The 144,179-nt window shown below is 44.2% G+C and overlaps 4 protein-coding genes and 1 pseudogene across 5 annotated transcripts; all 5 read left to right on the top strand.

Moving 5' to 3' along the window:
* Positions 1 to 1,414: 1,414 nt before the first annotated feature.
* LOC147904831 (ATP-dependent DNA helicase PIF1-like) lies at positions 1,415 to 3,691 on the top strand. Its single transcript, XM_087395701.1, has one exon. The coding sequence runs from the start codon at positions 1,429 to 1,431 to the stop codon at positions 3,208 to 3,210; it is 1,782 nt and encodes a 593-aa protein (XP_087251827.1). The 5' UTR covers positions 1,415 to 1,428; the 3' UTR covers positions 3,211 to 3,691.
* Positions 3,692 to 17,951: 14,260 nt separating this feature from the next.
* On the top strand, positions 17,952 to 20,199 carry LOC147904830 (uncharacterized). The gene is made up of 2 exons (XM_087396131.1): positions 17,952 to 17,975; positions 18,093 to 20,199. Exon 2 carries the CDS (start codon positions 18,335 to 18,337, stop codon positions 19,364 to 19,366), a length of 1,032 nt encoding a protein of 343 aa, XP_087252257.1. The 5' UTR covers positions 17,952 to 17,975; positions 18,093 to 18,334; the 3' UTR covers positions 19,367 to 20,199.
* A 20,358-nt stretch (positions 20,200 to 40,557) lies between these two features.
* Positions 40,558 to 53,894, top strand: CUL4 (cullin4). Its single transcript, XM_087388579.1, has 17 exons — positions 40,558 to 41,322; positions 48,837 to 48,952; positions 49,072 to 49,418; positions 49,522 to 49,702; positions 49,809 to 49,931; positions 50,022 to 50,309; positions 50,676 to 50,801; positions 51,009 to 51,110; positions 51,358 to 51,411; positions 51,614 to 51,720; positions 51,819 to 51,879; positions 51,965 to 52,096; positions 52,195 to 52,332; positions 52,462 to 52,542; positions 52,673 to 52,753; positions 52,839 to 52,919; positions 53,041 to 53,894. The coding sequence occupies exons 1-17, from the start codon at positions 40,980 to 40,982 to the stop codon at positions 53,152 to 53,154; spliced, it is 2,475 nt and encodes an 824-aa protein (XP_087244705.1). The 5' UTR covers positions 40,558 to 40,979; the 3' UTR covers positions 53,155 to 53,894.
* A 15,800-nt stretch (positions 53,895 to 69,694) lies between these two features.
* On the top strand, positions 69,695 to 139,002 carry LOC147904827 (putative choline kinase 2). Of its 2 annotated transcripts, none has more exons than XM_087395680.1 (7): positions 69,695 to 70,190; positions 70,506 to 70,627; positions 101,130 to 101,325; positions 133,064 to 133,181; positions 138,139 to 138,186; positions 138,528 to 138,628; positions 138,716 to 139,002. In XM_087395680.1, exons 1-7 carry the CDS (start codon positions 69,810 to 69,812, stop codon positions 138,803 to 138,805), a joined length of 1,056 nt encoding a protein of 351 aa, XP_087251806.1. In that variant the 5' UTR covers positions 69,695 to 69,809; the 3' UTR covers positions 138,806 to 139,002. The 2 variants fall into 2 exon arrangements, with proteins under 2 accessions (XP_087251806.1, XP_087251814.1); XM_087395688.1 differs by having other exon boundaries at positions 69,918 to 70,161.
* LOC147904828 (uncharacterized) lies at positions 109,300 to 111,133 on the top strand (annotated as a pseudogene).
* Positions 139,003 to 144,179: the final 5,177 nt, after the last annotated feature.

Here is a 144,179-nt window from a genome sequence, read left to right as displayed (position 1 = left end):
ATAGGTTCATACACCAGGTTGATGTCATTGTCAGTTCAATGCCTCTGCGCTTGGGTCCCTGCTGTTGCGCTTTGCTTTGCCTTATGCTCCAGCAGATCCTACCTAACAGCCAGGTACCCTTTTTCTCTTCTCTCTTTTCTGGGCATATGCTACCCTAGGTCTTTCTCCCCATGCTCTCCTCGTTTGGGGGCTTACAGATGGGGAGGTGACCTTTCCGACAAGAAATAACCAATAAACCGAATAATGTTACCATTGGTAAACGACTTATTACCAATGGTATTTTGAGTAATCTGGCTTTTATCGACAATTTTACAAACTTAAATTGTCTAGTTTCTTGTAAACAAAAGGCTTGCAAGAACTTCAATCATTGTTCATTCGAGAAGACTATAGTCTGCAGCTTCTATACCTAGCATGTTGGGATGAGGTGGACTACAATTGAGTCGTGAGAGGATGAGGGTAAGGGAGAGAGGTGGACTACAGTTGAGTCATGAGAGGATGAGGGTAAGGGAGAGAATGTTCATTGTGGTTGCAAAAGTGGTCAACTCCTCCAATATCTAGCATATTGGGATAAGGGTTTGCCCGAGTTGCAAGCCTATTAAATATGATTAAGTTTACAAACAAGAGTGAGGTAAATAAGGTTGCCACGGAAATTCTATTTTCCCTTTTTATATGTCTGAGGGGCTTATGTCATGGAGGGGAAAAAGGAGGGAAATAAGGATGGCTATTTTGGATGTTTTTCACATGGAAAATGAGACATGCTATAAAGGAAATGTCAGGGAAATAGCACCTTGAGGTTTAGAGCATGGAGTGCTATTTCCCATGGTCCGACCCTATTACCCACGTATTTCCCTCTATTTCCTTCTCATGGTGCATTTGCATAGCATAGCATAACAGAAATAGCTATTTCTTAGGTATTTCCCTTCCATGACATGAGGCCCTAAGTCCTAATGTAGCTTGCATGCAACATACTTTCTCTTGTATTCACTAAGGTACTTAGTATAGAGAGATTGGATGGATGTGTGTTTATGTTTCTATGCATTTGCTTTGAAAAGGGTACTAGTATGGAGACAACAAATTTTGTCGCTATGTGGTGTTCACACAGCACAGCACGGACAACGGTTTTTTGATCCAGCTTGGTTATTAGCTATTAAGAAATGCTATAGCTTGCCGAGGCGATGGGGTTTGCCAGGCACGCCTTTCTCATCTAGTCAAAGGAGGCACTGTGGTGGCATCGAAGCACTCTGAATGGAGAAACCATTACAGACTGTGACCGTCCATGTGTGCCCATGGTGCATTGCATGCACGTGGGCAGGGGCGAGTGTTCCCAACTTAGCCCAAGGTGACATAGGTCTGTAGAGAGAGCCTTGGCACCAGTGTACATAATCACGATTGTAACTAGTTAGCAGTTGTCATTGAGCAAAGGCCATCATGAGCGCTCTTACTCGCGAGCAGCGAGCTCGAATTGCCCAGCAACGCCAAAATGCTCTTCGACAGCGCCATGCCGCTTCCCATGGCTGGCCTATGGCCTCTTGTAGTAGCCAGCCCCTCCCCGAACACTCGCTCGCACCTTTGCAACCTCTTGGGAATTCATTCGCAGACTCTGGATCTCTAGGAGGACTCCGTGAGGTCCCTCACGAGGTCGCACTCAACGGAGGCATCGAGGACGGCAACCTTCAGGGTTGCGACGACAAACGATTCAAGTCAGAAAACGGATGTTCGGTGGCCTCTCAAAGTAGCCAGGGATTGTCGGAGGGGGACGCGTATACAGAGGGGGATGCATCTGTAGAGGCGAAAGAGTATATACCCCTTGATAGTGACAGTAGGGAATCGGATTCACGATCGAGAAGCTTACCCCAACATCACAATGGACCTCTTAAATTTACCATGCAGCAGATGGAAGTCTTGGAAGCAGTTGCTGCAGGGAAATCTGTTTTCATGACCGGTTCGGCAGGCACTGGAAAGAGTCATGTGCTTGGTTTCATAACAAGAATTTTGAGACAGTTGTTGGGTGAAGAGTCTGTCTATGTAACAGCATCTACTGGTCTAGCAGCTTGTGCATTAAGTGGCACCACTGTGCATTCCTTCGCTGGAATTAGCCTCGGAGAAGGATCCCCTGAGAATTTGGCAAGCAAGGTTCTAGGGAAGAAAGAACCGAAAAAACGTTGGAGGAATACCAAAGCCCTTATAATTGACGAAATAAGCATGATAGATGGGGATCTCTTCGACAAGCTGGATTATGTGGCTCGGACGGTGAGAGGCATTGATAGTCGTTTCGGAGGTATACAGCTCATTGTCACTGGAGATTTCTTCCAGCTTCCTCCCGTAAATCCACCAAACGACCGAAAGTATTTTGCCTTTAAAGCGGACTGCTGGGACAAATGCTTTGATTTGCAAATTGAGCTTAAGCATGTTTTCAGGCAGTCCGATGGAGGCTTTGTGGAAATGTTGAACGAGATAAGACAAGGACAGCCCTCTCCTAAAACGCTTGAGAATCTGCGAGCGTGTTGTAGGGTGTTAGCGGATGATGGTTTGGGGATTTCTCCAACAAGATTGTACCCCCTTAAGGTCGATGTGAACAAGCTGAACATGAATGAGATGAAGGCTCTAGCAAGAGAGACTATCTCCTTCATGGCCAAGGACTCGGTCTCAAAACCTCTCTATAGATTCATGCTAGATAACATGAGGGCTCAAAAGGAGCTGCACCTTTGTATTGGAGCACAGGTTATGTTGATAAAAAATCTTGATACCTCTAGGGGTTTGGTAAATGGAGCAAGGGGAGTTGTCATTGGCTTTGATTCATACCTTCCTGAGACAGACAATGATAAAGACAAGGAAATAAAACGTGTGGCTAATTTGATTAGCCCCACAGAGAAGTGGCCAGTAGTACGATTTGCTTGTGATGGGATTGCGAGAACAATAGGGCCTCAAGAAGAGACTGTGGAAGATGGAGGTTGGGTAGTTGCGAAGAGGATTCAGGTTCCTTTAATTCTTGCATGGGCATTAAGTGTGCACAAGTGTCAGGGCATGACACTTGACCGTATTGAAACTGACCTTTCTAAGGCTTTTGACTATGGAATGGTGTATGTTGCTCTCTCTCGTGTTAAAAACTTGGATGGACTGCAGCTTACTGGCTTCGACCCTGGTCGGATTAAGGCACACAAGGATGTTGTTCTCTTCTATGAGAAGTTGGCAAGCAGTGTTGTGCCGTAGTGTGTCCTAGGTCAGCTCTGCAGACTATTGACCAGGTCTCTCCATGCCGTCTGACGTAACATGCTTGAGGGGCACAATGCAGTGCAGACGTATTCTTTTGTGTGCCCTGATAACAATGGGAAAGGAAGGAATGAAGCGTTTCCCCAACGTTGCTTTTCTCAATGTTTTTTATCCTTTTCACAAAAAGGGGCGAGAACCTCGCTAAACAGTCAAGCATGTTCTAGAAAAATTTATGGTCTGGTTCAAGGTGGTGACAAATGAGTGAGGAGCTTTCAGCCAAGTTATAATGGTGTACACAATAAAATGATGAGTTGCTTTGAGTAAGTACTTCTTTGTGTTTGGTTGAAAGAAAATGTGAGTTTGGAGGCTAGGACTTAAGGCCCAAGGGTAGGGACCAAGTAACAGGGGAAAGTCGCATGTTCTAGGCTAAGAAAGCAGGCCCAGATTTTGGAAAGCACATGCTTTCTGGCTGCTTGGTCTAGTCTATACTCTTCATCTTTGTGTTAAACTTCGTGATGTTATCTGTAGACTCGATTCTTATTCGTCTTTGTGTTGGACTTTTGATGTTATCCCTAGTCTCGATTCTTGTGTTGAAGTCAAAGTCCATCTTGCTTGTGTGACAAACTGGTTCCTCCATTGTCCTGTTTTTCAAGATTTCAAATTTTTTCTTTCTTTCTTCATTCCAAACAAGACTTTCCTCTTTGTGTGACAAGTTTTTAGCATATCCCTTCATGCCTTGCTGTCCACTTTTCCCCACACTGGAAAGCATTGATTGCTTTTGCATGTATCCCACATAGCAGCTTTAATGAGCTTTCTTTGCATTGCATCTTGCTAGACTAAAGCACGCAACGGAATCAGCAAGTCTTTGCGCTTCCTTAGAATTCCACAGGTCGTGAGTCCATATAAGTACTGGGGACATACTAGCTCAACGTTCCTATTTGTTTTGGCCCATGGAGGCTTATTAACCTATATTTGTCCATGGTTTGATATATTTTATGCATAGGTTAATCTTTTAAGCTTATGTCCAAGAGGGGTGCATATTATATTTGAAATGCAAGAGGGGATTCGAACCCATAATGTTTTATTTCACACACTTGAGCTCTACCACTAAGCTATAGAGTAGTATAGCATCCCTAAAGATAAATATGATGTTGTAAATGGTCCTCCTCCTCACCTTACGTGGCTCCTTCTTTAATGCCCCCTACCTCCATTATTCTTTAATTGCAACTCCTTCCCTCCCCCCTTTATCCCTTAATATAATCATGGCCTGCCATCTTCTATTTCACCACTCTTATTTTCTCCACAACTAATTGATAGGAATTTCCACTTTTTCAACATCTTGGTGACATTCTGGGGAAGCTTACATTACTGTCTCACTAATTATGCCTGTGGTAACTACTGGGTGAAGAAGCGTGAATGCTAACGAGAGAGAGAGTCTATTATAGTCTGTGGGATGTTAGAATAGGTCAATGACCCACTTGTAAGCCTCATATGGTGAGGATGTGGGTGAGTCAACCTGGTTAGGGTGGAGGGCTCCCCGGAGCATGCGCCTGCTGTACAGCCTGCTTTATGGCATGCAGTGCGGGGCTGGAACAGTGTGCAGGACAGCATCAAACCTGCAGCAGATTTTGCAGTAGAGCCAGGAGCCTATTTATGGCGTTGAGTCAAGTTTTACAGACCTAGGTCGGCCTGGATCTGGTCGGCTGATTCTACAGACCAGGTTGGCCTGGTCAGGGGGTTGGCTGCACATAAAAGAAGCCTTAGATGGCCAGTAAAGGCACGCAGGAGCAGAACAGAGCCAGCTTACCTTGACCTCACACCTCAGATTTGCACAGCCTTTCTCTGGCTCTCTTTTGCCCAGCAGTTCGCTCGATCTTTGTAGCTCCTTCCTGCGCGATTTTCCACTCTGGTGGTGGTATAAATCTGAGTATTGTTTGAAGTATCTGGGCTGTTCTATCCCTCTCTTCTTTTACGGTTTGTGGGTTCAGAATGTGCATCTGCAAGTGTTTACAGAGAATCGTCTAAATCTATCCAATGCATTGGAGGTTGAAGTGTTAGCAGTGTTAGCCTACGTTCTAAGATGGTAACAGAGCTAGCAGTGTGACTCTTGTATTCATTTTGAAGGAAGGACTCCTCAAAGGCGAACCCGATCAAGTCAAGTGCATGCGCTTGTTTGGTTGCTATAGCGAGCTCTATTTTCTGTTTCTGTGATTTCAGAAGTGATGGCTTCTCACATGCCCATTCCAAACTCCGGACTCCGGAGATGCAGGAAAGATGGCATCTTAAAGTCAAGCTCTAGAGCCAGCTTGTGGCTAGAAGGTGACTGACAAGAACGGAACTCAAGCCCGAGGATGTCAAGGACACTTCATGGAAGGTGGCAGTGGCTGTAGATCCAGGCGAGGTCAAAGAGTGGGGGGACGAAGACGCAGAAACCCTGCCATGATTATAGGAACTACAGTGGCATTCTACACATCCAGAATGCGGATACAGCAGTCGGTTATAGGGTGGAGTCCAAGCCAGCTAGCAAAGCTGGTACTCGGGATGCTTCCGAGGAGTTTCAAAGGCTTTGTAAGGACTGTGACTACTGGGAGAGGATCAGGCCTCTTACATTTGAAGACCTTGGGCCCTTGTTGCTGCAGAAGGAAATCTGGGAGAAACTGCTACTATCCATCATTGAAACTCATTCCAGTGACAACATCACTTGCCACTTAACATTTAAGTTCCATTTTGTACCATATATACACCTATCTATACACCCATATTCAACCACACACTACCATGAACCCAAATAATCAGCAATATACAGGCATGGGACTCACCAGAACCCACGAAGGGAGGCCGGGACCATAGCATGTCACAAAAGCATGATTGAAGGTGAAACGTCTCAAACGGATGAAGATCATCGTGCAAGTCTCGTGGTTTGGTGAGAGATGAGGCCGAAGGCTGGCGAAGCAGAGTCTTTTACAAGTGACATGTGGAATCTAAAGAATAAAGAGGAAAGGAGCAAGGTCTAGTCACTGCCCACCTGTTGTAGGAGCAAGGACCACGAGAATTACACATGTTATAGTAGCTAGTTTTTGCTATGCGTGATGGAGGTTATGGTTTTCAATCTTATGAGTGACTATCGTGAGATTGAAACTGCACTATGTTGTGTTTTTAGAGGATGAGTTTGGGAATGTTCCTGGATTCATCTAGGTATATGCTTCTGCCGTATTAGCGGACATGCAAATTTCACCTTGTGAAGTTTTCATCCAAGTTGTGGTTTGTTGGTATTGCGATAATTCTTTCTATCTTAAATGGTGCGTTGCCTTGTCAGCTAGATTTAGATTTAGATGCTCGTTTGGGAGAGACTAAAATGAAATCGTTTAGACTTCACAAGTAGTTGTAGCTTGAATGAAGAGATTTGGACTACTTTTTGATTAGCCTTCTCCTGTAGTGCTAGCCTTCATCATGGCTGAGTTTGCCCTTCATCTCCGGAGTGCCGACAGAAACTCACTACGAAGACTTTGTATAAATGGATGCTCAAGTATGTGTGGGTGTGTGGATTTGTATGTATGAGAGCATACTTTTATACTACGGTCTACACCCACTGTTGGGCGCTGATGATGTTAGTGGGGATGTTATAGTAGCTAGTCCCTGCTATGCGTGATGGAGTTTATGGTTTTCAATCTTATGAGTGACTATCGTGAGATTGAAACTGCACTATGTTGTGTTTTTAGAGGATGAGTTTGGGAATGTTCCCGGATTCATCTAGGTATATGCTTCATGAATCATACCATAGCAGAATGATGCATGCAAATAGAGAATATGATTTCTTAAAATAGCTCCCCATTGATGTGAGACCTACAAGATGGAAGGACATTTGGTCATAAGACAAATATGCGAAGCTCAAGCGGCACCTATGGAGTAGAGGTATGAGGAGACAATTGCAATGCAAGGACATCCATCCACGAGTTTTGATGGCAATCACAGATTGCCAGAGTCAATGTAGGAAGAAAGCGTGATCCAATGGATGATCCATGTAGTTGCCATAATCGCCATAGAGAAATCTCCACGAGATAAGATTAATTGAAGGAGGGGATCCCCCATCCTTTGTGAACCCATCGATAGCACACCGGTACGAGAACCTATAATAGGTCAAGAACCAAGAAGGTCAAAACAACCACAAAGATGACATATTTGAAAAAAGGTAAAGAAATTCAGCTTAAATGTACAAACTATGCTTTGATAATAATAATCATACAAATAGAAGAACCAACTAACAAATTTTGAGGATGCAAGTTTAAAATCCAAAATGTTGTTCCCGCCTTTTCTGATGCTCCCCTTGTGTAGAGGGTCGAATGTAATGGATCAAAACTATGTAGCTTTTGATATGTTCCTCCCAAAAAAAGGTAGTCTTGAATCCAAAATGGCAAGTAGCAATGGATGAAGAAATGAATGCATTGTACAATACATGGGAATTGTGCAATTTACCAAAGGATAGAAAAAACTGGAAACAAATGGTCGACAAAGTCAAATGCAATCTTGGTGACAATATTAAAACATTAAAGACAACACTTGTTGCAAAAGGATTTGCACAATAGTATGGTGATGATTACGTAGAAAGTTATGTTCCATAGCAAATGGAACATGTATCAATTGGTCTTGTTTTCAATGGCCTTGTTCTTGGTCTTGTTGAGAATGTTAACAACAGTGTTCACGGCTTCACCCCAATAAGCTTTAGAGAGGTTCTTCCCTTTCAACATTGTCAAACCCATCTCTGTGACCGTTCGGTGCTTCCGTTCAACAACACCATTTTGTTGAGATGTGCAGGCTGTGGTAAGCTGGCACTTGATTCTGCGCTACTTGCAGAGAGTATTGAACTCAAAGGAGGTGAACTCCCCTCCCTTCCAATCAGTGTGGAAAGCTTTGACATCGTTCTCCGTCTCCTTTTCTACCTTAGCTTTGGATTTCTTGAAAGCTTGAGATTTCTTAGACAGGCAGTAACCAAAGTCATATGACTGAAAATCATGAATGTATGGTAAAGGATAACATGAACTTGCAAATGAGTTTGTTGACATTGGCCCCTTGCAAATGAGTTTGTTGACATTGGCCCTCATATATTAGAATGAACCAACTCCAATGGTCCCTTGGCCCTTCATGTGGCCTCCTGTGGGAATCTCTCCGTGTGTTTCTTGCCCTCCAAGCAAGCTCTGCAGACTCTGCTAGTGCCTATAATTGGTGGAAGTCCATCCACCACGTTTGACTTCTGCATTTTTGTAAGAGTGCTATAGTTGACGTGTCCGAATCTCTCATGCCACAACTTTGAGCGGCCATGGTCCCCATGTACTATTAAGGCATGTAACCGGTATAAACCATCCTCCTCGACTTGGGCTACCATGTGACTGTGACTGCGCCATTCTCGAAGAGTATCGACATCTTGTGCATGTCCATCTAATTGACTCAGAGCAAATTTTTGCTAAGAGTCAGCACAAAGTACACTAGAAATGACCTTTTCTTCTCCTGTGGTTGTGATGAATGGTATACTGCTTATACTCTTCACAGGGCATGTCCGACTGTCCCCCACTGTCACCTTTGAATCGGGATAAGCACCTTCCATTGATTTACCACTCTCTTTTGTTGGACATGTGTTTTGAAGCCCCACTGTCCACATACGAGTCCTCCTTGCCCTCAATAACTGCAGAAGCAGAGCAATGCTTAATGGTACAAAGAGCTCACTTGTAGTAATGCCATTGGCAAAATCTATCTTTGGCTCCTCCTTGTTCTTGGACTCTTGCTTCTGCTTTAAGTCTGCCTTCTTCTTTCGTTAGTCCTTCGCGTAATGACCAAGTTTCTCGCATTAGAACCACTTTACCTTCTTCTTCTTGTCTGCATCCTTTCCTTTGCCATCCTTGGAGTCCTTAGACTTACCCTTGGTGGGATTGTCTCTTGCCAGAAGTACTTTGTCTCCCTTCTTATTGAATAACTTTTCCCGAGTCTCCTCCTACAGCAAGGGGAGAGGCTTGTTCCTTTGTCCTGCTATGACAGTCATGATGAAACTCTTGAAGCTCCTTGGTAGCATGCTAAGTGTCATCACTGCTAGTTGACATGAGTCAAACTTCTGATCAAAGGAAGCTAGTTGATCTCTTACCACGTTGACCTTTGTCAAGTGGTAATGGAGAGGATCTCCCTCATCCATGCTCATGTTGTAGAGGTGATGCTAGAGATTGGGAATACGAGACGTGTTGTCGGTATCACATAAATCCTTCAAAATAGCCTCCGCCTCCAGTGACGCATCTGCCATCTGGATGTGTTCCTAGGATCATGGCAAGGGCTTGCAATGCATCTAGTTCATCTGCATCTGGGGGCACCAGGATCCTCCCCTTGGTGTCCAGTACATCCTCCGGCTTTGCATCCACTCCCGTTGTGATCTTCCAGAACTTCCGAGCCGCCAAGTGACTCGTTCCAAGTAACTTCCGAGCCGCAAAGTGACTCCTTCCAGATAGGATAGTTCGCCCCGTTTAGCTTCCCGGACTCTCCCAAGTTGAGTGGAGAAGGAATATGAGTGGAGGCAGCGGCAGTGGTGGAAGAGGCTCCTCAAATCGACATTGCTTGCTGCAAATACAACAGCAAATCTCCAAACACCGAAAGAATAGAAGTCAGTGCAAACCTTGCTCGAATCGGAGTCGCTTTCAAGTAGAAGAATTCCTTTCTTCGATGTGAGAGCCTAGAGCTGGAAACCGTGCTCCGAAAGAATAGAAGTCAGCGCAAACCTGGCTCGAATCGGAGTCGCTTTCAAGTATAAAAATTTGTTCCTTTGATGTGAGAGCCTAGAGCTGGAAACCGTGCTCTGCTACCATGTTGGAAATGGAAGTAAGAATCACTCAATCCTCAGGATAACCTTCAGCTCCGAGTACACCCACTCACTCGATCACAATGATGCTAACCTCTCTAATAATTTCTATTTACCATATAAGGCAACCGTTGCGGTACTACGCACAAGGTATGGGTATGCCCCTGCTGCCCACTTCCACTGCGACAACCCTTATCAAGTCTGAGCGATTGTTGACTACCAGATTCGCTGGTCCCTCCGGTCATCGTTGCGAAAGCAAGCTCTGACTCGATCCAAAATTCATCGTCAGCTTGGGCAGTAACGTGCCTCCGCGAAACGACTTGTCCTTAAACATCCGTAGCGGTAACAATGGTATTATTAAAACTTGCTTGAATGTGTGTAACTCCTTTCGGTTGTAATAACCTCAAACGGATATTTACCACCTTATCAAACAGGTTTGAGGTCTGTGAACAATTAGCGGCTCCAATTTTGAGGTGTCACGAGGTCCTTCCTTCCTCTGCCTGCAATCCTTCCCCTGCCTAGACTGCACTCACAAAGCTGTGGTGTGCACCAATGCTTAGTTGCTGCCAACCCGACAAAAAAGAAGAAATCAAATTTACACACACGATAAGAAAAGACATGGAAGAACATGTGGAAATATAAAACCTGCTGTTGCGTATGTCATTCGATTCTTGTGACATGGGAATAACCTCAAATGACTGAGCCCTCTCTATGAACTGCTACTCTCTTCCTTTGTTGCACTGCCTGTAGAAGTAGGCTTCAGCAAAACTAGATGGGAATAGTGAGGGCGAAGGGGTGTTTATATAGTGGCAGGCAGTCCTGGAATTTGGCCGACAACCTGGTCAGCTCCTAGGGCTGGAGGCCATCCCTCTTTGGCTGGTTGACCGACCTGCCAGTTGGCCCTTTGCTGGCCCCAACCAACCCCCTTGGGCAGCCTATATAAGGGGCTACCAGGGGGTTCATTTTCCCTGCTGCTCCTGCGCATTCTGGTCCTGCCAAGCAGCCTTTTTGCTGCCCTGCTGTGTCAACAGTTCCCCCAGCCCCCTATGATTTAATGCTCCTTGTCTCCTGAAATCCGGGGCTCACAAGTGGGGACATTGATCTCTAACAAGCTTTTGAAGCAATTCACTTCTAGAATTTCAATTCTCGGGAGATTTGACACCTATGTACTTCGATAATACAAGCTGCATCCATTTTATCAATTGTTCATGCTTGTGCCAAGCATATAGAAGTGCATAATTGCGTCATCAAAGAGAAGATACTATTTCGGGAAGTTGATTTTGGTTCACTGTCTTATGCAAGAGCATGTAGGTATCTTTACTAGGTCATGAGCTTTGATGAGTTCTTGTACTTCAGAGAAGTCTACCAAAACTTCTTGCAACTTCAGATGGGGAGTAATGGATAAGTTGCTTCAAGATCCACTTTTTTTGCGACTGTGCTTATAGTAGCATCAGATTAGGTTTTATAGTTTTGCTCCAATTTTTGCAGCCATGTTCATAGTAGAATCAAATTTTGCAGATTTTGCTCTGATAGTACTTCTTATTTTGCCATCCACTGTCATCTTGTGAAGTCGGATTTAAGAGAAGTGTTGAGAATGTCAATTACGCTATGTGCACAAGGGAAATTGTGTATGCAGAGTGGTAGAAATGGGCTATGAGTTATTCTCTCAGTTAATGTGACAGCTGACCATAGAATTATACACGGTGCTGATCTAGCAGCCTTCATTGAGAACCCAAAAGATCTTACTTTTTGAAGGGGAAACCGGTTTCTGTGAACAGCATGGCATTGATTCCAATAAATGGTCACATGATTTTCCATTCCTGGGGGTGGGATTCTTTGATGGTTAGAGTGCAGTGACTCTTTCATCTGGATGTAGGAAGTGTGGAAGAAGAAGAGCTGACACTGCGGCAGTTTTGTATTGACGCTCTCAGGATTAATGAAGAGACTGGGAGCCAAAGCTTCTTTGTGCAATCTTCAGTAAGTTTATTTGAGAGAGATTTGGTAGGTGCTTCCGCATGTCTTATCCCCACTTGCCGCCCGTCCTCTCTGAAGCTTTAAATACAGCTGTGCATTTGTTGAACAGAGCAAAGCTGTTTCAGTGAAGGATGCTTCTGCAGGAAGGAATCCAGCTACTAAGCCCCCCCCTCTCCCGCTGGTCTCCCTCCCCCCGGAAGTCTTTTATAATTCCTTCTGAACACTTTTATAATTCCTTGTGAACACTTTTTCGAGAACCTCTTGAACAAGACAGTTATGGTATTCAGCAAACAGGTTTTCAGGATTGAAGTGATAAAAGTTTGGACGTGAGACAGCAACCTGAAGCTTTGTTTTGATCTATTTATTTAGACCTTTTGAACAAACTTTTGTGTAGATCGCAATTGTGAAGTATGGCCTAAGTTTGTAATCTTCATTTTTTTGTTTTGTAGATAAAGGTAGTTTAATTTACTTCAGTAGCTTCTTAGGATACCTCTACAATTCTTGAATACATGGGCTTTAGGTAACTCTCACCTAGAGGCTGAGCTAATATAATGGTATGTCATTCAGCCTTAGATGTAAGAATGTAGTTCTCTAAGAACAGTTCCTGCATGATTTCTCATTTATGTGTGGTTTACGAAATTGTATTAAAGGTTGAAAAAGTTAACTTATATTTCGAAGGTTACATTGCCTCTCTTGGCATGCCAATTTCAAGACGCTGTTGTCATTTATGAGAGTGCTTGTTCAAACTGATTTGAACTTTAAAAAGTTTGAGTTCACATTACCTACCTACGGCATGATAATTTGAAGAAGCTGTGTTGATGTTTTAATATTGCTTTTGAACACTTTTTTGAGAAATTGTTGAAGGACACAGTTATCTTATTGAGCAAATAGGTTTAGTATGGTTGAAATCATAGAAACTTTAAATTTGTGCAGCAAACTGAAGCTGTATTTTGATGTGTTGCGGTGCCATATAGCATCCTCAGGCTGTGTTTAATGTGTGTTTTAATTTTCAAAATTTAAGTTGCATATTGACAGCCTCCCCATTGCATGATAATTGGATGCAGTTGTGTTCCATCTTTCATAATTGCTTATGAACAGTTCTGCCTACTTATTCAACCATACATATTTCTTATTAATCAAAGCAGCTATTTATCCTTGAAATAAACCACCATACAAGTCAGCAAAAAACAGAAAAGTGGTGCTGATCATGGGAAAAAGAAAAGCTGGTTGTAGCCATAAAGGGCCAACCTGTTTCCGGAGAACCCAGCATGTTCCCGAGGGAGTCTCAAGAACAGGGGCTAACAACCATGGTGGCGGACTATAGAACCAGCAAATACCTCTCGTAGTGAGGATGTAGAAAATGCTTGCAGGCCATGCCTTGCAGAAACACTCCCACCTTATGATGGTCGCTCTAGAACCCGAGGTCCCGCACTCACATGGCAACAAGAGTGGCCGCTGGAGTCCTCCCATCACCAAACCGTGGTGGGAAACCCAGATGTTCTAGGCTGTGATGCTGGCAACTGTCTCCCACACACTATTCTCCGTCGAAGATGTAGGCGAACGCGGCTGGAGGAAATGCCTCATGTTCCCCGATCCTAGCTACCATCTTGCCCCGAATGTGGAAGGTTGGAGCGGTGGGGTTTCTCGAGAACGCATGTCCCCCTCTATGAGCCATGTGACCATATCCCTCTCCATTCGCTGACACTATCCTCAAAGCTGCTGACTAGATCCTCTGCGCTGTCGGGCATCCCCAGAGACAGTGTTGAATTGTCTCCATCACTCTTTCCATGCAGCAGTCGCAATGGCCATCCACCCTCATTTGCTCCAACCAAGGGCCATGGGCAAGCCTCCATGAGCTACTATCCAGAAGAAGTAAGAAATCTTCCATGGTTGTAGACTAGTTCAGAGGCGCGACCAAAAACGGGAGACCACCTCTCTGGGGAGACCTCCTGCTCTATCTAGTGACGCTCTCTCGACAAGGACCATGCGGATACCTCCAACTGTAGACGTCGGCGAATACGAGTCATATAGGAGAAGAAGGGCACCTCCTCCACCCTGTTTGAATTTCTTACTCAGGCCAACCAGAACGACTCCCCTAGATCCATTGGATGTGTGACCCTCCCATAACCAAAGTCTTTGACAAGATTGAGTCTGGATCGATAGTCCCGGTCTTGCCGAAGCGGTCCACAATCTTGATCCACTACCAAGCAAGTCCATCTAAAGCCTCCTCATCCCATCGGTCTCTCTCAAGCTTTGCTGTGTCAAAAGGCCTCCCTCACCTACTTGGTAGGTAGTATTTGCGCCGATAGGAGCCCAGTGTCTGCCTAATGAATTATACTTGGAGAGGTACTCTGGTCCTGGAGAATTGCCCAGACAAAAAATACGAGGTTTAGGTAGTGCTTAATCCCTCCCACCATGAGTCCGATATCATTTCATCTATCTCTGCTGCTCTGGTGCCCACTCCTCTCATGTGAGAGTGCCTGCTCTCTCTCCTCCTCATCCAGAGGGAGCTGTCTCCATGTTCTTAAGGACCTCACCGGGCCGTAGTCCCATTGTGCCCAGCTAATATGTGTCCACTGGGTAAGCATACGCCCCTCTGAGTCTTGTACCTCTGGGTGCCACATAAGTAGTTTTCTATCAAACTCCTCATGCCAGGTGGAACTGGCCTGAATAAGACCAAGAGACAGTCACTTCCACACTTCGAAAAGGCTTCTCATAAAGGGAGAACCCTTTCCCATGAGCGGAGCTGTTGAGAAGACCCACCTGTAGGATGGTTGCCATTGACCACCTGTATGAGGAGTGTTTTTGAGAAGTCCTCACTGCAGCAAATGGACGGGTCAATCACATGCCTTCTCTTGGGTTGTCATGGACCTTAAGCGGCTTGGTCATTGAAAGCATGAAGGCTAAATGTGATATACTTTATGCACTAAATGGCTTCTGAAACTAAGATGTGATCTACTGTGGGCTGGTTTGGCACGATTTTTTATTTGCATGAATGGCCCTTGTGCTATAGTTGACCCATGGCAAGACTTACTGTTATCTGATATTTCCATCAAGATTCCTCAATCGAAGTTGCTGTTATGGAAGTTTAAGACTAGTAGTTGTCAAGGACAAGCCTAGGATCTTTATATAGCGATGGTACATTAGACCGATCTCTTTAGCTTAATAATTGGGCTTTTGTTGAGGATCTTGCTCTGGTTCGAAGTCATCCAAGACTAGTCAAGAAGCTTGTTAAGAAAGGTTTGAGCTATGAGCTTGATTGTCATTGGTGACCATGGTTAAAAAGTGTCAAGGTGCTACATAATTGGGAATCTGAGATCATGACAATAAAAACCGTAGATACAAGGGTAAAAACCCCACCAATCCTAGCAAGGTGTCGAGCAGCTATCAACCAAGGACTTGCTGGATGATCAGTTTCCACAAGATATCAAATCTTGAGTAATGGAGATGCAAATTTTGCCCCTAGGAGAAATAGTTGTTCTAAGTAACTGCCGAACTTAAGCAAAAGATCAAGGACAAGAAATTGGAAGAACAAAAACATCTCTACCATGGTCATTTCACTGAAGATGTAACCAGAGAACATTAGTAGCTAGCCAAGCCAAAGTTAACTATTGCTCGATAGGAAATGTCCCTTGAGACAAATAGAAGAGCAGATCATCATACTCAGTTTTAGAAAATCCACTGCAAAGAGATTAGCATCTGGTAACTTAGTGTGTATACCTATCTAATTTCCTTGGGATGGTAACCAAGACAAACAATTAACTCTTCCATGTGACTTTCTAGGTTTATGAATTATACAAAAATGGAATTCTTGAAGCAACAACATCCATCTTACAAATCTTTCTTAAATCATTGCTTGATGATCCACATAAAATGTGAATTTCCAAAAAATAATGTCTAAATTTCTACACACTCAATACCATACTAATGGCTCTTTGCGCAGTGGTACTATAATTGCACTCGGGTTGTGTCATTAGCCTGCTTTCCATAATAAACTGGGTAGTCCAGCTTTCCATCTGGTTGTACCAACATAATACCATCCACAAGAACATGAAAAATGACATCCCATTTTGGCTATCGTATAATGGGTGTTCATAGGCATGTTTCTATAATGTGTGAAATGCATGAGACGACTCGAGTGCCCATTGAAACTTCACATCCTTCTTGGTAGGTTCATAATAGCTATTTGAGCAAAATCTTCAATAAATCTTCTATAAAACTTAATAAATCCAACAAAAGGCCTCAATTGACTTCGATTTGAAGGCTCTAGGCATTTGTTCAATAGCCTTGATTAAACTCACAAGCCACAAATGGGTTGCACACAATCGTTGAAATTAAAGAGGGCATGCTTGTAGAATTATGCCCAGGAAACATAAACCAACAAGACGGACTTATTAATGGTGTCCTTTCAACAAGCATTGGTCTACAAATAAGAAATGAAAATATCCATGAATATATGAACAAAATATATAGCGCTTGGACCCCAATATATCGTACAACAAAAGACAATAAAAAAGGACCATCTAGAAACAACATTCATACAAGACAACACTTCCCCATATAATTAGTTGTAACCCGAACTATACATAGATCTCAGGGTTTGACAATGGAAACAATTGCTTTCTCTCCAAAGGTATACGTTCTCATGGATTGGCATACATTGTCTTTTCCAAAGTTAAAAAGATCGAAAACGTTTACCTTCTTGATCCTTTATGACATGAACACTTCCACGTGGACAAGGATGTCAATGATGAGATGCCAAAATTCAAAAGCTCATCACGATGGACAACAATCACACAAAAAATTAAACAACAAACACATAGACACAACCTCCTTATACAATCACTGAACACTAGATCACTACCAAAACATGCTTTAAACTTACTAATTTGCTTGCAAGAAACGAAAACAAAAGATCCAACACCTTACATTCTTGAAAGTTTCTTATCTAGAAACAATTTCTCTCGTACAAAGAAGTTTGCCATGTTTCAATGTAAACAAACACTAGATCACTACCAAAACATGCTTTAAACTTACTAATTTGCTTGCAAGAAACGAAAAAAAAAGATCCAACACCTTACATTCTTGAAAGTTTCATACCCAGACAAAATTTCTCCACTCCACAATACTTGTACAATGAAGTTTGCCATGTTTCAATGTAAACAAACATACACATGAAGGAATAGAAATCACTACAATGGTAACTAATTGAAACTAATAACAAGCAATGTTTACAAACCACCATCAACATATGGACAAATATTCATCCAATTATTTTTCAAAATACTTCATAAGATTGTGCTTTCTGAAAAGCCTACCATTATCGCTAGGGACTTTAACATCAACATGCTAAAGGAATCATCACCATCAAAATAGCTAAATAACATAAGGCACCAATTCCAATTACATTTGCACTTCAAAGTGGGACCAACATACATTGAGAAAATACGGCATGAGGCGCATCTTTCATGTAGTGGAGGGACCTTTCCATCACATACTTATGCAAATGGTGAGTGCTTCAATTACTCGAACTCTCCTCCATTTGTTCTTTCACAAAATTATAAAAAAATCCCCCTCTAAAATGGTGATTGCTTCAATTACTCGAACTCTCTTCCATTTGTTAGCACTCTCCTCCATTTGTTCTTTCACAAAATTATAAAACAATCCCCCTCTAACATGGTGATTGCTTCAATTACTCGAACTCTCTTCCATTTGTTAGCACTGCCTTCTAGGCAGCGCTATAGTTACACTTTTGTAAAAAAGTGTCCCACACACTTTCTTGCCAAGTGTCCCCCTTCCATTTTGGCTGTCTCTCTCTCTCTCTCTCTCACACACACACACACACACACACATTGCAAATCATTCAGCCTTTCCTATGGGCACAAGTGCGGCAAATTAATCATTCAATCATCTTTACACTTGTTTTCCTTTGACAGAACCAATTTGAAGGCAGTTCACGGTACTTGTACTCACTTGTTCTTTCACAAAATTATAAAACAATGCCCCTCTAAAAGCAGGGCCTCCGTTTCTTTAATCTCTTTACACTTGCCACTCCGAAACTTGTTGCAACACACAGACCATGGATCTCCCGATGGAAGAAGAAGCGGACGCGGCTCGCATCATTTACCACGTTTTTATCAGAAGTCGAGGGAGCTCCATGCCTCCTGCAGATATCACGCAGCTACAGCTTGTAACGGATCGTAGATTCGCCTTCCCTCGCTCCCCTTGACGGATTATCAGAGCTTGGAGCGGTTCGTGAAGGCGCTCATCCCTGCAGATGAAGATCTGTGCAGCATCTATGTCTTAAGGAGGCTGAAAATGGGCGATGGCAGTGTCCGGTTGCTATGGCATGACAAGGTAGAAATGACTCTTGCGGCTAGAAACGAGCAAGCCATGAAACAGAAAATCTTCTGCGTGTGGTCGTCCAAAAGGCTGGTAGGAGGTATCCGATCATCCTTGCTAGTCGATTTCTTTGCTCAGAAGCTTCATCTGAAGGAGGAGTTCGCAGTACATGTGGATGCTGATGAACCACCGTTACTCTTAGAAAAAGCCTCAGAACTGAAGGAAGACCGCTTCATGACTTTGCCTGGTTGGCCATTCTCTGTTGTCCGGTCAATGCTTATTCGAGATTCATATGTCAAGTTGTACAAGGAAATTCGGAAACTTGCTGCATTGAATATCGCGCCTGGACGGTATTTCCTCATTACTGGATATCAAGGAATCGGAAAATCAGTATCCTTATGGTATATGGCGTATAGGCTGTTTCAAGAGGAAGATGTGACTACAGTAGGCATCAGGACTTCCGGCTTGAGCTTTGTGTCAATCAAGGATGCAACAGGTGTTAAGATTTCGGACATGCAGTTCACCTTGGTGAACGAATCTGGCGTATGGGTGTTGTTAGATCAGGCATATGTTCGTGGTGAGCTAACAGGTACGCATACCATATTGTTTGCATCTCCTGAGGCGAAAAATTGGAAAGAGTTCCAGAAGTTAGATAGGTTATCCTTCTATCTGCGATACATGCCTGTTTGGACACGAGAAGAGATTTTCGAGCTATGGGCTGTTAACCATGCCGAATTTGATCCTGAAGTAGTGATGGATAGATTATCCATCCATGGTGGGGTACCCGGGGTGATTTTTGCACCTGAGGAACACGTGCAGGAATCAAAGCTAAAGCAGAGAATCAGGGCTTTAACTTGGAAGGATGTCTCTGTCCCAGAATCACTCACTCAGTCTTTCATTTGCAAGAGGTTAGCGATGACTTTAAGATTGCGAAGCTGGACTTCGGTTCTCACTTCATTCAGGAATACTTCTTTCATAGTACAGCACTTGATGCAATACAGGATATAGTGGGCAGGATCATAGATGAAGATGCACCCTTATTTGCAACTGTGAGAGGCAAATGCTTAGAGTACTATGCACATTTAGCACTTGCATCTGGCCACAAGTTAAAATTGAGATGCCTCAGCCACAGACTTGATGATTTAGAAGTACAGTTTCCTGCGGGAAGACTTATGTTTTCAAGGCATATGCCGATCTGGAAAGGCTCCAGAATCCTACAGAATACTATCTGAAGCCATGCAGCAAGACGTTTGAGTCTATTGATAGCATTCTACCACCAGATGTATTGTTTCAAGTAAGTGTGGGGTTAAAGAAAGGTATCAAATGTAAAGGGCTACAGGCAGGGTTACGTCTTCTGCTTCAATATGCTAGTGGATATAAGCATTTAGTTTTTGTCACAGTCTCAGACAAAGCAATGCAGTACAACAAGGTGTCGTACCAAGAGCTGGAAGTGAAGATAGATGCTGGAGGTATTGCAAGAAAGGTGAACGTGAAGGTACCAGGTTTCCCAGGGTTTGATGTTGTGCAATGGGTGTGTGTATTAGAGCCTTCTAGACTGGATTACATTGAAGTGGAACAGCAAGTGAAACATGCTGCTGAGAGGGATAGTCATGCATCTCCTAATTGGGAGTTTCCTGCTGCTTTGGGGGAGTGTGCAGAAGTAGCAGATGAAGGGGAGGCAATGGAGGCATGAGACTTCTCTCCTTGTCTTGAAGGGTGCTGTGGTTTGAGAAACATAAGGCAACAGCTCCAGTAGTAAAGTGTAGAGAGTAAAGAGGAAACAGCTTTGAGAAATATAAAGGACATTGTGAAATAGAGTTTTGACAGACATACAGCAATAAGTTCAGTATTTTTTTTAAAATTGAAAGAGGTCTATTTTTTTTAATTACTCAGAAGTTAGCAAACGACATCTCATACAAAATGCTCTCAAGTCGAGCTTTAGCAGCCTCATTGGGCCAGCTGACAACCAACCATCTAGTCTGGGAGGCAATGTCCAAAACAGCCTTCTTACACAGAACACCATAGTGCTATTGATCGAGGCCTCGTAGTGGGCTAGCCAAATCCTATAGAGCATTGTGTACCTAATTACATCTCATAGTATGGATTTGTCTGGACCAAGGTCTGCCCCAAAAATGGCGGCTCCCTTGGAGATGAACTCAAGCCCCAGGGTCCTGGCACACCAGGCACGGACTAGACCCCACAGATTTCGAACCCACGGGCACCCCCAGAACAAATGCGTGAGAGTTTCAGCAGCGGCTCTGCAGAATTTGCACCTGTCGTCAACATTCAACCATGGAACATGGCTTCCCACCGGGAAGTGGCCCCCTACTATCCTCCAGAGGAAAAAGTTGACTCTGCTATAGGGTGAGGCTTTCCATACATGCTTGAATCTGCCTTTCCAGCTAGGCTCCCCGTCCTCCCTCAGCCATCTTTCATTATATCTCTCATACCAATCCTCCTTGTAAGCAAGCAGCTTGTCCATCTGCTTTGCAGGGATGTTGTTAATGGTTAATCCTATCCCCCATTCCCATTCCTCTGGAACTGATGCCTGGGAGGGGTGTACATTGGTCGGCCAATCCACCGGGATTCTGCGCAGTATTTCTGACAGAAATACCAGCTCAGCAAGGGAGAGGCAATAGTCCACTTCGAGCTTTTCCAAGTGTTGCCAGTCTTCTGTCTGGGGGTGCCACAGATCCTCTGAGCTGTGCAAACCCTTTGAGTGAAGAGAACCTGCTAAGGCCTCATTTCCCACTGCGAAGCAGCCGCCTCCTGGCCAAGCCGCCTGCCACCACATCAAGAGTTTGAGGGAATAATCAGCAAAACCTGCGGGAAGGCTCTTCACCGTAACAAGGTGATACCTTCCTTCCACACTGCCACCAGTCTGTTAAGGAAGCTGGATTTCAGCCTGAGTGGGGCTATTGAGAAGGCTTTAGTCCACATGTCCATACCTGGGAAATGGCTGACTCGTGATCTCCGAATTGCATCCTCGAGGAACCCTGCCCATGGTTCCTCAGAGGCAAGAAACTGAACCCACAGTTTCATCAGAAAGGCTGTGGAAGGCCTTCTCAGATCTGGAATTCCGAATCCACCTTGCTTCTTAGGGGCACAGAGGATAGACGAAGAGAGCCATTTCTATTTGGTTCTCTTCCAAATGAAAGCTCTCAACTCCTTTTCAATCATTCCCAAGTGGGTTTTAAAGAAAGCACAGACCGACAAAATGTAGAAGGATGCCGGGGCCAGGATATGCTTCACAACTGTGCGTCTGCCTAGCATACTTAGAGGCATTTTCGTCCAGGCATCAATCTTAGCTTTGAACTTTGGCCACCACCACATAGACCTCTGGCGGACTGTGATCCCCACACCTATGGGGACCCTGAGGTGTCTTATGATCTGTGCCTTGGGTACCCACTGGAGTCCAGATGATCTCGCCCATTCAGGGAGTTCTCTCCTGGAGACAAACAGTGCCTTGGACTTGTCCCATTGAATCCTGGAGCCAGAAGCTTGACAGTGCAGCTCAAACAGCCCGAGAACCAACTGTAGCTGCTCTGGATCCGCTTTACAAATGGAGTTAGAATCATCAGCAAAAAGCTGAGCAAAGGGAGGAGCATCAGTTCCTGGAATTCGCATCGGATCCAGTGAACCCCTATCAATCAACCTCTGAAACAATGCCAGTAAAGGTTCAGTAATTATCGCGAACAGCAACGGCGCCAAGGGGCACCCCTGCCTGATAGATCTCCTTAGTTCAAAACATCCTACTTCTGACCCATTCACTGATACTGCAGCTGATGCATTGGATAGCAAGGCTCTGATTATAGCAAGAAACTTAGTGCCAAACCCCATAGTCTGCAACACCGCCACGATGTATCCCCACTCAACTCGGTCATAAGCCTTATCGAAATCGATGTTGATCAGTACAATTTCCTCTTTATTCACCCAGGCATGCTCCATTGCCGATATAACATTGAGGACATTATCTTGTATATGTCTCCCCTTGACGAATCCGTATTGCTGTCCAGAGACAACCTTGGGGACAAGGTTGGCGATCCTCATTGCCACCATCTTCGCCAGCAGCTTGTATGACACATTCAGTAAAGATAGCGGTCTCCAGTCCCCCATCCTCTCTGCGGGGTACCGCTTGGGAATCAGTCTTATCAGACCTCGATTAACCTTGGCGGACAAGGAACCCCTTTCCCACACCGCATTGGCCATTCTGACGAAGTCGCTTCTCATTGTGCCCCAGATTGCCGTGTATAGCTCAACTGTTAGGCCGTCAGGTCCTGGGGACTTATTCTTTTTCATATGAAGTAGAGTGTCATCCGCCTCTGCCACAGTAAAAGGACGCCCTAGTTCAAGCACCTCTTCTTCAGAGATGGTCTGTTCCACACAATCTGTCATCCTGCTTCAACATGTATCCACTTGCTTGGTACTATTTCTTTTTGTTTTTCAATAGTATGCTTATTAAGAAATGAAATGTTTTCCTACTGTTCAGTTACGGACAAAGGGGACTAGGTCTAGCCTTTGCGGGTGGACCCCCTTGGTTGGGGTTATGGGCATTAGTGACCCACAAGAGTGATGGCCTCTCTTTGAGAGGGACATCTGGAAACCACACCCCACCTGAGTACCCAAACATGGGACCAATCAAATGCATAGATTGCATACTGACCTAGGAACCATTCAAGAGAATGTTCCCTGAGCTTTGGGTGTGGGCCTGGCAGCATGCCAAGAGTAATGGAGATATAAGATAAGACGACAAACAAATGAGCTCAGTATGGCTCAATTATGACCTTAGAGTACGTCAATAGATAGTCCAAGCTGTTAGGAACCCATGGGTGCGATCAAAATTGAATTCTGACAACTTTGAAATTTTAGGGTTTTTGGGAGTGACACGTGGCAGATTGCCACATGGAATCTGAGTTGGCAGGTCAGTCCACCTGTCCCACACATGTGGCAGCATGCATGGCAAGTGGTAGGGCATGCATGCCAAGTGTCTGGCCCCAAATCTGGTAGATTTGAGGCAGGTTGTGGGCTGTCCTCTTTAGGATTGCAGCGCGGGACAAGTGTCCACCTTCCACTCTAAGCCTGGGGGGGGTTGAGCCTATAAAAGGCCTCTCCCCTTCATTCCCTACATGAAAAATTCATCACTTTTCTTCTCCCTCCTTTTGGTTGATGCAACAGAACCTCTCCAGCTCATTGGGTACAACCAGCTTCTCCCCAGGCCATTCTCTCACCTCAGCATCACTTTCTCTCTCTACAACAACACATTCTCTCTCTACAGTTCCAGCCCCTCCTCTCCAAAAATCTGCCCCCTCTCAGCTCTTCTAGAAGAGCAGCATCATCCTCTCTCCTCCTAGCGTGGAGCAACCACAGCCCCTTTCTCTCTCTTGCTGCAGTGTTTCTCTCTCTATTACAAAATTTCTCTCTACTATTCCAGTCCATTCCCCTTGTAGAAATTTTCCTTTCTGTGCACCTCTGGAACAGCAGCAGCTCCTCTCCTACATTCCCTCCCTTGGGATCAGCATTGGCACTCACTCTTTACAGCTATCACTCCATAAAGGCTTTCTCTCTCTAGCCTACAGGCTGTTTTTTCTAAGCTATTTTCATTCCAGCCCCATTTCCACACACTCCTCACCCAAGGTAGCTTCAGAGGCATCAAGGACTTCATCTACAAAAGGGTCAAGTCACGAAGGGAGTCTGTATTGTCAAGTTTATCTCATTTACAGCACTATTTCATGTTGTTTCTACTATCTTTCTAGAAACTAGTGCTTGCCTCTAATGTTGGATGTAAGTGGTGATTGTTGCAGGCTTCTTCCTTGTGGATTGGGCAAGCCAAGAGCTGAAACCTGAGCTTGGAGTCCTCCTTTTTGTTGTCTACCTTGTACATATGCTCTTGAGTCTTGTATCTAGGTGCTAGGCTTTCACTGGGTTCATCAGTTTGGAAGGTGCATTGCACCTTGGTCTTGTATCTCCATTTTCAAGAATAAAGCGAGCCTGGATAAGGGGGGGGCTCCGTCTTAGCCCCTCAATCATATTACAATTTCCAATGATGTCACTTTGTGTTTAAGCTGTATAAGTGCTTAATTGCAAACTCTTAAGTTCAAGTATATGTGTTTGGCAACTCGCAATCATTTCATTCAAACGCCTCTGCAAAATCCGTTGTCTGAATTGATAGAAAGCATCGAGTAGTTTACACAATCCAGGAGCAATCAACGAGCTTCTGACTTGCTCTCTGATCTCGTCTCAGCCGCACCTAGGATTGCCTCAAGAGAGGTGGTTATATGTTGACTGATTCCCTCTGGATCCATGATCCATTGCCCTGCCTGGTCCTTGATCTTGCAGATGTTGTCTTTCACCCTGTCAGTTTTGAGTGTTTTGAAGAAAAAAGAGGAGGGGGCCTCCCCAAGAGCTAGCCATCTCGCAGAAGATCTGATTCTTGCCCCTTCAGCCTTTTGGAATTCTGCTTGCCTAAGGGAAGCCTCACATTGTGTGAGATCCCTCATGTCTTGTTCGTTCAACGAGTCCTTCTGTCGGAGCACGCTGAGCCTCTCTCTTGCTTCTGCATCAGCCTCTCTTTGCCTTCTAGCCCTCGTTTTGCCTAGCCGCCTTGCTTCTCTAACCACAGCCTCCACCCCCTTGTCAAAACCTCTGATCGGATCCTGCTCACCCTTGACCCCATTCCTCCATGCTGCTTCGAGTGCCTTGCAGTTAGTCTCATCTAGGAGCAAGGCGTTCACCTTGTAAACTTGCTTCCCCTTCTTGATCGGCATGCTGCCTACCACAAACGATAACAGACATGGCATATGGTCCGAGACCGCGTTTGAGAACGGTCAACCAATCCCTCCCACGGTGGGCAGATCCAAGAAGCCCCTCCACTGAACCAGCAGAGGTCCAGTACAGCATGATGAATGCTTGAAGCCCTCCTCCGATACCAAGTAGGGCGATTGTCCTTCATCGTCATCTGGCGGGCTTCGACCAACACATGCTGCTCTTCCATTGCAGACCAGGCCTTGCTGCGGGTCTCCGAGTGGTTGAAATCCCTTGCAATCACCAATCTAGCATCTAGGTCCAAGCTTAGCATCCAATCCCACATCTCTTCGCACTCCCTAGGATCTGTCGGGGCATACCCTGACACAACTGTCATGGGGGCTCCTTCTGTGTCCATGGAGACTCCAATCGCTGACCCAATGCTGTGAGCGAAAGCCTTTGTTGCCTGCAGCTCCTTGCTGCACAAAATTGCAAAACCCCCAGCTCCTCTTTTCTTACAAGCGTAGAACACATCAAATCCTTTGAATAGGGCTGCCAAAAATGAAGCCTCGTCTTCTCCTAACTTGATCTCCTGAAGGCAAACAATGTTAACCTTCCACTGTCGAATTTTATCAGCAAGTATCCACCTCTTGGCCTTGAGTCCAAGACCGTGCATGTTCCATGTCAAGAGCTTAATTTGCATGAGCGCTTGGAAGGTTTGCACTGGGCAATACGTCATAAAAGTTCTGCCTAGAGGCCTTACCTTTTTTCCCACTAACTTTGGTAGTAGAGTTCTCCTTTTGCATGCTCTTCCTATTAGAGGAGTTGCGTATGTCATCCTCCGAGAGCCCAAGCCTTTGAGGCAGGGCCAGTTGGTTCTTCTAGGAAGACTCCCCGAGCGGCACGGGTCTCTGCGTCCTAGGTGCTGCTAGGGAGGTCACACGTAGTTGGGGAGATTTGTCTTTGATATGGGTCTCCAAAGGGATCTCCTTAGCCTTCGACACCACCTTCTCAGCTTTCTGAGCTTCCGTTTGGCACATCTCCTTGGGCTTGGCCGTCTGCATGGCCCTCTTCTATCCTTCTTCTTGCCCGCCCGCTTTCTTCTCTAAGCCATCCTTGTGAGGGCACTGGCGCGCGAAATGCCCAATTTCCTTGCATGCGAAGCAAGCATTAGGAAATGGGCTGAATCTGACCTTGATACATATGGGCTCGAAGTCCCCCGAATCCACAACTGCACCACCTCTGGCGGTTTTTGGGTGATGTCCCAGAGAATGCATACCATAGGCACTGGGTTTGTCTCAACTGCTCGTGGGGAAGGGGCGAAGATAACCTGGTCGAGCTCCCTCGCAATCTCCTGAACAACTGGCCTGAGCATAAACGGAAGGGATGGGAAGGATACCCAAACCAGACAAACGCTTTGAAGCTCTGTTGCAGGGTCGAAGTCGGCATGGTAAGCCACTGCGTAGCCCACCGAGCCAAAAAACGGGATACTTCCTCTATCTAGGACTTCCTCCACAGTCTCGGCCGAGTGCAACCGGAGGAGGTAGAAGCCTTTACCCACATAAGCAATCTGGTAGCTTGTCCTCCAACGTTCCAGCTCCGCTTCACTGAAGGTCTTGCCCATAAAGTAGACAAAGATAGCACTTCTGCCTGAGCTCAGCGTACTCCCGTATGATAGCACTACTCGAAACCGTCGCCTTGAAGACGACCATGCCCTCTAACACTCCTAGGGCGAGTTTCCCAAGGCCACCAGAGATCTCATCCATAAGGCCTTGAAGGTCATGACCAGTATCTTCCGTGACGTCCATATCCTCCTCGGAATTCGATTCCTACATGTTAGTTGTGGCAGTTCCCTGATCATCCTTCACCCTCTTCGCAGCAGGAGAACTGAGGGAGACTTGGCTGACATGAGGCTTGAGCCGCCCCTTGGCAGCAAGGCGCTTGGGAGAGCTATGGCGGGCTGAGCTCAGGTTACTACAAGCCACGCCGCGGTAGTGTGGAGTCTTATTACATTCGAAACTTCTGGGATCAGTGGGCCAATAAGTTCAGTATTAAGTGTAGAAAGTGCATGTGTGCAAAGAGCAAAAGCTTTCTTTGTGCACATTCTTCCTTGTAGATATGGGCTCAGGAGGACACTTTTTGGCCAAAGGGTAAAATAAGACGGCCCTCAAATAGGATAGGGCCCAAAAACTCATCAAAGACATAGCCCCATACTAGCTGATAGATGGCCAACTCTACCAAATGTGTAAGAACGGTATAATGCACTGTTGCATATGCAAAAATGAGTTTGTAGAGGTGTTGGAAGAAGCCCATTCGGGCATCACAAGAGGGCATTTTGCAAGAGAGCTCACAGCCCACATGGTTCTACAAGCAGGTTTATGGTGGTCTACTCTCTTTGTGGATGCAACCAAATTTGTAAAGCGTTGCGACCCCTACTAGTGAACTTCCATCCCCCTTAAGAAAGATTATATGTCCCTAATGGGAGTTCTAATGAACAACCCTTTTAAAAAATGGGGCATTGACTTTATAGGTCCAATCAGTCCAACGGCCAAAGAGACGCAAGCCCGATAGATCATCATGGCTATTGACTCTTTGACAAAGTGGGCAGAAGCCAAGGCCAAAGAGCATTGGCTAAGTTCGTGTATGAGAACATTATATCACACTTCAGCCTCCATTGTGAGTGATCGAGGGACTCACTTTATCAATGACACATTTGCATTCTATTGAGTAAGTCTTGTTTGTCCACTGAAAATTTACCCCAGAGCGAACGATCAAGCCAAAATCTCTAATAAGACTTGTGTCGAACAATGACATGCACGGTGGGATCTAGTCATAGTAATTGGGAGCACAAACTCACCATGGCACTTTGGGCATATCGCATGGCATACAAAGTCCCGACCAACTACATGGCCTTTAGCCTTGCATTTGGGGGTGAAGCAATTATGCCTATGGAATTTATAGTCCCAAGCCTCAGAGTGGCTGTCAGAGACAGACTATCGGATGAGGCTATTCTTGAAAGGCTAATAGAGCTTGAAAAGCTAGACGAGATGAGATTGACAGCGGTGTATGGTATCAAGATCAAGAAACTTTGCCGAAAAAAAGTGTTTAACCACAATCTCCGAAACAAGGACCTCAAGGAAGGCGTCCTTGCACTATTATATAGCATAAGGAATACAAAGCATAAGCTTAAATATCACACTATGGGTCCATAGAAGAGGATAGACCCCATCAAGCTAAAGCAAAACAAGTAGGGCTTGTAACAATTTGTAAAGCATCAATGGAAGGGTTGAATTCCATGGATGATCTAACCATTGCACTACCAAAGTGCACGTGGATTTTTAATTATGTAGGGAGAATATTTGCTCCGTTGAAACCCTTGTGGGCGCAAGGGTGAGTCACGACCTGATATCTTACAAGGTGTTCACAAAACTCTTGACATCTGAGGTAACACTAGAACCTACTCCTATCATGGTACGAGCAATAAAAGGTCAAAGAATGGTTATGTGGAAATGCCAGTATAAGTAAATAGCCATAGGGTGGCAAGTAGATGTTATGCGATGATTGCAGGTGCCATGGACAAACATGTGATCCTCGGAAGAACGTGGTGCTAGGCAATCAATTGACAAATCGATTGGTGAGAACACACAACAACGTTGACAAATGATGGTTTCAATTAGTCCGATAGCCTCGGACCCAATGATTCCCATGACCTACAAGTCCACAAAGAATCACCATGGTTGGTGACCACTCTATGTATATAGAGATTTGCAAGGAGCTAGTACAAGAGATGCATGGGCATGCTAACTAACAACGCACCCACCCCAGTTAACAAGAGAATCGTAAGTCTACTAAGCATAATTGAAGCTTCCTCATCTGCCTTTGTCAATACCAAGGCGGTGCTTGCCTCCTTCACCAATGATACTATCACAGCACCAAGAGGAAAGGCAAGCAGGCCACTAGCGGCTATATCCACCATATCATTGTCCCCAACTCACCTCTTTCCCAAAAGAAAAAGGACGGCCAATACTCTTCAATCTCCAGAGGATCAACTTCATTGTACAACTTTGCTCCCACCCCTAATTCCTACATCAATTCAGGTGCAAGCTACCAAACCAGAGAAATCTCGAAGACGGAAATGCGTGTCAAAAAGCAAAAAGCAAAGAAGTTACCCCAAGTGGATTCCTAAGAGACTGCTTAAAGCTCAGGGCTACCACAAAGGCAACGAATATATTTGGGTGCCTAAGACCTGGCACATAGCCACTTCGACTTCTCTAGGACCCTTGTTTATACCAAGTAGTCTTCAGTGTTAGATAATGGAAAGGCAACAGTAGCACCACAAGAACCTACCTCTAAAATGGAGGTCGACCCACAAGAACCTACTACTAGCCCATCAAATGGAAATATCATTAAGGCAAAGTCATAGGGAAGTCCCTTATAGCCATGAATTCTCATGTTACAGGGGAGGATGTTGTCAACTACCACAGCAGTTACACAAGAACCTGCTGCATCAAAGGAGAACTTCGGGGCCCAATCACATGGTGTGCCTCGATGGGTTTCCAAATGAGTAGCGTAACTACTTCTTCCCCAACATCAACAGCTGGCACAATAGACCCACAAGAACTTGCTCCCAACAGGTACCAGCTTTAGGCACGAACATCCCCACAAGTGGCATAGAAAATTGAGTTGTTCCTCAAGTTTCTGAAGAGCTTAAGTCTATAGTGCTCCCAAGATGCTGGTGCTCAAACCACGTAATTCAACACCGACGAGATGATGACGCCGCTCATTCACAACTCCAAGACGCAACTCTTTGCCCTCTTCATAGGTGCACTCAACAAATATGCGCTTGGAAGGAGGCTAGGTATACCAAATCCCTACAAATTTGATTTCATTGATCATGTCTTGGGTCTAGGTGATAATAGGCAGTCCACCACAATTTAGGTGAAAATAGAGAGACTCCGCAACAAGTCTAACCTTAGGTGAGAATAGCACCCTCTCCTGATTGTGATCTACACTAAGGAGGTTAGCTCATCACAAGTCAGCATAGGTGACTAGCCTCATCAAGTCCACACAAGTTTCATTTCTAGGGTCCTAGATCATCACCTCGTCACACTCCAAGTCAACACAACATTTGTTGTTCACACGTCACAATTGAAGTATCAGCACAACTCTCCCATGCACTCACTAGCACAGAGGTGAAATTCAAAAAAGTCAACATGTCAGTCAAATCCTTGAACATGTCAGGAAAAATTAGCTTGCTGCTTTAAGGCTAACACAGCGTTTGCTAACACGAGTCACTGCTGCACGCCCAACACGGCAACTCTGATCCTGCTGTGATATAACACTAGTCATTGTTGTAAGCCTAACGCAATGAATCTACTTTAAGGATAATGCCACCCCTTGGGATAATAACATTGACTCGCTGCACTAATAACGCCAATCACTATGCTAATAATTCCATAGTTTCTTTAAGGACAACAATGATTCACTACATTACCAAGATTCCTATATAAGAAGGCAGCCCATTCTTGAGCTCCTATGTGCCAATATGTTGCTGAAATTTTTCTAGGATTTTCAAAGCTTCCATTTGTCTTCAAAACAAACTCCCACCCTCCTCCACCTTATGCCACATGATTCCTCGTGCTCCGTGAGCATAGATGGCCTCTTCTTTGCCGAGGAACTAATTGCTAATCCAAGCCCTGACCCTTCCTCTGCATTACCACCCTCTACTATGCCATCTAGCTCCCGTGCTCTCTCAGTCCCTCTCTCATCCCATATGGAACAGCTCGAAGTTTAGCCTGAACATTCAGCTCAACATCCCACCTCTAGGACTCAAAAGAAGCGCCGATTCACCGACATTGAAAATGTGGACGATTACTTTGAGCACAACATGCAAGTTCCACAGTTTTCACCCGTTGGAGTAGAGTGGTTGGAGCAAGTTTAATAGCTAGTGATACATTCTCAGTTCCATTGCAACGTTAAGGATTTTTAGCTTTATTACCACAATGCAATGAGCTATTAGGCACTCTAGGACCCAAAAGTGGCCCCTCTTATTCACGCCATGGGCCTTTAGTCAGTGGTGGATAGGTTCACCTCAATCTTAGTCAGGTGGTGGCTTTTGTAGACAAGTTTAACAATGCCTCTAGGGTGGCTACATGCGGACGGGACATATAAATTCTATCATTTCCCTTCTGCCACAGTTCGTAGGGCATTTGGACTGCCCAGTATCTCTCAGCCATATGCCCAACTTGCCGCATGGATCAAAGGCTCCAAGGCCTTGTATAGTATGACACAGAGATTCGTAGGGGTGGAATTTTCGTCAACCTAGTTAGTGACTTTGCCATCACTCCCAAGGCCGCTAGAGCAGTTACCCTGCTAGCACAAATATCCATACAAAGCATCGCTGTCATACTTCTTAATCTACTTGCTCGCCTACATCAGCTAGAGGAGACAAACTGGGCTAAATTCTTTTACGCAAAGCTGCTCAATGTATGCAATCACTCAAAGAATCTGATCGGGAATCTGATGTTTTTCATGCCAATCATGCACTACTTATCTAATGATATCGTGCCCAATAGTTTTGGGGACGCCTCTTAAGGACAACTGTTGTCGGCTCCAACAACACTATAGCCCACACCCACAAAGCCCTTGCCCAAGAAGGAGAGGGAAGAACAGAGCAGAAAGAGGCTGAGCTAAAGCAAAAGCAGAAGGAAGACAGTAGGAAAAGGAGGCCAAGGCAGCATAGAGGCTCAGACATGAACTTGCCCTAAAAAAGCTAGCACATCAGGGCAAGCCTCTCATTGATATTACTTAGGAAGGGCAAGCCCCGCCACAGAGTCCCACAGGTGGTGGCAGGGGGAAAATCTCACAGTTGAACAAGTTCAAGAAGCTACAGCCAAGCTCAAAGCACAAGAGCAAGGTCAAGTACATCCACATCCACCTCGTCACCCAATGACATTGGAAGTGCTTGACCGCACTGCACGTCTATAGCCTACAACTCTTCATAGCAATATGCCCAACTAATGCGAGAGGACCGAAATGCCCCGTAGAAAGAAAAATTCTTTATGGAGCCTCTAACGGCCATGGCATGTACAACGCAAAATATACTGGCATCAAAATAGGAGTACGGTGGCCACCAATCCTTTGCTGCACACAATGGTCAATTGCAAAGCGAATACCACCAAAAGCAACTCCAAATCATGGAGTCCTTACTAGAGAGAAGGAAAAAGTCGACCGATTGGTCGTAGAGGCTAGTGGCGTGAAGGTAGTGGAGATAGCCAAGGAGCTAAAGGTCAAGCTGAAGAAGCTCTCAGCACATAGCACTCCGAGGTTGATGCAATTCAGGAAGACTACGATGCCCTCCAATGCCAGCACACTCTGGATTGACAACAGCACGAGCAGGTCCAAGAACATAAGGCTTTGGAAACTCAATTGGCTTAGCAAGCTAGTCAGATAGAGCAATTGCATGCTCTCCTCCGCCAATGGAAATAACAAACTATCCAACTCTAGGAACAGCTGCAGTGATAGCAGATGGCTCCTCCTCCTCAACATGACCCTGACAAACTCCAAGAGAGACTAATGTATGCATCTACATGTGCCACCTCCATCCGCACAAATGAAGACACCTTCAACTTCTACCTCCACACCATTTTCGCTGCTGCCACACAACATAACCTCAATTTTGCACATCCGCACTCTACTTGTCCATCGTAATAATTTGCAAGCACATCCTATTATCGCTATGACCTATTTTCACAAGGACATCGTCCTACAAAATGATGCTGATATTTTGACACTCGAGTACCACCCCATAGTCTATAAATTTATGGCATAGATTCAAGTTGTTCAGGATTCCTTCGTTTTCTTTAACAATACCCCTATTTTGGAACTTTTGAAACCCTGTGAATTGCTAGACCTGCCTTGCAACCCACAAACCTTGGCAACAAGCCTAAGGTGGCTGCAAGAGTATGGCCATAATGATACTAAGTTCTTCTTTTAGCACCTTATGGTACATATAGCAAATGTTATCACCCCACTGGCATAATTGCCCTCTATAATAATGTCCATGAGGCCCACAGAATATGATTCAAATGAGCATTAGCCGGTTTGATGATTCACATGTAGCATACCTGACGAGTCTATGAGAAGTAGATGCCAATTTCACATGGGCAATATTTAATTCCACTTGTCCCTTTCCTCGTCCATATAATCCCAATACTTCTCCTCACCAAGGTCACACTCACAGCACAATGCAACAATAGTCTCTCAATACGAAGGGTCCAGAAGAAATGGGCACTAACATTTGGTACAAAATCCTAAAGCCCATACTCTTCTTGGACGTGGAGTTTCCCTATGAAGAAGAAGACAACGAGGAATTTAGCCCCCACATGAGGAAGAGGAGCAACTACCATAGGAGCCCTTACCAAACCATAACACATGGTACCAGGCTATCACATCATTCCATGCGATTGATGATGTGTCTGATGTCAATAGGTGGCAAGGAAAACTCTAGAGTTTCCAATTGAGCCATTAGGACATAACGGAGGTGTGTGCCCTTACAAAATTAATCCAAAGGAGTTTTCAAAAATGACGGTGAGAAAATCCAAGGGACACCAAAGGTGGCACAAGCACTCGAATCCCAAGCAGGTTCCTAAAACAAATGTGGACGTAGGGCTCTAGCCTCAATGGCGCATATTGTTTCTGAAGCATGAGGCTTTTTATCGAACCTATTGTTCAGTAAATGTCAACCGACGTGTCGATCCCCACCTATATGCCTCTGCAATGAAGATGGCCATGGAAAATTTTTGAAACTATGAGGGTCTTCAATTTGAACATCCCTACAAGTTTCCTAGGCTCGATTTTTTGATAGTGGGCACCTCCTATGCGTTGGTAGCATAGATGGAAGAATTTATTACCACTTTTATCTTGGTCCCTAATTAAGCAGCCATAGCCACAATGCACTTTTTCAGACTGCTAATCAATTTTTTGTAGGACACTCACTGAAGAGGCTACTGTGATATATAATTTTCAAAGGTTACAGTCCGAGCTAGTATGCGGCCTCAACACCCACCCCAAATTTCCACAAGTAATGCGGCTATATGTATGTGTCCGAAATCTTCACAGTCATCATTTATAAACCTTTGAAGATATGTTTGAGACACGTTTTTGGAAGCCTCTACATCCCTTTTGCCGAATCTCCCACAGACTCTTCAACTGGCATCACATCATGAACAACGCCCTCAAGTCCGACATAATGCATTGAGCCGATGGATCGTGAACAAGGAGTGGGGCATGTTAAAACTGCCACGGTTAACAGTTCATGTAACATACAGCAGAGAAGTAGGAGAGGATGAGAGGTAGGCAATATGAGATCCGCCTTGGAGCCGTATGGGCCTAGGTATTTGTAAAAGAGAGAGAGAGAGAGAGAGGTGAGAAAGAAAGAACAGGGTTGGCCCCCCTTTAAAAGGCCCCTTAAGAATGGTTTATGTACTCGAAAACAAAATTGAGAAACCCCCTTTGAAGATTGCTTACTCTTTCCCATGTTGAACTCTTTTCAGGTCGATCTTTCCACTTAACCGAACATTCTTGCCATATTGTATGTCACATTCTTTTTTCTTGTTTGTCTAAACTTTTTTTTTGTTCATGTTGTAACGTAGAAGGTTCAAGAAGTTCAATTAGCACTTCATTTCGAATGAGATTATCATAATCTCATATCTTTCTTCTTAGCCTACTTACATGAAAAGCTAGATGTTCTCTACATCCCTCGGGTAAGGCTAATTTGTAAGCCAATTCTCTAATTCTCTTAAGTATTGTGAATGGTCCACAATATTGAGGGGACAATGGACATTTACTTGTCTTTAAGGATTCTGAAGATTCGGCTACATTGAGATAAACTTTCTCATTTTCTCCAAACTCCAACCTTCTATGATGGGGGTTTGCAGAGCTTCTCACTCTATTCTTGAGCCCTTTTGATGCATCTTTAGCTAATTTAAGCATTTGATCCATATCCTTAAGAAAGCCTTTGGCCGCTCGAAGCTTCTCTTTTTTTGAGCCCCACTACAACTGGGGCTCTAGGTTGAAATCCATACATCATCATGAATGGACTAAAACCTATAGCTGAATGTTTGGCAATGCTATATGCAAATTCTAATATGGGCCCTTTTCAATTTGGCCATCACTCTTTGGATGATTCATGGTACTCATATCCAAAGAAGTCTCAAACTCATAAACACAGGTCTCCAAAAATGGCTGTGAAATTTGCTATCCCGGTCAATAACAATACGGGCTGGTAGCCCATACAATTTATAAATATGCTCCACAAATAGCCTAGCTATTTCTCGAGTTTTAACCTCTTCATTGGTTGTATAAAGTGAGCCATCTTGGTCAATAGATCCACAATTACCCTCACAAAGTTGTGGCCCCTTAGTGTCCTAGGTAATCCAACAATAAAATCCATGGAGATACTTTCCCATTTGCGAGATAGAATCTCCAATGGGTGTAGGAGACCTCCTTCCTTAAGGTGTTCACCTTATTGACTTAGCATTTTTTGCACTTCAATACATAATCTTGGATCTCCTTATCTATTCTAGGCCAAAAGAATTGCCTCTTCAGAATCACATAAAAGTCCGAGGTGTCCAGCACTCGGACTATCATGACACTAAAAAAGAATCTGGTACCTAATGTCATTATTATCCAGGATGCATACTCTACCCTTGTAGAGCAGGTAGCCACCTTCAATAGTATGGTTTTTCCACTTGAGTCCTTTATCCCCAGCTTGTGGTGTGTCACCATTTTCATGTGTCTCTTAGTGAAAGCCCCTCGATTAGTTGGATTCATCCTAATTATTGCTTTCAATATTTTAGAAAAGTGAGGATCATAGTCACATTTTTCTTTTAAGGACTCTCATTAAAAATTGGCATTCAGCTTAGGAAGTTTGCTACCACATTGAACTTCCCTTCTGATACATCAATTAGATATCGAACTCTTGCATTATTTTAGCCCACCTAGCTTTTCTTCCTTTAAGCTCTAGCTGATTGCAAATCCACTTAATGTTTTCTTGATAAAAAATGATCTCAAATTTGGAACCATACAAATAGTACCTCCATTTCTTCAAAGGCTATAGCATATAGTTCCTTCGCATATGCATAGTAATTCCATTGGGCACGGACTAAATCTTTTCTTTCAAAAGCCACCAGTCGACCCTTTTGTAAAAGTACTGCCCAATAGCAAGTGTCATAAACACTGTTGGAGCATTTGTTAAATCAAATGGCATTACTTTAAACTGATAATGCTTGTACTTAGTATGAAATGATGTCTTAGGGATGTCCTAGCCTCTAATTCGTATTTGGTGATATCCTAACCTTAATTCAATTTTAGTAAAATATTTCCCCCCTTGCATTTGATCAAAGAGCTCATCAATGTGAGGCATAATATACTTATTCTTTATTGTGATTTTATTTAATGCTCGACAATGTATGCATAAGCACATAGTGCCATCATTTTTCTTTACCAGTAAAAGTGGTGAAGACCAAGGTGAGTTACTAGGTTCAATTTGGCCCTTTGTAAGGTATTCAATTAATTGCCTTTCAACCTCACATTCTTTCGTTTGGCTAAGTCTATAGGGTGGTTTACAACCAGTGGTGGATCCAGTAATTACATCTATTTTATGATCTGCATCTCTCTCAGGAGGTAAACCGTTAGGCAAATCACATGAAAAAAATCTTAAATTCAACCACTAAATCATTAAAAGAAGATTCATACTTTTTAGATGTAGGAGAAATGAAATCATCAATAAAAGTAAGTTCAAATAGATATACGTCACATAGAGAAAATGTATTCTTTTCAAATGTAGGAGAAATGAAAAAAAAAAGAGTAAGTTCACATAGATATACCTGGCATTCTTGTTGGTGTAGAAGTCATTCAAATTCCATCAAATAAATAAGGGGAGAGTTGGTACATCATGTTCTCCTTGAATCTGGAATAATCTACCATCTTTTTCAAATATAATGGCATTATTTAAATAACTCTGCTGTAAACTATGCCCTAGACTATACAACCAATCTCGACCAAGAAGAACATTTGTTCTGTTGAGATGCATGATTTGGAAATCCAAGGCATCCTGATAGTCTTGAAGGTCCACCTCAACACCATAAATCATGTTGTACCAAATCTACTTATCATTGGCCTCTGCTAGAGAGACCACATATTTATGGGCACTTGGGCCCTTAGGCAAAGAAATTGTGTGTGGCAATATCATCGACCATCACTCTTACTCTTTGCCCCTTAATTTTTTTCATGCATCCTCATTAAATCATGAGAATCAAAAGTGGGTCACCACATTGCCAATGATAGACAACATATGTGGGTGCCGTCCTGATGATAAACTTCTGCCTCTGTGTACCTTTAAGCGATAACGCCTGCACCGCATTTATTTGTTTTTGTGGAGGTTTATTTGGGGGTTTAGCTCCCGCCTAATTGTTTCTAGGGAAGCTCCAAGTAGCATGATCTTTGCTAAAACATTTAAAGCAAAGATTTTCATACTTGGCCTTCTAATAATCCTCTTTCTTTAGGAGAGGATATCTTTGTGTTTGAGGTTTCTAGGGCAGTGCCTAAGACACCTTCTTGAAGTGCCCCTTCCTTTTAAGATTGGGAAATTTGTTGAACTTAGGAACAAACTAGTTTGTTTCAAAGTTTTAGCTTTCAATTTTCCTATAGTGTTGTCATATCTTTGGGCATATTTAATTGCTTCTTCAAAGGTGTTGGGAGAATTTTTTCTCACCTCAATCTTGTAGGTGTCTTTTAGACCTCTCACGAAACACCTTATCTTTTGCAATTCGTCGATTCCTTTCAACTTAAGGTCTGCCTCTCTATAGCTCACTATGTACTAGACTAAGGTGTTCTTACCCATGCTACAATTGTTTCACACTTCCCAAGCCCTTTCTAGCTCATTTTCATGCTAAAACTCTTTTAAGAAGCTTGTTCAAATTCAGGCCAATACCTAGGGATCCTATCATTTCCTTGAGGCTCATCTACCATTTATAAGCCTTATTTCCATGAGAAAGACTCGCTTCCAAGACTCGATTTTCAAAAGGGGTATCCTTGAGTCAACGGAAGTCCTGCCATTTTTTCAAGAACGTATCTATCACGTCCTTATTTTGTTCGTTCTCTTTCCCATTGAAATTGGCGGTTTTAAGTCCTTGAGAATGTTAGAGGTTTCTTTAAGTCGAGAGGTAGATCTCTCAGCTTGACTTAGAGGAGTCAATGATTTCGCCATGGGAGTTACCAATTGAGAACCGGATAACTTCACTTAGGGTCTTTAGTGTATCATTAAAATGTTTTTCTATATTTTGCGTTTGATTTTCTAGTTTGATGAATTCCGAATACGAAAGTCCGTAATCATAGTAATCAATATCCTCCATTTCCATAACTACATTTCCTCTTGGACTATCGCCTTTTCTTTTCTCGCTCTCCCTAATCATCTCATCTCTTTTTGGACTTGCCATTTTTTTTAAACAAATGAGAATTTTCCAAAAATAATAAAGCAAAAGGCTTTATCGAAGAGGAGAAAAATGTGATGCCCACTTTTATTCGAGGCCTTGGATATGTTTTCAAAGGTGGGTCACTCTTTTGCTTTATGATCTCACCTTTTAGTCCTGCTTTAGATTTGCCTCGATCTCCACAATCTCACTCTCCAATCCTTTTGCTTAAGGTTCACAAGGCTAAGGAGTATGAAAGGTAAAAGCTTCAACTCTTGGAAAGAGGATTGAAGAAATGGCTTTAGGACCTTTAGAAAAAGAGGAGCTTTGGAGAGGAGTATATAAAGCTATAGTGATGTGGCTTTTAAAAGAAAATACAAAGTTCTTTGACTTGAGGGTGACATGGCAGTTCTCTTATTTCTACAATGATGTCACATAATTCTCTTTCTTTAATGCAACCTATGTCTAAGATAACAATCATTCAAGTCTCAGCTTCCTCTTTGTCGATATCTATTACACCACACTATATAGTTAATGCAATGTTTTATGCCTTGGGTGATGACTATTGAACCAAGTTACATGCTAAAGTGAAAAAAAAGAGCGTTAGGAAGACAAGAAGAGCAATAGGTTTCCTTAGATTTGTGAAAGGCTTTTAAAACTACATGCTTGACATGGATGCAAGCAATCGGCCTCATCACATATTAGGAAATCCAAAAATCCTCGATTACTACCATCTACTATGCTCTGCGGATCCCCAACAATGCGTGGACCTGTCTGATGATGCTTATCATCTATGTTGCTGCTTGTTCATGATAAAAAGCGTGGCTATTATATCAGAAAATATCTCCTTAATAGTTACAGAGCATCCTAGTATTAGGTGGCGTATATGATTCACAAAACGAAAGGAGAGAGAGATGAAATTCATGTGCTCTTGCAGAGGACGATTTGAGAAGTGGCAATTTGTGATTGCAGCAGCAGGAGAAAAGCATGATTGTAAACATAGCTGCACAGCAAATCTTGGAGCAAGGTAGCTATTATAGAAAGTGACCAAAAAGAAATTCGATCCTTGGTGAACTGTGAAGAGCAAAGAGCGGGCAAGGATCGACTGTTCTGATACGAGTGTGATAACCAAACAAGGAGGGCTCTCCAAAGATTCTCCGCCTAGCCACAGGACTCCACGCAGTTGAGCTTTGTATTAAGGATTCCACCTCCTTTCCAAACAAGCTCCCTATCTCAAATCCTCCCTGAACCCAACACTTGCTAAGGGGCTCCCATAATTGGGAGCCATGTGTTGACACCACAAGGAACCTTAGCATGAAAACCCTCTAATGGGGTTTCTCTTTGCACCCCTTTCTTAAATGCCTAGGCCTAGAAACCATTCTAGTCCCAAACCCTCAAAGTCCTTACTAATTGTAAGTGCTATCAAGCCCTCTTGCTTGTCGCCTTGCCACAACCAAGCCGCAACTTCCATGCAGATCATGAACGAGGTTAAGCTTGAATGTGTGCATATACATATGCGTGCCAACAAGATGATTTTTTCCACTCACACACACCATGGCCCACCACTACGGGGGCACATCTGTCGGAGGCCTACGTTGCCAAGCAACATGGAACAAGGGAAGCCAACTCAAGTGGACGAATGCCCCTATTGCTCAGCAACAACAAGATGACTTGGTGAGCATAGAATAAGAGGCACGAGGTGATGGGAGCATGCCCTGGAATGAGGGTAAATGTCTGAGCGTGATGAGGCTGCAATTTCCTATTTGGAAAGTCTCCTTTCCATGAGTGAAATTCACTCTTAGCAAGTTCGCTTTAGACGGGCACCTGAGAGGGCAAGTTCCTCATTGCTATACAGTGTGCCGGTGGTAGCGGGGCAGAGCTAACAAAATATTTGACTAAGGATTTAAAAAAAAAAAAAAAATGTATGACTGACTGATAAGAGGCATAAGATAAAGGAAGTCCTAATAAGCTCTCATGGGCATTTCAATGTCTATAAGTTTCCTTCTTTACGTTTGAGAAGAGATGAGTAGGCAGGTGTTTCTTCCCAGCGAGCTGCACCACCAACAGTAGGCTCGCCCAGCAACCAAAAGCCCAGAAGAATCACTAGCTCGCCATCGCCATCGCCATCCCCATCCCCATCGCCGTTATTATTGCACCTCCTTTGCCATATCTCCCCTCCCCCCTCCTCCCAAATTTTCCATTGCCCTTGTTTCTCCAGTTCACCTCTCTCCGTCCTTTTTCAGGGCAAATTCCTCTTCCTTTTCCTTCCCATCTTCCCTTCCCTTTCTCCCCTTCCCCCTCTCCCACTTGGGTTCTTAGCAATTCCGCACCCTGTGCACTGTGGCCAGCAGCTACAGTTATGCGTGGTCTCGTCGAGGTGGTTTTGTGGAGCAGTCTGGGGAGCTGCAATGTATGATCGGTTCATGTCTCACCCAAAGCGGTCTAGCAACCAGATTAGCAACAGTGACGGCAGTCCTGCGTCCACCATGATCAGCAGCAGTAAGAAACCGAAACAGCAGTCTTTGATCGAGGGCTTTGATGGGAAGCCCAATGGGATGCAGCTATTTGATTCTTCAGGCGAACATGGGTCCGATGACATTCTAATGGACATGAAATCGGAGGGATTGTCGGGATCTGGTGCCGTAGGCCTTGTAGGTGGCAATGGTAGTTCTGGAACGGCAGCAAATTTGTCTAGGAAAAAGGCAACGCCTCCCCAGCCGACGAGGAGATTAGTGATCAAGCCCTTCAAAGGTCTGATACAGCTTCTCTTCCGGTTCAGTGTTCAAAACCATGAAAGTCTCTGCAGTGTTTAAAATTTGTTCGTTTCGGGCTTGGGTTGTTTTGTTGCATATATAGTGAAACAGTTCGGATGATTAAAGCACAACAATGGTTTTTTGAATCCCTCTTTATCTTCATAGCTACATATCTGGACGACTTTCTTGCTCACGGCTTGTTTATTTGCTGAGCCAGCCTTGCTTGTCAATAGAAGGAGATTGATTTTGAAGAGTCTAGGATCGTATCTGCGATGTATTTGACGGGGTGATTTGTGATGTGAAAGCTAGTCTGTTGGTTCTTGCTGAGAGCATAGAGTTCCTTGACCTGGGTCCATGTGGCAATGTTGCCATGGCCGTCCGAGAGGTGGCTAGATCCATCTTGTCTAGTGGGGTAGGTTGCACATTTGAAAGTGGACATGTTACTCAGTCTCCACCACACAGTGACTCATAACAGACAGCTCCATCTCTTTAGGTTTCTGAGACTCCTGCTTGTAACAAAAGAAGAAGAAGAGAAGATAGCTCCATCTCTCATATGGTATCCATGCCTGTCCCTCTGTGTGCGAGTGGCGTGTTGACAGCTCCATCTCTTTAGGTTTGTCGCCTATTGAGACACCCGCTTGTTAAAAAAGAAGGAAGAGAAGATGGTTCCATCTCTTCTATGGTATCCATGCCTGTCCCTCGGTGTGCAAATGATGTGTCTCACATCTCAAGTGGTGTGTGCACCCATCTGGATGGAAGAGACAGTTCCTTGTGTCTGTGCCTTGACTGTCCACGCAAGCACATATTGTTGTGTTATGAACCCTCATTAACAAAGAAACTGGCCTTATGGGATGGCTTTTCTCAAGCAAGTATGGTTGTGTTACGATTCCTCATTCAACAAAGAAACTGGCCTTATGGGATGGCTTGCCTCACATCTCAGGCGTTGTGTGCACCCCATCTGAATGGAAGCAACCGTTCCTTGTGTCTTTGCCTTGGGCGTCTGCTCAAGGAAATGGGATGGGTTTATGTAATATTTATATTCATTATTGTGGGAGATCTATATCCCATAGCTCAATAAACTTATGTCGCAGGCATGCTTCAAATAGCAAATCCATTGGAAGGTGTCTCCAAGAGGGCCCGGCCTTTTGTCTCACAAACTCTTGTTTATAAGAACCTTGCTTTTTAGCGTCTTTTGCTTTGCGGAGCTGGTTTCCTAGGCATGGGGAGAAAGCTTATCTATCGGGATACTTTGCAGCTTATGGATGTATTTGATTGCCAAGAAGCTTGAAAGGTATAATCCTAGTCTCCAAGAGGAAGATGGAGTATTGTGTGGTTTTTGCATCGTTGCTCCATACCTCAATCCGTCATAGCAGCACCAGATTGATAGTTGTGTCAAACATATGCTTTTAAATCTCGACACCATATGTCAGTGGATTTAGACATATTTCAAAGGCATAGTACCTTGCCTCTATTTTCTTCTCTACCCATCTATGCCATCTATGATTGGAGGGGACCTCAACCCAGCCTCCACTTGGTTGCCCTGTAAAACAATGGCGGTTGAGTGTACACGTGAGCCTTAACTATCATGGTCTTTGTCTTTTCTACGTACATTCACTGTAAGTTCATTCTGTCCATAGAAAAGCTCCAAAGTATGCATTACTCTCTCTGCCTCCTTCTAAGAGTTTGAGAAAAGAACCACTTCATTGCATCGACAAAGAGTATAATGGCATTTTGCCTAGTCAAGTGCTCATAAGCTTCCTCTTGTCAAGCATATCCAATCGCCATTTGTTTCAATTTGTCTATGTTGAGCCAAAAGAACGTGGTAGAGAGTGGGAAGCTCGCTTGAGAAAATCTATGGGACAACTTCTTTTAAAAGAAGAATCAATTTGACCTGGTAGTTTATGCTCATATATTCTAGCCACGGCAACCATATGTTTATGAGGTACTCCTAATTCTTTCCTGCTTCCACATAAGGTATCAATAGCCTTCTTGAAGTTGGCAAAATAATAGAAGAGGTCTTCTCTACAGCTTTCTTTCATGAGGGCACCGAGTCATGACTGTATTTTGAAGTTTTCTCATCTGGAGGAGAACCCACATATGTGGTGAAGGAGAGGAAAAGAATAGTAGAGAGTGGGAACAAAGACGCTAGAATTTGCCACTATTGTGGTGGAAAGAAAGGCCACATCGAAAAATTTTGCTAAACCAAGCAACGAGGTGATCAAATGAACACTTAGAAAGAGAAAGAGAAAGCATGAATTGTTGAAGGGTTGAACCAATAGCACCAGTGCACCCCACAGAGACTTACTAGGTCACACCTAACCTGATTGGACATAATATTCAAGTTGCCACACAATCTCATCCTCCTCAGTTGAATTTGTCCTATGTGGCTGTCTAAACACAGGCATGTAGCACTAGGCACATCTTATAATCAATGGAAGTTCCTTTGGAAACATGTTTAAGGGTTAGTTGGCCCATCTTGGGGGCTATATAAAGGAAGGTTTATACCCCTCGATCATCTAGATTCAAAATGGAAGCAAGAATCTCTTTGCACCACAATACTTTTCATCTCTTTGCACCACAAAACATACAATAAGTGACGAAGCAAGAATCAAAATAGGAAGCGAGTCTTTTTGCACTAGTGACCTAGGCGGCTAGTGATACTTTGGAAGAGTACGCGCCCACCTCAGACAGCGGGGTCTTTTGTGGCCCCAAAGGTCCTTATGTAGTTTTGGCTAGCTTTTCTTGTTTGTGTGCGTCAGCTTCTCTCAACCCACTGGCCAGGTGTTTTTTTTGCTTTACGTTTCGTCCCCTTTTTTCGTCTTTTTTTTCAGCCAGCCCCCGTTCTTTTGCCTCATCCTTTCTTGGCCTTTTTGTTCCTCCTTTCTATCCATCTCTACCTTAGCCTCTCCATCCCTCTATCTTCTTTCCTAGGAGCAAGAGACTCGTTAAAAAGCATCCTTTTGCCTTCTTCCCTAGGAGCACAGATTTCTATTAAAAAGCATCCTTTTTTACTTTTTGTTAGGCGACTCCCTTGTTTGGTATGGCTAGAGAAGCTCTCATCTTAGCATCCTCAGCCCTCGAAATAACGCTTTCTCCCACGGGCAAAGAGCGCATGTAGTTGGTAGTCCAAGCATTATAGGATACAGCAGTTGTGGGTTACACAATTGGTCTTACTCCTCTAAGAAGGCAGGCTCGAGATTGTTTCCAGGTGAGCCTTGCTCTAGAGGGAGATTATGTTCAAGCTATCACTATTTGGCTCTAGCTCACTATAGAGACTAGTCAACCTCTTGAGTAGAGCCCATTGTAGCTGGGTTTCCAGTTGATTTTGGTCATCCCATTATACCATGGTTTCACGGTGGAGAACATGGAGACCAAGCACCACTTGCCTCGGTTTTTGGTCATCTTGTAGTTCTAGGGTAGGGAGTGCATGGAAATATTCATTTTGAATTTGTATGATTGGATATATTCTAGTCTAACAAAGGTATATATCTTCATTACCTTAGTCAGGTTAGGAGATTTATAGATGACTTACTAGTCCCAGACATTCCAAACTTGAAAGATTTTATATACAAAGATCCAAACTCTTTTTTATCCTCAAGAGTTTTGTGAACTTCAATTGTACAGCTAGTGGAAGCTGTTGTACTTAGCATTAGTCAATCTTCTTTAGGTTTAGAAGTTGATATCTATGATAAATGACAACAACTTGAGTATGCTATGTTGAATATCATACAATTCCTCACATTGACTCAAACATCTTTGATATGGATAAATATGCAGTGATTACTTTCCAATTCTATAGGTTCTCACAAGTAGGAGTGCATTTATCTCCCAATTTAGTAATTTAATCCTGTTACTTTTCAGAAAAGGCTATGACATGAAAAGTAATGAAGAAACTCCGCTTTGTCGTAGTTGTTATATCTTCAGAATTTCAGCAAGAGACTCCGTGGGTCTTTAGAACCCCAGTATAGCTGCTTATGCTTGGGCACTTGGGCACTGATGACGACATAAGTGTTGCTTTGCTGCTAAGTATGTCTTCCTTTTGTTTTTCATAAAAGTTTTTGTTTACCTCTTTTTTCTTCTCTTTCATTTTCTCTTTTATTTTCTATGTAGATTTTTTATCTTTAGAACAACAAAAAATCTAAATTTGTATGATTGGACCTATTCTAGTCTTACAAAGGTATATGTTTATGATCCTTGAACGTAAAATCAAAATCCAAAGTGGGAAGCAATCCTTACGTATGATCCTTGAACGTAAAATCAAAATCCAAAGTGTTGAGCAATCCTTAGGTATGATAAAGATATTGACAGGTGTCAAGTGGCTGGAAATCTCTGTGAAGATATTCTCTTTTATAAGCAGCAGCTGAGGTGCTGTGGTGTAGGCAACGAAGATTTGAGAAATTTCATCCTGGATATGGGAATCAAAGCTCTCAGGTAAATGTATATGATAATGCTGTAAATCATTCAAGTATTGATGAAGTTTCAGGTGGGAACTAGCTCTTCAAATTCACAAAATTGGAAACCTGTGTAGTATAGTCTTTAATGATGGAATTCCAATAAGATGATAGCTATAAAGCTCTCTCCTCAAGAAAAGTGAGGATAGCTTGTGTGGGATTTCAACCTTATAATGTTATATGAATTATGTAAAATGTTCATAGTTTTCCAATCTAAATTTGTATGATTGGACTTATTCTAGTCTTACAAAGGTATATGATTCTATTTTTGGAGTTCATCTACTCTTAGGTATCCGTTTGGTTTAGTTTAGTTTTGCTACATATATATATGTATCTATGTATATATGTGTGTGTGTTGCCCTATCAGCTAGATTTAGATGCTCGTTTGGGAGAGACTAAAATGAAATTTTTTAGACTTCACCGGATTTGTATGTGTGAGCATATTTTTATACTATGGTCTACACCCACTGTTGGGCACTGATGATGTCAGTGGGGATGTCATAGTAGCTAGTCCCTGCTACGTGTGATGGAGTTTATGGTTTTCAATCTTATGAGTGACTATTGTGAGATTGAAACTGCACTATGTTGTGTTTTTAGAGGATGAGTTTGGGAATGTTCCTGGATTCATCTAGGTATATATATGTATGTGTGTGTGTGTCGCGTGCACAAAATTTGTTTGTTATGTTTTTCCTCCCACTTCCTTATTTTGTTACTTATTATCATTTTAAGTTTAAAAGAAACACATGAGCGAACTTTTAAAAATAAAAATAATAATTGTTTCCTTGTGTTTGTGTTGGTGTTTCATTTGTTTTCTTATAGTATAATGGTTGGTCTTTCTTCCCTTGTGTTAGCCTTAGTTGTTATACTAGTTGTTTCTTTCTTCTCTTCTTCCTTTTCTTCTTCTGGGGTTAGCTTGTGTTGTGGTGGAATTTAACTCTCTCTCTCTCTCTCTCTCTCTCTCTCTCTCAGTATATATATACATACATATATATATATATATATATATATATTGCTTTCTCTTCGCATTTCTTATTCTATTTTTTGTTTTGTTTCTTCCTTTTTGCCATCAAAGTTTTTGTTGTTTGCTTGGGATTTCAAAGCTTAGTAAGCATTGGGTTTACCTAAGAGATTCTGGAATCTTTTGAAACCCAGATGGCAGCTTATGCTTGGGTACTAATGAGAACATAAGCGTGGCTTTGCTTACAAAGTTATTTTTATTTTTTACTTTCTTTTTTTATTTTTATTTTAATGTTCGAAATTTTATTTGTATTTTTTTTTCTTTTCTCATTTACTCATAACTCTGTCTAAATTCGCTTTTCCTATGAAGGTATATATCAAGTACCCTCTTCTGCCCACTCTTTCTCCAAGGGGGGGTGGCCTTAGCCTAGATTGGGTATTCTTAGCTTAGAGGCAATTCTATTATGTGGATATCTGCCTGTGTTTTGCTCATTTATTTATCTGTGGACATTGTTTTCTTATCACGCAGGTGAGGGTTTTGTGCAAGTTCTTGTTTAGGACATAGTGTGGTTATTGCATCAAATCCACATTTTGGTCATCTTAAGTTACAGAGATGTTCTTTACCATGGTCTTCACCATGAGCTCACACCATCTTGTTATGATGTGTCACCTTTCATGAGGGTACCATAGCTAACAGTCCATATGGTGCTCAAATCTAGTGTAGGATGCTGCAAGCTAGTGCTCGGGGTAGATTCCACTACATGGGGGTTGTATGGAGTTCTCTAGATTATAGGGCAGACTCAGCATCTCTTTGAGGCATCATAAGCTTGATGGCCTCGTGGGAAGATTGGATCATTTTAATGTCGGGAATTGGACCATGGAAAAGGGGGGGGGGGGGTGGGTTGTATCATAAGAGCTGGAAATCAGGCACGGCAAAGTTTGCTGCAGCAAGGTGCGGATCCCTACACTTCCCCTGCTGAGAGAAGAGATAAGGGACGTGATTTCACGTATCGGGGGTATTAAGGAATCCCACCATAGCTTGATTGGGCAGTGGACTAAGGGACCCATATAGAGGTGCAGTGGGGCCGTTCGGGCATTGAGCCAGTGGTAGTCCTTATATGAGCATGAATGAACACTAGAGCGGGATCTAGCATCCATTGAGAGACTCAGGGAGCAGCAGCCAGACTCTTATTGGTTAACGGACTAGTATGACTACGCTAGAGTGGGCCTTTTGGTGTTTGAGGCCAAACGGATGGAGTTCTCCTATCAGTCATCTGAAGCCAGATGGGTGCAATTGGGGGATAGGATGACCTGCTATGAACACAAGGCCTAGACTCAGCTCTTTTTTTTTTTTTGCAAAGAAAGGAACCTTCTATTAATGCTTGAAAAACTTCATACAAAACAGCCCCAAAGGTGCTGAGTATGGAAAAAACCGTATAAAGGCTGAAAGAAGAAAACCAGCCTGTTCCAGAGAAAGCCTAGACTCAGCTCTAGTGTCTTTGCATTGAGGAGGGACAGGCTAGATGTGGAAGAAGAAGAATGAGGGGGTGGAGTGGGTTTTGATAGGAATGGGTCTACTTTTGTGGGCCTTTCTCATTGACATTATTCATGACAATGCAGAAACGATTTTTCTAGCTAGGAATGGAGCATTCTTGATAATTTATTTTTATGGAAGAAATCTTTGGTCATGTTCCTCCCACCATCTCCACTCCAAGTTGGCATCAAGATCCCTACTATTTTTAGGGTTTCATGTTCTAAGATCCCTACAAGTAAGTGCTTTAGAATAGAGCTTATTTGACTGGGTGATAATTTGCTATGTTTTTCATTATTGAACAAATCTTTATAAGCATGTGAGCTTTTTGTTTCCCTTCTTTTTGAAAGCTGATGTGGTCAAGCTGAAGAATCAACACGGAGAGGAGATTTAGTTACAAAATGTGACGTAAGGATGATTAGAGATCTATAGTTCTGAAGAAGGAATGGCAGTTCATGCTAGGATGGTCTTAGAATTAAAGCAATCTTTAATAGATCAAAGGCAAGTGGCATTTGATGTGGGCAGTTCATTAGGGTTGAATTTTAGTCTGATTTGAGTTATTGTTCTCTGTAGATATGCCAAAGCTTCCTACAAATTTTGAAGAGGTAACTTGGGCAAAAATAAGAGAAGCTGTTACTGCGATCCACTTAAAGCAACCTGTATCTTGTAGCCTAGAAGAATTATATCGGGTACTGATATTAACTCCTTATCTACCACTGTTGTTTTTCCTTTCAGGTGAACATCTATCAATTTAAATTTTCTTCTCTTTTTACTTTTTCTTTTGTGATAATCGTTAAGCTCTTTGCAGGCAGTTGAGGATCTCTGCCTGCACAAAATGGCAGGCAATCTGTACAAGCGCCTTCAGCAAGAATGTGAGATGCATATTTCAGCAAAACTGCAGTCTCTGGTTGGTCAGAGTCCAGATGCAGTGGTGTTCCTATCCCTTGTGGAGAAATGCTGGCAAGACCACTGTGACCAGATGCTGATGATTCGTAGCATAGCACTATACCTGGACCGCACATATGTGATACAGAATTCAAATGTGAGGTCTCTTTGGGACATGGGGTTGCAGCTTTTTCGTAAACACTTGTCATCCTGTCTAGAAGTAGAGCACAAAACTGTATCTGGTTTACTGAGACTTATCGAGAAAGAAAGGTAAAAACTGATCAAGGATGCAATATTTCTTTTTTTAAAGATATGGGTTGCCAACAGCTGTTTTTTCAGCTTATTGCTTATATCAATACATGTTTTTGGACAGGATGGGTGAGACTGTTGATCGAACTCTCTTGAAGCATCTGCTTCGGATGTTCAGTGCTTTGTGTATATACACGGAAAGCTTTGAAAAACCTTTCCTTGCATGCACAGCAGACTTTTATGCTGCGGAGGGCACTCGATTCATGCAACAGACTGATGTGCCTGATTATCTCAAGCATGTTGAGGTGATTTTGTGAATGAAGGTCCACCTTCACTTTTGGCTAATGATTCTGATTGTGTAAAAGCTTGGTGAGCAGTCTTTGCTGACCTCTCGAATGTCCTCTTTTGCAGGCTAGATTACATGAAGAGCATGATCGATGCTTGCTATATTTGGATGTGAGCACGCGCAAACTTTTAGTTGCGACTGCTGAGAGGCAGTTGCTTGAGCGACACACATCAGCCATACTAGATAAGGTCAATAGGAGAAAGATGCTGTATACTACTCTAGCTTCAGTTTATGGGCACAAGTACCTGGTGTGACATCTGTATTTGGCTTATCAACAGGGATTCAGCATGCTTATGGATGCAAATCGTGTGTCGGACCTTCAGCGGATGTACACTTTATTTGCAAGGGTTGGTTCCTTGGAACTGCTTAAGCACTCTTTAAGTTCCTACATCAAGGCCACGGGTCATGATGTTGTAATGGATGATGAGAAAGACAAGGATATGGTGTCATGGCTTTTGGATTTCAAGGCTCGGCTAGATATGGTGTGGGAAGAAAGTTTTTCTAAGAATGAGGCTTTTGGGAATGCTATCAAGGATGCATTTGAGCATCTCATCAATTTACGGCAGGTATGTTTATTCAGTGGTTGATGCTATGTGATTTGCTTATAATTCTTTGTTTCTGACATATAAAGGAATATATCCTATACGTTCATGTCTGGGAAAATAGTTTCTGATTGTGTTTTGCTTTGTCGAAATAGCAATATCAAGGCAGGGAACTTGCATTTCAACTTGAAACTGTAAATGGACGTAGATAGTGCATTTCAAGTGATATATGGTTATGAAAGCGATGAATCATGTGGCAAGTGAATAAGATGGATGCGTGCAAGTCTTTGGAAATATATGATATCTGAGTCATCTTCAGCCTGCTTCTGAAATTGCAGTTGGTGTGTGCTACCTTGATTTTGTTGTGACCACCTTGTTACTTTAATACAGAATCGCCCAGCAGAATTAATTGCTAAATTCATAGATGGCAAGCTAAGGGCCGGGAACAAAGGCACATCAGAAGAGGAGCTGGAAAGTACGTTGGACAGGGTGCTGATCTTATTTAGATTCATACAGGTAAGAGATATGCTTTATGGCTGTTGAATTCACATTTCTCTATGTACTTAAAAGGAATGCTTCTCTTCTTGAATTCTGGCTGTCCATAACAGACTTTTCCCCGCCAAATAAATGTTGGCCTGTCGGATATTTTGTTTTTAGCTAGGGCTTAATTGGCAAGAGAAAGCCACATGCAGAACAATGACATTCTTTTCTGCTGTATGTCAGGGTAAGGATGTGTTTGAAGCTTTTTACAAAAAGGACCTTGCCAAAAGGCTGCTTTTAGGAAAGAGTGCATCCATAGATGCCGAGAAGTCAATGATTTCCAAGGTGTTTCAAAATATATTAATGCACATTGAATTGTTATGTGGTACTTTGTTGAGACAACTGTGCGCTTAACTTGTGGGGGAAAGGGGATTGGTGTTTTTTTTTCTGGCGCCTGGGGGGGGTGGGGGGAGGGCTTGCAGGCGGGAATTTTGGGAATTTCAGGCATGGTGGGAACTTAGGAATTCTGAGTATGTGCATAGATTGCTTCTGTTTCCTTGATTAATGCGAACAAAGGCTTTTTCCAACACAGCTGAAGACAGAGTGTGGCAGTCAGTTCACAAATAAGCTGGAAGGCATGTTTAAGGTGAGCATTGTGGTGTTTTGTTCCCTTGTTACCTGGAATTTACGTTAGTGCTGTGATGTAGAAGAGAACCCTTCCAGGTAAATGGCCTTGATTTTCGTGTAGTCCTGAAGGCTATTAATGCTGTTCGTCCAATGAATGATATTCTGAAGCTTATAGTAGTAAATAGTGGTAAAAAAGTTGAGTGCTGCTCTGATCTTTGCAGGACATTGAGCTCTCCAGGGAGATAAATGAATCCTTTCGGCAGTCTTCACAAGCCAGGATCAAATTACCTTCAGGCATTGAAATGAGTGTGCATGTGCTGACTACTGGGTGAGTCTTTTGTGCTTGTCCTCAGCTACTGATGCCTGCAATTTTCAGTTTCATTACACTGATGTTCCAGATTCTAAGTAAAAGATTATTTGCTGAAGGTATTGGCCCACTTATCCGCCTATGGAAGTAAGGCTACCACATGAGTTGAACGTTTACCAGGTGATCACTGTGATTTTCACAGTTAGATTGAGGATTTGGTGACTCCAGTGTGCAAGTGGAATCTCATGTGTCATGTATTCAACAGGATATTTTTAAAGAATTTTATCTCAGCAAGCATAGTGGACGAAGGCTTATGTGGCAAAACTCTTTGGGTCACTGTGTACTAAAAGCTGACTATCCAAAAGGCAAGAAAGAGCTTTCTGTTTCACTTTTTCAGGTGCGTGCCAACCACAACAAATTGTACTGCATTGTTTGCTGTTTTCAAAATTTGGTTTCTAAGGGCTAGGTTCTCAGGTGTTTTACTCTATTTGGCAGACCATCGTATTGATGCTCTTTAATAGTGCGGAGAGTCTCAGCTTCCAGGAAATCAAAGACACCACTGCTATTGAAGATAAAGAGCTTCGCAGAACTCTCCAGTCCTTAGCTTGTGGGAAAGTGAGAGTCTTGTCAAAGGTAAGTATTTCTTGTGGTGTTCTGGAAATTACTGCCGCAGTGTTGTTTGTAATAATTAATACTTAAGCCAGAATGGTAGATGTAATTTTTGGGTTCCAATGACTGCATTGTGTTGTTGCTCATGGACAGGAACCTAAAGGGAGAGAAGTAGAAAATGATGACTCATTTACATTCAATGACGACTTTGTTGCCCCATTGTTCAGAATCAAAGTAAACCAGAATGTTGCCTGTTTCTTGTTTGACAGCTGAAAATGATAAGCTTTCATTGCTTAATGTGTTTTGGGAGCATTTGGTCTATAAGCATCTGTTTCTTAAGAACTGGGTTTTCTGGCGAGTGCAGGTCAATGCCATTCAACTGAAAGAGACGGTGGAAGAGAACACCAGCACTACTGAAAGGGTCTTCCAGGATCGGCAATATCAGGTGCTTATGTTTATACAAATCAAATGTACATTGTTTGGATTTCCTTTGACGCTAGCTTATAGGCATTTTCAACTTTTCAATGCAGATTGATGCTGCTATCGTGCGGATCATGAAGACCAGGAAAGTCCTTAGTCATACATTATTGATAACGGAGCTGTTTCAACAGGTGATTTTTATATAAAAGTAGCATGTTAGTCACCCACTAGAAGGTATTTGTTCTGGTTTTCTTATTTATGCTATCTAATTCACATGATTGCAAATTTAACGTACTCGTGTTGATTTTGCAGCTCAAATTTCCTATAAAGCCTGCTGATTTGAAGAAAAGGATAGAGAGCTTAATTGACAGAGAATATTTGGAGAGGGACAAGAGTAATCCACAAATCTACAACTACTTGGCTTGATTTTCAGGTGGCATAACGATGCCCTGTGGTTCAAGATGTGAAAAATCCTGAACCTGTATCCTTAAGAAAGATGCCAACTTTGCCTTCATGTGCATTTGTAGGGAGGTATGCATGAAATGAGTAGTGTATTTTGGAGGCAGCAGTCACCTATATTTGATAATGATACTTTCTCTAGACAGAGTGTACTGTTTGTCAAGGAAAGATGTGAGGACTGCTATCACAGCTCATTATTGATGTTCCAGTTTTTCGGTGGAATTCAGGAAGAAGCACTCTTCTTTGTGTTGATGGCATGCTCTATCCATACTTCCAAACGTCCAGGAGGATATGCAAGAGTTGTAATGGAGTGTCATGATAAGTGCCTAGAAAAATGCTTCAACTTAAGGGTTGCTGCTTAAAATTTCAATTGCAGAACTAGTGACAGCGTAAGAGTAGAATTGCTGTTTCTTAAGACTTCTGTACATTCTTACAGGAAATTCACATATTCTCTCCAAGGCAACGACACGTTCAACAAGGACTGTCTTTGTTGCTACTACTTTTTTTGAAAGCAGTCTCTGTTATTAAGGCATTTTCCCTTACTAGGCTCCAGCACCTCTCAGTAAGAAAAGTAGATGAGGAGCAGTTCTAGGAGTGTCAAGGCCACCTTGGATGCCTTAAATGTGTTCTCATATAAGTGATAGATTATGTTAATATTTTCAGAATTTTTGTATTCCAAATTTTCCATGGGTAATGATAACCTTCAAGCTCGTACATAGTTTTGGACTTAAGTTCTCCATATGATGCTGCGTGTTTTCTAAGTCTTTTTGTTGGAATGAAGGATAGTTGTTTGTCCAAGGAGTGTTGGCAGCGAGCAGCCACTGCCCAGTTGTAACTAGCTTGATCGATTCAAGGCAGTTTATACTTGCTACAAGTAACATGATGTTACTTTAATGAGGCTTCCATGCTTGCTTTATCTTTCTCAAGTTCAGTTGTTGAATGCTCAGAAGTATAGTATTTGCTACACTCGTGGAGTCTCTCTCTCTCTCTCCTTCCTGCTTCTCTCTCTCTCTCTCTCTCTCTCTCTCTCTCTCTCTCTCTCTCTGCTGCTTCCCTGCTTCTTGTTGCACTGCTGTAATTTCCGTAGAGCATGGCAGTCAGCCATGCCTGCTGGGAAAATTTGTGAAAGGTGATGTGGCAAATCGAAGTTTTGGTGAGTTATCTGGTCTAGGTGACTGATGTAGTGGGCTTCCACTTTGATGGTATGAGCTGGAAGAATGTGTTGGGCTTCATGAGCTGGAGCGTCTATTAGGCGAGTTCTAGTGGCCTGCTTTGATTTGATGGTCTCGCTTTGAGGACTGTCGTGCAGCTGCGCTGACAGCCTAATTTTGCTGACCTTTGCTTGCTTCCGAGGACTGTGAACCCTAGGCAGTCTTGTAGTGCAGTCAAACAACAAAACCGGACCAATCAACAGACTGTTAGAAATGAAGAGGGAATGAATCACTCAAACCTCCACCCAAGATCTCTCCAACTCTTACACACTCAACTCAGATAGATGATCACAGATGCAACACACACTCAGAAATAACAGCAAGAGTAGATGGAGAGAGTATATTCATCCACTGGATGGTGGGCAGAAAATGGCTCCAAGGGAGTAATACAAATCACAGTAGGATGCTCGAGAAAACTGATGAACTCTCTCTCAAACTCCCCCAGATTTGGGTGCTGAACACTGCCTTGGAGAAGGCTTTCTGTAATGCACTGGATACTGGGCTCAATGGAGAAGTGGGCCTTTTATAGGCTTTGCCCAGGCCCCTTCAGATGACCGACCAGCAGGGTCGGTACCTTGTTTGGTGGCCGACTTCATGGGCCCCATAAATTGACCAGGGTTGGCCCTGGTTGGGTTGACTTGGCCAACCACATGCCCCTATATAAGGGCGCCCTGGGCGGCCAGTCCGCGCTGCTGTTGGAGCCTCCATGTGAGGCCTAAAGCCCCCCCTCATACTTACTGTTGCAGGCTACGACCCAGCCCGTGTGCTAGTTGCCTATGATGCCGGCTTGAGTCTCTCCCCAACCCTCCTACCTCTCACTGTCCCTTGTTCCCTCAAATCGGGGGCTCACAGGTGGGCACAGTGAGATTCTAACACCCCCCCTCAATGTCACAACTGTGGGCCAATCCCCATACGTTTGATAAGGTGCTCCATATGTTCTCAAGGGAGTGTCTTCGTGAAGAGGTCGGACAAGTCGGCGGCGGTCGAGCAGTGCATGAGCTTGATCACGTCGTCGATGATGAGCTCTCGAACAAAGTGAATGAACTTCGATGTGCTTGGTCCGCTCATGGTACACTGGATTCACCTCCAAAATCCACCTCAACCACAGTCTCACAAGTTGTTGTACATGCAGCTTTGTACTTTGCCTCTGTAGATGAAAGGGCCACTGTGGGTTAGGTGCAAGTACCCTTTAGATACCTCAACACCAATGACTCTTCTTGGGAGAAGCAGAGAACTAGCATAATAGTCCAACTGCATAACAAATATCAGGTCGAGTATTGGTAAGGTAAAGCAAGCTTTCTACCAATTGTCGGTACAAAGGAGTATCGATCGGCTGAGATGTATCGTGAACACTTAGCTTGAGTCCAACCTCCATGAGAGTTATTGCTGTCCTGCAATCCTCAATTTGGAATCTCTTCAGAAGTTCTCTGCAATATTTCTCCTGTGAAATGAAGATCCTGTCTTTGGCTTGCTTTACTTCTATCCCAAGGAAGTAGTGTAATAACCCAAGGTCAGTCATCTCAAACTCAATCATGAGTAGCTCCTTGACCTGGGAAATCTTCTTGACATGGTCACCTGTCAAGATAAGATCATCAACGTAGAAGATGAGTACCAATCGCAACCCCTTCTCAATGAACAAGTAGAGGTTTGCCTCAGAAGGGCTTCGACGTAGCCCTATCTTGTGAAAGAATACATCTATCCTTTGGTACCAAACTCTGGGAGCCTGGGGCACGGTGGGTTCAGGGATTGAACAATCTCCTCCTCAATCTGAGGCTCCTCTTGGGGTTCAGATTCCTTTTCCTCGAAGATGACATCTCGACTGATAAGAATTTGCTTCTTTACTCGGTCGAAGAGTTGATAGGTCTTGGATTCTTTGCTATACCCAACAAAGATACATTTTTTGCTTCGTGAATCAAGCTTGGTCCTCTCTTCCTTGTGCACATGCACCCATGCGTTAGAACCGAAAATGCGAAGATCAGTGATTGAGGGCTTCTTACCATAAAATGCCTCATATGGAGTCTTGTCCTTGACGGCCTTCGTCTTGGTCCGCGGTTGAGGATGTGTACTGTTGTATTGATAGCTTCACTCCAATAGGCTTTAGAAAGGTTCCTTTGTCGTAACATAACAAGCCTCGTCTCCATAGTGGTTTTGTGCTTCCTCTCGGCTATCCCGTTTTGTTGAGATGTACGTGCAGTGGTGAGTTGTCGCTTGATTCCATGCTTGCAATAAAATGTGTTGAACTCATTGGAGGTGAATTCTCTCCCCCTGTCTGTACGGAACATCTTGACATTCTCCCCTGTCTCCTTTTCGACTCTGGTCTTCCAGTCCTTGAATTTCTCGAAAGCCTGTGACTTTTTAGCCAAGCAATACACCCAGGTCATTCTACTGAAATCATCCACAAAGAGAAGTGAGTACCTGGATCCTGCCCACGATGCTGTAGACATTGGGCCACAAATATCGGCATGAACCAACTCAAGTGGTTTGTTGGCTCGAAACGAGGCCTCTTGTGGGAACTTGTCCCTGTGCTGCTTGCCTTCTACACAAACCCTACAGAGACCATCATTGCATGTAATGGGTGGAAGTCCATCCACCATCTTCAACTTTGACATTTCAGCCAAGGTTCCATAGTTGACGTGATCGAAGCGCTCATGCCAAAGTTTGGACTTTAGGTTGTCTCCATGAACTAACATTGCACTGAGGCGGTACAATCTATTTTCTTCGACTCCTTGGGCCATCTGTCCATTTGCTTTCGATGTCACGATGACCTTGCCGTCCTCAAAGAGAACTGACATGTTCTTCTTGTCCATTTGACTTACAAACAGTACGTTCTTGCAAAGGTTGGGTACATAAAGTACTCCAGAGATATCCTTCTCCTCTCCCGCAGTCGTAATGAAAGGAATGCTACCAATGCCCTTTACAGGACATGTTCGGCTATCCCCGACAGAGACTTTGGAATCCGGGTGTGTACTTTCCATGGTTTTGAACCAAGTCTTTATGTTGGACATATGCTTTGAGGCTCCGTTGTCAACATACCCACCCTCTTTTCCTTCACTCACTGCATACGCTAAACAATGTTCATTGATTAAAAACAACTGTCCTGTCGTCACATTGGCATAATCATTCTTAGGTTCTTCTTTAATCCTGGCTTCTCTCTTTCGCTTCTAATCCGCCGCCTTCTTTCGACATTCTTTGGCGGAGTGGCCAATCTTTTCACAGTAAAAGCACTTTATTTTCTTCTTTCGGTCTGCGTCCTCTGACTTCTTGAATTCCTTTGACTTGCCTTTTCCAGGCTTGTCTTTGGCCACTAATGCATTTTCGTCGGTTTGCATAAAGAGTTTCTCTCGAGCCGCCTCCTGAAGCAGTAGTGGGCCAAGCTCCTCAAAGGTGAGTGGCTTAGTCCGTTGACCCACAGTGACTGTAGTCATAAAAGTTTTGAAACTCCATGGCAATTTGTGGAGTGTGAGCATCGCCAATTGACTCGAGTCCACCTTTTGACCAACTGTTGCGAGTTAGTCCTGCACGACTTTCACCTTTGTCAAATGGTCATGCACAGTATCACCCTCGTTCATATCTAGATTATAAAGTTGATGCTGAAGAGTAATGATACGGGCTATATTGTCGGTTTCATACATCTCCTTCAGTATGGCCCACGCCTCTGAAGACGTCTCTGCCAACTGGATATGAGGGATCACAGCATTTGTTGTCGTGCCGCTTAGCATTGCTAAGGCTTGAGCATCCCTCTCCTCCCATGCACTGAGTTCATCCGCAATTGCTTCAAATAGAACATCACCTCTTTTGTCCACAATGTCCTCCGGCTTTACCTGGGTCCCAATCACTATCTTCCACAGCTTTTGTGCCACCGGATGGCTTAGGATCTTGACTTTCCAGATTGGATAGTTCGTCCCATCGAGCTTTCCAGCTTCACCAAAATTGGGAATGAATGAAGAAGGAAGATGACTGGAGGAGGAAGGACAAGCAGTGGGTGTAGAGGCTTCTGAATGTTGATCCATCTCGGTGAATAGCAAACTGATAAAAACTGAAGCAAAAGGATGTACTGACCTCTTGTGCTAGCCTAAGCTGAAAACGGAATCGCCTTTCTGCCAAGGGACTCCTTCCTTCAGAGAGTGCTTTGATGAAGAAGAGTTGAGAGCCTATGGCTCTGATACCATGTTAGAAAAGAGAGAATCACTCAAACCTCCACCCAAGATCTCTCCAACTCTTACACGCTCAACTCAGATCACAGATGCAACACACACACACTTAGAAATAACAGCAAGAATAGATGGAGAGAGAGTATATTCATCCACTGGATGGTGGGCAGAAAATGGCTCCAAGGGTGCAGTACAAATCACAGCAGGATGCTGGAGAAAACTGATGAACTCTCTCACAAACTCCCCCAGATCTGGGTGCTGAACACTGCCTTGGAGAAGGCTTTCTCTAATGCACTGGATCCTGGGCTCAATGGAGAAGTGGCCTTTTATAGGCTCTGCCCAGGCCCCTTCAGATGACTGACCAGCAGGGTCGGTACCCTGTCTGGTGGCCGACTTCATGGGGCCCATAAACTGACCAGGGTTGGCCCTGGTCGGTGGCCCTGGTTGGGCCGACTTCGCCAACCACAGGCCCCTATATAAGGGCGCCCTAGGCGGCCAGTCCGCGCTGCTGCTGGAGCCTCCATGTGAGGCCTAAAGCCGCCCCTCATACTTGCTGTTGCATGCTGCGACCCAGCCCGTGTGCTGGTCGCCAATGATGTCGACCTGAGTCTCTCTCCCTAGCCCCCCTACCTCTCACTGCCCCTTGTCCCCTCAAATCGGGGTCACAGGTGGGCACAGTGAGATTCTAACACAAACGTGCCCACCAAACGCCAAAGCCCATGGGAGCAAAGACACACGTGGAGTAAATCAGGAGGATCATCGCCTAATATTGTTGTACGTCAAGCCGCCTGTAGATTGCAACAACTCTCCAGAACATGCATGGACTACCAATCGACAAAAGACTTGAAGCCAAAACTTATCAAGGAGAGTCATAGGAACAGGAGTTGTATGAGTCTGGTTATTAAAGATTTTTGATAGGCTGAGGCGGATTAAGAAAGTATAAGTTAGGTTTTGGAGTTTGTAAGTATGATTAATGTAGGCTAGGTTTTATGAATTATCTGGAAGTATGAATGAGGCCACCAAGAATTTCAAAACGTAGTTGTTGCTTTTACTTGCCCTACTTTAGTCTCCTTTATACGAGGACTCTAGTATCCATATTAGGGTTCTCTTCATGGGTCACTTTCGTACCTGCTCTTGTATGGGACAAAAGGCAATACTTGAAATGCTTGCCGATGGTAAGGGGAGGGAGGGGAGAGGAGTCAAGAGATATGTGTGTGAATCAGAGCGACATCATCAAGTAACACCTTACATTGTTGCCTACTCGAGTCTGGTGAGACATGTGAAGCTGATTCAGTTGTTGCATCAAGTTCCATTTCAAGAAAGGGGCTTTTTTTTTTTTTGTGCAGAAAAAGACTTTATATATTATTTACATAATCAGATTACATTCACTTGAATCATATAAAAGATTCACCAAGAGAGTAACTAGCACAACTAAGGTAACTTGCAAAAAACAAAAGAAAGCACTTGGTCATCAGGCACTCAAGCTTCTTCTTCCTTAACCATCTAGTTATCTGAGACTTTTGGTCTCTCAGTAGGACTCTTTGTAGAAGTCTCATGTGGAGGATCAGGCTTAATCCTTGCAGTACCAATTTTTTAGGAGTCAGGGTCTATGTGACTTGGCCCGTGAGCAGCAAGTAGCGGTGTTCTTTTTCTTGGCGAAGGGCTTTGAAGAATGGTTCAACAGAGCAGCAGGTGGGGAACCAACAACACATGTCAAGGGAGGGGAACCAACAGCACATGTACAAGGAGGGGAACCAACAACATAGGTGGAGGGAGGGGAACCAATAGCATGGGTAGAAGGAGGGGTAACAGTAGCATGAGAAGGGGGACCTGAGCCATTGAGAGGAATTTCCTTGGCCGAAACATGTTGATTAGCTTCAATAGGTAGCCTTATCACAATGGTGTGAGAGTCTTTAGCACACCTGAGTGCGTGTACCTCAATTTTTATGTTCAACTAAGTGTGTGCCTCGTTGTAGAGCTCTATGGCTTTGTGGAGGCGATTTTGTTCCTATCCCACCAATCAACAAACAAAATGTCAGTAGAGATGATCGTGTTACTAAACTGAAAACCGTTTTTAGCAATCCATATGAACCAAATAGCTTGTGCCCTTATCGAATGCCACACATCTTTCTTGACCGTGGAGGACTCCCCTAATAGAATAGCCTTCCAATTAAACGGTTCCCTTGTAACCATATGTACAAGTTTCCAGACTTTCTTGGCTTGAGGACAAGCCACAAAGAGATGAAAAACATCTTCACGCACCCCTAGGCATCGTTTGCAGCAACCATCACCCCTCCCAATTCTTAAACTTCTGCTATTTGTCCAAATGGCCATGTGAAGTATCATCCATAGCAAGGTTGGGACTTTCTCTGGTGTATTTTTGTCCCAAATAGACTCAAATATTTTCGTCTAAGTGGCAACACTGTTTCCAAACCTCCACCTTTTATCGAGTTCCTTGTAAACTTCATCAATAGTGGGAGTTGGCATTGGTATGGGGAAAAAGTGGGAGCTACCTACCCAACTAAATTCCTAGCTGTAATCAAGCTAAGAGCCACCCTTCCACTGAGTTTCACCTTGCCAGAGAGCAATTTTGTTCATGACTAAAGTCTATTGATTATTAGTGAATGAAAACTCTCTTTGTATTTCCTGCCATCACTTCCATTTGTGATTTCCTCGGTCCCACAATTGACCCCAGCATTGAAGGCCTTTTTGAATAACATGCTTGCTCTCACTAAATCTTCATCATTCATCGGTTTGTCCTTGAAGGTCACTGAGACCCAAATGGAATCAAGCGCCATAAAGGCACCCTTGCCTAAAAAGACAATCAAGCTCTTGTTTTGCTCAAAAGAAAACCACAGAGAGACCTCCATAAGGGCTCCCTTTTGTGGTGCAGGGTTCTGGGGAGTAGAGAGCAGAAAGAAGAGGAAAATTTTCCCACTTAGGGGCTCCGAGAGGCCGAATATGAATAGTATTTGTGAGAAAAATCAGGGGCCAATCTTCCAAAGGGTTAAGAATAGCCTTGACAATCCAGGAGGCAGCCAGCTTATGAGCGGCTTGCTCAATGTCAACTATCCTTAGACCTCCTTCCCCTTTGGGTTTAATGTAGAAAGACCACCTCACCTTAGACAGTTTAGTTGGACCCCCCAAAGAAAGGATCTACACAACTTAATGAAACTCTTAACAAGACGGTGCCCAACAGGGGATAAGTAGAAGATAGCTACAGAGGATAGAGGAAATGGTTAAGAACTAACCTTCTTCTAGCTGAATTGGCTTGGAATCCTCTCCATCTGTCAATCTTCTTCTTGAATTTGCATAGGAACCAATCCCATCTCTGTTTTATTGAGATTTGAAAACCCATGGGGATCCCAAGCAAGCAAAAAATAGAGCCATGGGGAATCTTTAGACATCCAAGGTTCCTCAACACCTCCTACTCATTCCCACTTAAAGTTGCATACCCTGTTTTTGAGTGATCAATGAGGGATCCCGAGGCTTCACAGAAAACATCAAGGCACTTCAACACATTTTGAATGTCCTGTCTTGTGTTCTTAGGAGTGAAGTTAGTGTCATCTACAAAGTGTTGGCAGATAAGTTGTTTCCCTAAAGGGAGCTCAATACCTTTAATGGTACCATTTTCAGTTTCATTTTGAATAAGCCATCCTAATGAATCAACAACAATTGCAAAAGGGAGGGGAGCAACAGGGCAGCCTTGTCTGATGGATCTTTTGAGGGGAAGGAGTGAGTCATCTCTCCATTAACACACACTTTGGCTAAAGCATTAGTAAGGAGTAGTCTCACAAAAGACACAAAAGACACAAAAGACCGATGTCCTGGAGGGTCCATATAAGACAATCCCAATTCAAGTGGTTCCCATCACAGTCATCTCCATCACCATCACCATCCTCCATCCTCTGCCTTCTAAAATATGGCTTTGATTCCCATGTTTCTTTGTGTTCTTAGTTTTATACCATTTTCTACTTCTCCTCATTGGGTCCATGGATCCACCATGCTAGTTCCTTAGCTGTAGCATGCCTTTGCTCTTGGTCTTCCATTCTTTCTCAGCCAATAATTTCACACAAAGAAACATGAGAAGGCGCAAGGTAACCTCAAGAGTAAGTGACATCATGTTAGCAACATCGATTTCTTTGCAAATTTTCCTCAAGAAAGATTCCTTCATTCCCCCTAGCCCCAAAACCCATCAAGAATTGGTTAAAACAACACTATGTAGTCTTATGCGTAATGCAAGGAAAATAGTTGATGTAGTAACCCTTCGTGTTGTAGTTATTTATGGTGCATACCCAGTAAAGGCTCTGAAGGTGACTGAAGGGATCTTTGTACTCAAGTCCTTGAATGTCTTGAACCTTCAATTTGATTCTCACTCTTATTCTTAATGCTGAAAATATATTTAATCTCTTTTCTTGACTTGTGTGTTTACAGTTCTTTTTTTATAAAAGAGCTAATGTCTATAAATGTCTTTATTCCTTCTATAAGATAACACACTTGCTAGAGTAAAAGCTCTCTGAGCATGTCTTTGTGAACTCCCCTATCTATGACAATGTTTTCCATGTATACCCTTTCCTTTCAATTGCTTCCTTCCAAATTTAAACTTTGATGTTTATGATGGGATCATGTTTTCTTACATTTAAGCTTCACACACACACACACACACACACATGCACGCACGCAAGAATATATATAAGCTTTTTGAAGAGCATTGGGAGAGAGGGCCCCCAATACAAATATGTAAGTACCTTCCCTTGAGGTAAGATAGGATGTGTTTGATGATTCAAGCATTGTTGTAAGGCCATCATCGTTGAGCGGTAGCCTATGCCACAAGTCAAGAAGGGCAAGCTTTCATCATTGTTGAGCAGTGGCCTATGCCACAAGTCAAGAAGGGCAAGTGAACATTTTTTCATCACCATTGAGAATAGAAGTGAAGTTACAAAAGTTTCAAGATTAGAGGGCAAAGACCCCTTCAGTCACCTTCAGAGCCTGTACTAGATATGCACCATAAATGGATGCAACACCCAAAGGTGGCTACATGAACTATTTCCTTGTATTATACATAAGAATGATAGTGTTGTTTTAACCAATTCTTCATGGGTTATTTTTGGGACTGGGAGAAGATTAAGGAATATTTCTTGACTCGGCAATTTTGCAAACAAATCAATGAAGTAGTTGTTAGATTCCTAATAGTCAATAATGTGAAACAAAAGAAAATGAGTTAGTTTAGGACTAAATATCAAATGTAGGCACTTATCCATCAATAGAATGCAAATAGAGGCTACAAAGATCAAACGGTTGAGATGCCCAAATAGAAATGTGGTCCAAGGTCGATTTTGAACTAATTGCACCCATCAAGATGGACCCTTGACTAGACATGATTGGGTCTACACCCATGTAGGAATTATCATCTACTATAGAGGAACATGAGAGTGTAGACGATCATGTAATTTTGCATGATGCACTTGTGTGATAAATGCATTGGCCAAAACCATCTGCCATTAGCCCCTCATTTAATTAGAACCATTTTTAAACACAGGGGGAATGCCTCAATGGTTTATTGGCTTTCCCCCAAAAGATAAGGAAACTTGTGCCTTCTATCACATTGGCATTCTCTTGTTTGAGCAAGTTGGTTTGCAAGAATCAAATATGTGCGTTCAAATTCCTTACCTTTAGATCTTTAAATGTGTATGTAGTACCTCTTACCAAGATATTCTATTCTTGAAAATACTATAGAAAGGCCAATTTAATGCCTTTGTAGCCATCTAGAATATTGATGATCAATACTATTTGTTCAAGGATGGGGCTCTAAGCACATTTCAGCATGGACACTGTACCCTTGTACACAAATGACACTGTCTTGTCTAATTATGGGCACGTGCACATTTGTTTTTCTCAATGCTCTCTATGCAACCAAACAAATAAAAAATCCAAGCTACCATAAATAATCAATCAACACCAATACATATATTAAATAGCCAATATGGAAACTCATAAAATCCTCTCTGTGTGTGTCTTGTTTTGTTTTGTTTTCCATGTCATAACTACTAGAGTACACAGAGGAACTTTGCAATTGCACCTTTTTCAACAACCACTTAATGAACTAAAATAAGCTTTGACTTTTAATGGTCATGATAATAAGTACCATCATTGAGTTAGATTAAAGCATCCAAAACATGTCATCAAGTCACATTAAAGTACCATCATCTTGTCCTTCGCGATCTGTAACACTCTTCTCACAGTAGCATCCCATCGCAAAATTGGGTCGCCACCTTCAACCGCTGCCGCGATCCAAGTTCTCGTGCAACTCTGAAAGGGCGGCTACGTCGGCTCTAGAGGTGCTCAGAGCTGACATAGTTGAGAGCCAAAGGACCAATTCCTAGCATCTTTAATGGTGGACACAGAGATGGCCGTGCAAGAAGCGAAAATATGAGAGGCTAAGCAAGCCCGAATCAGGAGCAGACAAAGGTGGTTGGCCGTGGGGGACTGCCCCTCTAAAGCCTTGTTCCAATCAACTGCCAAAGGGACCTGATTGATTGTGTACAAGATGCACAGGGGGAGACTTCACGGACCTCAATGGTTTATTGGCTTTCCCCCAAAAGATAAGGAAACTTGTGCCTTCTATCACATTGGCATTCTCTTGTTTGAGCAAGTTGGTTTGCAAGAATCAAATATGTGCGTTCAAATTCCTTACCTTTAGATCTTTAAATGTGTATGTAGTACCTCTTACCAAGATATTCTATTCTTGAAAATACTATAGAAAGGCCAATTTAATGCCTTTGTAGCCATCTAGAATATTGATGATCAATACTATTTGTTCAAGGATGGGGCTCTAAGCACATTTCAGCATGGACACTGTACCCTAGTACACAAATGACACTGTCTTGTCTAATTATGGGCACGTGCACATTTGTTTTTCTCAATGCTCTCTATGCAACCAAACAAATAAAAAATCCAAGCTACCATAAATAATCAATCAACACCAATACATATATTAAATAGCCAATATGGAAACTCATAAAATCCTCTCTGTGTGTGTCTTGTTTTGTTTTGTTTTCCATGTCATAACTACTAGAGTACACAGAGGAACTTTGCAATTGCACCTTTTTCAACAACCACTTAATGAACTAAAATAAGCTTTGACTTTTAATGGTCATGATAATAAGTACCATCATTGAGTTAGATTAAAGCATCCAAAACATGTCATCAAGTCACATTAAAGTACCATCATCTTGTCCTTCGCGATCTGTAACACTCTTCTCACAGTAGCATCCCATCGCAAAATTGGGTCGCCACCTTCAACCGCTGCCGCGATCCAAGTTCTCGTGCAACTCTGAAAGGGCGGCTACGTCGGCTCTAGAGGTGCTCAGAGCCGACATAGTTGAGAGCCAAAGGACCAATTCCTAGCATCTTTAATGGTGGACACAGAGATGGCCGTGCAAGAAGCGAAAATATGAGACGCTTCACCTTGAACAAGTTGGTAAGGCAAGGTTTCCCGTTGGTCCCCTGCTTTTCGCTATCGCCACAGTACCCTTGATGCATATGATAAAGAGGAAGGTCGCAGGAGGCGATATCAGAGGCATCACCCTCCCGTCGAACAAGCAATTCTGCTCACAACTGTTTGCGGATGACACGATGTCCTTCTCCCAGGAACAAGAGAGCAGTGTTAAAAACCTTCCAGAGGTGGTGGAAACCTTCTGCAAGGCTTCAGGTTCGAAGTGCAGCTGGACAAAGTCTTTTATCCTACGGTCCGACCATGAACCCCCGCCAGAGTGGGTAAAAAGGCTAGGGATGGTCCTCATCCCGCGTGGAGAAGTCATTCGGTACCTAGGTGCTCCTCTGAGAATTGGAGTCTCGCTTCGTCAGAAGTTTGACTGGTTTAAGGCAAAGATCAAGGCGAAGCTGAAAGTCTGGAACGGGAAAAGTCTTGGTTGGAATACTTGCTGCCTGGTGGTGCAACATATTCTGGCGGCGTCAATTACCTATGTTGCATCAATTTTCCACTTTCGGAAAACCCAATGGCAGGAGATCGCAGCTCTTTTAGGAGTTTCATTTGGACAGAAGGACCAGGAAGAGGAAGATGCATCATGTCTCTTGGGACCTTCTGAAAGCCTCGAAAATGGAAGGGGGGATCAGCTTCCCGGATGTCGAGTTGAAGAACACTGCCCTCATCAGAAAGTGGTTGGCCGACCTTTTCACTAAGTAGTCGCCATGGATCGAAATTGTGAAGCACTTCATAACAAACTGCAAGTCGGTAGGGGCAGGAAAGTGGATTAGTCTAGGATGGTACAAAAGTCTTATGTCTAACTTTCCCTGCAGTAGGAGCCTCCGACACAGCAGATGGGCTAGTGAGGGCATGGACAGCATGCGTCCCGTTACTCTCTTGGAAAGGTAGAGGTGGTATGAGAGGGGATGGTAGCTTGAGGGAGTCCATCTGGTGGAGTGTAGCACCGAGCAGGGTAGGGGAGGCTTTCAGGCTCCATGATGCGTTTAGGGTGAAAAGCCTCTTTCAGAAAGGGATGAGATCTGGGCAAGACCTTTGGAGTCAGCGAGATGCTGATTGGAAGTAGTAGGAGGAGTTCGGGACGGAATACCAGATAACGGAAGGGGAGCTTGATCTCATCCTCGCGGTGTTGATTAGAATCCCCACTTCGATAGGCAATGGGTTTTAGGGAAAACCCCCTAACGTAATCTGACGGCTAGAAGAATCTAGAAGTCTTTGCCTGAAGTGGCGGTGGCGATGCGGCTCAACAGATTGTGGAGGTTGAGACGAGGGGGAAAATGGTCGAAGAAGAGGCTGACCGATATTTGGAAAAGGTGCACGGTAGCAAAGGTGAAGTTTTTGTTGTGGAAGGTCATCAATCAAGGGCTACCACTGAGAGCAAAGCTAGCCAAGAGGACCCAGGTCAATCCTGGGTGTGCTCTCTATGGGAACAAGATCGAAGAACCTGTGTCACATCTGCTGGAGGTGCCTAGTAGTGAGGGAGGCATGGAGAAAACTAGAAGCAGCGTGAGGCATTCCGGGTTGATGGTCCGCTTCAGGATCGAGTTTATCTGGAAAGTCCCTGTGCTGGGGGATACGATTAAAATGCCATCTACACTGGTGGCTAGTTGGCCATACCTCAGGGCGGTCATGCTGTTGGGCATCTGGGAGTACAAGAAGAAGATGGTCTTCAAGCACAAGTCATAGCCGGGCTTTAGAGCATCGGCGATGTTAGCAATTGTGAAGATTTACCTCTGCGATCTCGGCAAGATAATGGAAAAGGTGGATCTGGTCATCAGTGGGGCTATCCTTGTGGCGGCGGAGGCATGGAGAACACTAGAAGTAGCCGTGAGGCAGTCCGGACTGATGGTCCACTTCACGATCGAGTTTATTTGGAAAGTCCCTGTGCTTGGGGATACGATTAAAATGCTATCTACACTGGTGGCTAGTTGGCCATACCTCAGCACAGTCGTGCTATTGGGCGTCTGGGAGTACAAGAAGAAGATGGTCTTCAAGCACAAGTCACAGCCGGGCTTTAGAGCATCGGCGATGTTAGCAATTGTGAAGATTTACCTCCGCGATCTCTGCAAGATAATGGAAAAGGTGGATCCGGTCATCAGTGGGGCTATCCTTGCGGCGGCGGAGGCATGGAGAAAACTAGAAGCAGTCGTGAGGCAGTCCGGACTGATGGTCCACTTCACGATTGGGTTCATCTGGAAAGTCCCTATGCTTGGGGATACGATTAAAATGCCATCTACACTGGTGGCTGGTTGGCCACACCTCAGGGCAGTCGTGCTGTTGGGTGTCTGGGAGTACAGGAAGAAGATGGTCTTCAAGCACAAGTCACAGCCGGGCTTTAGAGCATCGGCGATGTTAGCAATTGTGAAGATTTACCTCCGCGATCTCGATAGGATAATGGAAAAGGCGGATCTGGTCATCAGTGGGGCTATCCTTGCGACAGCGAAGGCCAACTTTTTGGTGGGGGTAGACAAACACTGAGCTTTTTTAGCGTAGGCTAGGAACTAACTCCCCATCTATGGCCATTTTTTGTATTAGGTTTTTGTTCAGGGATTGACCACCCCCTAATATAATCGACATGCTAAGTTACCCCCAAAAAAAAAAGTATCCGAATTGACTTGATCCACTCCCAAAACCATCATCACATCATATCATATCATCCAAAACATATGCATGATAATCTTAAATGCACATAAAAAAGAAAATGATTATACAAAGTTCAGAGTCCAAAATTTAATAAAAACACTTCTTATGGTTCAAACAAAGTAATATGTAGCCAGGTGTATGTTTTTGCTTTTGGAAACCAAATCTTTATGCTCTTAACGTAGAGGTCCAAGCAAAGGTCTTTTTATGTCTTGGGAGGTGGCAAAGAGAGGGCTGTAGTAGCATTATAAGTTTGATCGAGAAGAGAGGACGTCAACTTTTTGGATGTGGAATACTCTATTCATGTAGTGCTTTGGGTTCATGGTTGCTACATGTCAGCGGGTAATTAAGTCTTGTGTGAGCATAACTATTACGAGTGCTAGATTGGATCTTTGTAACTCCCTATCTGCATGAGTTAGAATTCATTTGGTGTTGAACTTTGTGCATGTAGGACAGGCCAGGGGGAGTCCCAATCTGGTGCTAGTGTTGATGCATGTCACACATGTCACATGCATCAACAACCTTGCCTTGCGATGCTTGGTCGTGGGTGTGTACCTATTAGCCCACTTAGGATAATCAATGATCACCATCTTGACTCTAAGGCCAGTTGCACACTGCCCAATGCCACAAAAGGGCGGGCATTGTGTGTTTAGACACTCGCTTGACACATAAAAGTAAAAATAAATGCAAAGCAAGTGACTTGGCCCACGTGGTTAGAGCATTGATTGGCTAGTAGTAGCGGGTTGAAATCAAGGGAGGGAAGCCCTGGGGCGCTCCTCCTTTCGCGCCTCCAGTCCATGTGCCCTTGCCCATGGATGGGCAGTCGGTGTGTAAAGAGCCTAATGGACCACCAGAATGATGCCAAATAGCGTCGTATGCCCTGACTCCAAGGGGGTGCCAGGTGGCAGGCTGATGGGTGACTGCTGCCACGTGGCATTGCCTTGTTGGCAAGGTGCTGATGTGTCTTCTTAATAGGGTGCGTAATTGTACTGTTGATGAACTCCGGAAATCCTTCCGGCTGTTATCGACGGAGTTAATCGCTGAATTCGTCCGTTTGATGTTGCTTATTTCCGCAGATTGATCGGAACTTCATCCTCAGTTAGCAACAATCCGGACATGCCTGCTGTTGAATCCAATAATCCTCTGCCGGAATCTGCACCTCCTCAGCTTGATGCCAATACCGACATCCCTGGCGAGGTTTATGGCGTCCTGCACAGTCTCGCCGATAAATGGAGGGACGTTCTGGATGTCAGGAATCTTGTCCTTAGGCCTCTTAAGGGTGCCATGACCAATCACGTCTACGAATGCCAATGGCCTCAGCAGAACGAGGAAAACCCCAGAAAGGTCCTCGTGCGCGTGTATGGAGAAGGTTGCGAGCTGTTTTTCAAGAGAGAGGACGAAATCCGAACGTTCGAGCGAATGTCTCAGCTTGGCCAGGGACCTCGCCTGCTGGCCCGCTTTCCAAACGGTCGGGTGGAAGAGTTTCTTAATGCTAGGGTCTCTCGCGCCCTCTCCCTTTTACTTCTTGAAAATCAGAACGCAAGCAAGCGATTCAATTGAAGTTTTTTGTCTCTACGCATAACTAGAAATTGTTGCCATGTAGCGGTGTCATCGTGAACTTTTAAAACGTCGCTGCTTGATAGTTTCGATAGTTGGGATTTAGTCATATTGACGCTGTATTTTTTTTCACCCGAATTTTAGAAAAACTTCGCGTGGAGACTTGCCTGATCTCAGTTAGAAGCATCTGAACACGCAGACTACGCACATTCTCGCTCTTATGGAATTGATTGAGTGCATCCTTTGTATTTCCAGACTCTGAGAGCTCCTGATCTACGAAACTCTGCAATCTCTGTAAGGATCGCAGCAAAGCTGAGAGAATTTCACAATTTGGATATGCCAGGGCCTCCTACACCTCAGCTTTGGGAGCGACTACGGTTGGTCCTTATGCTTTGCTACTATCGTTAAGCAAGGAGAGTTGAACTGGTAAAAAATCAATAGGTATCTTGTATTCATTATGTGTCGTGATTATCGGGGCTTCCAGACTCACTAGTGCTTCAATTGATTGCGAGTGTACACGGATCTAGCGTATGTATGCAACGGAATATATATATATATATATATAGAGAGAGAGAGAGAGAGAGAGAGAGAGAGACTCTATGAAATTACATCATGTGGAAAAAACCCCTGGTAGGAGGTTTATAGGTGTTTAGTACCCGAGAGAGAGAGAGAGAGAGAGAGAGAGAGAGAGAGATCTGATGGTGATGGCAATGCTGATGATGTTTGGGTTCCCCTTCTAGGTTAGCTATAGCTAACCTAGGGGTTCCTACACAATTCTCTATCCATGAGCTACTTGAAAACACCACTAGAGGTTAGTAAAATAGAGACAAGGCCATAGATCCTCACAAGGATCACCCTTGAGCTAGAGCTCAGGCAAACCCGGGACTAGTGATCTCCCAAGTAAGACTATGTGTCCCATACCATGCACAACCATTTGCGCACGGTTGTCGTTATGGAATCATAGGCATGGATAGGCTCACTCCATCCTGGCTCTGTATTCTCAGGAGGCCCAATGCCAAGAAAGCCCTTGCTCACACTTATATTGGCATATGGTGGTGTCATATGTGTCTCATTCCTAAGACCACCCTGATTGTACTAAGGGTACGTTATGTATGTGCCCCTACGTTAACCTGACCACGATAAAACACTAGTCACGTTATGTCCAAACGTGCACATAACACCCTTATTTATTTATAATCAATCAGAAACGATGTTGATCTTGACATTTTACAAGCCGACTACACATGGGGCTCTATGTTGGTATCGATACATCAGCATGAATGGACTGATTTGGGTGGCTGCATGCTTAGTTGTAAGCAAATTCTAATAAATGAAGATACTGTTCCCAATCAGAGTGCCGTTGGGAGATCTTTTCAAGTATCTCCAAAGGATGCATTAGACCTCACGACTCAAGCATTCAGCTTTATTAACTTGGCATTGTTGACAATTCTGAACGTACAATCTGACAACCATGTCAAATTCAGCTTTCAATTCAGCCTTGAAATCTGCAATTTTTTCCTCATTTGACCTTGTGAAAAGCATGTCATCTACATAAAGAACGATGACTAAAATATCCCCCCCATCCTTCTTGATGTAGAGGGTGCTTTCAGTGGGACTATTGTGTAGCCCCTTGCTTGCTAGGAAGGCATTAATCTTGGCATACCATGCACGTGGGGCTTGTTTCAGCCCATATAAAGCTTTATTCAGCTTGCAAACTTGATGTGCATTGCCTGAAATTTCAAAGCTAGGAGGTTGTTTGACATAGACCTCTTCCTGCAAGTCCCCATTAAGGAAAGCTGTTTTTATGTCCAACTGATGAACACTCCAAACAAAAGCTGCAGCCATGGCAATAACTGATCTGATAGTTGTCATCCGGGATGTAGGAGCAAAAGTCTCCTCATAATCTATGCCCTTTTTCTGAGCATATCCTTTGGCAACCAGCCGTGCCTTGTATCTATCAATGGACCCATCTGGCTTCCTTTTCACTTTGAAAACCCATTTGGTACTGATGGCATGTTTATCTGGTGGCAAATCCAAAACATCCCAAGTCTGATTTTTCTCAATGGACTGCCATTCATTGTGCATGGCATTCATCCAATGCACATTATCCTTAGCTTCTTCGAAAGTATTAGGTTCTTCTTCATCAAGAAGAGTACCTGCATAAGCTGATTCAACAGAAAGAGCCCCCCCTGCATGCCTTGCTGCACTACGAGTCCTGCCAGGCAAAGGTGCCTCAAGTCTACTCTCCCTGAGAGTTTGTAGCAACCAGTTTGGAACTATTTTTGCTGCATGTATCTCTTGAATCTCTTGCCTCACAACATCATCCATTGCCTGTGGAGGAACAAAATCAGCAGGAGGCTGAATCGGGTCATGTGGATCAAGAGGAGGCTACTGTAAATGCTGATTTTCAGCATGAGTATCAACTAGGGAACCAAAAGCAATAGGAAGGAACCCCTCAAAAACATTATCTGAATTCAGCATGTGTCTGAGCTGAATTCTCTGAAAAGATTACATCTCTACTCACAAAAATCTTGCATGTGGCAGGATTGTAGAGACGATAGCCTTTGCTTTCTGCACTATACCCAACAAAGATATACTTCAGTGCCTTATCGGACAACTTATGTCAAAACTCCATAGGCACGTGGGCATATGCAACACATCCAAAGACACGAAAATGATCCACTGAAGGCTTTCTCCCATGCCAAGCCTCGCAAGGAGTGATTGTCTTCAAAGCCTTTGTGGGGGCCCGATTCAAAACATAATTGGCACACATGAGCCCTTCAAGCCAGAATCTGTGAGGCAACTTCTTGCTAGTGAGCATGCATCTATCCATCATGAGAGTTCTATTTTTACGCTCAGCTTTGCCATTTTGCTGATGGGTAAGCCTCACTGTAAGCTGATGTGTGATGCCTTTCTCCTTCAAAAATTTCTCAAATTCATGAGACATATACTCCCCCCCTCTGCCAATGCGAAGGGTCTGTATCTTGAGTCCTGTCTCATTTTCAACCTTGGTCACAAAGTGTTTGAAATGCATAAACACATCTGATTTTTTCTTCAAGCCATAGACCCAAGTGTAATTTGTGTAGTCATCTATAAATGTGACATAATACAGATACCACCCAAAGCAGGTGTCCTCGTGAGACCAGAGACATCACTATGTATGAGCTGTAATTTCCAGACAGCTCATCCTGCACCAGCCTTTTTAAAGGGAAATCTATGCATCTTACCGAGGATGCACCCTTCACAGGCATGAGGAGGAGGTGACTCCAAAGGAGGCAATGCATCAACCATAGCATGCTTCTGAAGTGTCATCAAGCTGCCATAGCTCACGTGTCCATATCTGGCATGCCATAACTCCGCATTCTGCATGGCAGCAATGGGAGTATTTACTGCAAGTGCAAGATCGGATCTTTTCTCATAAACATCAAGCTGAAAAAGAGCCCGATACAAAGTGATAGACAACATCAAAGCATAATCATTTTCGAACTGCACTCTTGACATCTTCAAAGATGACCTAAAATCCTCCTCGATTGAGTGAGGACACTGAAAGTAAAGGCACATAAAGAACATCATAAATTCTGAAATCTGTGCCATTTGTGTAGGTAAGTATAATGTCACCTACTCCACACATTGAATAAGAAGAATTGTTTGCACAAGTCACCCTCTTTCCAGCGGGTGGTGTATGCAGAGATGCAAAAAGACTCTTGCTGGAAGCGATATGCTTGGATGCACCACTATCAAAATACCATGTGTTCAATGTCTCATTGACACTGAAAGTGCATGCATCCTTGGAAGGGTCATAGGTGCAAGTCAAGAAAGCATAAGAATCATCCTCAAGAGTGGCTGTAAAATCTGAACCAACCACTTGAAAATCTGAAATGCAAGATAAAAAGGCATAATCTTCTTCTACAAAGTTGGTTGTAGCATCCACTCCTTCATGTGCACTAGGGGTTGATGCATATGAGACAGCCATACCCGAATTCTTTTTCTTTTCCTTTTCTATTCTCTTCTTGCATTCACCGATATAGTGACCCGGCTGGTTGCAGTAGTGACAAATACCCTTCCTCTTTGGCTTCTCTGCATTACCTTTAGCCTTATGAGAGGGCTGTCCGGAATCAGCTTTATGCTGATGTGTAGACTGATTAGCATGTTGCTTTTGCTGCCCTTTCCCTTTAGGCTTGAATATTGAAAGCATGGCATGCTCGCCAGCTCGTGTGGCCATGTTCTTCCTGGTTTGCTCCTCCTGCAACAAGAGTCCTACCAACTCGTGAAAAGAGAGAGGATTGGCAACCCCCCTTAATGACAAATTCAGTGAGGTATGAAACCGAGATATGACTCTAGGAAGAGAATTCAGAGTGATGTTAATCATCTCTGAATCAAGAATGATCTCATCTATATTCAGCAATTGTTCCCTCAAATCCTGAAGCTTGGTGAGGTGAGCATTCTTGGAATCACCCTCATCCATATGTGTGTTGTTAGAAAAGACCCAACAGAGGGTACACGCAGCGGAAGACTCATAGTAATGCCTAGGAGCTCACACAGTGTGCGGTGTGGGTGTGGAATCACAAACTTCTTTACTTAATGTGCGTCACATAGATGTGCAGACTCATCAATAGACAATGAACCGGCCAGATAGAGAAACCACCAAAATATATATTTCCGTCCAAAACTATGGACACAATACAAGAGAGATAGATCCAGAGTCCCACCAATGGTGTGGTCCTCTGATCTTACCACAAGGTTTTCCTTCTATCAGCTGGCTATCTCTAGACTCGAGTCCGCGTGCTCCACCTCGAGCGTCTGTAGACTTTCCGTCTAGTGTGTTCTTCTCTACCTTACTGCCTATGAATCAGCCTAGGTGGGCAGCCCCTGCCAAGCTTTGTCTGCAGCACACAGATCCCTGTTCCATTGCTCCAACCTGCTTCTGAATGGCTGCTCCAGAAGATGATGATCTCAGCAACCTTCTGCCCTAGAAGACAGTCTAGGTTCAGCCTCTCCCTGGAGCTAAGTCTGCAGCACTCTTTAGGTCTCCTTCACCTCCTGGGAAAAGGCCCAAGGAAGCCCTATCTGCTGCTCCTGTCTGCTCCTCCAAAGCTGCTGTACTGGATGATGAAATGAGGCCTGAGCCACTCCTTTTATAGGCCCTAAGGCCTGGCAAAAATACTGACCAGTCTGCCCTGACTGGGCCGACTGGACAGACTAGGTTGGCTGGCCCAACCGACCTGGTTGGCTCAGCCCAACCAGCCCTATATAAGGGCCCTTTGCTGGCCCCTTCCAGTGCAGGGTCCAGGCCCATAGTCTGGCCCTTTTCCAGGCCCTTCTGCAGGTCGCAATCCTGCCCACAAGGCACGCCTCTGCTCCTGCTATGCTGCGCCATGTGCCAGTCTGTTGTGTGTGCGTTCTTTCGAAGAGTGTCTGGGACCCTGTCGCTGCCGCTCCCCCCTAGGCCAAGAGGTGCCGTCCGTGGTTGAGCATTAGCGTGACGTCTGAAGCCACACACAGTCCTTTGTTCTGTTATCCTGATGGCAAAACTTATCCGTGCTATTTCTGCTCGGTTTTCCTCGCCTCGTTCCGCCTCCACTTCCACTGAACTCTCAGATTCCAAGCACTCTTGGAATCTTCCGTTGATCGATCCGGAAGATGTATATAAGTTTTCCATGTTTCAGTACAAAGCCTTGAGACATATCAAGGTTTCCGAAGTATGTATAAATATTGCCGACGAAGGCAATACGGGAGTTTATCTCCCCCTTTTCTCCCAGTCCGAGATTGATACGTTCACCCGGTCTGGCTATCAATACATCCATTATGGTTGTTTTGTTTTGGCTATTGAGCCGCTCTTCAGGTCTGGCGTCAACGCCACCTGTATGGTCAGCCTCGTCGACACCCGCCATCTGTCGATAAAAGCCGCCCGAATTGGGTTAGTCCATGGTTCCTTGAATAAGGAACCTGTATATACGGTCGTCTACCCCAACTTCAAAATGTCCCTGGCTGATCCCCATTTGTCCACAGCCCTTCGTTTGTACGTCCATGTTAAAGGGCTCCAGATGAAACCCAAGTCTGAACACTGTGCAATTCATGTCCGCAGTATCAATTACTTGGTTTCCACCATCAACCCGATCCCGCGCAACATTCATTCTCCCGATGAATGCGTCATGTATGGTGCCACCAATGGTGAAGTTACGCGGTTCAAGTTTGATGCTGTTCCCATGCCTCTCGAATGGGATATGGACTACCAGCAGGTAGTCAATGAAGTAGATGCCATCGAAGCACCCTACCAGATCGAAGATACGCCTACGCGAGCTCTCATCCGGCGCCGTTCCGGCGCTCATTCGAAAAAGGTCATGCGCCTGGCTTTTCCTGCTTCTTCGCATCTCTCTATCAGTAGCACTCCCCCGTCTGATACATCCAGTCTCCCGGAAAGTTCTGCTCGCCTTGATGCTGTTCGTGACTGGGTTACTACTAGTGCTGCTTCCCAATATCCTGGTGATGCTAGTCTCCCCTATCGCAAGGAGACCGCTGTAAACCATTTGCCTCGCTCCCACTCCAATTTTGAGGCCATCACCAACAGCAAGGTACCCCTCATGATGTTCCAACCCACAGAGTGGCCCTCCACTTGTGGATACCAAGAGGTACCTGATGATGACAGTAAGCTTATCTTCTCTCCTTTTGCTGTTATCGATTCGACTCTTCCTATCAGTCAACTTCCCGTCGAACAACAGCAACTGAACTGGGCTAATGCGCATAATATCCAAGTACAGTCCAGTCTGGATGAGTGTAGATTAGCTCTATATAATTTGCAGCTCGCACTGGCCGAACTCGACAAAAAGATCACTACTGCGTTGGCTGCTCCTGTCTCTCCTTCTTCTCCCATGTCATATACCTTTCCACCTTCTTCTATCGCTCCTCCTCTGCAATATAACTTCTCTCCCACACTTATGCTCCCCTCTGTTTCTTATCTCCAAGACTGTGAAGAAACTGATCAGCTTCCTTATGATGCCGCCCGCGCTGCTGAATGGCTGGATCCCAGCCATCCCATTATCCGTGCCTTCCGGTGGACGGACAATGATCAGTCCGATGTCACAGCTATTCGGCCTCCCCTTGGAGGCGTTATTCCCCTTAATCCTGATCTTTTCTTTCCTTTGCTTCCTCATCCTGCCCCCGGACCAGTCGGACAAGATCCTCCAGATGATCATTCTTCTGACTCTGATCCTGATGAGCCTTCTCTGCTTTCTCCTCCAACCTCTCCTGTGCATATGCCTCCTCCTCTTCCTCAGTCCTGTCCTTTTCCTGCCTTTATGAATGATGGAGGAATCAAACAAGAAGACACTCAACCCATGCAACAGGATGTCCGTTCTCGACAAAGTCTTTTCCCTTCTGCTCCTGGTGCTCACGGGTTACGCGGAGAATTGCTGATCCCTGAATATACCGATGGTACCCTCAATGAAGCTGGTGAATTGCGCGTTCGTCTCCAACATAAGTCCTTCCCTGGCTATGTACTTAATCTTGACGGTGCCTCTCCTCAAGCAATCAAGGACATCCTAAAGATTTTCTATGGTCATATGATGTCCTTAGTCTCTGTGTACAAGTGGACTTCGCGTGATGCTGCTGTAGAAACCACTAAAGGTTTCACAGGTATTCTGGCCAATTGGTGGGAGTTCTTGTCAGATGAATCCAAGGAACACATCTTCAACAGTCATGATTCCAGCCAACAGCCGAATGCTCCTGATGCACTTATTGCTGCAATCTCAAATCAGTTCCTGCCCACATTTACAGATGATCGAGCTCAGGCTTCCAATGAATTCTTCGCCCTAAAGCTCAGTGATCTCTTTCAGTTGGCACAGTACAATGCCCATGCTCAGCAACTGGTTTATCGTGCAGGCATTTTTGCTGATGTCTCTGCCAAGCGCCATTATTTGTTTAGTCTGCCCCATAAGCTTGGCGAGGCAGTCAACTCCCTCATTGACAGTCAGACCAAAATTATCAATATTGATAATCAGCCAACCGAGGTACATAAAACCGTGGCTGACTTTACTTTTGCCAATCTCTTCCAACTTGTTCAAGTATATATACGGAAGCAATGTACAGAATATACGCTCAAGAACAAGATTAAAGAGATTAGTTTGGTCTCGCCTGCCATTTGCCAACAGTTTGTTGGGCATCATGATTTCTGTCCACCCGACCATGCCAGACAGTTTACCCCGTCATCTTCTCGACGTCATCGAGCCTCCTCGGCAAGAAAGCCTCAATGCTCCTGTGGTGGTTCTTCCAGTTTTTCGCGACTCCGCAAAATCCATTGGCGCAACCGCTACCAACGCCGCCCTCAACGCTTTCTTCGTAAACGCCGCTTCCCCAGTAAATCTTCTGGCTGCTTCATCTGTGGCAAAAAGGGGCACTATGCTAAGGATTGCCCGCAACAACCTAAATCAGCGCAGCAGAAACAACTCAAGGGTTTCTTCACCATGATCAATGATCATGACCAGTGGGAAGTCGTCTCACACGGAGTCACTGATGAATCCTTATTCGAATGTTCTGAATCAGATACTCCAGATTGTTTCACCTGCCAGCTCGCTCTTCCCCACACGCCAAATTCCGAGGTCAGTTTGTTTATGAATAACACCAATTTCATTGATCTTGAGCTCCCTTCGAGTTCGGAGTCAGAATTCGGTTCTGAGGGACCCCTTGATATATCTGATTTCCCTCTGCCTCCTTCTTCTCCTCCTCTACGCCCTTCTCGCCTAACTCCTTCGCCCCTTAGTTTTCCTTTTCCTCCTCCTTTTATTCCTCCTCCTTCCACTACGCTGCAGTACCATGGCCCCTCTGCTTTTCAGCCCCCACATACGGTCCATGAGCCCTCTAGATCTCGATATCTTCCTCCTGCTTTTACCAAGGTACCTGTACAGTCCTTGGCTACACCCTCGTCTCACTCTCCTTGTACAGCCCAATTCCAAAATCTCCAGGAGAACATCACTTTGCTCAAAACTCACACGGCAACCATTCTGGCTCAGTGCACTCATTTAACTTCCACACTGAATTCTCTTGACCAGAAGGTAGTCCGCCATCTGCAGCAATGTTCCATTGAGATTCCTCCTGCTCTTCTCTCTTGCCATGATTTTTTCAAAACTCCTGCTCTTCCTGTCCATAACACCATGAAGACATGGCTTATTTCTGTTCTTCTCTGACCACCTGGTGTTCCCCCTTATTCTCTTGTGGCCCTTGTCGATACTGGTTCTGGTTTCAATATTTGTAAATATAACGCCTTACCCACTTACTGCTGGGAGCCCCTTGGCGATGCAAATCAAATGCATGGCTCTACCATGGGTGGTGGAGTTATTGCATGTAAACGCTATGCGGCCAATATCTCTATCTCCCTCAATAACCAACCGACGGAGATCAGTTTCTACCAGCTAGAATCTCAGGGAATTGACCTCGTCATCGGCAATGACTTCCTTAACCGCCATCTCCCTTTTGGGTTTTCCACTGACACGATGGCTCTCACTATTAATAATATGCTTGTTCAACTTCCTGCCAGAGAAAAAGTCTCTAAAGTATTGAAGCCTTATGCTGAAGATCTAGAAATTGTCAATCAGGCTTCCCCTTATTGCCCCGTTCCTGATCACTACCGTTCCACTCCTCCTCCACAGGCTGCTGAATTTAGTCCATCCTTACATACTGATGCTCAGCCTTTGTTAACAGATCAGGAATTACAGGATCTTGTCCAGGATCTTGTAGCAAAAGATGCAGCTAAAGCTCTCCGCCGCCAAACACATACATTGCTGCTTTGTGAGACTATGGCAGAAATGGAGCAACAATTACTGACCAACTGTAGCAGTAATTCGCCCCAGGCTTTCAAACATATCTTTCACCATCAGATTGGCCTGCCAGTTAAAGAAGGCTCCAAACCTTATAAGGAGAGCCCTTATGGTTTCACTCATGAAGATCGCCTCCTCTGTACGGCAGAAATTACGGACCTTCTCCAGCAAGGTCTGATTCGAGAATCCAAGTCAGCATGGGCAGCTGCGGCTTTTTATGTCAACAAACATTCAGAACAAAAGCGTGGTAAAAAGCGGTTAGTCATCAACTATAAACCGCTCAACAAATGTCTTATTCCGATCTCCTATCCTTTGCCCAATAATAAGGAGTATTTAATGCAGAAGATCAGTGGTGCCACTATCTTCTCCAAGCTCGACTTAAAAGCTGGTTTTTGGCAAATCGGCCTTCTTCCTGAAGATCAGCACAAGACCGGTTTTGTTGTTCCCCAGGGCTTCTAAGAGTGGACAGTTCTTCCCTTTGGTTTGAAGACAGCCCCAGTTGAATTCCAGCGGTTTATGGATTCTATTTTCCCGATATTGCAAAACTTTCTTGCAAACTTCTCCTAGTTATAGAGGTCTATAATGGTTGTGATAAAACTCAAACTGGGGTGCCATTCTCCTCGAACGAACTGACCCAAAGACCGAAGTCATCTGCGCATTCCGTTCCGGCATTTTCCAAGGCGCCGAGAAGAATTACCACTCCATTGAGAAAGAGATTCTGGCAGTTAAAAAAGCTATTCAAAAATTAGAATTATTTATTCTTAATAAACCTTTCACTGTTCGCACCGACAACCAGAATTTCCGCACTTTCTGTACCCGCAACATAGATAAGCAGATTGGGCGCGGCCGTCTTGCCCGGTAGCAAGAGTTCTTCTCAATGTATGATTTTCAAGTGGAATGGAAAAAAGGCAGTACCAACACGGTCCCAGATATGCTTTCCAGAGAAGGTGCTCCGTATTGGGCCCAACATCCCACTAACTATTGTGCGCCACTCTAACATTAATGTACGGTGATTAGACACTGTTTGGTATATACCAGATAAGACCTTCACCTCTTTTTGTAAACCACTAGCGCTCCTGGTTTTGTAGCAAAACCAACGGCTAGCCCACAACAAAGTAAGCAAGTACTGGTATTACTCTCGCCTCAATTGTATATAAGGACCCAAGTCCTTCATTCCAAGGCAGAGTTTGCCTCGAGTTCTCTTGTATATGTTTTCTTTCTCTCCGGAATATAGCAAGCTTGCTTCAAGCTCTGAGTCTCTTTAGTTTTCTAGTTTACTTCATGTTGTCTCTTGCATCTGCTCTCACTCGTCCAGGCTCTCCTCTCCGGATCGTGTACTCTGTTATGTTCGCCCCGTCTCGCCTGTCTTCCTCTTGTGGCTCTCGCCGTGTTACTCCCTACCCTCGCTATCTCCTCCTTCTCGTTGTGTCTTTCCCTGAGTTTCATTTCTCTATCTCTCTTGCTATCGTAATTGGTTCCCAATTCTTGTATGAAATCTGAGTAGCACTGCGCTCGGGAAGTTCTGCTCTTTTGGTACCATCGGATGTCCTTGATTGCTTGAGGAGAGGCACCGTCAAGATTAAGTACATAGCCAGGGAAGGACTTATGTTGGAGACGAACGCGCAATTCACCAGCTTCATTGAGGGTACCATCGGTATATTCAGGGATCAGCAATTCTCCGCATAACCCGTGAGCACCAGGAGCAGAAGGGAAAAGACTTTGTCGAGAACGGACATCCTGTTGCATGGGTTGAGTGTCTTCTTGTTTGATTCCTCCATCATTCATAAAGGCAGGAAAAGGACAGGACTGAGGAAGAGGAGGAGGCATATGCATAGGAGAGGTTGGAGGAGAAAGCAGAGAAGGCTCATCAGGATCAGAGTCAGAAGAATGATCATCTGGAGGATCTTGTCCGACTGGTCCGGGGGCAGGATGAGGAAGCAAAGGAAAGAAAAGATCAGGATTAAGGGGAATAACGCCTCCAAGGGGAGGCCGAATAGCTGTGACATCGGACTGATCATTGTCCGTCCACCGGAAGGCACGGATAATGGGATGGCTGGGATCCAGCCATTCAGCAGTGCGGGCGGCATCATAAGGAAGCTGATCAGTTTCTTCACAGTCTTGGAGATAAGAAACAGAGGGGAGCATAAGTGTGGGAGAGAAGTTATATTGCAGAGGAGGAGCGATAGAAGAAGGTGGAAAGGTATATGACATGGGAGAAGAAGGAGAGACAGGAGCAGCCAACGCAGTAGTGATCTTTTTGTCGAGTTCGGCCAGTGCGAGCTGCAAATTATATAGAGCTAATCTACACTCATCCAGACTGGACTGTACTTGGATATTATGCGCATTGGCCTAGTTCAGTTGCTGTTGTTCGACGGGAAGTTGACTGATAGGAAGAGTCGAATCGATAACAGCAAAAGGAGAGAAGATAAGCTTACTGTCATCATCAGGTACCTCTTGGTATCCACAAGTGGAGGGCCACTCTGTGGGTTGGAACATCATGAGGGGTACCTTGCTGTTGGTGATGGCCTCAAAATTGGAGTGGGAGCGAGGCAAATGGTTTACAGCGGTCTCCTTGCGATAGGGGAGACTAGCATCACTAGGATATTGGGAAGCAGCACTAGTAGTAACCCAGTCACGAACAGCATCAAGGCTTCAAGCTCTGAGTCTCTTTAGTTTTCTAGTTTCCTTCATGTTATCTCTTGCATCTGCTCTCACTCGTCCAGGCTCTCCTCTCCGAATCGTGTACTCTGTTATGTTCGCCCCGTCTCGCCTGTCTTCCTCTTGTGGTTCTCGCCGTGTTACTCCCTACCCTCGCTATCTTCTCCTTCTCGTTGTGTCTTCCCCTGAGTTTCATTTCTCTATCCCTCTTGCTATCGTAATTGGTGCCCAATTCGTGTATGAAATCTGAGTAGCACTGCGCTCGGGAAGTTCTGCTCTTTTGGTATCAGAGCCTTGTGTCTGTTGTGTGTGCGTTCTTTCGAAGAGTGTCTGGGACCCTGTCGCTGGCGCTCCCCCCTAGGCCAAGAGGTCCCGTCCGTGGTTGAGCATTAGCGTGACGTCTGAAGCCACACGCAGTCCTTTGTTCTGTTATCCTGATGGCAAAACTTATCCGTGCTATTTTTGCTCGGTTTTCCTCGCCTCGTTCCGCCTCCACTTCCACTGAACTCTCAGATTCCAAGCACTCTTGGAATCTTCCGTTGATCGATCCGGAAGATGTATATAAGTTTTCCATGTTTCAGTACAAAGCCTTGAGACATATCAAGGTTTCTGAAGTATGTATAAATATTGCCGACGAAGGCAATACGGGAGTTTATCTCCCCCTTTTCTCCCAGTCCGAGATTGATACGTTCACCCGGTCTGGCTATCAATACATCCATTATGGCTGTTTTGTTTTGGCTATTGAGCCTCTCTTCAGGTCTGGCGTCAACGCCACCTGTATGGTCAGCCTCGTCGACACCCGCCATCTGTCGATAAAAGCCGCCCGAATTGGGTTAGTCCATGGTTCCTTGAATAAGGAACCCGTATATACGGTCGTCTACCCCAACTTCAAAATGTCCCTGGCTGATCCCCATTTGTCCACAGCCCTTCGTTTGTACGTCCATGTTAAAGGGCTCCAGATGAAACCCAAGTCTGAACACTGTGCGATTCATGTCCGCAGTATCAATTACTTGGTTTCCACCATCAACCCGATCCCGCGCAACATTCATTCTCCCGATGAATGCGTCATGTATGGTGCCACCAATGGGTAAGTTACGCGGTTCAAGTTTGATGCTGTTCCCATGCCTCTCGAATGGGATATGGACTACCAGCAGGTAGTCAATGAAGTAGATGCCATCGACGCACCCTCCTAGATCGAAGATACGCCTACGCGAGCTCTCATCCGGCGCCGTTCCGGCGCTCATTCGAAAAAGGTCATGCGCCTGGCTTTTCCTGCTTCTTCGCATCTCTCTATCAGTAGCACTCCCCCGTCTGATACATCCAGTCTCGCGGAAAGTTCTGCTCGCCTTGATGCTGTTCGTGACTGGGTTACTACTAGTGCTGCTTCCCAATATCCCGGTGATGCTAGTCTCCCCTATCGCAAGGAGACCGCTGTCAACCATTTGCCTCACTCTCACTCCAACTTTGAGGCCATCACCAACAGCAAGGTACCCCTCATGATGTTCCAACCCACAGAGTGGCCCTCCACTTGTGGATACCAAGAGGTACCTGATGATGACAGTAAGCTTATCTTCTCTCCTTTTGCTGTTATCGATTCGACTCTTCCTATCAGTCAACTTCCCGTCGAACAACAGCAACTGAACTGGGCCAATGCGCATAATATCCAAGTCCAGTCCAGTCTGGATGAGTGTAGATTAGCTCTATATAATTTGCAGCTCGCACTGGCCGAACTCGACAAAAAGATCACTACTGCGTTGGCTGCTCCTGTCTCTCCTTCTTCTCCCATGTCATATACCTTTCCACCTTCTTCTATTGCTCCTCCTCTGCAATATAACTTCTCTCCCACACTTATGCTCCCCTCTGTTTCTTATCTCCAAGACTGTGAAGAGACTGATCAGCTTCCTTATGATGCCGTCCGCGCTGCTGAATGGCTGGATCCCAGCCATCCCATTATCCGTGCCTTCCGGTGGACGGACAATGATCATTCCGATGTCACAGCTATTCGGCCTCCCCTTGGAGGCGTTATTCCTCTTAATCCTGATATTTTCTTTCCTTTGCTTCCTCATCCTGCCCCCGGACCAGTCGGACAAGATCCTCCAGATGATCATTCTTCTGACTCTGATCCTGATGAGCCTTCTCTGCTTTCTCCTCCAACCTCTCCTGTGCATATGTCTCCTCCTCCTCCTCAGTCCTGTCCTTTTCCTGCATTTATGAATGATGGAGGAATCAAACAAGAAGACACTCAACCCATGCAACAGGATGTCCGTTCTCGACAATGTCTTTTCCCTTCTGCTCCTGGTGCTCACGGGTTACGCGGAGAATTGCTGATCCCTGAATATACAGATGGTACCCTCAATGAAGCTGGTGAATTGCGCGTTCGTCTCCAACATAAGTCCTTCTCTGGCTATGTACTTAATCTTGACGGTGCCTCTCCTTAATCTTGTTTTCTAGTTTCCTTCATGTTATCTCTTGCATCTGCTCTCACTCGTCCAGGCTCTCCTCTCCGGATCGTGTACTCTGTTATGTTCGCCTCGTCTCGCCTGTCTTCCGCTTGTGGTTCTCGCCGTGTTACTCCCTACCCTCGCTATCTCCTCCTTCTCGTTGTATCTTCCCGTGAGTTTCAGTTCTCTATCCCTCTTGCTATCGTAATTGGTTCCCAATTCGTGTATGAAATCTGAGTAGCACTGCGCTCGGGAAGTTCTGCTCTTTTGGTCCGAGCGCAGTGCTACTCAGATTTCATACACGAATTGGGAACCAATTACGATAGCAAGAGGGATAGAGAAATGAAACTCAGGGGAAGACACAACGAGAAGGAGAAGATAGCGAGGGTAGGGAGTAACACGGCGAGAGCCACAAGAGGAAGATAGGCGAGACGGGGCGAACATAACAGAGTACACGATCCGGATAGGAGAGCCTGGACGAGTGAGAGCAGATGCAAGAGATAACATGAAGGAAACTAGAAAACTAAGAGACTCAGAGCTTGAAGCAAGCTTGCTATATTCCGGAGAGAAAGAAAACTTATACAAGAGAACTCGAGGTAGACTCTGCCTTGGAATGAAGGACTTGGGTCCTTATATACAATTGAGGCGAGAGTAATACCTGTACTTGCTTACTTTGTTGTGGGCTAGCCGTTGGTTTTGCTACAAAACCAGGAGCGCTAGTGGTTTACAAAAAGAGGTGAAGGTCTTACCTGGTATATACCAGACACCGTACATTAATGTTAGAGTGGCGCACAATAGTTAGTGGGATGTTGGGCCCAATACGGAGCACCTTCTCTGGAAAGCATATCTGGGACCGTGTTGGTACTGCCTTTTTTCCATTCCACTTGAAAATCATACATTGAGAAGAACTCTTGCCACCGGGCAAGACGGCCGCGCCCAATCTGCTTATCTTTCTTGCGGGTACAGAAAGTGCGGAAATTCTGGTTGTTGGTGCGAACAGTGAAAGGTTTATTAAGAATAAATAATTCTAATTTTTGAATAGCTTTTTTCACTGCGAGAATCTCTTTCTCAATGGAGTGGTAATTCTTCTCGGCGCCTTGGAAAATGCCGGAACGGAATGCGCAGATGACTTCGGTCTTTGGGTCAGTTCGTTCGAGGAGAATGGCACCCCAGAAATGATCAGATGCATCAGTTTCAATGACGAGGGTGGCATTCGGAGAAGGGATTGCAAGGGGTGGCAAAGATTGGATTTGTGCTTTAATATTTGCCAATGCCGTGGTTTGAGCAAGACCCCAAGAGGGACCATACTTGCGAAGACATAGTTGCAGCAGATAGCGATCTCGGGCCAGTTGTTGATAAAATGGAGAGATATAATTCAAACAACCGAGAAAGCGTTGTAACTGTTGTTTATCCCGGATCTCAGGAGGAAAAGCAGCAAGGGCCTTAAGTACATGGTCTTGTAACTGAATGGCGCCATTAGTGATTAGTACACCCAGGAAGTCAATTGACACCTTACCAATCTGGATCTTGGTAGAAGAAAGCACGAGGCCATGCTTTTGTAGGAGGTCATGGATCACCTGAAGATGCTGTAAATGCTGGTGAGCATTCTTGCTATAAATGAGGATGTCATCAATGTACACCAAGCAGAATTCATGAAAAGGCGAGAAAATAGAATCCATAAACCGCTGGAATTCAACTGGGGTTGTCTTCAAACCAAAGGGAAGAACTGTCCACTCATAGAAGCCCTGGGGAACAACAAAACCGGTCTTGTGCTGATCTTCAGGAAGAAGGCCGATTTGCCAAAAACCAGCTTTTAAGTCGAGCTTGGAGAAGATAGTGGCACCACTGATCTTCTGCATTAAATACTCCTTATTGGGCAAAGGATAGGAGATCGGAATAAGACATTTGTTGAGCGGTTTATAGTTGATGACTAACCGCTTTTTACCACGCTTTTGTTCTGAATGTTTGTTGACATAAAAAGCCGCGGCTGCCCATGCTGACTTAGATTCTCGAATCAGACCTTGCTGGAGAAGGACCGTAATTTCTGCCGTACAGAGGAGGCGATCTTCATGAGTGAAACCATAAGGGCTCTCCTTATAAGGTTTGGAGCCTTCTTTAACTGGCAGGCCAATCTGATGGTGAAAGATATGTTTGAAAGCCTGGGGCGAATTACTGCTACAGTTGGTCAGTAATTGTTGCTCCATTTCTGCCATAGTCTCACAAAGCAGCAATGTATGTGTTTGGCGGCGGAGAGCTTTAGCTGCATCTTTTGCTACAAGATCCTGTAATTCGTGATCTGTTAACAAAGGCTGAGCATCAGTATGTAAGGATGGACTAAATTCAGCAGCCTGTGGAGGAGAAGGAGTGGAACGGTAGTGATCAGAAACGGGGCAATAAGGGGAAGCCTGATTGACAATTTCTAGATCTTCAGCATAAGGCTTCAATACTTTGGAGACTTTTTCTCTGGCAGGAAGTTGAACAAGCATATTATTAATAGTGAGAGCCATCGTGTCAGTGGAAAACCCAAAAGGGAGATGGCGGTTAAGGAAGTCATTGCCGATGACGAGGTCAATTCCCTGAGATTCTAGCTGGTAGAAACTGATCTCCGTCGGTTGGTTATTGAGGGAGATAGAGATATTGGTCGCATAGCGTTTACATGCAATAACTCCACCACCCATGGTAGAGCCATGCATTTGATTTGCATCGCCAAGGGGCTCCCAGCAGTAAGTGGGTAAGGCGTTATATTTACAAATATTGAAACCAGAACCAGTATCGACAAGGGCCACAAGAGAATAAGGGGGAACACCAGGTGGTCGGAGAAGAACAGAAATAAGCCATGTCTTCATGGTGTTATGGACAGGAAGAGCAGGAGTTTTGAAAAAATCATGGCAAGAGAGAAGAGCAGGAGGAATCTCAATGGAACATTGCTGCAGATGGCGGACTACCTTCTGGTCAAGAGAATTCAGTGTGGAAGTTAAATGAGTGCACTGAGCCAGAATGGTTGCCGTTTGAGTTTTGAGCAGAGTGATGTTCTCCTGGAGATTTTGGAATTGGGCTGTACAAGGAGAGTGAGACGAGGGTGTAGCCAAGGACTGTACAGGTACCTGGGTAAAAGGAGGAGGAAGATATCGAGATCTAGAGGGCTCATGGACCGTATGTGGGGGCTGAAAAGCAGAGGGGCCATGGTACTGCAGCGTAGTGGAAGGAGGAGGAATAAAAGGAGGAGGAAAAGGAAAACTAAGGGGCGAAGGAGTTGGGCGAGAAGGGCGTAGAGGAGGAGAAGAAGGAGGCAGAGGGAAATCAGATATATCAAGGGGTCCCTCAGAACCGAATTCTGACTCCGAACTCGAAGGGAGCTCAAGATCAATGAAATTGGTGTTATTCATAAACAAACTGACCTTGGAATTTGGCGTGTGGGGAAGAGCGAGCTGGCAGGTGAAACAATCTGGAGTATCTGATTCAGAACATTCGAATAAGGATTCATCAGTGACTCCGTGTGAGACGACTTCCCACTGGTCAGGATCATTGATCATGGTGAAGAAACCCTTGAGTTGTTTCTGCTGCGCTGATTTAGGTTGTTGCGGGCAATCCTTAGCATAGTGCCCCTTTTTGCCACAGATGAAGCAGCCAGAAGATTTATTAGGGAAGCGGCGTTTACGAAGAAAGCGTTGAGGGCGGCGTTGGTAGCGGTTGCGCCAATGGATTTTGCGGAGTCGCGGAAAACTCGAAGAACCACCACAGGAGCATTGAGGCTTTCTTGCCGAGGAGGCTCGATGACACCGAGAAGATGACGGGGTAAACTGTCTGGCATGGTCGGGTGGACAGAAATCATGATGCCCGACAAACTGTTGGCAAATGGCAAGCGAGACCAAACTAATCTCTTTAATCTTGTTCTTGAGCGTATATTCTGTACATTGCTTCCGTATATATACTTGAACAAGTTGGAAGAGATTGGCAAAAGTAAAGTCAGCCACAGTTTTATGTACCTCGGTTGGCTGATTATCAATATTGATAATTTTAGTCTGACTGTCAATGAGGGAGTTGACTGCCTCGCCAAGCTTATGGGGCAGACTAAACAAATAATGGCGCTTGGCAGAGACATCAGCAAAAATGCCTGCACGATAAACCAGTTGCTGAGCATGGGCATTGTACTGTGCCAACTGAAAGAGATCACAGAGCTTTAGGGCGAAGACTTCATTGGAAGCCTGAGCTCGATCATCTGTAAATGTGGGCAGGAACTGATTTGAGATTGCAGCAATAAGTGCATCAGGAGCATTCGGCTGTTGGCTGGAATCATGACTGTTGAAGATGTGTTCCTTGGATTCATCTGACAAGAACTCCCACCAATTGGCCAGAATACCTGTGAAACCTTTAGTGGTTTCTACAGCAGCATCACGCGAAGTCCACTTGTACACAGAGACTAAGGACATCATATGACCATAGAAAATCTTTAGGATGTCCTTGATTGCTTGAGGAGAGGCACCGTCAAGATTAAGTACATAGCCAGGGAAGGACTTATGTTGGAGACGAACGCGCAATTCACCAGCTTCATTGAGAGTATCATCGGTATATTCAGGGATCAGCAATTCTCCGCGTAACCCGTGAGCACCAGGAGCAGAAGGAAAAAGACTTTGTCGAGAACGGACATCCTGTTGCATGGGTTGAGTGTCTTCTTGTTTGATTCCTCCATCATTCATAAAGGCAGGAAAAGGACAGGACTGAGGAAGAGGAGGAGGCATATGCACAGGAGAGGTTGGAGGAGAAAGCAGAGAAGGCTCATCAGGATCAGAATCAGAAGAATGATCATCTGGAGGATCTTGTCCGACTGGTCCGGGGACAGGATGAGGAAGCAAAGGAAAGAAAAGATCAGGATTAAGGGGAATAACGCCTCCAAGGGGAGGCCGAATAGCTGTGACATCGGACTGATCATTGTCCGTCCACTGGAAGGCACAGATAATGGGATGGCTGGGATCCAGCCATTCAGCAGCGCGGGCGGCATCATAAGGAAGCTGATCAGTTTCTTGACAGTCTTGGAGATAAGAAACAGAGGGGAGCATAAGTGTGGGAGAGAAGTTATATTGCAGAGGAGGAGCGATAGAAGAAGGTGGAAAGGTATATGTCATGGGAGAAGAAGGAGAGATAGGAGCAGCCAACGCAGTAGTGATCTTTTTGTCGAGTTCGGCCAGTGCGAGCTGCAAATTATATAGAGCTAATCTACACTCATCCAGACTGGACTGTACTTGGATATTATGTGCATTGGCCCAGTTCAGTTGATGTTGTTCGACGGGAAGTTGACTGATAGGAAGAGTCGAATCGATAACAGCAAAAGGAGAGAAGATAAGCTTACTGTCATCATCAGGTACCTCTTGGTATCCACAAGTGGAGGGCCACTCTGTGGGTTGGAACATCATGAGGGGTACCTTGCTGTTGGTGATGGCCTCAAAATTGGAGTGGGAGCGAGGCAAATGGTTTACAGCGGTCTCCTTGCGATAGGGGAGACTAGCATCACCAGGATAGTGGGAAGCAACACTAGTAGTAACCCAGTCACGAACAGCATCAAGGCGAGCAGAACTTTCCGGGAGACTGGATGTATCAGACGGGGGAGTGCTACTGATAGAGAGATGCGAAGAAGCAGGAAAAGCCAGGCGCATGACCTTTTTCGAATGAGCGCCGGAACGGCGCCGGATGAGAGCTCGCGTAGGCGTATCTTCGATCTGGTAGGGTGCTTCGATGGCATCTACTTCATTGACTACCTGCTGGTAGTCCATATCCCATTCGAGAGGCATGGGAACAGTATCAAACTTGAACCGCGTAACTTCACCATTGGTGGCACCATACATGACACATTCATCGGGAGAATGAATGTTGCGCGGGATCGGGTTGATGGTGGAAACCAAGTAATTGATACTGCGGACATGAATCGCACAGTGTTCAGACTTGGGTTTCATCTGGAGCCCTTTAACATGGACGTACAAACGAAGGGCTGTGGACAAATGGGGATCAGCCAGGGACATTTTGAAGTTGGGGTAGACGACCGTATATACAGGTTCCTTATTCAAGGAACCATGGACTAACCCAATTCGGGCGGCTTTTATCGACAGATGGCGGGTGTCGACGAGGCTAACCATACAGGTGGCGTTGACGCCAGACCTGAAGAGCGGCTCAATAGCCAAAACAAAACAACCATAATGGATGTATTGATAACCAGACCGGGTGAACGTATCAATCTCGGACTGGGAGAAAAGGGGGAGATAAACTCCCGTATTGCCTTCATCGGCAATATTTATACATACTTCGGAAACCTTGATATGTCTCAAGGCTATGTACTGAAACATGGAAAACTTATATACATCTTCCGGATCGATCAACGGAAGATTCCAAGAGTGCTTGGAATCTGAGAGTTCAGTGGAAGTGGAGGCGGAACGAGGCGAGGAAAACCGAGCAGAAATAGCACGGATAAGTTTTGCCATCAGGATAACAGAACAAAGGACTGCGTGTGGCTTCAGACGTCACGCTAATGCTCAACCACGGACGGCACCTCTTGGCCTAGGGGGGAGCGGCAGCGACAGGGTCCCAGACACTCTTCGAAAGAACGCACACACAACAGACACAAGGCTCTGATACCAAAAGAGCAGAACTTCCCGAGCGCAGTGCTACTCAGATTTCATACACGAATTGGGAACCAATTACGAGAGCAAGAGGGATAGAGAAATGAAACTCAGGGGAAGACACAACGAGAAGGAGAAGATAGCGAGGGTAGGGAGTAACACGGCGAGAGCCACAAGAGGAAGACAGGCGAGACGGGGCGAACATAACAGAGTACACGATCCGGAGAGGAGAGCCTGGACGAGTGAGAGCAGATGCAAGAGATAACATGAAGGAAACTAGAAAACTAAGAGACTCAGAGCTTGAAGCAAGCTTGCTATATTCCGGAGAGAAAGAAAACTTATACAAGAGAATTCGAGGCAGACTCTGCCTTGGAATGAAGGACTTGGGTCCTTATATACAATTGAGGCGAGAGTAATACCAGTACTTGCTTACTTTGTTGTGGGCTAGCCGGTGGTTTTGCTACAAAACTAGGAGCGCTAGTGGTTTACAAAAAGAGGTGAAGGTCTTATCTGGTATATACCAGACAGTGTCTAATCACCGTACATTAATGTTAGAGTGGCGCACAATAGTTAGTGGGATGTTGGGCCCAATACGGAGCACCTTCTCTGGAAAGCATATCTGGGACCGTGTTGGTACTGCCTTTTTTCCATTCCACTTGAAAATCATACATTGAGAAGAACTCTTGCCACCGCGTGTCCCTGCCTGTAGACACCTGCCATGTTGTTGTATAGGGGCTGTACCTGTCCGTACAGGTCCTGCTGTCCTGACCTGCCTGTACCGCGCCATCATCAGGGTCTGTTGCAAGCCCTTCACCTGCCCACTACCCTCGCCATGCTGACGCCATTTGTAGGTCGCATTTCTGTGAGGTGCTGCCCATGTGGCAGCCCCCTCTCTTTCTTCTCTCTTGGGCACATCCTGCCCTAGGTCTCCCTCCCCCACGCTCTCCTCATTTGGGGGCTTACAGATGGGGAGGTGACCTTTCCAACACCCCCTCTCACCAACACATCCAAACCGAATGCCCCCACACGTCGATGAAGATGCTCCAGTAACTCCCTGGTCATAGTCCTCTGGAACTTTTCGATGTCGAAATCTTTTCCTGGCTTTTCATCCAGTGGCTCCTGCTCCACCAGGTCGGGTTCCGCTTCTGCACACCATCCTGGTACACAGGTCCATCTTTGCTAGCACCTCCAGGCACCACCCCTTTCTGTCACATTCCTGCCTTCGAACTCGAGCAACCCAGCCTCCACGATCTTCTAGTCGTCCCCCTCATAATGAGTGAACAACCTGGAGTCTTCCAGGCACCATGCTCAGAGGGTCTGTTTCAACCCGTCCTTCCTTTGGCAAGGTCTGCAACAAAAGTACATCTCCAGATAACCTGGACTGCGAACTTTAAACGCACCTGGCTGAACCTGAGTCACCCTCCTTCTCGCAAGGGCACAATCCTCCAGTCGTGGAAGTCGATTCCCAAGAGCTTCTGAATCAGGGTCGTCCTTCAGCAAGGTCCCTGCCTTCAGGCTCCCACACCTATGGGCCTCCTGCTTGGGCTCTGATACCATGTTAGAAAATACCCAACAGAGGGTACACGCAGCGGAAGACTTATAGTAATGCCCAGGAGCTCACACAGTGTGCGGTGTGGGTGTGGAATCACAAACTTCTTTAGTTAATGTGCGTCACATAGATGTGCAGACTCATCAATAGACAATGAACCAGCCAGATAGAGAAACCACCAAAATATATATTTCCGTCCAAAACTATGGACACAATACAAGAGAGATAGATCCAGAGTCCTACCAATGGTGTGGTCCTCTGATCTTACCACAAGGTCCTCCTCCTATCAGCTGGCTATCTCTAGACACGAGCCCATGTGCTCCACCTCGAGCGTCTGTAGACTTTCCGTCTAGTGTGTTCTTCTCCACCTTACTGCCTATGAATCAGCCTAGGTGGGCAGCCCCTGCCAAGCTTTGTCTGCAGCACACAGATCCCTGTTCCACTGCTCCAACCTGCTTGTGAATGGCTGCTCCAGAAGATGATGATCTCAGCAACCTTCTGCCCTAGAAGACAGTCTAGGTTCAGCCTCTCCCTGGAGCTAAGTCTGCAGCACTCTTTAGGTCTCCTTCACCTCCTGGGAAAAGGCCCAAGGAAGCCCTATCTGCTGCTCCTGTCTGCTCCTCCAAAGCTGCTCTGCTGGATGATGAAATGAGGCCTGAGCCTCTCCTTTTACAGGCCCTAAGGCCTGGCAAAAATACTGACCAGTCTGCCCTGACTGGGCCGACTGGACAGACTAGGTTGGCTGGCCCAACCGACCTGGTTGGCTCAGCCCAACCAGCCCTATATAAGGGCCCTTTGCTGGCCCCTTCCAGTGCAGGGCCAGGCCCATAGGTCCGGCCCTTTTCCAGGCCCTTCTGCAGGTCGCAATCCTGCCCACAAGGCATGCCTCTGCTCCTGCTATGCTGCGCCATGTGCCAGCTCTGCTTGCAGGTCGTGTCCCTGCCTGTAGACACCTGCCATGCTGCTGTATAGGGGCTGTACCTGTCCGTACAGGTCCTGCTGTCCTGAACTACCTGTACCGCGCCATCATCAGGGTCTGTTGCAGGCCCTTCACCTGCCCACTACCCTCGCCATGCTGACGCCATCTGTAGGTCGCATTCCTGTGAGGTGCTGCCCATGTGGCAGCCCCCTCTCTTTCTTCTCTCTTGGGCACATCCTGCCCTAGGTCTCCCTCCCCCACGCTCTCCTCATTTGGGGGCTTACAGATGGGGAGGTGACCTTTCCAACATGTGTGAGAGAGCTCTCTCTTCAGGAAAGAGACCCGAGCATCATTTCTGGCTGCAAACATGCTCTCTAAAATATCCCAAGCTGCCTTTGAGGTCTTGCATGACCGAAGGTGGAATGATAAACCTTTTGACAGAAAGAGAAATAACTGAAAGAGCTTGTGCATCACGTGAATCCCACCTTTTCTGTTCCTGTGTGGGAGGCACCAAAGCAGCAATTGCTGCACCTAACACTTGTCCTGCACCTTGTGCTTGACCTCTACCCCTTCCTCCACCTTGTTGAGGAGGAGTGGTAGGTGCAACCACAGTCTCTGGCCTTGTTTCATCTCCATTGACATAATCCCATAGATGTTTGCCAACTAAGATAAAGCTCCATAGGGAGTAGTTGGTGCCATCCAACTTATCCTCTTGTGTGAGGACATAAAAAACCTCATTGGGGTTGTTTTGAGCCATATCTGCCAGATAAAACAAAAATGCAGCAAATCTGATAAGTGAAATCCCTTCCTTTGATCAAACATGCACAACCAAAGTTTGCAAAAAAATCTGCCAAATCTGTCTGCAAAACTCCCACATTGTCTGTCCACTGCCAAATTGCATCTAAAATGCACTAGAATGCTCTGCAAATCCCCAAAATCTGCCAAATTTGTCTGCAAAAAATGGCAAATGTCTGCAATGTGACTCAATTTGAGTCCAAAATTGCCTGCAAAACTCCCAAATTGTCTGTCCACTGCCAAATTGCATCCTAAATGCAAAAGCCCCAAATTTTTGCAAGAAATTGCAACTAAAAGAGGGCAAAATTGTTTGAAACCCCCAAATTTTGCAATTGTTTGCAAAAGCCCCAATTTCTATAGGGAAATTGCAATCAAAGTGGGCAAATTTTCAAAAAGTCTCAAATCTTGACCAAAATTGCAATTCTCCTACAAAAGCAGTGCACGGAGAGAAGTATATGGACATACAAGCAATCTGCCAACGTACGGATGGGCAGGCGGATTGTATGGCGCTGAGGTCCTCATACGATGATGTACGGTTGAATAGAACGAAACCTGTACAGACGATGAGCGCATGACTTTGTATGGACGATGAGCGCAGTGTATGGTTAATGGGTGCAGTGTATGGACAACAACCTGTACGGTTATCTGTGCTGTTGTACGGACTGCAAACTGTACGGACAAGCAGATAGACGACGCACGTGTGGAGCAGTGTTTAGGCGGGAACTTCGAGCCTCGAGCTGCGAGATCTGTACGGGCGTTGACAAGAATTCCGTATAGTCGTACGGGCAAATGGCGAGTAGGATGCACGATGAATGGCGAGGCGTGGGGTGCGGGCTGAAGCTGGGCTCTAGGTCCGAGAGCTAGTCCTGCTCTAATACCAAATGTGAGAAGAAGAGGGAGGCAGACAAGCAGAGAGACAAGAGCCGAAGAGCAAACGTTGAAGATGCAATAGATAGGATGAGATACAAAGTAGTGTGGAGGTGTTTTTGTCCAAGTGACAAAACCACACTAACCCACTAACTGTGGTTAGGGGGAAAAACCTCTAGTGAAGGAAAAGTGCCCCTTACTCACTTATGGATTACATTGGTCACTGCCTAGAATTATGGTAATAATTCTAACAATAAGTACTTGAATAAAATGACTGTGAAGAGAAGATTTCGTTTTCTTGGAATTGATGATTTATTGGGTGAGCTGAGAGGAGCTAAGTACTTCACAAAGATAGACATAAGGTCAGGCTATCATCAAATAAGCATAAAGGAGGATGAGAGCCAAAAACAGCCTTCATAACGAAACGTGGTCAATATTAGTTCAAAGTGATGGCATTCGGCTTTGCTAATGCTCCAGCAACCTTCCAAGCACTTAGAGGGGTTACCTCCCAAGGAGGGACAAATTAAGTACATTCCAGAGAGAATAATTGGTTTCAGGGACCATGTACTTGGGAATAAATCCTATGTGCAATACTTTGTACTTTGTACTTTACGTTGCTAGAATGATGCCATGTGGCGGTTTTGGGGTATCATCCCATAAGCAAAATTGAAAAATAGCCTAGTCGTAATTCCTATAAAATGCATGGCTGCCTCATTGTACTCAGCTTATTATAGTGCTAAATTGGATTCATAAGAAAGAGCTGCTAGCTCCAGTTGAATTCATTAACCTTTCCTATGCTTGTGAAGCCCCTCACATGTTGTGTTGTAAGTCCAGCCCCGCCCCCGCCCCCGCCCCCCCTCTCTCTCTCCAATTCTAAAAGGTACTTCCCTAATCATTTCAGCATTGTACTTTCGGCTCCAACATTGTACTCCCTGCTTCTAAGTGGAATGGGTCTAGCCTAGGCAAGTCTTTATGTTCATAAATCCTCATTTCTATCCTAGGGCTTGAGGACTAGCTTAGGACTGTGTAACTAGGATAAGGGAACCGGTTTTGTTGCAGTACGGCTCTTTTTCATACATTGACCACTTATATTATCTTTTTACTCTCAAAAGCTATCGGTGTACTTTCCTTGAACAATGGTGTGCCCAATCTGTGGAAATAGATCCTAGAGAACTTGAGCATCGATCTCGACAACCTGCACGTGAGGTGGTGCAGAAGGTCTAGGAGCATCAAAGCTTTGTGCTCCCTCTCTAGGGTTCATATTGTTAGAAATGACCCAACAGAGGGTACACACAGCGGAAGACTTATAGTAATGCCCAGGAGCTCACACAGTGTGCGTGTGGGATGTGGAATCACAAACTTCTTTACTTATGTGCATACAATAGGTGTGCAGACTCATCAATAGACAATGAACCAACTAGATAGAGAAACCACCAAAATATATATTTCCGTCCACAACTATGGACACAATACAAAAGAGACAGATCCAGAGTCCCACCAATGATGTGGTCCTCTGATCTTACCACAAGGTCCTTCTCCTATCTGCTGGCTATCTCTAGACTTGAGTCCGCGTGCTCCACCTCGAGCGTCTGTAGACTTTCCGTCCAGTGTGTTCTTCTCCACCTTACTGCCTGTGAATCAGCCTAGGTGGGCAGCCCCTGCCAAGCTTTGTCTGCAGCACACAGGTCCCCTTGGTCCTCGTGAATGTAGGCTCCAAGATAACTGTTCCGCTGCTCCAACCTGCTTGTGAATGGCTGCTCCAGAAGATGATGATCTCAGCACCTTGCTGCCCTAGAAGACAGCCAAGGTCCAGCCTCTTCCTGGCTAAGTCTGCAGCACTTGTTGCACTCTCTCACCTCCTGTAGATAGGCCCAGACAGTTGGCTCCCTGCTGCTCCTTTCTGCCCTGGAACTGCTGGCTATGCTGGATATGAAATGAGGCATGAGGCCTCTCCTTTTATAGGGCTCAAGGCCCCCTTGAACCAACCGACCAGCCAGCCCTAAATGGGCCGACTGGCTGGTCTGTAGCAGCCCTAACCAACCGACCAGTTGGTTGGCTGGTTGGCTGCCTATCCAGCCCTATTTAGGGCCCTTTGCTGGCCCTTTGTTCCATGCAGGGTCCAGCCCCTTTGCTGCTGCTGTCCTGCCACCTGCCAGCCCTGCTTGCAGGCCATAGACCTGCCCATAGACCCCCACTATACTGCGCCTTGCTGCAGCCTTTTGCCGGCTCCTTGTCCTGGCCGTACCTCTTCGTTACACTGCCCTGCAGCAGCCCGTACAGATCCGTACAGCTTTTTACCCTGCTCCGTACACATGCTGATGTCAGCGCGCCTTTCATAGGGTCCTCCTGCAGTCCACTGAGTGCCTCATGCCAGGCCTGATCCAAGACACTGTGTCCCCGCCATCTTCCTGCACATGAGCTGCTCCTGATGCAGCCTTTCATCCTTGGGATACCCCACCAACCATGAATGCTCCAGATCTGTCCCAGATCCACACATCTAGGTAATCTCTCTTTGGGCACATCCTGCCCTAGGTCTCCCTCCCCCACGCTCTCCTCATTTGGGGGCTTACAGATGGGGAGGTGACCTTTCCAACACATATTGCCTTTTATAAGCTGCTGCAAAGCAGCGGCGGCAAATAAACAATTAATATTAAACTATAAATTTTTGAAAGTGAACATGCAAGGATTCACAATTCACAAATGACCAAATCCAAGGTACATGAATTCTAAAGAAGTTAGAAGAGAACATGAATCAGAAATAGCCAAATCTGATTGCATGCGCACACAACACATGTTCTTTACTCAAGTAAAGCGGAATCTCAACCTAGGTGGAAGTCTTTGTGAGAGAGAGAGTGAAAAGAGTAGAGCACAAACGTAATAGCACCTTTCTCCTCTTAGAAATATTAATCTCTTAGGTAATGGCCAATGTAATAACGTTTGTTGTTACTATGATAATGCTGTATTTGCCTTGGGTGTTGATGCTTACTTATCAACTCATTGTATCAGGGTTTCTCTCAGTCTCATGAACCCTTTGGTCTTTCAAAGACTTTTTTAATAAACCTTTTTCCTTTCTTTCTTGTTTTGCTTCTGCTCCATTCTCTCGCATTTTCTCGCTTCCATTTCCAACATTTGGTATTGGAGTAGGTTCCCACTCGCTCCCACACCACGCCTCCCACGCCTACTGGCTTCAATTCTGTCGCAAAGAACTTCACATTTGTAGCGAAAACTTTCAGCCGACAGGTCGTTTTTTAATTCAGCCAGCATTTGGGCACTTCTGGAGGGGGGCGCTTAGTTTGCAACCACTAGGAAGCAGGGTGGCTGCATTCTAGTTCAAGTTAGTTGATCTGGAGGCTGTTTTGGACCTGGCTGCTATCTTTTTCTGCTGTTTTGATCTGTTTTTAGGCTGTTGGAGCAGTCGCCTCTCATCTGGAGCACGTTTCCAGCTAGGCGACCTATTTTGTGCAACTTTGAAGCTGTTTTGAAGGGTCGGTCTGTTTTTTGTGGGTTTTCCCACTGTTTTTCAGTCGCAGCAGCAGTTTTTGCACTAGGCGCCTACATTTCGAGGGCTGGGGGCGCACATTTTGAGGTGTTTTTTAAGATTTTTTTGCTGTTTTGAGGCTCTTCCATTGCTTTCAGAACTGTTTTGGGCTTCTAGAGACTTCTCCTTGCTGTTTTGAACCTGTTTCGGGTGGTTTTGTGCAAGGACAGTCCATATTTCGCACTTGTGGGTGCATTTACTGTTCATTTGGTTGTGGTACTTGCTGGTTTATGCAAAATAGTGATAAAGATCAGCATTTGGGGGAATTTCTATTGTGTTGAGAGCAATTTCTCAGTCTGTTGGTGGCTCATTGTGTATAGTCACTATTTTTGGCCCCAAATCCTGCACTATTGGTTGAACCATACAACCAACCTACCCTTACTTCATTACACATCGGGCCGCTCTTCACCTGTCACGCGTTTACATCTGTGAGAGGACAATGGGCTTTGTAATTGGTTGTTTGGTTTTTGAATAGAGGTGATTGTTGGTTTTATGCTATTGGTTTATGCCTTGTTGAGCCAAGCATTGGCTTGATTTTTGAGAGAGAATTCTAAGATTGCAGTAGCACGGGACTTTTCTGGTAGATTTGAGGTCCATCCTTAAGCCTAGTATAGGCTTTGGTCTTGATTTCTCTTACTTGAGCAGAGTGTTCACAGCACGTGAACTTTGCTGAGATTTCTTTGCGTCTTTTAGTTCGCTCAAATGGCACAGGAAAATCCGAATGATGTCTTTCAGATGCTTGCCCAAGAGGATAGGTTGGATGTCACCAACTATTCTCTTTGGAGTTTTATGGTGCGGAATCTCTTGGTTGCCAAAAATTTATGGGATTATCTCACATGTGATAAAGCCATCCCGATCAGATTGCGCCAGCTACACCTCCACAGGGGGGTCAGGGTCGTGATGCTTGTGCATGGGGGGCAACAGGGTCAACAATAAACTGATCCAGTTGGTGAAGTGGAAGCACCTACCATTGTTACTACTGGGTCGCTGGCTCACAGTGCCCTTTTCAAGGTCGCGTGGGGTCCTGAAGCTAACATGGGTGGCGCAGGGGGGGGAGAGCTGGTGCAGCTCGCAGGTAGAGGCTGATGTAGGTGAATCAACTTCTAGGTTTGTTGTTCACCCAAATTTTGAGCAGTGAACGACTCTTTTGGGTCGTCCATGTTCAAGCTCACATCTAGAATTTTCTGGTCCAAAAAGCATCGTTATTGGCCTCTGATCTCATAGTATCTGGACATGTCACTGGCATGTGCTCCTGTGTCTCACATAGCCACAAGTCGCAAGTTTTTTATGCGAGGCTTATAACATTTATCTCTGAGATAATAAGAGATTTAATTTAAATTATATGTTCGGAGAGAAACTTCAATGGGTCCTTTTTATGTTCCCTTTCCAGTTCGCTTAAGGGTGCTAGAATTCTACTTTTGCATGTAGAGAAGTCCATATTTAGAGCTTTGTTTTTTGGATTGAACCATGCAGTGTCAAAGAATCTTGTAAAAACCTTGAATGGATTATTAACTTTGAATTTTCCAACGGTCAGTGCTGTTCTTAGGTAGATAAATTTTACTCCTAATTTTGGCTGCTTATGCATTGACTCTGTTTGCTGGCTTCTGGATGATTTATGAAAATGGACCTAGAACAATTATTAGTAGTGCAAAAATGTTTTTTTTTATACTTTTCAGATTTATGCTTGTGACCCAGATTATGGCTTGGTACTGCTTTGGAGATTTGCTCGCCAATGTGTCAAGAAGAATTTCATTTGCATTCTATGAAGGAAGAAATATCAGAGCTTCAAAGTAAACTATCAAAACCAAGAGAAAGAACAGGTTTTTGCCACAATGATTTGCAGTATGGAAACATCATGATGAATGAGACAGATGGCTCTGTTACCATTATTGTAAGATTGGGCCATTCAACACAGATCCATGATACGCAACTTGCTTGCTTTTGCTCAATTTATGAATCATGGGTTAGATGTGATAAGAGGAGGCAACTTAGGATTTTGTGACTTGTAGCATGAAAAGTTTTGTTTGTTGTAGGGAAAGTTAATCTCAGAATGGTGGAATTTATAGAGCCTAAAATTTTCCAAAATCAGAGGCGTTTTTATTCTCTCCTGTTTTTGCTGTGTCTGAAAGGTGAAATGCCCCCAACTCTCTTAACAAGGGTCAGAGTGCTATAAATAACTATTGTGTATTTTTTTTGCATGGAATTAAAATAAAACAGAGAGTAAATGACCATAGAAATAACCTGCATGAATAAAGTACCCATGATTAAGGAGCCAGGATTGGGATATCTTTTTTTTTTTTTTTTTTCAAGAATCATGTGCCTTTGCAGCGTCTGTGAGATCTGCGGCTGTTGCCCTCTGCTCTGTTCTGTGGGATGTACGTGTGGGCAGCGTGAGGAAGTGTCGCGAGCATAGTACCATAGATGAGGTGCCTACTTGTTGGTCCTGTAGATGTCCTCCTAGTCTGGCAGCTATGAAGTGCGGGCTTGGGTCTCTTGCCCTGTGGTGACTGCTCAGTCACCCCCATAGTGTGGGGTTCTTAATCCTCTGCTGCTTGGGGTCTTGATCTACTGTGGATCGCATGAGTGTCCATCTGTTTCTCCTGATCTCAGATATGAAAATTGTGGAGCATGGATAGTCTGGATAGTCAATGAATTGGCTGGTGTTCTCAAATCCTTACTTGGGAAGACAATGGTATCTGTTGTGGATCACATATTGTATAGGGCATCTCAATAGAAGCGCAACCTCTTGTATATCACACAAGGTGCTGAGTCTCAGCTTGCAGTGGAATCATCTGGCCTCAACCTCTCACCTTGTCTCAATGTGGAATCAATGGGGCTATATTCGGAGCTGGCCCATAGCTATCCATTCAAAGTGTGATAAATGGTTCTGGAGACATCTGAATAAAGGCATCCTTAGTCAGGTGATGAAAATTGTCTCTTTAGAATGCCATTTTGGTGGCATGAGGTTGTATTGGGGATGTGTAAGTTAGATGAATGTATACTTGTCATAGGTCTTTTGTGATAATTTGGTGGATGTCTTTCTATATCGGACATAGAGATGCTGCATCTAGACAATATTGGTATGGGGAAGAGTCATCAATGGACATGCCTCAAGTGTGAAACCATTTGATGACCCATGCATAAAAGCATCATTTGTCCCATACGTTGCGATCAAATAGATGATGATAGAGCTCACCATGGCAATCTCTGCTATCACGAGGATGTGAAAAGTGATGTAAAGTATCTTCGTAACTCAACCTACGCTTAACCTGGGGTTAACCATGGTTAAGTGTTGTAATCGTTTGGCTGTGAGGGACTGGCTAGAGGAAGTGCACACTTCCTAGAAGTTCCTAAGGGTGAACCACTAGGTCCTAGGGGCAAGGCAAAGGCTTCAAAAGAGGGGTCTAAAAGTTGGGCCCAAGGACAACCAACGTTGTCCTTGGTATGGAGGTTAGGACTTTAATGAAGGGGAAAATGGCAAGGAGGAGGTGCCATTTGTCATGCATGTGTATGCATGCCCTTCCCCCACCTTCCATCTCTCTCCTCTCACTCTCCCAGAGGTGTTGGACGTTTTCAGTTGTTCTTGTGCAGTTTTTGAGCTGTTTGAGATGTTTCAAGCCTGTTTTCAGCCGTTTTATGCCATTTAAAGTATGTTTTGACTGTTCATCTGTTTTGACTGTTCCAAGGCTAGTACGCACTTCTAAGAAGTGCTAGAAGTCATTTTTGAACTTTCTGAAAATTTTCGTACGGACTGTACGGACGTACGGACGGACGTGTTCAGCTGCCTCCAGCAAGTTTCCGGGGTTGTCTTTTGTTGTGTTGGACCTTTGTGCACATGTTTTTGGCAGCGTGGTGGCTTCTGGAGCTGTTTTGGACCAGTGTAGGCTGCAGGAGGAACTTTCCCTGCTGCTTTTGGCACCCTCTCTTAGGAGGACTCAGGCACAGATCCGGAGGCAATCATTTCGGGACAGATTTGTGAACCATCTTTCCTCCACAGCTCTTTCTTGTTCACCCTCCACTCTCTACCTTCATTTCTCTCTTCTCCTGATTGCTGGAAGACACCTGCACCCTGCGGGAAGCCTGGACAGAGGATAGGTGCGAGGAAGGAGCTCACCCCTCTGCCACAGACAGCGGGAGTTGGTCCAGGTTCTGTTTTTCCTTGTTCTTTCTTGCTTTGCAGCTTTTTGAAGTGCATGCGTGTTGTGTGCAGTCCTTTCAGGACTCCAACAGGTTCTAGGAAGCACCCAAAGGCAAGGGTGATCTTGTGAAAGGCCTAAGGACAATGTGGATGCATGTGATAGCCTTGAGGCTGCCTTGAGCTCAGTTTGCCAGTGGTTTGGATGCCTGAATGCCTCTAAGTTATGTCAGATCAGAAGTGAATGCCTGAGTATGCCTTGCCAGTGGGAATTCTAGTGGTGCACTTGGATTAGATGCCTTGAAGACAAGTAGAGGATTTGCAGAGAGGAACAGTGCAGGGTTGAACCCTTGTTGTAAAGCATTTCCATTCAGAAGCATTAAATAAATACCGTAAGGGGCGCCAAGGCATTTGGGGCTAGTGGGTGCACTGTGTACTATTTTTATTGAGCAGGGGCATTCTAGCCTCACCTTTGTTGTTGTTGAAGCTTGTTTCTAAGTTGTGCTAAGTGATTGAAGTGACTGAAGCTTGCATTGTGGCTATTTATGAAGTTTATGACTGAGTAGAAGAAGATCACTGCCCTTTTGTTTATCGAAGGCCGGTTTCAGTGGTTCCATTGCCAGGATCATCGCCATCCTCCTACAGAGGTGAGCCCTGGTAGTGTTGGGTGAAGGACACCTTCAGTGCAATTGTTGCTATAGCCATCAATCTGTTAGAAAATACCCAACAGAGGGTACACGCAGCGGAAGACTTATAGTAATGCCCAGGAGCTCACACAGTGTGCGGTGTGAGTGTGGAATCACAGACTTCTTTACTTATGTGCATACAATAGGTGTGCAGACTCATCTATAGACAATGAACCAACCAGATAGAGAAACCACCAAAATATATATTTCCGTCCACAACTATGGACACAATACAAAAGAGACAGATCCAGAGTCCCACCAATGATGTGGTCCTCTGATCTTACCACAAGGTCCTTCTCCTATCAGCTGGCTATCTCTAGACTTGAGTCCGCATGCTCCACCTCGAGCTTCTGTAGACTTTCCGTCCAGATCCCTTCCACCTTGCTGTCTTTGCACCAGCCTAGGTGGGCAGCACTCTGAGCCAGGTCTGCAGCTCTACAGCTCTCGTCACCTTCTGGATAGAGACCCACAAGTGGCTGATCTGCTGCTCCTTCTGCTCCTTGAACTGCTGCACCAAGTGATATGAAATGAGGCCCAGGGCCTCTCCTTTTATAGGCCCCAAGGGGGCTGACAAAAAACCGACCCGCCTGTTACAGACTGGCTGACCAGACTGGCCGACCAGTTTGTGGCTGGTCCAGCCCTAAAAGGGCACACACCCCATGGCTTTTGGCCCAAACTTCCAGGGTCCTTTGGCCCTCTATTCAAGGCAGGTATCCAGCCTATATAAGGCCTGCCTTCTGCCCACTGACAGCCACATTTCCTGCTGCATATCTGGGCCTGCTCATCCTGCCATATCTGCACCTCTGCCAGGTCCTCTTCCCAGCCACGTGTCCTGCGCCGTACACCTGTACATCCTGCTGTCCTGACCCGCCTGTACTGCGCCATCATCAGGGTTTGTTGCAGGCCCTTCACCTGCCCACTACCCTCGCCAAGCTGACGCCATCTGCAGGTTCTAATCCTGTGAGGTGCTGCCCATGTGGCAGCCCCCTCTCTTTCTTCTCTCTTGGGCACATCCTGCCCTAGGTCTCCCTCCCCCACGCACTCCTCATTTGGGAGCTTACAGATGGGGAGGTGACCTTTCCAACACCCCCTCTCACCAACACATCTCGGCCCAATGCCAACACGTCGATGACGATGCTCCAGTAACTCCCTGGTCGTAGTCCTCTGGAACTCTTCGATGTCGAAATCTTTTCCTGGCTTTTCATGAGTGGCTCCTGCTTCACCAGGTCCGGTTCCGCTTCCGCACACCATCTTGGTACACAGGTCCATCTTTGGTAGCACCTCCTGGTACCACCTCCTTCAGTCACGTTCCCGCCTCTGAACTCGAGCAATCCAGTTGTCACAATCTTCCAGTCGTCCCCCTCATAATGAGTGAACAACCTGGAGTCTTCCAGGCACCATGCTCTGAGGTTCTGTTTCAACCCATCCTTCCTTTGGCAAGGTCTGCAACCAATGAACATTTCCAGATAACCTGGACCATGAACTCTTGCTGAGTTCTCAAGCAGGTACTCTTCTGGCTTCAGTACTCTTTGTCCATCACCTTCTAGCAATCTGCGTCCAAGATTTGAAGAAGCACCAATACTTCCCCTTCTGCCTTCGAAGAAGGCCAATTCCTTCCAATCTCTTATCACCTGAGACAAATGAAGAGCAGAGTCTCTCCACAGCATGCTATAAAGGCTCAAATGCAGAATATCAAATACATACCAGACTGTTGACTGCCTGAATGTTCGCTCTGAAAGCAAAGTCTCATTGAGGCACCCACCAAGCGCTTGTGTAATCCTGTACTATCCCCTTCTGAACTCCAGCATCCATCTGACCATGAGACCCCAGGGCCTTCCATGGAATCCACCCTCGTGTCAGTGTCAACAGCCACACACCTGGAAGGTACCAAGCGCTCCATGCTGTCCTTTACCTTCACAAAGGCATCTGACTCCTCGTCGACCCACATCTCTATGTCAGACATCCTTACTGTGATTTCTGGATCAACATATCTGACCTCGGTAACACTCGGTGATGTCACCAGGAACAACTCTTTGATTACCACATTTGCTTTGGCCTTTCCCTCTGAATCTGAGTCAGACTCCTTGTTGTTTTTCAGATCCGCCTTTTTCTTTCTGCAGTCCTTTGCAAAATGTCCGGGCGTATCACAATAGAAACACTTCTTCTTGTGCTTTCTCTTCGAAGTCCCCTCGTCGTCAGAGTCGTCTTTATTGGACTTGCCACCGTTAGGCTTGCCCTTTCCTTTGCCAGTGGAATCCTTCACCAGCATCGCCTTATCATCTTTATCCTCGTTATAGAGCTTCTCCCAAGCTTCCTCCTGTAGCAGTAATGGACACAACTCCTCAAACGTCAGAGGTTTGGTCCTCTGTCCTACTATCACAACCGTAACAAAGCTCTTGAAACTCCGAGGCAGTCTCCTCAGTACCATCAAGGCCAGATGGCATGAGTTTGTCTTCTGACCAATTGCTGCCAGCTGATCCCGCACCACCTTGACCTTCATCAAATGACTATGTACCGTATCTCCTTCTTCCATATCAAGATTGTAGAGTTGATGCTGAAGAAGCACGATCCGGGAGGTATTGTCTGTCTCGTACAGATCTTTCAAGGTGGCCCACGCCTCTACTGACGTCTCGGCCAGCTGGATATGCGGAAGAACGGAGTCCACCGTAGTCCCTATGATTATTGCCAGGGCATGGGCATCTCTTTCTTCCCAAGCTTCAAGCTCCTCTCTGTCTACTGCCATGAGTACCTCCCCTTTACTGTCCACCATGTCCTCCGGCTTCGACTCCTCTCCCGTGGTCAGCTTCCACAACTTCCGAGCCACTAAATGACTCCGGATCTTCACTTTCCAGATCGGGTAATTAGTCCCGTCCAGGTCCCCAGACTCTCCAAAATTAGGGATAGTGAAAGAGAGAAAACTGGGGGAGGAGGAAGGGAAAGCAGGGGCTGAAGAGGCTGTAGAGGTCGACATCTCTGCTGTTTATACCACACGGCAAAGTCAACCAAACTCAATTTCAGTAAACCAGAACTCTGAACGCACGTGACTGAACCTGAGTCACCCTCCTTCTGGCAAGGGCACAATCCTCTAGTCGTGGAAGTCGATTCCCTAGAGCTTTTGAATCAAGGTCGTCCTTCAGCAAGGTCCCTGCCTTCAGGCTCCCACACCTGTGAGCCTCCTACTTGGGCTCTGATACCATGTTAGAAAATACCCAACAGAGGGTACACGCAGCGGAAGACTTATAGTAATGCCCAGGAGCTCACACAATGTGCAGTGTGAGTGTGGAATCACAGACTTCTTTACTTACGTGCATACAATAGGTGTGCAGACTCATCTATAGACAATGAACCAACCAGATAGAGAAACCTTCAAAATATATATTTCTGTCCACAACTATGGACACAATACAAAAGAGACAGATCCAGAGTCCCACCAATGATGTGGTCCTTTGATCTTACCACAAGGTCCTTCTCCTATCTGCTGGCTATCTCTAGACTCGAGTCTGCGTGCTCCACCTCGAGCTTCTGTAGGCTTTCCGTCCAGATCCCTTCCACCTTGCTGTCTTTGCACCAGCCTAGGTGGGCAACACTCTGAGCTAGGTCTGCAGCTCTACAGCTCTCTTGTCACCTTCTGGATAGAGACCCACAAGTGGCTGATCTGCTGCTCCTGCTGCTCCCTGAACTGCTGCACCAAGTGATATGAAATGAGGCCCAGGGCCTCTCCTTTTATAGGCCCCAAGGGGGCTGACAAAAAACCGACCAGCCTGTTACAGACTGGCCGACCAGACTAGCCGACCAGTCTGTGGCTGGTCCAGCCCTAAAAGGGCACACACCCCATGGCTTTTGGCCCAAACTTCCAGGGTCCTTTGGCCCTCTATTCAAGGCAGGTATCCAGCCTATATAAGGCCTGCCTTCTGCCCACTGACAGCCACATTTCCTGCTGCATATCTGGGCCTGCTCATCCTGCCATATCTGCACCTCTGCCAGGTCCTCTTCCCAGCCACGTGTCCTGCGCCGTACACCTGTACATCCTGCTGTCCTGACCCGCCTGTACTGCGCCATCATCAGGGTCTGTTGCAGGCCCTTCACCTGCCCACTACCCTCGCCAAGCTGACGCCATCTGCAGGTTCCAATCCTGTGAGGTGCTGCCCATGTGGCAGCCCCCTCTCTTTCTTCTCTCTTGGGCACATCCTGCCCTAGGCCTCCCTCCCCCATGCACTCCTCATTTGGGGGCTTACAGATGGGGAGGTGACCTTTCCAACACAATCTTAGCAAGCATGTCACACCATGAGAGGTCATTGACCGTTTCAGAGCAGGAGGGGTAGGATGAAGAGAAAGCATCAGAGAGCTTTGAAGAGGAGCACAGTACTAGCGGGGGTGATGACCAGCAGGACAGTGGGGCTCATCCAGTCTCTCCAGAGCATGCCACGGAGGACTCACAGGATGAGGTAGATGAGGCAGAGGAGCTTGATCCCAATGCACTTTTTCAGCTACGAATGCAAAGTGTAGCAAGAGCCCTGTCGCAGTTGCAACATGCTGTCACGGAGATTATGCAAGCTCCTCCCCCTATGGTTGCTTCCCCTGGAAGCAAAAAGTCATCTCAAAAGAAATATAAGAAGCATAAGAAGACTCCTAGGCATGTTTCTTTCGGTGGACAGCTGTCAGAGATGCCCTCGATCACCCCTGTAGTGGGTAATGCCAATAACTTTCATTCAGTCAATCAAGGACAGCAAGCCCTTCCTCAGCCCATGATGCATCTAGGATATTTCGGAGAGGGATCAGTTTTTCAGGCAATGGTAGCACCATCCGCAGAGGCACCCGGAATGCCAGGTAGCTTTATGGGCAGCATGCAGCCGGGAATGCAGAATTTCCAGCAACCTATGATGGGTGGAATGCCCCCTGCAAATGCCAATATGATGTACTCAACATTGGGATGCAGCCTAGAATGCAAACAGGAATGCCTAGGACAATGGGCAATACTTGGAATATGCCACAGATGCAGGGAGTGGGACCTGGAATGCCAAACCCCACTATGTGTATGGTTGGAATGGCTCAGAATGCGGGAGCAGTGATGCCCCCACCGTTTTTACAGCCCCCCGTTTATGACAATCTCACCCCTAAAGGCAAATTGAAAGATTACGAGGAGGGAGGGGCAACTGTCAAGTTTGAGACTTTCAATGGGATGTAGGACAGATTGAAGACTTTGACATTCGTGCAACAGTTTGATGCTACCTACTCAGGTGGACACTTCACAGAATCCTCCAAAGTCCGAAAGGCAGCCACCTTTTTGAAGGGCAATGCGCTCCAATGGTGGACCAACCTCCTCTTGCAAGGCAGAGCACCTACCACTTGGGTCAAATTCAAGCACATCTTCTCAATAGCATGGCTCACTACCACTTTTGAGGTGGATATCATGACCGCCTGGTATAGGTTGGATGCTGCAAATTGCAGAAATTTGGAGGACTAGAATAAGAAGTTTTGGGAAGCCCTATTGCCAGTGAATTCTTACAAACATGTACCACTGTCCGAGCAAATTGAAAGATATTGTTGCGGGTTGCCAAAGGAGATTCGGGACTACTGCACGAAGACAAGGGTTTCCAATATGTCTCAGTTGGTTGAGAATGCCACTACAGCTTATGCACTAATGCAAGGGAAAGTTTCTGAGTTCAAAGGAAGCTCACAGGAGACATCAAGGTCAAAGGGCAGCAAGACGGAATCCCCTAAGAAGTTCAGAAAGTTTTCCCAGCCCATGAAGGCAAAGTTTGTTGGAGGACAGAGGCGAGTACCGACCCGCATGTCTGATGAGGAAAAGCAAATTCTCTATGATGCCAACAAGTGTTATATTTGCAAGGAGAAAGGCCACAGGGCTTTTGAATGCCCACATAAGAAGCGGAAGTTCCCTCCTCCTGAGTGGGGTGAGCACAAGGAGGAAAAGAGGACTGATCAGAAGAATAAAAAGCCCAAGCCCACTGCTGGTCTTTTGCCAGACTTGATTGGGGCTGTTCAGAATACAGATGCTACAGAGTTATGCCAGGCATGGGGCAAGATAAGAGACCAGACAGCTCTGATGTTTTTCGATCCGGGAGCCAAGGCCAATTTCATCTCTCCAAAGCTGGCTGGAAAGTTAGGAATAAGGGCAGAAGAGATGGGTTCTTTGTGTGATGCAAATATGGCTTAGGCAGTCAGTTACTCCAGTGATAGGCAAGCTGCGGATGCATATTCAAAGCTACGTGGACACAGAAGAGTTCTATATTATGCCGTTGAATGGTTGTGATGTGTTACTGGGGATACCTTGGCACTTTCGTGTTGGGGCTGTTTTGGATACAAAGAATAAAACAATCACAATCACTCACCGTGGCAAGACCCACGTTCTGGATGCTAAATTGAAGGGAGAATCCATCCCTGTTGTATCTGCTTCTGCCATTGGCAACGTAATGAAAAAGCATCTTTCAGCGTACTTAGTGTTTGCCTCTGAAAAGAAGTTAGTAGAAGAAGAGTCTCATTTTTCTAAGCTGGAAAAACAGCGGACAGATTTTCTTTTTCAGTTTAGGGACTGTTTTTCTGACTCACTTCCACAGGAGTTGCCCCCTGAAAGGCCAGAAGACCACACGATAGATATAATCCCTGGTAGCAGTCCTCCTAACCGACCTCCTTACAGGGTCAGTGCAGCCCAGCAAGAGGAAATTATGAACCAAGTCAAGGACCTGCTGGAGAAGGGGCTGATTCAGCCCAGCTCTTCACCTTACTGCTCACCCGTGCTCTTGGTCCAGAAGAAGGATGGATCCTGGCGGATGTGCATTGACTATAGAGCCCTCAATAAGATTAACATTAAGAACAGACTCCCTATACCGTGGATAGATGATATTTTGGATAGGTTATAGGGGTCTGGAATGTTCAGCCACATTGATCTGAAGAGTGGTTATCACCAGATCAGAATTCAGCCAGAGGATGTTCACAAAACAGCATTTCGTACTGTACGAGTTTCTTGTCATGCCATTTGGGTTAACTAATGCACCTGCCACCTTCAACATAATGATGGATAGGATTTTTAGAGAGCACCGAGCCTTTGTTGGCACTTTCTTCGATGACATCATCGTGTTCTCTCAGGATGAGGCTGAACATAGGAAGCACCGGAGGGGTACTTATGCAGGATGGAAGAGTCGCGGCATACGAGAGTAGAGTGCTCCAGGATGCTGAAATGAATTTTGGCATCTATGAGAAAGAGATGTTGGCTGTCATCCATGCTCTTTCGACCTGGAAGCATTATCTTTTGGGTGCTGATTTTCATGTTCAGACCGATCATCAATCACTGCAGTACTTTCTCACTCAGAGAAAGTTGTCTGAGAAGCATATGAGGTGGGCAAATTTTCTTTCTATGTTTCATTTTCAGATTGTGCATGTGCCTGGGAAGAAGAATGTTGTTGCAGATGCACTCTCATGCGAGCCCACTCTAGATGCAGTGTCTGTTAAGCCACAAGTTTCAGCAGTGACCATTGCATATCATGATGAGCTTGATGCCATGAAGGATCAATATGCCAATGATGCTGATTTTTCACGGATTTATGATCAATTGGTTGATGGACAGAGGCATGAGCACTATACTCTCAAAGACGGATTTCTGATGATGCATGGCAGATTGTGTGTCATGAAACAGTTGAGGCCCAAGTACGTATTTGTAATTTAAGGGGCGATGTAAGCCATGCAGGCTTAGGGCTCTGTCTATTCTATCCATGGCTTGTATGTATACTTTCATTTGGAACCTGTAGGCAACAAAAAAGAACAAGATGTAATGCAGTTAAAATTTTACTGTATAACAGGTTGTTTAAATTAGAATCGGATACTAGAATTGTGACAAGTTAGTAAAAAAATAAAAGAAAATAGCACAACGTATAAATTTGAATGGCATTAAGTTAAAAGAAAATGTGTATGTACATGGTAAATTTACTTCTCACAACTCAATAAACAATATTGATGGATGAAGGTACAATGGTAGAGTCAATGAAAACAAAACACCATTTTACTAGGAACATGTAGCTGGGAAACATGGTAAATGTACTTCTTACAACTCAACAAGTTGTGTTGATGGACCAAGGTACAACGATAAAGAGTCAATGAAAACCCAAAACCATTTTGCTAGGAACGTGTGGCTAGGAAAAGAGTTTTGATGTTGAAGTAGATATGAAACACTCTTAAGGTGGAAACAAAGATGAAGGTCTACTCTATCTTTTAGATAACATGTTGACTGTATTCCTGTTCACGTACAAGTAGTAATCACCAATCATGGTACTTGGCCTTAGGGCTAGCCTGTGATTAGTCAATCTTTGTTTTTCCCTTGTTACTTTCTGTATTGTTGTCACTTTCCGTTTTTCGTTTCTTTCTTCCACGATCAAAGCTGTGGAGCACTATTTCTTTTGGCCATCATTGAGGAAAGACGTCGAGGCATATGTCAGGACATGCATCACCTGCCAAAAGGTGGAATATGACAGGCACAAGCCGGCTGGACTGCTGCAGCCTCTACCTATTGCCGATCGACCTTGGCAGAGCATTGCCATGGATTTTATCTTTGATCTTCCTCGTACACCATCTAGACATGATGGGATATGGACCATTATTTGCAGATTCAGCAAGCAGGCCCACTTCATTCCCATCAGAAAGAAAATTACAGCAGACGAGATGGCGAGACTCTCTTTGTCTCATGTGTTTAAACATCACTGGATGCCTCAATCAATTGTTAGTGATAGAGACCCGCGGATGACAAGTCTTTTATGGAAAGGTATCTTTAAGAATATGGGTACCACGCTGAATTTTTCATCCTCTTTCCATCCTGAATCTGATGGGCAGTCCGAAGAAGCAAATTCCACTGCCCTTGATCTTCTCAAATGCTATGTTTCGGATCAGCAATCGAAATGGGAGCAATTTTTGCCACTTGTTGAGTTCGCGTACAACAACACTGTACACTAATCCACGGGGAAAGCCCCCTTTGAAATTGTGGCAGGAGAACAGAAGGTACCTCCCATTCTGCATATGAAAGAGAAGATTTTTGAAGCGAACAGATTTCTGGAAAGTTTGGATGTTGCTTACCAGAAGGTCAAAACAGCCCTCCACAAAAGCCAAGAGAAGCACAAACGGGCAGCCGATAAGCATCGCCGCGAGTTACTCTTGAAAGAGGGCGATTGGATACTGCTGCGTTTTCAAAAAGCACAACTCAGGAAGATGAAAGGCAAGACGAAAGTGTACACAAAGCTGAAGATGCGGTATTATGGTCCTTTTCAAGTTTTTGAACGCATTAATGATGTAGCTTATAGGCTGAAGCTACCTGCCACTTGGACCATACACAATGCCTTTCATGTGAGTTTATTGAAGCCTTTCCAAGGTGATGTGCCTGCTGACGTGTTGCATGAGGATCAGCTTGAGGTGGAAGAGTTGGATTGGAAAGAAAAGTGAAAGGTAGAGTTTCCCGTCGCTATCTGGTGAAGTTCAGGAATTATCCTGCATTGGATGCGAGGTGGATGGAGGAGGGTGACCTGGCAGACTCACCTTAGATTTTGCAGCTCTACCTCGATGCATTTCAGCTTGCGCCAACTACGGTACAGGCTTCTACAGGTTCAGCAGAGCAGAGATCTAGAGCATTGCCTGGTGCTCAAGAGGAGGGCCCTTCCTTGATTCAGACTGCTCATATATCTGGAGATCGCTTGGTGGCATCGATTGTCTCACCCGAGATGCTGCTTACTGATAGTATTTCTGCCGTGAGGTCTCCATGATGGGTGTTCGCGACACTCGACATAGAGGATGCATTGATGTATGGATGGACTCTCGAGCTCTCCTATACCATATTATCATTGCAGGTTGTATCTTACAGATGATGTATATTCTGGTATGGGCTATTTCTACCTATTTGTACTTTTTCAGCAACAACCTAGGTAGTTTGCTGTTTTAAGAGGAGGGTATGTCACGAGGACGTGAAAAGTGATGTAAAGTATCTTTGTAACTCAATCTACGCTTAACCCGAGGTTAACTATGGTTAAGTGTTAGCCGTGAGGGACTGGCTAGAGGAAGTGCACACTTCCTAGAAGTTCCTAAGGGCAAAGTCTAGGTGCACCACTAGGTCCTAGGGGCAAGGCAAAGGCTTTAAAAGAGGGGTCTAAAAGTTGGGTCCAAGGACAACCAACGTTGTCCTTGGTATGGGGGTTAGGACTTTAATGAAGGGGCAAATGGCAAGGAGGAGGTGCCATTTGTCATGCATGTGTATGCATGCCCTTCCCCCACCTTCCATCTCTCTCCCCTCACTCTCCCAGAGGTGTTGGATGTTTTGAGTTGTTCTTGTGCAGTTTTTGAGCTATTTGAGCTGTTTCAAGCCTGTTTTCAGCTGTTTTATGCCATTTTAAGTTTGTTTTGATTGTTCCAAGGCTAGTGCGCACTTCTAGGAAGTGCCAGAAGTCATTTTTGAACTTTTTAAAAATTTTCGTACAGATTGTAGGGACGTCCGTATGGCTGTACGGAACCCGTATAGACGTGTTCAGCTGCCTCCAACACGTGCTCGGGGTTGTCTTTTGCTGTGTTGGACCTTTGTGCACATGTTTCTAGCTGCGTGGTGGCTTCTAGAGCTGTTTTGGACCAGTGCAGGCTGTAGGAGGAACTTTCCCTGTTGCTTTTGGCACCCTCTCTTAGAAGGACTTAGGCACAGATCCCGAGGCTCCAGGTTTGCCTTGGAAACCACGTATGCTTCTCCCCTATACATGATAAATATAATACAAAGAACTCCTTGCACCAAAGCTTAAATGTTGCCACATAGGAATTGGTCATAGACACGAGGACGTGAAAAGTGACGTAAAGTATCTTCGTAACTTAACCTACGCTTACCATGGTTAAGTGTTGTAATGGTTTGGCCGTGAGGGACTGGCTAGAGGAAGTGCACACTTCCTAGAAGTTCCTAAGGGCAAAGTCTAGGTGAACCACTAGGTCCTAGGGGCAAGGCAAAGGCTTTAAAAGAGGGGTCTAAAAGTTGGGCCCAAGGACAACCAACGTTGTCCTTGGTATGAGGGTTAGGACTTTTATGAAGGGGCAAATGGCAAGGAGGAGGTGCCATTTGTCATGCATGTGTATGCATGTCCTTCCCCCACCTTCCATCTCTCTCCCCTCACTCTCCCAGAGGTGTTGGACGTTTTCAGTTGTTCTTGTGCAGTTTTTGAGCTTTTTGAGTTGTTTCAAGCTTGTTTTCAGCCGTTTTATGCCATTTTAGGTTTGTTTTGATTGTTCCAAGGCTAGTATGTACTTCTAGGAAGTGCCAGAAGTCATTTTTGAACTTCTTGAAAATTTTCGTCCGTACTGTACGGATGCCTGTATAGACGTGTTCAGTTGCCTCCAGCAGGTGCCCGGGGTTGTCTTTTGCTGTGCTGGACCTTTGTGCACATGTTTTTGGCTGCGTGGTGGCTTCTGGAGCTGTTCTGGAGCAGTGTAGGCTACAGAAGGAACTTTCCTTGCTGCTTTTGGCACCCTCTCTTAGGAGAACTCAGGCACAGATCCCGAGGCAATCATTTCGGAGCATATCTGTGAACGATCTTTCCTCTACAGCTCTTTCTTGTTCACCCTCCGCTCTCTACCTTCATTTCTCTCTTCTCTTGATTGTTGGAAGACACTTGCACCCTGCGGGGAGCTTGGACAGAGGATAGGTGCAAGGAAGGAGCTCGCCCCTCTGCCACAAACAGCGGGAGTTGGTTCCAAAATTCTGTTTTTCCTTGTTCTTTCTTGCTTTGCAGCTTTTTGCAGTGCATGCGTGTTGTGTGCAGTCCTTTTAGAACTCCAACAGGTTCTAGGAAGCACCCAAAGGCAAGGGTGATCCTGTGGACGGCCCAAGGACGTGTGGATGCATGTGATAGCCTTGAGCTCAGTTTGCCAGTGGTTTGGATGCCTGAATGTCTCTAAGTTGTGTCAGGTCAGAAGTGAATGCTTGAGTATGCCTTGCCAGTGGGAATTCTAGTGGTGCACTTGGATTAGATGCCTAGAGGATTTGCAGAGAGGAAGAGTGCAGGGTTGAACCCTTATTGTAAAGCATTTCCATTCAGAAGCATTAAATAAATACCGTAAGGGGCGCCAAGGCATTTGGGGCTAGTGGGTGCAGTGTGTACTATTTTTCATTGAGCAGGGGCATTCTAGCCTCACCTTTGTTGTTAGTGAAGCTTGTTTCTAAGTTGTGCTAAGTGATTGAAGTGACTGAAGCTTGCATTGTGGCTATTTATGAAGTTTATGACTGAGTAGAAGAAGATCACTGCCCTTTTGTTTATCGAAGGCCCGTTTCATCTGCTCACCTATTTCAGTTTGGCCATAATCTCTACCTCATCAACGTCTATGATGATCTGGAAAGATATGTCTGTGTAGTGGTCTTGCTGTAGGCTCAGCTATATCATATCTTGTGGGGGAAATCTCTTTCCTCGGATCTTGTGTGATAGGATAGTGACTTCCAAATCTCTTATCTGACCGACTCGTCATCCTATTTGAGATTTACTCCCTTGAAATATCCCACATATAGTGCTACTGGTCTGATTAGAGACTCAAAGAGGAGGGATTTGGTGTTGACACATTGAAAGTGAGCTTGGAAACACATCTGTCCAATCTAGCCAAGTATGCATGTCGTCTGATCAGGTGGCCTAGGCTATTGGTTTTATGCTGATTATGCCTCATGTGAAAACACATCCCAAGTACACATTAGGATGTGACAATCTCCATCGGCTCTTTTTTTGTGAGAGCGAATGACTTGTGTGGGTAGTGAAGGTCGTGACCTTGGTCTTGCCAAGGTTGACCTTCATGGCCTTGTTCTCACAAAATATGTATAGAGCTGATAGGTGTCTTTACAAGCCTCCTCTATGTCTGAGATCAGTACCACATCATCGGCATAGATAATAATAGGAATAAGGGTCCCTACCTATATTGAGCATACCTTCGAGGGTCTCTACGAAAGATGCATCTCATTGATATAGAGTCCAAAGAGGGTCCTTGCTTCGTCCTAATGGTGCTGCTCACCTCCTTTTACACCCCTCTGCAATAGACTTGACCTATCACCCTCTTGTAGAAGGCCATGTCTACCGGTCTGCAATACCTATTGTCCAAATTTGTTGGGTAAGACTGTGGGATTGAATCAAGAACCCATGAAACATGAGCATACCTTCTATTTCCTATGCAATTGGTCCTGCTCGAAGCTTGCCTGTCCCATTATTCTCATGCTTGCTAACTTTGTTTGCTCACTAATGTGTACCTCTAGTTCCTACACGTATCTCTTGGCCATTGGGTGGCCTACCACAATGGTCGGGTACTTCCCTGCGTCCATAAGTTGTCCCACTTTGTGGATTGGGATGATGTTGTTAATGGTTAAGTTGTAGGAAAACCCTTGCAGAAGGTCTAATTCAAGAGCTTGGCCAGGATTGGTGCAAATACTTCCGACCATGGGTTATGAGTCATGCATGAATACACTCATGATTTTTAGCTTTGTTATTCTTAAGTTTTTTGATGGCTTCCTTAACTGTCTATTGGTTAATAGAGTGGAGCTAGTGAGATGAGGGGTATTCATGATATTGGTTGCGGGTTGGTTTCCAAATTCGTACGTGTTAGCATAATCCTTCCATCGAGTGATATCTTAGGTGCGGCAAGATGGCCTATTTGTCAAGAGATTCCATCCATAATTCCTTGGTGTTACTGCTTTATAATATGTTTAAGAGATCTTGCTCATGTCACACAAGGAATTCTCGTGTTGTGCATCTCGCTGTGCAGCTCGTTCTTCCAATTTGGTCTCTGTCTGGGTGTCCCTTTTTAGTCTTAGTTCTTGAAATCCTTGTAGAGGAATGGGCTGCATTACCCTTGGGCTTGCTACCACCAATTAATTAGGCTTTTCCCTTGCCTCTATGACCGGTAGCTAAAGCTTGATACCCAACACGCAACATTGACTTGTGACAGTGATAGCAACTCTATGCTACGTCCTTTAACGTTGCTCACGAATGGGACAATAAACATCCATGTCAATAGGTCATCGATTGGAACAGCATATGCTTGCTTCGCTATAAAAATCATGTTGATGCATAGATGATACATACTTACATATACATGGATGTAGAGAGTGGTATATAGGAGATGATATGGCATCTTGAAAGTATAGGTGTGAATAGACTTAAAGACAAATAAAGAAAAATTGAATATAAGCTGTGGTGAGTAGCCTGTAATGAGATCTCCTCCCTCGTAATGCAAGTGGAAGGTTCATGAGCATACTTTAATTAGTCTATCTCCTCCCCTCTTTACATGTTCAGTGTGGTATCAGAGCCATGTCCTTCTGCATCTTGGGCGGCCACTAGACCTGTTTGCACTTCACTGCATTGCAAGGGACTCATCGTTTATGTTGTGGTCATTGCTGGAGGCTCGCCTTGAAAGAAAGACTACGAGTCTTGGTTAGCTGTCAACACGCACATGAGTTGTAGCCGTTGTAGCTCATTTGTCACACTTTACCGCAATTTGTAGTAACTTCCTGGTGATGAGAAAGAGAGGAACTTCGAGCCTTCTACCTCAGAGTCTTGTGTTGTTTGCATCGACGCTCTGTCCTCCTTTGTAAACTTTGCGGCTTGGGAGATCATCGTGGCAATTGGTGTTGACTTCTTGTTTTCTGCAAGTTATCAGTCTTTTTCACTCTCCGATGGGGGTTCTTTTCACCTTTCCCTGGTACTGCTTCGCTATCGGTCACCCAGGAGTATTTAGCCTTGCAAGGTGGTGTCGCTTTCTCCAACAAACGTTGGTTGCATTTCTTTATGTTCAAATGCCCGGTTGGAGAAGCGGATGCATTTGAGCGTTTGAATCAAGGCCTTACTAGTATATGTATGTATGTATGTATACACACATATATATACATACATACATACATATACATATATATAAATTTATATATATGTAAATGTATATATGTATGTATACATACATACACACACACACATACATACATACATACATATATATATGTATGTATGTAATGGATGCATATGAGGATGTGAATGCCCATTATTGAAGCTGTTTGATGCCTCAAAAGGAAGCACAAATTTCTGTTTTGCAAACTATTACAAGAGCGAGTTTGGGATGCGCTTGAGGCTCGTTTGAGGCCCTAATATATGCATTTATGGAAAGTAGAAAATGCAATGAATGCAATGCTAAATGCATGATTTGATGCCAAAAAGGGACGCTTGAATGCCAAAAATTGATGCTCTTGAATGCTAAAAACTAGAGCAAGTTTATAAGGTTGTTGCAAAGGGCTAATTTCAGATTTTGATGCTATATGCCTTACATGAAGTGAGTGGAAATTGGTGTGGAGAAAATTCAGAAAAGAGCCATCATTTTGGGTGTTGTTGAATTGCATTTTGAAGCAATTATATGCATAAAGCTTGGGAATCAAGCTGGTTGAAACTGTGTAAGCAAATTGTGGATGAGAAACTCACCAAAGACAACTATAGTGTTTGGTCCTATCGCATGGAAAATTTTTACATGGGCAAAGAATTATGGGGTTTGATTACGGGGGAAGATGAATGTCCCGAATTGCCATGGGAGGACCCATCGGATGAGGATAAATTGGCATATAGGACTTGGGTTGAGAAGTCCGAGAAAGTGTTGCATTGGATATCGATATGCATTTCAGAAACTCTCATTCCACATATCAAGAAGGCCAACACTCCAAAAGAAGTTTGGGATATAGTTCAAAAAATGTATGGTACAACGACCGAAGCAAGAAAAAATCAGCTTAAGTAAAGACTCCATGGAATGTGGAGAGGTAATACAAGTATTATAGATTGTGTTGCTGAAATTAGGCAAATCACGGCGGATTTGGCTTCCATTAATTGTAATGTGGAGGATGATGACTTAGTGTCCATCAGGTACTTTGAATGGATTGGGGCCTCAATATAAGTCTTTGGACACATCTATCTCCGTGAGAGGTACTATGCCCAATTTTGAAGAGAGAATTTATTCTACTATAAGGTAGGTAGAAGTGATTTGAGAGGAAGGAGTGGACCCTCGAGGTCATGGGGGAGCCTCATATGCTCATGAAATCAATATGGACAGAAATGAATATGTGCTAAGAGGCCGTGATTCCATGCAAAGAGGAAGGGGGACAGCCCCAAACCGTGGTAGAGGAAGGGCCAACCATGTGCAACAAGCTGGAAATTGCCATTTTTATGGAAAATTTGGTCTTTATGAGAGAGATTGCTATTCCAAGCAAAATTCCAGCGGTAGAGGCTGTGGTGGAAGGCATCAATATAACAATTATGTTGGCCAAAGGGAGTATGATTATGAACATATGCATGGAGCTCATTTATTCAGTATGGAGCATATTATGGGCATCATGTCAGCCCCCTCACAAAGTGATGATTGGTTTGTTGACTCGGGTGCCACCATTCATATGACCTACCATGGTGAAGGGTTTACTCATAAAGATAAGATGACGGGCGGTGAGTTTGTGGCTACGGGTCATGATACTATGCATAAAATTACCCACATTGGAAATATTCCATTGGTTGATGGAAATGGTGTTGAGAACACTTTGGGGGATGTGTTATATGATTCCACCATTACTAAGAATCTTGCATCAATGGGTCAAATGACTGACCAAGATTATCAAGTAAGATTCTATAAATTTGGATGCTTTGTGGAAAAATTTTACAATGGCAAAGTTGAAAAAGTGGTTGCAAAAGGCTATAAGAGAGGAAGATTATTTACTTTTCATGTAGGAACATCTTCTTTTCAGCAAGGTATGTTTGCACAAAGTGGCCACAAACAAGATCAGGTCATATCAATTATAGCAAGTTGAAGCAGATGCAAACAAAAGAGCTTGTGAAAGGGTTGCCTATTTTTGGACATTTGAATTTCAGCCATATATACCCAGCATATCAGTTTGCCAAGCAAACACGCTTGCCATTTCCAAAGAGGGGGAGAGTGAGTTAATATTCTTTGGAAATAGTGCACTCTGATATTTGGGGTCCTACAGATAATGTAACCCCCAGAGGAGCAAGTTATTAGATTACCTTTCTAGATGATTTCAGCCGCATTATAGGGGTATACTTTTTGAAAGCAAAGAGTGATGCTTTCAAAGTGTTTTGCTAATACAAAAGAATGGTTGAGAAGGAGCTTGGGTGTCAAATACAATGCTTTCACATGGATAATGTGGAGAGTACATGTCTTATGAGTTTGAGTTCTTGTATAATCAAGGCATAAAGAGATGGGTTACATGTAGATACATCCCACATCAAAATTGGAGATATGTCTAGAGCCATGATTGATGAAATGCATATGCCATTGACTTTTGGGCTGAAGCAGTGCACACAGTGGTGCACATAATGAATAGGACTCCTACGAATGCCATACATGGGTGTCATGTGCATGGTGTACCTAGGGTTGGATAGCAGGTTAACGTGGGTTACGGGATAGCATAGGGCTGGATGGCTATTTTTAGCCGAGATTGCTATATATAGATCGCATTATATTGAGGGAGCTATTCATAGCATTGTGCTATCTATAGCGGGTTTCCTTCTATATAGAGGGAGGGCCAGTGCTATTGTGTAGATCAGTTGAGCGCTCCTCAACTGATGGATGGGGCTTGGACCCAGGCCGGGACTCTGGCCATCTATATGGCGGATCATAGGTGGTGTATCGAAGGTCCTCTGGACGGGCTCAGGTGGTATGGGACGCCGGGGTTAGATACGGGCCTATGGATGAGTCGAGCTGTAGCTCACGTGCTCGGGGGTGGTCGGGAGGATCGAGGCACCTGCGCTATGATTCTGGTTGTATTGAGGATGAGATTCTAGGTCAGTGATAGGGTCAGATCCTGCGGGGTCGTGTCAATGGGATGGCATCCTTTGAGAAGCCTTATGGGTATAAGCCAACTTTGGCATATATAAAGGTGTTTGGCTGCATTTATAAGGTGCATGTGCCCAATGAAGTAAGAAAGAAGATGGAGCCAAAAGCTATAAAATGCGTGTTTTTGACATAACCCCTGAAAGGAAGGGGTATAAGTGCTATGATCCCACTACAAGACAAGTATATGAGAGTCGTGATGTTAAATTTAGTGAACATGAACCTTGGTATCAGCTCAAAGCAATTATGGTTGAGGATGGATACATTTCTAAGGTTAAGAAAGCAAAATTACAGCAAGTTTTATCTTTAAGTATGGATATGACATGCCTATCTCAGCATGAAGAAAGTGTTGATAGTGTGAGCCCTTGGAGTGAAAGACTAAGGGGGAATATGCATGTGGACAAAGGGAAGCAAAATGTTAAAGTTGATAAGAGCATTGAGGATGCAAGTGGTGATGAAGGGAGTGATTTACAGCTTGTCAAAGTTCAAGATACCAAGCATGCCACAAAGTATGTATCACCACATGCAAGAAAGCAAGTGTCAAATCCAACCCTTGAGGAGATCCCGTGGATAGATTGACATATAATTGTTATATGAGGATGCACTATGCATATGTGGTTAGTAAAGTGCAACATGTTGAGCTATCATGTTTTGAAGAAGTTGTCAAAATTTCAGATTGGAGAGATGCTATGAATCAAGAGATGGATGCCTTGGACAAAAACAATACATGGATTTGTCAAGCTTCCTAAAGGCAAAAAGCCTATTGGTTGTAAACTAGTCAATAAAAAAATACAAATCGGATGGAAGTGTTGAAAGATATAAGGCAAGGTTAGTAGCAAAGGGTTATAGGTCCAAACATATGGTTTGGATTATGAGAAAACTTTCAGCGCAGTAGCAAAGATGACTATCATGAGGACGGTTATTGCATTGGCTAGCATGTTTGGCTGGAATTTATGGCAGATGGATGTTAAAAATGCCTTTCTAAATTACAAGAGGAGGTATATATGATATAGCCGGAGGGGTATGCACATCATAAGTTTCCAATGCATGTGTGCAAGCTAAGAAAAGCTTTAGATGAGCTGAAACAAGCACGAAGGGGCATGATGTGACAAGATAAGTAAAACCTTGCTATTGTCCCGTACCATACTGTTCGATCCATTCATTATGTTCGGGTTTATTTTTTTCCTGCGTTCGTTTGTTTTGGATGGTTGGTTTTGTTATTGGTGGTAGTTCTGCCAAATTGATTTTGAGCCTCTAGTTCCAATGATCTCACACTAAGCATCTACCTCTGACTCTGAGTCTCGACTCTCCCCTCTTTATCTCCAACAAGTGACAAGGCTCAAGCTGCATCAAGCACCTCCATCTCTCTCCATCTTTATCTCCATCAAGCACCTATATAACATGTTTGTACAAGATTTAAAGCTTGTACGTCGAACGATGTTAAGTCTCCTCAAACCTCGAGGGCTTCTACTTCTGATCCACGCGACCACGGAGTCCTTTTTCCTTGAGCCTCCTCAACCTTCTTTCTTTTTTTTGGCTCCCTCTAGAATCCTCCCTCCTAGCCCAATACCTCCCAAGTGGCCAACCCTCATGGTGCCATGTGTCCAAGTGGACCTTACCATTAAACCCCTCTTTAGGTTCAACTAATGCACCCTTCCATTAATTACCTAGGCCTAGGATTTCCCCCTAGACCCTATTAGCCACATAGGTAAATATTGTCAAGCCCTCGTGGTTTCCTTGTTATACCGATGTCACGGTATTACAGTTGACGTAACATTCCCTCCCCCTTAAGAATTGTTTACGTTCTCGAAAACAAAATTGGGAAACCTCCTTTGGAGACTGCTTACCTTTTCCCATGTTGAACTCTCTTCAGATCTATCTTTCCACTTAACCAGATATTCTTTCCATATAGTATGTCGCGTTCTTGTTTCTTGTGTATCTAAAATTCTTTCTGGTTCATGTGGTAAAGATGCGGGTTCAATAAGTTCAACTAGGACTTCATTTTCAATGAGATTATCCTCATCTCCTAATTTTCTTTTTAGCCTACTAACATGAAAAACTGGATGTACTCTACATCCCTCAGGTAAGGCTAATTTGTAAGCAAGTTCTCCAATCCTCTTAAGTATTGTGAATGGTCCACAATACCTGGGAGATAACTTCGGACATTTACCTGTTTTTAGAGATTCTGAAGATTCAGGTACCTTAAGGTAGACTTTCTCATTTACTTCAAACTCCAACTTTCTACGGTGGGGGTTTGCATAACTTTGTGCTCTATCTTGAGCTCTTCTTATGCTATCTTTAGCTAACTTAAGCATTTGATTCATATCCTCAAGAAAGTCTTTGGCCGCTTGAACCTTCCTTCTCTTTTTCAAGTCCCACTGTCATTGGGGCTCTAGGTTGAAATCCATACATCATCATGAATGGACTAAAACCTGTAGCTGAATGTTTGGCACTGTTATATGCAAATTCTAAGATGAGCAAATACTGTTCCCAATTAGTTTGCCGTTTATTTACATATGCTTGAAGCATATCCTCAATGATTTGATTGACCCTTTCAGTTTGACCATCACTCTGTGGATGATCCGCGGTGCTCATATTCAATGAAGTTTTCAACCTCTTAAACACAGCCCTCCAAAAATGGCTGTTAAATTTGCTATCCTGGTCACTAACAATACCGGCGGGTAACCCATACAATCTATAGATATGCTCCACAAATAGCCTAGCTAATTCTGGAGTTTTAACATCTTCATTGACAGGAATAAAATGAGTCATCTTGGTCAACCGATCCACAATTACCCACACAGAGTTGTGCCCCCTTTGTGTCCTAGGTAGTCCCACAATGAAATCCATGGAGATGCTTTCCCATTTGCCAGATGAAATCTCCAATGGGTGTAGGAGACCTCCTACCTTAAGGCGTTCAGCCTTATTGACCTGGCCTTTTTTGCACTTCAATACATAATCTTGGACGTCCTTTCCTATTCCAGGCCAAAAGAATTGTCTTTTCAGAAGTACATATGTCTTCTGAATTCCCGGGTGTCCAGTACTCGGACTATCATGACATTCAAAAAGAATTTGGCGCCTAATGTCATTATTATCCGGGACACATACTCTGCCCTTGTAGAGTAGGTAGCCATCTTCAATAGTATATTTTCTCCACTTGAGTCCTTTATCACCAACCTGTGGTGTGTCGCCATTTCCATGCGACTCCTCAGTGAAAGCCTCTCGATTAGTTGGATCCTTGTTATTAATTGCTTTCCATATTTCAGAGAAGTGAGAATCAAATTCACATTTCCCTTTTAAGGACTCTAGGAAATCATTCTGAAATTGAGTAAAACTCAATTCATTAACAATTGGCATTCGGCTAAGAGAGTCTGTACCACATTAAACTTCCCTTTCCTATATGTCAATTGTATATCAAACTCTTGCATTAATTCAGCCCATCTAGCTTTTCTACCTTTAAGCTCTGGCTGATTACAAATCCATTTAATGCTTTCTTGATCAAAGATGATCTCAAATTTTGCACCATATAAATAGTGCCTCCACTTCTTTAAAGCATAGACTATAGCATACAGTTCTTTTTCGTATGCCGAGTAATTCCGTTGGGCACGATCTAGTTTTTTGCTTTCAAAAGCTACTGGTCGACCTTTTTGTATAAGTACTGTCCCAACAGCAAAATCACTAGCATCTGTCTCAACCACGAATGGTTTATTGGGATCCACTACTTTTAAGACAGGAGCTGCCGCTATAGCTACCTTTAATTTTTCAAAACTTCTCTTTTGAGGTTCATCCCATATGAAGGTGCTTCCCTTCCCCTTAAGCTGGTCCGTCATCGGAACAGCAATCTTAGCATAGTCTTAGATGAATCTTCTATAGAATCCTGATAAACCTAAGAATATCTGTAATTCTTCTAGATTTGTAGGATATGGCCATTCTAATATGGCCCTTACTTTGTCAGGGTCCATACGAACCCCTTCTTGGGATATTATATGTCCCAAGTATTTCACTTCTTTTGCAAAATTCACATTTGGATTCTTTTGCAAAGAGTGAATTATCTCTAAGCAGTTGGAACACTTTTTGCAAATGTTCCAAATGTTTTTTTCTGGTTTTACTATAAATAAGGATATCGTCTAGAAATACTACAGCAAATTTTCCTAGATATGGCCTTAAGACACTATTCATAAGTGTCATGAAAGTTGCTGGAGCATTTGTTAATCCAAATGGCATTACTTTAAATTGATAATGCCCATATCTAGTACGAAATGATGTCTTAGGGACATCTTCTCCCCTAATTCGTACTTGATGATATCCTGATCTTAAATCAATTTTAGTAAAGTATTTTGCCCCTTGCAATTCATCAAAGAGCTTATCAATGCGAGGCATAGGATACTTATTTTTTATGGTGATTTTATTTAGTGCTCGATAATCTATGCATAAACGCATAGTACCATCCTTTTTCTTTACCAGTAAAACTGGTGCAGACCAAGGTGAACTACTTGTTTGGATTTGGCCTTTCTTAAGATATTCTGTTAACTGTCTTTCGACCTCACGTTCCTCCATTTGACTAAGCCTATATGGGGGTTTACAAACAGGGGTAGATCTAGGAATTAAATCTATTTTATGATCTACTTCTCTCTCAGGAGGTAAACCAACAGGTAAGTCAAGCAGAAAAACATCTTTAAATTCAAACATTAAATCATTGAAAGAAGATTTATACTTTTTAATATTATCAAAAACAACATTATTTTTTTCCGATGCAGAAGACATAAAATCACCAATAAAAGTAAGTTCACAAAGATATACCTCGCATTGTTCTTGGTGTAGTAGTCGTTCCAATTCCATCGAACAAATAAGTGGAGAGTTAGGCACATCATGTTCTCCTTGAATCTGAAAGACTCTACCCTCTTTTTCAAACATAATGGAGTTATTAAGATAACTCCTCTATAAGCTATGCCCAAGACTATATAGCCATTCTCGACCAAGCACTACATTTGTTCCGGTCGAGATGCATGATTTGAAAATCCAAGGCATCCTGATAGCCTTGAATATCCATCTCTACACCATGTATCATGGTGTCCCAAACTTTTTCATCACTGCCCTTCGCCAAAGAGACCACATATTTATGGGCACTGGGACTCTCAGGCAATTTTAATTTCTTAACTAACGAGTAGTTTAAGAAATTATGTGTTGCACTATCATCGACCATCACTCTTACTCTTTGCCCCTTAATTTTTCCATGCATCCTCATTAAATCATAAGGACCAAAGGTGGGCTGCCACATTGCCGATGATAGACAGCACATGTGGGTGCTATCCTCATGATAGACCTCTACCTCAGTGTACTTTTTAGTACCATTAAGCGGTAACACTTGCACCGCATGCACTTGTTTTTGTGGAGGTCTATTTGGGGCTTTAGCTCCCGCTGGTTTATTTTTAGGACAGTTCCAAGCAGCATGGTCTTTGCCCAGACATTTGAAGCAAAGATTTTCTTGCTTGGCCCTTTCATAATCCTCTTTTTGCAAGAGAGGATAATTTTGTGTTTGAGGTTTCTTAGGTGGTGCCTGAGGAACCTCCTTCTTAAAGTGCCCCTTCCTTTTCAAATTGGAAAATTTATTGAACTTTGGAACAAAACTTGTTTGCTCCGAAGTTCCAATTCTAAATTTCCCCGTCGTATCATCATATATTTGGGCATACTTAATGGCTTCCTCAAAGGTTTTTGGAGAATTTCTTTTCACCTCAACCTTATAAGTGTCTTTAAGACCTCTCACGAAACCCCTTATCTTTTGGAATTCATCAATTCCCTTCAGCTTAAGGATTGCCTCCCTATAATTTGCTATGTACTGGACTAGAGTATTTTTACCCATAGTGCAATTGTCCCAAGCCTCCCACGCTCTTTCTAATTCATTTTCCGGTAAAAACTCTTTTAGGAAGGCTTGTTCAAACTCAGTCCAATATCTAGGAATTTTATCACTCTCCCTGAGGCTCATCCACCATTTATAGGCTTTATTTCCAAGGGAAAGACTTGCTTCCACGACTTGATTTTCAGGAGGTGTATTCCGGAGTCGATGAAAGTCTTGCCATTTTTGCAAGAACGTATTAATCGCATCTTTATTACGCTCCTTTTCTTCCCCATTGAAAATTGGCGGTTTTAAGTCCTTAAGGATGTTCGAGGTTTCTCTAAGTCGAGAGATAGACCTCTCCACTTGATTAGGAGGAATCGGTGATTTTTCACTAATAGATACCGATTGAGAATCGGCTATCTTTGTTATAGCTTCAGCTAGGGTTTTTAACGTTTCACTAATCATACCATCCCTTTCTAGAGTTGTCATTTTAAAAAATGCATATTTTCCAGAAAAAGTAAAGTAAAGCACTTTATATCAGATAGAAAAATATGATGCCCACTTCCTTGGTATTTGTTCGATGGTCTTGAATTTGTCTTTGAAGCTGACGTGTCCTCTCGCTTTTAATTCTTGATCTCTCATTCTGATCTCGCTCTTCTTGCTTCCCTCGATCTCGAATGTAAATCTTTTACTTAAAATCAGCGAGGCTAATAAATCTCGGAGAGAAGAAAGGTGAAATTAACTTTAGGACCTTGGATGAAGAGGGATAAAAAGAGAGGGGTGAAGTGGCTTTCTTTAAAGGCTAAAGTAGCCTTAGATGACGTGGTTTTTTCAAAGGTCGAATGACCTTTGCTGATGTGGCACGGCTTCCCACTCTCAACATTTCAAACAGCGTCGACCGGTGCTTTATCTTCCTTGCAGACGAAAGAGACAAGCCATAAAAAACGTACTTGAAACTTATAGCCAACAACCAGTATCCAGGAGCCCAGACATAGATCATCTCACGGCCATGGATGGGAATCTGGTAATTGTTCGCAACGCCCTCAGACAGCAGTCTAACTAGCAGCCTATGATGGATTGTATAGCTCTAGAATCTCTCAATCCCTGTCTGTTCGTGGACCGCTCTGGAATCTCTCAGTCCCTATCTGTTCGTCGACCGCTCTAGAATTGTCTATCGGAATCCAAGCCGCCCCTGGAGTCTAGACCTCTGAGATCCGCAACACTGACACCCGCTCTGGTCTCGATCCTGCAGTAAGTACGATGGTGGCTGCACACAACCTTGGAAATTGAAAAGCTTCAAAGTTCAGACCCGTAGCCTTCGCAAGCTTGCAGCACTCCGGAGTCCCACTGCGCAACTGTATTTGGTAGTAGTACTTATACGAGATTTGAGTAATGTGAGGGAGTTGGCTCTATCTACTGTGCACAGCAACTGTAGCCTATCTACTTGCTATCGCGCCGATTCGCGAACCCTTCCTCCTATATGCAGGTGACTTCGTTGCACTCAATCAAGCTTCGACAGTCGTGACTTTGCTGTGCTCAAGTACTAGTAGCCTAAGTCCAGTATTACATTCAAGTGCGCATGGTTCTCCATAGCTCATCGTCCCAAGCCGCATCACTGAACTAATGTTGTAGGTCGCACGGCAGTCGACTCTTCATTTCCACCTTCGTACCCACTCTGATACCAATGTTAAGTCTCCTCAAACCTCGAGGGCTTCTACTTCTGATCCACCCGACCACAGATTCCTTTTTCCTTGAGCCTCCTCAACCTTCTTTCTTTTTTTTGGCTCCCTCTAGAATCCTCCCTCCTAGCCCAATACCTCCCAAGTGGCCAACCCTCATGGTGCCATGTGTCCAAGTGGACCTTACCATTAAACCCCTCTTTAGGTTCAGCTAATGCACCCTTCCATTAATTACCTAGGCCTAGGATTTCCCCCTAGACCCTATTAGCCACATAGGTAAATATTGTCAAGCCCTCGTGGTTTCCCCGTTATACCGATGTCATGGTATTACAGTTGACGTAACAAACGAGGGCTCCATGCTCAATATTATAGGGATCTTTAGTTCTTACATATAGGATTCGACCTTTGGATGTACAGTAGGAATATTTCTTTTCATTTATTCACGGGGCCTTTAAAGCCAATCCATATGTGACAAACCCATCTTTCTCAACCAAGTGTGGGCAAGTCATACATGATCTTCCCTTGATTATTTGTTGGATAGAATATGAATCAATCTTCCATATTAATGAGCAAATATTTTCACTTGATTAGCATCTTTGGTCTCTCCTTTGAAACAATGGATTATCCACATGTTTTTAAGGTGTAGCAGATGTGTCAGAGTTTGTGCTCATGTGAAAAATCAATCGGTGACGTTATTGAGCGATCGTGTAGTGATGAATAACTTGCAATCAAGAGATACATGTTTGTTTGATATAGAGAGGACCAAGAGTGGTTTTTTTAAGTAAAGGATTTAGAGGAATTTATGTAAAAGTTTCTATAGAGGAAAGAAATTTTAGAAAAGGCATCCACAATTGGAGGCTCAAGTGCTCCATATAAGAGGCTCTCTTATACATAGTTCGAGTGAAAAGCTAATGAGGTTGAGATTGCTTTATGTTCTTGGCCATCAATGTTCTTTGTGTGATGTTGTATCGGAACTTGTGTAAGGTTTCCTCGCCTTTCCTTCGCATTGGTATCAATGTCACAACTTATGGTTGATTGCTTGCTCATGAGCAATTGGTGCCCATAGCTTGGTGTTGATAGAAGCTTTGTTTTGTTAAGGAGAAAGAGAACTCCATCTAGAGAAGGCCTTAGAGGAATGGTAGAGAGACTATGCTTAGAGCCTTTGAGAGCTAGCGATTTTCAGGAGAACCCTTGAGGGCAAACTAGTCACGCGAGGTAGCACAGCTTCATATATTTTTTTCTTGAACCTTTCTTTGGAAACTTTTCATGGTTGTGCTTTCCCTCTGCAAATCATCTTCTCTCGAGGAAGAGGAGGGAAGGCATTCACAAGAGCTTTCTTGTTGATAAGGACTAGGCTTTGCATGTTCAAGTAGCACCAAGGGCAAGAAGGGTTGGCTCTAGAAGTGCTCCTCCACTAATTCACTTTAATCCCTCCATGAACGACAAGCCAAAAGAAAAGAGAAACTTACCTACTCCTAAGGAATTTCCAAAGTCTCCTTAAAACAAACCTCTACAAGTCCGAAGTGATCTGAAAGCTCTCCAAGTGTTGAACTCTGGACGGTCTCCATCCCCTGGCTCTAATCCGAAACTTCCTGGCATTGATGACTGTAAAGCCAAAGAAAGGGAAGCTCTTGGAATGATAAACTGCATCAATCCACTCCCATTTCCCTGGGTCCCACTGAAGAAACTTTATGAGAAGTTGGAACCCCTCTATAAAGCCACAGCCTCCAAATTCCCAAGATAATGTCCTCCAGACAAGGGTCAACATCCAGCCAGGAGCACAAAAACCTTGCTCCACATGGCCACTACTATGATCGGAAGTTGTGCAGCCAAAATAACATCCTCATCCAAAGATCTAACCTGTCTCCACTTTTGTTGCACATGAGCCCAATGACCTGCAAAAGGAACACCCGTGCCAAAGAAAGCCCCTATCCACAAACAAGCCTATATTGTCTCCCATCTCCATTGGCCCAATGCGAAGGGATAGCTGGACTCTCTAAGCAACTCTTCTGCCAATCTCTCGGACGTCACTAACCATTTGTGTTCTATACTCTTCAAGGAGGTCCTTAAAAGCCTTCCAAGATTCTACCAAAGAATCAGGACCTCTCTCCCACTTGGATCACTTCATAATCCAAAAGTATCCAAAGATCTACCATGGTCATTCAAGATAGAATCATTCCACAAGATTGGCTGTCTATCAATCTCATCTTGCAGTCTCTCCACAAAGAACTCCTAAATCAGCACCAAGCTCCGATAGTAGCAGCCATAAGTGGTGAGGAAGGCATCTAGAAGGCTGCAGAAGAAAAAATCCACCTACAGCTGCATCCGACCACTCACCACCGAAGCAAGGAGTACAAGATCTAATGCATCGTAAGAAAAAATCATTCCATGACTCCTAACCAAGCAAACATCCCTTGACAACAAGCTTGCAAAGTCAAACCCTGCACTGAGTATCTAGATCAAAGATGTGGAGTCCTTCCTCTTGGGTCGGAAGAACTAGAGTCTCCCCAAAACCCGTTAAGTCCACTCCAAAGGAAGTTCATGATAGGCCTCTTGGGGTTTGAGAAGACTGATAGAATACTTCAAATCCCAATTATCAGTTGGCTGTAAAGGCACCGTAATTGTACATGATGATTCAAGTTCATTTGGTTTTGTAAGAAGTACGAAATTCCACGATGATTGCAAATCAAATGTGACCGTCCGCCTTTGGTAATACAAGATTTAGGTACTCAATGCCAATAGAGAAGCTCACTTTTGGCTGCCACTCTAGATACAATGTGTGCTTATAAATCAAACTCTTCCCTAATTATTTTCAGGGTCTTGTTGATACGCTGTAATTTTGAATTTTGATTGCTTGAAGTCCTGTGCCTAGCTCCATATATAGTCTCTTCTTTATGGAAACCTTATGCATCCGTGCCATTCCATGAAGAAGCATTACGAACTCAGAATACAGTCATTACAGACATACTGTATATAATCATGAGTGCAATCCTCCATCTTTACCACACCATTCAAAGCACGTCATTTGTGAGCATCCAATTGACGAAAACATTTAACATTTCAAGACTTTATTTCTTGCAACCACCCAGCAGGCGCATTTTGCATTGTGGGTAGTATTGGTCAATGGTGAGAACAAATGAAAGAAAAGCCACCTAGAAAGGTGGCCCGTTCAGGAGCTCATGGTGGTTGGATGTTACTTCTGATAGTATCTTTTAGCAACACTTCATTACAAGCTGTTGAATTTTAACATAGAAGTTTATCTGCATTACTGATTCGATAATTGCTCTGGTTTGCTGCTTTTACAATGCTCTTGCCTTTGATACAGTAGTGTCAAACATACTAGTGATGGACCTGTGATGAAGTAGCATTGACCAACTTATGCTTCATGTTCTGAGCTAAGATATTCCTGTATTTTTCTTTTTTTGCAGGATTATGAATATGCTAGTTTCAATCCTGTCGCTTTTGATATTGCCAATCATTTTTGCGAAATGGCTGCAGACTACCATACGGAGACTCCCCATGTGGTAGACTTCTCAAAATATCCAGGTGTGTTATTTTCAGAGGAATATATGCAATTCTTTGCACTCTCTATTGAAAAGACCATCTTTTGAAAATGAAAGCTTTGAACTCAAATGATAAAGCTTTTACATGGAGGTCGCATAAGTTGGAACCTCTTGGCAAACTACCAAGGAGGATTTAGCGTCAGCTCAAAAGTAGGTTGCCCCTATGGATTTCCATTTACAATTAAACAGATTCGCCTCCAGCCTTGATGAAACAGTATACATAGCCTGTATATCTATCGGTTTCCTATTTACTAGCTGTGGAGTTTTCCAGCTTCCTTTTCTATTAGTGTCTCTTGATACTCTTTAGTGTTTCCAACAATTTTTGAGTATCTTCTCTTACTTGACAGAGAGAGCTAGTCATAAAGCAATGCTAGAGATTTGACATACCTAAAAGTGAGCCTTTTTGTGCTGATTCATATGATCAAAGTGCATGAGATTGAATCAGGGAACATATTTCCTATATTAGTTTCCAGATACTATTTTGTCAAATGAAGGGAAAGGTCTAACCCATAATGCACTTGCAAAAAGCAGAGACTGGTAATAGATTTTTGTCAGAGTTTTCTCAGGTTGTAGTCAAAAGGCTTTCCTGAAGTGGCAAAGCCATGCCAAATCCATGCATGAGGTGTGGGCACTAAGTTCAAAGTGGTGACTACATGCTTGCAAAAAAATGTCACGCTTGGTTGGGTGGTGATCTATTTTGCATGCTTGTTAGTGAAGATTTTCAGAATTACTGTGGCCGCAAATTTGCTGCTCTATTGACTCATTTATACCGAAGAGATTCTGGAATCCTTTGAAACCTAGATGGTCAGTATGCTTGGATACTGATGAGAACATAAGCATAGCTTTCTTTACTGAGTCAGTTTTTCCTCTTTTTCCTTCTTGCACTCTTAGTTTTGTTTCATGTCTCTTACAATCTCCCCTCTTCCCTCTTCTTTTTTTCTTTCTCCGTTAATCTTTCTCTTGTTTTATAACCTTAACCAAACCTTAACTTAGCTAATCGAAACACAGCTTTCAGGTGACTTCACACCTAAGGAACGAGGCCAGAACCGGCTGCAGGAAACCAAATCACAGCAAGGAAAGTCGATTTGCAGCATCCTAGAGTGAATCACACTTGTAGAATGAATTCATCTGGAAGCTGGGAAATTTGAACGACAAGCTGGAAACTCAACGATGGGGCTGGGGAACAAATCACAGTAGAGACCCGGTAGCACAGCGGATATGGTTGGCATCCCTTAGGATTGTGGCTAGCATGCAGAGGATGATGAGGGATTTAACCTAGGGAATGGAGCCTGGCTCACAGCTGTTGATGCCACTTCCAATGCCTCAAGCCCCGTGGGAAAGCATAGCCATGGACTTCACCTTTGATCTATCGAGATCAAAGAATGGAAAGAAATGGGATTTGGACTATCATTTAAAGATTTAGTAAGCAAGCTCATCTTGTCAAAAAGACCATCAAAGCGGACCACATGGCCAAGTTGTTTATGGCACGGATCTTCAAGCACCGTGGGCTGCCCAAATCAATAGTAAGTGAACAGACCCCCAGATGGCTTGTTTGTTTTGGAGAGCTTTAGTTGACAACATGGGGACAAAATTGGATTTTCCTCCTCCTTTTTACCCCTAGTCAATCGGCATAATTGAGATTGTGAATTCCATCTTGAAGTGCTATGTATCCAAGCAAAAAGCTGAGTAGGAAAAGCACCTTCTTTTAGTAAAGTTTGCGAAGTGATCTATGGGAAGGTGATTTTCCCGCCCATTATCAGCACCAAGGATGAGATTTTTGGAGCTGACCAGTATGTTCAAGACCTCAAGACAAATTTTTGTTCAAACAACCATAGAAAGGTCTAGAGAGAAGCACAAAACAGCAGCCGATAAGCAGAGAAGGGAGATGAATATCCTACAAGGAGATTGGGTATTCCTCAAGTTCGAGAAAGTCAGGCTCAGAAAGATGAAAGAAAAAGAAAATGTATATCCAAAGCTGTCTACCAGATATTAAGGACCTTTTCGTGGGGTCTTTTGTCTGCCATACTTTATTTCTTGGCAAGTAAAGCATTTCGTCACAAATTTGTGGATGTCCTTCGAAATACTTGGCTTCAACAGCTTGGGTTGTGGTGAAGGTACCTTGATGACCTGCAAAGGGTGGTGCATGAGATTTCCCCATTACTTTCATCCACATGTCACGGGTCACACATAGATGATAGTCCTTCATGAGAGATCCATCCTTGAGAGAATACTGGCTGGTGGACTGACCTTGCTGAATATTCTCCAGACTTTCCAAAGTCTGGGCCCTGTAAATAGTGCTCTCTCATCTCTTGAAGGTCTCTAGGATGGGCAATGGTGACATTATTTGCCTGGGGCCTTTTGAAAAGGGCATGCGCCACCCTATTCTGTGCTTTTGGAGTATGGACAATCTGAAAATGAAATATGGACAGAAAATCTGCCCGTCTCAAATGACTTCTGAGAGCTTGGTATGGATCAAGAAGCATCTTGACTGTGAAATCATCCCCCAAAAGCTCTCAGTATGGATCAAGAAGTGTCTTGACTGTGAAATTAGCCCCCAAAAGATAGTATTTTTAGATAGTAAGAGCATGAATTACTGCCAAAATTTCTCTCTTATACGCCCCCATATGTCTCTTGGCATCTTGCAATCTCCTATCACATGTTGATTTTGATGAAGAGCAGCGTCGCAATCTCCAACACACTCTCCACAAGCGTCGCAATCCACATCAAAGGGCTTGTGAACAATGATGACCGGTTCCATGGCTAACTTCTCCTTGAGAGCGTTAAAGGCTGTCCTTTGAAAACTGCAAATTTCTTGGTCAAATCCTGTAACGGGCTGCAATATCAGCGTAGTGTCTAACGAACCTTGTGTAGTAGGAACAAAGCCCTAGAAAGCTGCGCACTTCATGCACCATTCTCAACTGGGACCATTCCTGAATGACTTTGATCTTTGCGGGATCCATCCGTATGCGATCTAGAAAGAAATAGCTTTTCTTTCCATTGATAAAGAGCTTATTGTCTCTCAGTTCTTGGAACAGAGTAGTTAGATGTCTTTTATGCTTCTCTTTTGACTTTGAGAACACAAGAATGTCAGCGAAGAAAGTATCTGTAAAGTGTCTAGATGTAGGAAAATTTGGTCCATCACCCTGTTGGAAGTAGCTGGACAATCATAAAGCCAAAGGGCATGACCAAGAACCCATATAATCACGCGTCTTATGAATGTCCCGGCGGTGGATCCTGATCTGATGATAACCTCTATTTAAGTCAATCTTGCTGAAAATAGTGGCTCCCTTTAATTGATCCAACACATCATCAATGCGTGGAATCGAAAACTTGTTCTTTACAATCATCTTGTTGAGGGCTTCGTAGTTAACACACATATGAGGAGTCCATCATTCTTCTGTAACAACATAGGTGCACAAAAGGGAGAACTAGGTTGGATAAGTCCTTTGGAGGGCAAATCATGTACCTGAGCCATGATCTCCTCATGTTTGGGCTGCACTCACCCGATAGGGTGTCTGATTAGAAGACTCACTCCTTGGAATCAGTGTTAGAAATATTTATATTTCCCAAGGCAGTGGCCAATGCTATGTAAGAAGGAGCTACAGGCACTTTTTTCCTTTTAATGGTTTTACACCCCTAACCTCAGCTAGAGTTGTTGAGTTAGTCACCACACATCTTTTGACCCCAGGCAGGGTTCATTCTAGGGCTTTGCCTCTATGACTACGCTGGATTTGTAGTTCATTTGTGTTGCTGTAATCTCATTCCAGCTTGCTTCAGCTCCATTCTCTCGCATTCTCTCGCTTTCATTTCCAACATTTGGTATCAGAGCAAGGGGGACCTCACTCCCACACCTCTCCCCGTGCCCCCCACGCTCTCTAGCTTTGATTCATTGTGCAAACTTGCAGCCACAGGTCGTTTTTTATATCAGCCAGCACCAGGAGCACTTCTAGAACTTGGTGACCCCTCTTGGAGGAATTGCGACATATTTCTTGCTGATTTTGGGCTGTTCAAGGCTGTTTGACCTGTTTTTTGCTGTTTTCAACTGGTTTTTGGCTCCAAAACTGGTTCGCCTCTCTCGTAGAACGATTATCAGCAAAGCCACCTGTTTTGTGCACCTCTGAAGCTGTCTGGAAGCAGGGCGACCTGTATTTTTTGCACTGATTTTCAGTCGCAGCAGCTGTTTGGAGGACTGAGCACACATTTCGAGGTGTTTTTCAGGGCTATATTGTTATTTTGAACCTGTTCCATCCCCCTCTGGACTGTTTTTGGCTTTTGGGATGTGGATACACACTTCTTGAAGAGATGTGAACAACACTCTATTTTTAGCGTGATAGGTCTCCTATTACGTTGCTTGGTCATCATGTATCATGTAATTTCCCACTCTCAGCCAACCGTCAGATATACCCATGTGTCGTATGCTCACCTATTGGAGAAGTGTAAATGAAAAGAAATAAAACCAGATCAATGAGAGGGCAATTCACGTGGCATAAGAGAGTCGAAATTGATTCACATATTGCTGCCCGAGGCAACACTTATTCCTTGCTGTGTGCTTCTCAACAAGCTTCAGGGGCTGGGAGGTGGGGGGGCAATAGACTTATTTATAGCCTCAAAGGTCCCCCTTCGCACCTCTCTAAGACTGGCTGGTTCACCTGCCAACCAGACAGGTCAGCTGTCTGCAATCAGACATGGAGATTTTTTATATAAAGGTAGATTCAAAGAACTCCCACCTTTTCAGAAGTTGCACACTTTCACTTAGTAGTGAAATCAACAGGTTTACAGTTTTGTTTATGCTTGTAATCAGCTATGCGACAGTACAGGTTTGGGTTCTTAGAATGTGATACATTATAGTTTGGGTTATGTTGGAATATCTAGATGATCTTTCTTAGCACTATTCTCAATGCATGAGCAAAGTTGTTTTATATTTTTCATAAACTTGGCAGACTATACGGAGCGCTCACAGTTTGTAGAGGCTTATCTGAAGGCTTCAGGTAAATAATTTCAAGCGCTATGACTTTGTGATGTTATTTGTGATTTATATTTGTGTATGTGTTGTCATTTCTGCAAATATTGATTAAATAGTCATTGTTCCATGACTAGTTGCATTGATAGAATATAGCTCCTCTGATTGTAAATGCTGTGTTACACATTGCTTGTGCCTTAGATATGCTTTAAGAAATTGCTGTTTTTCAACATTCTAAATAGATTTTGGTGCAGTCAAATGCATGCTTCTTGTATTCCTGTGAGTTTCATTTGGGGCTGACTCACAATGTTACAGGGATTTAAAAGGTTTTCGTTTGAGAAGGTCTGACTTTTTTGAGATTGGAAACAGAGTCCTGTTTCCTTTTGGTTGAATTGGAGGAACTGCTAAAAGAAGTTGATTGCTATACACTTGCCAGTCACCTGCACTGGGGGCTATGGGGAATTCTTTCAGTAAGTGTCATTTCTATTTCTTCAGTCGTCTTAATAAGTTTGACTTGGAAAAATCAAGAGACTGATATCCGCCTGGTTATTCAACAGGCAATGTTCTCAGATATCAACTTTGATTATTTAGAGTATGCTCGACAAAGATTTCAGCTGTATTATCAATACAAGGCTTTGCTCTTATAAAGCAGCCCTGAACAATATGCTGCCAACATCAATTGTTTCTTCACAGTGTTGGGACACACTTCAGTCAAATCTGAAATCTTTTTGGTAAAAGGAAGCATTTCATTGAACCAAATTTCCTACAGAAATGTATCACGAGCTGAGCTTCTTGCAGAAGGAATGTTTAAATGGCCCTCGTAGATGATCCATTCTACGATTACATGTGGGTTTGCATTTTATGAAATTCATTGCATCACCATTGATGATGATACTTTTTTTCTAGATGATGGGGCGCCTAAGCCTAGGGCTCTCACACACACACACATTTTTTTGCAGTAAAAGAACCTTTCATTAAGAAGACTGTAAATTCATAGATGTCTCAAAGTGAGACAACTACTACTCATATGCTTAAAAAACCGAAAAGAAAACATACTCTAGCTGCTCCAGTTAAGAACAGCCAGTACAAGAAAGCTAAAACAGTGAAAGTTCACTTGTAGCTGTGCCGCAGGAAGATCTCCCATGAAATGCGTGTCCTGAAGGGAGGCGAAGCAGAGAGGAGCGGAATGAATGATAAACATCCATAGTGGATTGTCCATAGAGCCGAGAGTTATGGGCATGATATAAAGACCACAGCGCCCAATAACGACACCAATTGAAAAACTGAATATAGTCCGGTGTAGAGGTATACCTCCCAAACAACCAATACCGCCTGCCAAAAGCAATGTCAGAAAATCGGGCACAAATATAAGTCCCCAATCTAGAAGAAACTCACGGGGAATTGGGCAAGTCTAGATAGGTGTAGGACTGTCCCCCTCGGATGTGAACAAGTTCGACAATGCAAAGAAACAATGCGTCGCCAAGAAAGAACCCACTAGTAAAGCACCAACCAAACGCCACTATAAGAAAAGACTCTGTATGAGCAGGAGTCTACTGTTTCAAATATAGACAAGGCAAACCTTCCACCAAGTAAGAGGTTTGTCCAGATGCCAAATAATAAAGCCACGTTCTTGAATCCAGGCAGTAAGATTCGCAAAGGAGAAAGTAGAATAACTCGGAATGATAGTCAAGGCAAACCTTCCACCAAGTAAGAGGTTTGTCCAGATGCCAAATAATAAAGCCACGTTCTTGAATCCATGGTTGTGGTAAATGAAGATAATAAGCTTTCTTGGCAGTAAGATTCGCAAAGGAGAAAGTAGAATAACTCGGAATGTCTCAGTTAAATCTGAGTGTTCACAACGCTAGAGAGGAACACACAGATTTGTGGGTATTGAACCATCCTTATCTTCTATGTCATTCATATATATATATATATATATATATATAACGGTTTGAGTTGTTCTCCCTTAAAGGCACATTGTCCTCCTCGGTAATATACACAATACGTAATATATATATATATATATATATTACGTATTGTGTACATTACCGGGGTTAAGGCATAGTGGCCTTTAATCCCCACAACCTCACTCTTAAAGGACAATGTGGCTTTAAGGGAGAACAACTAGTAGACATGCTATCCAATGCCCATTAAGACACGACAATACTCAAACCGTTGGCTAGGTAGAATCTTTGTTAGCATATCTGTAGGGTTATTATCTGTATGAACCTTAACAAGCCCTATGTGCTTGTTCTCAAGTTCCTCCTTGTGGTGAAATGGTATCTGACCTCAATGTGTTTAGTCTTTACATGAAAGATCGGATTTTGTGCTAACTGAATAGCACTCATGGAATTACTATGCAATGTCGGTATACTTGTACGAATCCCAAAGTCTCCCACTTGTCGATCAAGCCATATAGCCTCCTTGCAACCTTTTATGGTTGTAACATACTCGGCTTCTATAGTAAACACAGCCACACTTCTGTGCGCGAGACATCCACGACACTATACTACTTGCAAAGGTGAACACATAAGTAGAAGTGGATCTCTTGCTATTCACATGCCCTGCATAGTCTGAATCTGTGTACCCAAGTACACACATCTCTCCTTTGCCAAAGCAGATGCACATCTCCTTGGTACCCTTCATATACCTCAAGATGCACTTAACTATCTCCCAATGTCTCTTTCTTGGATGAGTCATATACCGGCTAACAACTCCCACTATAAATGCAATGTGGATCATGGTCCTCTCCTCATCTCATTTGGGACTATCTGTCTACTTATTGCTTTCCCTCCCTCCATATTGAAACGTTGCAATACTTTTGTAACATACTCTTGTGAAAGCCAAAGGAGTTTCCTACTCCGGTCACGCATGATGTGCATACTAGAATATGATTTGCAAGTCCTAAATTCTTAATGCAAAGGCCTCATGTAACTTGGTCTTTAATGCATCAGCTCATAAGTGTTCTTGCTAGCTTTTAGTATAGAGGTAGTGATCAATTTCATTCATTTTGAAACCCTAGGGTCGAATGAAATCATCAAACTTCGGATACCATTCTCTAGGCGCTTGCTTAAGGCCATAGAGACTCTTTTTCAGCTTGCAAACCAAATGTTCTTTGCCCTTTTCTTCAAGTCCTTCTGGCTGCACCATGTAAATTTCCTCATGCAGATCCCCATGCAAGAAAGTTGTCTTGACATCCATCTGTATAAGTTGCATATCCTCTGTTGCCACAAGTCCAAGTACGCATCTAAGTGTGGTCATCTTCGCAACCGAAAAGATCTCATCAAAGTCTACACCCTTCTCTTGCTTGAATCCTTTAGCAATCAAACGGGATTTGTACTTGGGCAGATCATCACCTATGACCATCTTGTAGACCCATTTACATGGCAATGCTTTCTTTCCATGTGGCAAAGAAACCAAGTCCCAAGTCTAAACCATGTTTTGCATCTTATGTCGCATAACATCTGCAATGAAGTCCCATCTAACCGTATCAAATGTCTTTAAAATATCTATCTGCATGACCAAACCTCATTATGTGTGTTTGGCAATTCGATACCAACATAGTTATGTGCAATATGATCCACGATTTGCCTACAAGACACAAATCCATATTGCACAAGGTGCAAGACTCTATATAAGAACTATGAGATATGTAATATCAACATTTTAGAGATGAGCTTGTATATCACAGGCATCAAGGTAATTGGCCTCCAATTCGACAAATGCTTACATGCGGCTTTTTAAGAACCAAATGCAGCAAACCTTTCTTCCTAGAAGCAAACAACCAAAAAGTCAAGCATCATTGATTATGTGCAAAAGAACAGGGCTTAGTGGATCCCATAATTCAGCAAAAAATTCCATCGTGACGCCATCCTCACCTGGAGATTTAGAATGTCTCAATTTAGCCAATGTCACTTTCATGTTATTAACTGTGAATGGTAATTCTAATGAATCCGCCTCCTCAAAAGAGAGAATTGGATGGACATGGTGAAGAAACGAGTCTCTAACAGCAAGCTCAACATATGAATTAGTAAGAGGAGCATCAATCAAATATGCAAAATAATAGCGAACCACCTTATCAAGCTGTTGATTATTCATTGTCCAAAAACCATTGGGGCATAATACACAATGCAGAGAATGTATTCTACGAGAGGTATGTAGGCTTTTGAAAAAAGCTTTGGATGAATAGGCTCATCCCCCTCCCCCTTTGAGATGTCCTTTCCTCTTTAATGCGTGGTCCCTCCCCCCCTCTCCAATCTCATGTCCCTCCTTTAATGCTCTCCCTCTTTATACCTTAATTTAATCATGGCCTTCCCCTCTTCCTTTCTCCACAACTAATTAATAGGACTTACCCATTTTTCATCTGATAGGGCACCTATTTAGCAATAAAAACCTTTTGAAGGTCAATGGTACATAATTCACTCACAAACCAAAACACAAGGACATGAAAGTGATAAGATAAACGCAATGTGTAATCCAATTCATGTCGCAGGTAAAGTCATTAAACTGCCTTACGTGAAGCATATACCATCGATGCAAGCGATCCCAATACTGAGTGAATGCTTTATGATGAAATGTATACCCATCATAATGAGGCATAAGATGTCGCCATAGATGACAAGCATGCAAAGAATCAGCGATATGGGACCATGTATCTTGTTCTCGTCACATCATATGAGAATGATGAGTGGTACTATCAATAGGAGTGGGCAGAATTGTTAAAGTCTCCACAGATGAAAGCATTCTCGCACCAAGGATAGTCAGCTAAAAAATGCCACATTTCAGCACGAGCAAGAGACATATGAGAGGCATAGACTGAAGCAAATTGAAAAATATATCCATTCACTGTGCATCTGACAATAAAGTAGTGCCCACGTGAATCATTGTATTATAATTGAGGCTGCAAATCATGATGAATCAGCATGGCAACACCCGAAAAGAAGAACATCTAGCATAGAATATATGAAATCCTGTAAAAGGACATTCGTGCCTCCCTCCCCACACACACACGCATATACGTATGCAGGCCTCTATTATTCCATCTCTCTTCAAGGCCTATAATATTTTCCCCCGACACTAAATCATTCACCATCCTTGATGAATGCAAAACAATAAGACGAGGGAATTGCCTTCCTCCAAATGGCAAAAATACATGGAGTGTTGGGACATCCCCCCATGAAAAAATATGTATCTCCAACAAAACCTCCTCCATGCTGCAAGTATTCCAGTGATAATGAGCTCATCTCCATGTACAATGTACTAGCCATCAACAAATCAAATAGTATCTCATGTTGGTGCATACATGATCAAGGCCTCTTTTTGGCCATCACCCCGTTCAAAGCATGCATGCGCACACGCGTGCAAACATGCACAAATTGGACTTCACATTAATGAGGATAGACTTCGAGTAAGGTTGGTGAAGTGGCCAATTCATTTGCTTAGAATTTTAGAAGGGAATAAGCTGGAGCTTGATGCACATGCCAATACTTTAGATGACAATTTAGAATTTATGGACAATGTGGGACTGAAAGCAATGAAGTTCCTATGAAGAAAAGACCTTATAGAATGATTAATAGAAGTGCAAGGGGCCATAAAGAAAAGTTTGACAAAAAATGTGAAGTGAATAAAGAATGGTTAATAGCAGTGTGAGGGGCGATAAAGAAAACTTTGAGAGTAAAATGATGGGACTGAAAGAAGTGAAATTCCTATGAAGAGAAGACTTTATAGAATGTTTAATAGAAGTGCAAGGGGCCATAAAGAAAAGTTTGAGAGTAAATGTGATTTAATTAGTCTCCAAAACATTTCAACTCACGAAAATTTTCTTTCTCTTAATGTATTTCTTTGTCCTAAATGGGGCACCAAGGATCTTAGCATTTGATTGATTGTTGGTATCTGATATAGAGATAGAATGAGGTTATCGATGATGAGGCTATGATTTGCATTCCGAGTCTTAAATCCAATTGGTGAATTTTGAATGTGGCTTAATGATAATGGCAATGCCAATATGCTTGAATTGAGTGC

This window comes from Dipteris shenzhenensis, chromosome 2, assembly GCF_047967505.1.
Source record: "Dipteris shenzhenensis isolate YYH24624 ecotype China chromosome 2, Dip_SZ_1.0, whole genome shotgun sequence".
NCBI classification, from domain to species: domain Eukaryota; kingdom Viridiplantae; phylum Streptophyta; class Polypodiopsida; order Gleicheniales; family Dipteridaceae; genus Dipteris; species Dipteris shenzhenensis.
The sequence above is the reverse complement of the archived record's forward strand: the minus strand, read 5'-3'. Positions and strand labels throughout refer to the sequence as shown.

What these genes read in the sequence shown, in the direction of transcription:
- CUL4 (XM_087388579.1), top strand. Translation starts at nt 40,980, where the DNA reads ATGTATGATCGGTTCATGTCTCACCCAAAGCGGTCTAGCAACCAGATT. An exon ending in ATTATCTCAAGCATGTTGAG is followed by an intron (nt 49,703 to 49,808) that starts GTGATTTTGTGA and finishes CCTCTTTTGCAG; the next exon opens with GCTAGATTACATGAAGAGCA. An exon ending in TTTCTGTTTCACTTTTTCAG is followed by an intron (nt 52,097 to 52,194) that starts GTGCGTGCCAAC and finishes TCTATTTGGCAG; the next exon opens with ACCATCGTATTGATGCTCTT.
- LOC147904831 (XM_087395701.1), top strand. Translation starts at nt 1,429, where the DNA reads ATGAGCGCTCTTACTCGCGAGCAGCGAGCTCGAATTGCCCAGCAACGC.
- LOC147904827 (XM_087395680.1), top strand. Translation starts at nt 69,810, where the DNA reads ATGCCTGCTGTTGAATCCAATAATCCTCTGCCGGAATCTGCACCTCCT. An exon ending in AGACTTCTCAAAATATCCAG is followed by an intron (nt 133,182 to 138,138) that starts GTGTGTTATTTT and finishes TAAACTTGGCAG; the next exon opens with ACTATACGGAGCGCTCACAG. An exon ending in GGCTATGGGGAATTCTTTCA is followed by an intron (nt 138,629 to 138,715) that starts GTAAGTGTCATT and finishes GTTATTCAACAG; the next exon opens with GCAATGTTCTCAGATATCAA.
- LOC147904830 (XM_087396131.1), top strand. Translation starts at nt 18,335, where the DNA reads ATGGGCGATGGCAGTGTCCGGTTGCTATGGCATGACAAGGTAGAAATG.